The sequence below is a fragment of the Osmerus mordax genome, chromosome 18, assembly GCF_038355195.1.
Source record: "Osmerus mordax isolate fOsmMor3 chromosome 18, fOsmMor3.pri, whole genome shotgun sequence".
Classification (NCBI taxonomy): Eukaryota; Metazoa; Chordata; class Actinopteri; order Osmeriformes; family Osmeridae; genus Osmerus; species Osmerus mordax.
Window position 1 is genome coordinate 9915232 of NC_090067.1, and position 110204 is coordinate 10025435.

The 110204-nt window shown below is 42.8% G+C and overlaps 12 protein-coding genes and 2 non-coding genes across 22 annotated transcripts; 8 read left to right on the forward strand and 6 right to left on the reverse strand.

Annotated features, from left to right (window-relative positions):
* Positions 1-13460: 13460 nt before the first annotated feature.
* On the reverse strand, positions 13461-17053 carry ccn2b (cellular communication network factor 2b). 2 transcript variants are annotated; one of them, XM_067256190.1, is made up of 5 exons: positions 16910-17053; positions 15968-16184; positions 15531-15782; positions 15022-15233; positions 13461-14883 (listed from the first exon to the last, which is right to left on the reverse strand). In XM_067256190.1, exons 1-5 carry the CDS (start codon positions 16961-16963, stop codon positions 14578-14580), a joined length of 1041 nt encoding a protein of 346 aa, XP_067112291.1. In that variant the 5' UTR covers positions 16964-17053; the 3' UTR covers positions 13461-14577. The 2 variants fall into 2 exon arrangements, with proteins under 2 accessions (XP_067112291.1, XP_067112290.1); XM_067256189.1 differs by having other exon boundaries at positions 15022-15275.
* An 18055-nt stretch (positions 17054-35108) lies between these two features.
* Positions 35109-38498, reverse strand: stx12 (syntaxin 12). 2 transcript variants are annotated; one of them, XM_067255651.1, is made up of 10 exons: positions 38425-38498; positions 37603-37748; positions 37425-37494; positions 36880-36979; positions 36515-36652; positions 36287-36330; positions 36062-36167; positions 35775-35847; positions 35568-35650; positions 35109-35357 (listed from the first exon to the last, which is right to left on the reverse strand). In XM_067255651.1, the coding sequence occupies exons 2-10, from the start codon at positions 37700-37702 to the stop codon at positions 35265-35267; spliced, it is 807 nt and encodes a 268-aa protein (XP_067111752.1). In that variant the 5' UTR covers positions 37703-37748; positions 38425-38498; the 3' UTR covers positions 35109-35264. The 2 variants fall into 2 exon arrangements, with proteins under 2 accessions (XP_067111752.1, XP_067111751.1); XM_067255650.1 differs by having other exon boundaries at positions 35121-35357; positions 36515-36694.
* Positions 38499-38556: 58 nt separating this feature from the next.
* LOC136962122 (tRNA selenocysteine 1-associated protein 1-like) lies at positions 38557-41398 on the reverse strand. The gene is made up of 8 exons (XM_067255777.1): positions 41284-41398; positions 40727-40824; positions 40510-40609; positions 40338-40390; positions 40121-40252; positions 39910-40026; positions 39549-39781; positions 38557-39380 (listed from the first exon to the last, which is right to left on the reverse strand). Exons 1-8 carry the CDS (start codon positions 41305-41307, stop codon positions 39217-39219), a joined length of 921 nt encoding a protein of 306 aa, XP_067111878.1. The 5' UTR covers positions 41308-41398; the 3' UTR covers positions 38557-39216.
* Positions 41399-42479: 1081 nt separating this feature from the next.
* On the reverse strand, positions 42480-50532 carry sacm1la (SAC1 like phosphatidylinositide phosphatase a). Its single transcript, XM_067256357.1, has 20 exons — positions 50502-50532; positions 49292-49389; positions 48800-48874; positions 48519-48646; positions 47098-47247; positions 46501-46560; positions 46342-46375; positions 46146-46247; positions 45931-46016; positions 45740-45826; positions 45582-45650; positions 45406-45485; positions 45219-45317; positions 44976-45114; positions 44733-44802; positions 44539-44611; positions 44359-44452; positions 44136-44228; positions 43939-43996; positions 42480-43828 (listed from the first exon to the last, which is right to left on the reverse strand). The coding sequence occupies exons 1-20, from the start codon at positions 50528-50530 to the stop codon at positions 43692-43694; spliced, it is 1761 nt and encodes a 586-aa protein (XP_067112458.1). The 5' UTR covers positions 50531-50532; the 3' UTR covers positions 42480-43691.
* A 342-nt stretch (positions 50533-50874) lies between these two features.
* Positions 50875-57305, forward strand: c18h6orf47 (chromosome 18 C6orf47 homolog). 3 transcript variants are annotated; one of them, XM_067256098.1, is made up of 10 exons: positions 50875-51420; positions 51600-51638; positions 51827-51871; positions 52098-52148; positions 52331-52377; positions 52696-52738; positions 52923-52952; positions 53122-53825; positions 53922-55351; positions 56107-57305. In XM_067256098.1, exons 9-10 carry the CDS (start codon positions 54414-54416, stop codon positions 56159-56161), a joined length of 993 nt encoding a protein of 330 aa, XP_067112199.1. In that variant the 5' UTR covers positions 50875-51420; positions 51600-51638; positions 51827-51871; positions 52098-52148; positions 52331-52377; positions 52696-52738; positions 52923-52952; positions 53122-53825; positions 53922-54413; the 3' UTR covers positions 56162-57305. The 3 variants fall into 3 exon arrangements, with proteins under 3 accessions (XP_067112199.1, XP_067112200.1, XP_067112197.1); XM_067256099.1 differs by having other exon boundaries at positions 53122-55364; XM_067256096.1 differs by having other exon boundaries at positions 53122-55351.
* On the forward strand, positions 51690-51758 carry LOC136962713 (small nucleolar RNA SNORD52). Its single transcript, XR_010878929.1, has one exon. It is a non-coding gene; the product is annotated as a small nucleolar RNA SNORD52 (small nucleolar RNA).
* LOC136962712 (small nucleolar RNA SNORD52) lies at positions 52194-52261 on the forward strand. Its single transcript, XR_010878928.1, has one exon. It is a non-coding gene; the product is annotated as a small nucleolar RNA SNORD52 (small nucleolar RNA).
* A 542-nt stretch (positions 57306-57847) lies between the features above and the next one.
* Positions 57848-60298, reverse strand: ppp1r11 (protein phosphatase 1, regulatory (inhibitor) subunit 11). Its single transcript, XM_067255913.1, has 3 exons — positions 60033-60298; positions 59539-59647; positions 57848-59441 (listed from the first exon to the last, which is right to left on the reverse strand). The coding sequence occupies exons 1-3, from the start codon at positions 60111-60113 to the stop codon at positions 59257-59259; spliced, it is 375 nt and encodes a 124-aa protein (XP_067112014.1). The 5' UTR covers positions 60114-60298; the 3' UTR covers positions 57848-59256.
* A 269-nt stretch (positions 60299-60567) lies between these two features.
* On the forward strand, positions 60568-69340 carry vars2 (valyl-tRNA synthetase 2, mitochondrial). The gene is made up of 30 exons (XM_067255772.1): positions 60568-60601; positions 60937-61143; positions 61260-61335; positions 61488-61588; positions 61755-61876; positions 62019-62085; positions 62255-62352; positions 62682-62763; positions 62841-62960; positions 63164-63272; positions 63456-63544; positions 63669-63759; positions 63876-64003; positions 64123-64226; positions 64433-64514; positions 64621-64697; positions 64933-65020; positions 65152-65245; positions 65515-65585; positions 65724-65849; positions 65955-66059; positions 66388-66456; positions 66583-66661; positions 66853-66983; positions 67287-67439; positions 67571-67819; positions 67957-68068; positions 68230-68438; positions 68641-68790; positions 68956-69340. Exons 2-30 carry the CDS (start codon positions 60937-60939, stop codon positions 69019-69021), a joined length of 3255 nt encoding a protein of 1084 aa, XP_067111873.1. The 5' UTR covers positions 60568-60601; the 3' UTR covers positions 69022-69340.
* A 395-nt stretch (positions 69341-69735) lies between these two features.
* mgat1b (alpha-1,3-mannosyl-glycoprotein 2-beta-N-acetylglucosaminyltransferase b) lies at positions 69736-76039 on the forward strand. 2 transcript variants are annotated; one of them, XM_067256497.1, is made up of 3 exons: positions 69736-70118; positions 71868-73176; positions 74283-76039. In XM_067256497.1, exons 2-3 carry the CDS (start codon positions 72307-72309, stop codon positions 74982-74984), a joined length of 1572 nt encoding a protein of 523 aa, XP_067112598.1. In that variant the 5' UTR covers positions 69736-70118; positions 71868-72306; the 3' UTR covers positions 74985-76039. The 2 variants fall into 2 exon arrangements, with proteins under 2 accessions (XP_067112598.1, XP_067112599.1); XM_067256498.1 differs by lacking the exon at positions 69736-70118 and adding an exon at positions 70953-71002.
* Positions 76040-76885: 846 nt separating this feature from the next.
* ddx39b (DEAD (Asp-Glu-Ala-Asp) box polypeptide 39B) lies at positions 76886-83028 on the reverse strand. 2 transcript variants are annotated; one of them, XM_067255525.1, is made up of 11 exons: positions 82899-83028; positions 82172-82402; positions 81921-82048; positions 81682-81774; positions 81396-81579; positions 81067-81185; positions 78944-79075; positions 78697-78806; positions 77800-77944; positions 77554-77701; positions 76886-77412 (listed from the first exon to the last, which is right to left on the reverse strand). In XM_067255525.1, the coding sequence occupies exons 1-11, from the start codon at positions 82921-82923 to the stop codon at positions 77396-77398; spliced, it is 1332 nt and encodes a 443-aa protein (XP_067111626.1). In that variant the 5' UTR covers positions 82924-83028; the 3' UTR covers positions 76886-77395. The 2 variants fall into 2 exon arrangements, with proteins under 2 accessions (XP_067111626.1, XP_067111627.1); XM_067255526.1 differs by lacking the exon at positions 82899-83028 and adding an exon at positions 82794-82828.
* On the forward strand, positions 82972-84316 carry polr1h (RNA polymerase I subunit H). Of its 2 annotated transcripts, none has more exons than XM_067255528.1 (5): positions 82972-83205; positions 83397-83516; positions 83612-83715; positions 83875-83984; positions 84170-84316. In XM_067255528.1, the coding sequence occupies exons 2-5, from the start codon at positions 83399-83401 to the stop codon at positions 84192-84194; spliced, it is 357 nt and encodes a 118-aa protein (XP_067111629.1). In that variant the 5' UTR covers positions 82972-83205; positions 83397-83398; the 3' UTR covers positions 84195-84316. The 2 variants fall into 2 exon arrangements, with proteins under 2 accessions (XP_067111629.1, XP_067111628.1); XM_067255527.1 differs by having other exon boundaries at positions 82976-83195.
* A 236-nt stretch (positions 84317-84552) lies between these two features.
* Positions 84553-88775, forward strand: gtf2h4 (general transcription factor IIH, polypeptide 4). Of its 2 annotated transcripts, XM_067255530.1 has the most exons (14): positions 84559-84729; positions 84933-85051; positions 85173-85277; positions 85408-85539; positions 85653-85838; positions 85985-86093; positions 86193-86261; positions 86498-86581; positions 86677-86833; positions 86961-87091; positions 87305-87352; positions 87526-87604; positions 88234-88295; positions 88404-88775. In XM_067255530.1, the coding sequence occupies exons 2-14, from the start codon at positions 84936-84938 to the stop codon at positions 88512-88514; spliced, it is 1389 nt and encodes a 462-aa protein (XP_067111631.1). In that variant the 5' UTR covers positions 84559-84729; positions 84933-84935; the 3' UTR covers positions 88515-88775. The 2 variants fall into 2 exon arrangements, with proteins under 2 accessions (XP_067111632.1, XP_067111631.1); XM_067255531.1 differs by lacking the exons at positions 88234-88295; positions 88404-88775 and adding an exon at positions 87768-88220 and having other exon boundaries at positions 84553-84729; positions 87526-87648.
* A 485-nt stretch (positions 88776-89260) lies between these two features.
* Positions 89261-95516, forward strand: sh3bp5lb (SH3-binding domain protein 5-like, b). Its single transcript, XM_067255814.1, has 6 exons — positions 89261-89634; positions 89881-89943; positions 90294-90422; positions 91968-92129; positions 93526-93699; positions 93841-95516. Exons 1-6 carry the CDS (start codon positions 89365-89367, stop codon positions 94510-94512), a joined length of 1470 nt encoding a protein of 489 aa, XP_067111915.1. The 5' UTR covers positions 89261-89364; the 3' UTR covers positions 94513-95516.
* The last annotated feature ends 14688 nt before the right edge of the window (positions 95517-110204 follow it).

Sequence of the window (110204 nt, forward strand, 5' to 3'; positions counted from 1 at the left end):
TTCATTCTCCACATCTGCCACACAGGGTGCGGGTAGATGTCAAATCACAATCCTGTTGGCAACAGGATTTGGCACGTGGCTCTGTCCAGTCACAATATCCAGCCACATAAGCACAATGGCACACCTCCTTCCTGTAGAAACAACCTTGCTGTGGAAGGCAGAGAAGGTTGGAGGGAAGGTGCAGAACGTGCAAGTGAAGAAGAGACGGTCTATCTGATCTTTAAATGGCTCCCTTTGGTCTTTTAGCCAAAGCAACACGTACCACACAACAACAACAACATCCCAGAGAGGCATGCATGCGTCATGGATCAGAGCTGGGGGCGGAGGGATACTAAATCCTCTTCAGCTCTCTCTTTCTCTCTCTTTCTTTCTCTCTCTCTCTGCTTTTGTGCATCGTGTGACCGGTAGGCTAACAGCACTCCATTGCTGCTAATCCACCCTTCAGCTGCCCCTCCCCCTCCCTCCCCTCCCCTCTCTCCCCTCCCCTCTCCCTCCCTCCCTCCCTCCCCCTATCCTCCTCTCCTCTGCCTGCCATCACTACCACCATGAGGGCCTGAGCCCTGTCACCCTGCAGCCTCCCTGCAGTGCCACTTCATCCTGTTATAACAGACTGCGCAGCACACACACATTTTCCCTGTCTCTACCTTATCCAACTGCAACGCGACATTCACTATCTCCAGAATCCCATTAAAACAGACTCCAGCTGTCAACGTACCAGCCAACGCAGTCAACTGAGACACACACACACACAGTGTGCCACACAGAGGCTTGGGCAGCCAATTGGCTTGGTTACTGATTTACCCCTATGGTCACTCACACCTCAAGTAAGTGGATTAAGAAGAGTGACACTGCACTCTTCTTGCGACAAAATCATGCAATGACCATCCATGATCACCCTACATACACACACAAAGAAAACGCACACAAAACACACACAATGAACACACAATTAAACAGCAGGGGGAGCATGTGTAGGCATAGCAGATGTTAAGGGGTGCGTTCCAGCTCTCTGGCCTCTCTTTCTAGGGGTCGAAGGAATAGCCATGAGACCTTAGACTTTATTAACCCGCAGCCACACAGCATGGCCACTCTCAGCCAGTTTGATATCACAGGGCCCTAGGGTATCACAGGGCCCTAGGGTATCACAGGGCCCTAGGGTATCACAGGGCCCTAGGGTATCAAAGGGCCCTAGGGTATCACAGGGCCCTAGGGTATGACAGGGTCCTAGGGTATAGGGTGGAGCCATATAGGCCAGTATGCTAAAGTATGAGAAGTAGTTTCAAGAGAAACTGCTTCTCCACATTGCACGACAAAAGAGTTGAGCACTGGTGATGATAAAAGGCATTTATTATATTTCGAAGCTGCTCTTGAATGCATGATAACTCTTTGAGGTGCTCAAACTGATTAGAGAACTACACTGGGCCAAGAACCGGGTCAATAATGGACAAGTGTGTTGTATGTGTGAGGACTGTTAAGAAGAGCTTTAAAACTATTGTATCCTGTCTTTGTGCGCACACAAACTATACACTCTGCATGCTGTACCTGTACCATAATGCGTGTGCACATTTGTATTTCATCATGACAGTTTGGAACCAACTAGGTCTATTTTAATGCTGCCACTGTATTATTCCAAAAAGTCACCTGCTGTATGAGATATGATGATGATAAAAAACAGAAATTGCAGGTTCAGCCCCCAGGAAGTACACTGGAAGAAGAGATGATGCCAGCTCCCTCGTGCTGTGTGGGGCTGACAGAGAAAGAAAGGGGGCTGCTGACAAAGCAGAAATGACCGGATACGTGGGCTCCAGGTGTACGAAGTCTTGATCTAACCAGGGCTTCCGTATGACCAGGATTAACTGTGCCCAGCTGCTCACAGGGCATATGGAGTGAAACACACTCCCTCCACCACACGCATGGATTTCTACTTGCATGCGCCTGAACACACACAACCCACAACTGCTCCAAATCACCTTTCACTGCTGAATCAAAAAGCTTTTACCTCTCTCTCTCTCTCTCGATCTTCATAACTGAAGCCCCTGACCACACCTTCTATTATGCGTGCAAAGGAAACGAAAAATCACCAATAAAATGCATTTGAAAAAATACTTACATACAAAACCGCTTAAGCAAAATCTAAATTTCTAAATGCTCGGTAGATTGTAGCTGGGTGCAGAAAGTGAGCTTAAGGATTGAAAGCGGCTTTAGAATTAATCGGGCCCTGCGTGGGATTAGAGCAGGGTCTGTATGCTGATGTGGAGGGCAGAGGCAGCTGGATGTGTGTCTGTCAGTCATCCTGGCCCGTCCACCCTGTCCTGCTCCTCCCACACGTCCCACTGTACACCCAGCAGCCCCTCTCTAACAGTCAGGACCAGAGAAAGTGACCCAGAAAATGATGGCCTGCTTGTCTGCCTGACCTAAATGACTTCAGAGGCAGGAAATGTCTGATGAGTGACACTAGAGAAGTGTCAGGGCAGGATTTGGTAAGGGCCCATGAGACCATAGAAATGTGTTGATCAAACATGAGCCATATTTGGTTTCCTTGCACTGGGAGACTGGACAGGCCTGGAGGCCTTGGCTCAGGGAGTTAGTGACAGCGATCGAAGTAATCAATGACAACATGGGCATTTGAAGTCCACCAAACAAAGCCTTCAGAGAGACACACGCTCCTGTGATGTACTGAACTACGGGTCCATGCAAATGAGAGAAAATTACACCTCTAATCAATTTGTGAAAGGTGAAAAGGATTGTGTGTGAGACTGGGAAAGAAGAGAGGAAAAAGAGAGACAGAGACAGACAGAGAGAAAGAACGTAAATGAGTAAAACCAAGTACATTAACTGTAAGACTTTAAAAAAGAGTTGTCATGTGGTTGTAAAAATGTGTTGCAATCTGCTGGATTTGATGAAGATGTGAATGACACTGGCTTGTTTTAGCACATGGGCCACGCAATTCTGAAAAAACAGAGGGAGGTGTCTATGGCTTGATCTAATGACAATCTTCCTCACTTGTTGCACTTACTGTCCCTCACATGCTTAAGGATTTGGGGTCAAGAGACCTGTTGCTACGGTTACAGCGAATGCTATCTCCATAATCAGTAAACCACCATCTCTGTAGATAGACTGTCACTGCCATCTTTAGGGATATATGGGTTCAATACATATAACCAGGCCCATTCACAATCTTCATCCAAGCACACCAAACCAGTGAACATGAAAATAGACACGATAAATAAGAAATGTGCATCTAATCAAATGTGTTTACAAGTGTGTCAGATTAACATTGTGTACAGGACACAGACTGATGGAACCTGTGCAGTAACCAACAGTGCCCAATAAGTCACTGGCAACCTTACCAGCTGCCATACTCTCCCAGTACAGAACATTAGGCCTGCTAGTGACCATACTCTTTAAGTACTGAAACACACAAATGTCTGGTAAATTTAAAATAAAATGAACAATACATTACATAACAGCAACATTATTCTTGCAACTACACTCCCTTGGTATGCACTTCTACCACAAAATTCCAATTAGCGTGTTATTTCTGACCACAATGGTATCAGATTACATCACTGGCGGTACACTGACGCGTCAGAGCTGACAATGATGGCTCCACAGGGGACATTCTTAACAATAAGAGGCAGTGTTTTCAGATAGATCGGATCTTCCTTAAATCCAATTTCAAGTTACTAAAAACTGATAAATGGATGCCCAGTCCGGGAATTATGATAGTCTGATTTTTTAAATTATTTTTATATTGATGATCTACTTATTGAGTTACAGTATGTTAAAATCATGTGGGGAAGTGTGTGATCAACATTGATTCTATTTTTAAACATTAGATTAAAAAAGGCATATCCAAAGACAGATCAAAAGTTTTGTGTTTAAATGGAAGAAAAACAAAAAACGATTTTGATGGTTTTTACTGTCTTTTGATCAAATGAATCGTGTGGCTGCAATTAGGCCCTACTTCAACGCTGATGACTCAACGTTCCCAAGCCATTTGCACTCCATGCAATTAAATCTTATATTTCTATTCACCTTTACATGAGAAAATGTTTAATGGTGTCAAATGGCAACAATTGTATTAATTATAAAAATAGCTAATACGCTCCAATCTTTATGAACATGTTACCCTGCCACAATGATGCTCGTGTCAGCGTCCTCATCCTAGACCCGTTGTCAGACTATAGATTTGTCTCTGATGGTCACGAAGCAAATGTGCCACCTCTTCCTCACTCATTGTTAAGGCAAACAATATATACATTTTCTCTTCAAATAAAATGTTATTTTCACAATGCAAATGGACCATTCGAGACTTTCTAATATAAGCGGGTGGCAGGTATTTAAAGGTTGTCTGAAAATGGCGCCGAATGTGAAAAAAATGTCAACAGATTTCTTTCCTCGCGAGCATCGCATCACAATACATAAGCCATCGCTGATGTAGAAGGTTGCACATTTCTTACCTTTCCTCTCTTTCATTTAAAAGATAAACAGTCTTCAATCAAATTACGCTTGGTTTTATTTTCACGCATCGGATAAAAAGAATGTTAATTCCATGTGTGTTATTATCCAACAATGTTTTATAAAAATGTGTTTAGGCTCTAGTAAAAAGGGGGAGCTCCGTATGCAATGAGGCTAGTGTATTTATAGCGCTGGCCAATGGGCGACGTGCAACCACCAGCCTAATCCAATCACGGTGTGCAGGGCTGGTGTTCAGAGGCAAGCGCCAAGGCTGCACCTGCACCATCGTAACCAAGGATACAGAAATGTGCCCATTTGCTAAGAAAATGTATGTCTATTTCAGGAAGTGGATAAAGAAATCACATTAACATGCAAGAAAATATGTCAACCTCTTCTATGTTCTTACATAAATTGTCAGCAAGAGGTCTGAGGAAATTAACAATATACATTTTTATAAAGGGGGAAGAAAAAGGCCGGTGCGCCATAACTATGCAGTGTGCATTGTAAACCCCGTGCCGGGATTGCCTTTTAGTTTTTGAAAACAATATGTTCTAATACCTTTTAAAAACTAGGCAGTTCCAAGTCTGCTCTAAACCTTGCCTATGCTACTGCATGTATTTGGGGCAACCTTCGGAGACGCTCAATAATAAATAGCAATAACCATCCATCTTAGGGCAGATTGAACAAAAAAACTAAATCATTTTCAATTGGAGAAGATCGGATGGCATGCAAAATGTTATTAACAACGTGACTGTGTGAACCATGCTATAAATACAGTATTTCAACAAAGCGTTCTTACATGAGTTATATTTTACAGTATGCTTTAGATAAAGAACACAGCTTACACGCACACAATTCCCACAAAAGGAACACAAAATAATACGCTACAAGCCAACTAAGTAGTAGGTCTACATCGAGTTGAAAAGATGTAGGCTCAGATTGGGTCTCATGCAGCCAGCGTTGTTGTAATTGGCATATCTAAGCCACTTTTAGCTCCCTCCAATAGGGTATGACGCCGAAACACAATAGCTTCAACAGTTCAATTTCACTGCACTCAACGTTCTTTTGCTGTGCCTGTGCTGCTAAGCACACTGTACATAGTGTATTATGCGATATTTTCCACGTAGCCTATCGTTCATTCTAGCACAAAAGCCACCTCCCGTCCTCCTGCACCTCCCCCTTTCGCTGACCCTGCCCCCCAAATGTAAGGAGCAGGTGCTCTGCAAGACCATCTCGTGATATTAAATGACAACACCAACCAGACAGGGTCCCCAGAGAGGAGGAAGCAGAAGGCAACCTCACACCAAAACATAGTTGTGCGCGCACACACACGTGCGCATAAACACACTAACACACACAATAGGACCTCTTCCCACACACACATAGTCACAAACATACATACAAACATTACATCAACATATAAATCCACATGCATAGAGATAACCCCTCCCCACCACTCCTCATCTCACACACAAAAGCAACCCCTCCTTTCTCGCCCACCGCCACTACCGGATCTCTTCTAGAATGTTCCCCAAATCTACCTCCCACTCCTATAGACATCTGTGACTCTGGCCTCCAGCTGAGCATGTGCTCTTTAATTACCTCACTTCCCTTCCACTCAATTACTGCCCTGACAATACCTTGTTCAAACGCACCACACCACTACACTAACAAGCTGGCTGGATCTTTCATGAGGACTGTGACAACACTGAGGTACAGATAATTTAACCTAGGCCCAATGCACAGAGATTATGGTAGAAACCCAAATTTGAATTATTTTAAATAAAAAACTCAGTCGGAATTAAGCAAGACAGAGATGTATAATTTGAAAAATTACATCAAACAGCACAACAAAGAGAAGTCATTTCTATATGTATAAAATGTGTCTTCACATATTTTTCTTCTGAAAGCACCATGATGTTTTGTCCCACATATGACCCAAGTATTATGCAGTGTTTTTACTGTTGTGTTGATCGGAAGAGGAGAGGGGAGGGGTGGGGGGTATCATTGAAGACCCTCGGGCTCTAATTAGCTCAGTCTGTCTGCAGTTTCATCTCTGTTCAGGGTAAGCTTATGCCCTTACAGCAGACACATTGAACTGATCCCTACTGGTCTGTGTGGATACGTTTAGTTCTGGAACACTTTGTAATTGTTTTGCAGCCTCAAAATTAGCTCTCAGGAAAGTTGAATTCTCGTACTTAAGAGTGAGACAAAGGATGTGTGTGTACAGTATGTGTGCAGGAGTGTGTCTGTGCTGTGGAGGTTATAAAATGTGACTACTATGCAATGTCCAGTATCAGACAATGTTGTGGCTGCATCCTATCTTCTCCATCTGCTCCCAAAACCCCCTTTTAAAAACTAGGGAGTCTGGACAGTCTTGAATCATGTCTGTGCCTGTGTGGGTGGGTGCATGGGTGCATGCTTAGGTATTTGTGTTTGTCTGTGGAAAATGTAAGATTGAGAAGGGTGTCAATAGTTGTGATCTAATCGAGCAGTTAAGATTGAGAAGGGTGTCAATAGTTGTGATCTAATCGAGCAGTTCAGACATATCAACATGCATAATTATACTCCAATTAGTCAGATAAAGGATTCCTTTTGGGAGAGGATGTGCACTAAAAATAATGAATGTATATTAAAATAAATTCATCTGTACGTAATGTAATGCATCTAAACAGTGATGTAGAAAGAAAAAAAAACTTCTACACCTGCTTTCCTTGTTCATTACAGTACCTGTGAATACTATCAAATCTAACCAAAGGCGTCTTCCTATGTTTTAAATAGGTCCATTTCATGTTCTGGAATTCCTATATCACAACTAACACAACGTTGTTAAGAATGTTAAGAATCCTAAAGTAAAAAAGGTCTGTAAGGTCAAGGTCCTAAATATTAACTTTAAAGGGACCACTATACTGTTCTCTGTCATGTGTTACATAAGCTATCCCTAGAGACAAAATAAAATAGTTTTATTTGTTGTATTGTGATTCTGCAGTAATAGTGTTTTTGAAAACCACAACCCTCTGCTGGGATGATCGTTTTTGATCTATTTTACTGCTCGGTTTCCATGTCGACGATCCATGTAGTTAATCCCATAAAGAGTCAAGAGACCACCTGTTAATCCATTTCCCATGCCTGACTGACTACTGCCTCCTGGTGACCAATTTACAGACATGCAGCACTTAGATTTCTAGATAAGTAGTATCTACTGTAGGCCTAGATTACAGACCTCAGCAAATTACTGAGGTCTGCATTATTTTATTCATTTGACAGAAGCTTTTATCAAAAGAGACATACGCAGACTCTGTAGAGAGTACAGCAGAAGATCAAGGATCAGAGGAGCATTGTTCAAATGTCTAGATGTTACTGGATACGGTATGTGGATGGGGGTTTGGTTTCCATTACTATTTGGATGTCACAACGCAAAGCTATGCTGCCCCACAGATGTCTGTTCTGAGTAGATAACAAGAAACTCCACCTCTGACTAAAATTAGTGTATTTTTATCCCCCATCAGTGACTGTTTTTGTCTCTGGCTCATACTACAATTACAAAGCAATATTTTTCAGTATTTAAAAAAAGAAAAGAATAAACTAATATACATCTGCTGCCCTGCTCCCAGATTCAGATCTGCACACCACATTTTTTATACTCCTTCCTCTCACTGTACCATAGTCAGGACAGCATTATGTTCCCTTCATCAAGCTCAGTCATCATCTTTGATCCGTTTGCATTATTTCTCTGTTCCCAGTTTGAAGACGAACCACTGAATATTGTAGCCACCTTCTTTCTCTAGTTGCTGTTGAATATACCAGCTGTGCCAGCCATTTTACATTTCATCCAGAATACATTATTTGCTTTTTGTGATCTTAATAACCTATGGCTCCTTATCTGTGTTGGGCTTTTGTTCTCCTGGACATTGACAGGGAAGTTAAGGTTGAGAGGACTGAGCACCTGTCTGGTTCGAAAGACTGGCTGTGGCAGAAACAGCCCAATAGGCCATGTGTCTCTTCACCTGGCAACCACAACAGAGGTGGATCCATTCATTGTGACAACTGGAGTCCCCTCAGGAAGGCAGTGTGTGTTATGATGATGACGATGTGGTATTTATAAATGTGTGAGTTACAGACAGACTACCATTTGAACATAGGCGCAATTTTGTCTGCCAGAAGTGCCTTGAGCTCATCTCTTAAAACCATGAAAGGAATTGGAAACCCATCTGATAATGGTACAGCTCTGGAAGTAAACAGACTGAGGAGGAAATGTGTCAAAGTAGCCAAGAGGGTGGAAGAACTACTTAAGCAATTTTTTACAGTACATTACTCCTAGTCTACACTATTTTTAATACGCCTTTTTCCACACAGTGCTTCCTGAAACAGCATGCACTAAAAAAATCAATTTAAAGCAAATAAGTACTTTCCCCTTCCACACATTGTTTTATGCATTTAGTGAACAACTGTGCTGCTTAAAAGAATCACACACACAACATTCCATGGCGTGACAACAACAACAACAACAACATAGCATTATTCTGCCATTTTAAATCCCAGCAGATGTAACAGAGAATATGAAATACTCACCCCATATAGTTCATTGGTCCAGGAGGAAACAGGGATATGAGAAAAAAAGAAAACTAGTGTCAGCGAAAACACACAGGATTACAAACACCGTAGCACAATAGCAACGTGATGGTGTTACTTACCATCTAACAAAGGCAGATTTTCATTCCATTTGTTTGACCCTCCTTAATGTTCTAGAACGTTAACATTGGATAATGACCTTTTAGCATGCTGCAGCTAAGTTTATCTTTAACATTATCTATGATTGACTTCCTTTCTGTAATTCTGTGAAATATTTGATTATATCTCAATCCAATTGTATTGTGGTTATTTTATAGTCGGATTTCAGAGTAAAGGGTATGTGAGTTAATTTCAGCATGTGTAGGCGACGAAGGATTACAGGGAAACAGGAAGATACATCCTCTTAATGAGATAGCCCAACACAAAAAGAGATGAAGTCCCATCTCATTAGAAGAGCTAACTTTAACCTGATTAATCAGGGTTGCAGAAAAATAGAAGGCCGCTCTATAAATACTTTGACTTGGTCTTATTGCACACTGGCAGTGTGTTCAATATTTAATGTTCACTGGAATGGAATCTAATTCCTATTACGTTCAAGACAGGCTCATGTTTCATCATGTCGGTGGCAAATATTCTTACTGTCTCCAGCTCAGCACTCCCACAGTCCCCATCGTTCTGCAAAGCTCCATCTCCTGGTGTTAATGGATAAAGTGACATGATGTAGGCCCTTATGCCAGCTCTGCCGCCCCAATGAGAGTGCGAGCATTGGAGCATTAATTGTTGATACATGGCCTATACCATTGGAGAGGGAGTTTTCTCTGAAGCATCTTCCAATGAGGATTTGGACAGAATGAGAACCTTAAACCAGTGGAAGGTCTAAATCTTTTTTTATCCATTCATTACATTAGCATGGGTTGGTCAATATTGTGTGAGGGCTGATATGTCTATAAGCTAGGTGAATTGCTATGTAAACAGGAGAGTGTGACGATGTAAAGGTCCTCTGACTCAAAACACTCACGAAGGGCAGAGAGTTTAGGTGGCGCTTAGTCCACACATACCCATGTGTTTAGAAAGCTTTGATCTATCGGTTTTTAGCTGCAGTGACCACAACACTCAAGGGTTTGGGACCACACACATCAATGTTTTTGGATAATCCATAAGGTCCGCCTAGGCAAGACATATGTAATTTCAGGTACAATGTAATATATAGGATTGTAAAAAATAATGCATGCAAGAGATTTGGGGATGGTATTTCACTGCCTATTTCTGAAGTTAGAACTAGAGGAGTGTGTGGATGGTGAACTATTATGGTTGTTATACACCTCACCTGTTATGTGAGATTAAATTATATATTATTCAAAGCTAATGCATGTATTACAACCCCACCTCTCAGGAGAGTAATTTTTCGATGCTACAGAGTAATGCCTCATCAATAGATCATCCCCAATGTTAATGTGTTCAGTGTGTGTCAGTGGTGTTTGAGGGAGGCGGGGGTGCTTGCGTTCGCAGAAACTGGTACCTTCTGGTAAACTCAGCAGCGTCCTCACTGTATCTATGCACATCCCTTTGCGCGCGATTTGCAGATACCAAGTCGACAACTAGTGGCGCGTGCCATACGTAAAGATTAGCATATTCAATGAACAAATGGAACAATTGTTGAAATGTTAAATTTTTCGGTTAGTATTATGTAGCACATAAATCTGTGAAATTACAACTCTGTCACTCAAAGTTAAAAATGTAGCATGACGGTCGGTGTGAAGTGCGCGCTTTCATCTTGCCGGTTACGATAATCTATTTCAAAGGCTAATCCACTTTAAATCTTATTCACTCCCGTTTTATTTAGTTCCACGCGCTGGCCCACCTGACGGGCTACACCTACAGTTGCTGACGACAGTACAACAAACTATGACATGAAAAGATTGTCATGGCTATTTACATCGCTGAGAGACTGCAAAGACTGTACATTATTTTGTACATGGGCCTAGATAATAAAATGAATACACTGCGCCACTGCTTCAAAATAAATACTAACATTTACCAAGCAACCACCACCCCAGGCGTGATGGAGAAACAGTCAAAACATCATTTCTGGCGGAGCCTATGCAGCTGACAGTTAGAGCTTCTTTAGGTTTACCTGAGAGGATGACAGCGCGATGTTGTCTTCAGTTCTTGCTCATCAGAGGGCTGTGCAAAATACCCTTACGAGTCATAGGGGCTTCTCATACTGTATGTCCCGTCTCGCACACAACCTTCCTCCGTCAAAAAACGTCACTGTGGTGAGAAAAAATGGGGATTCGCTCAGCCTACAGTTGCGTGCGCGACTTCCATTTACCCGCCTCTGGATGAAGACGATTGGACCAAAGCGCGTGATCTCAGGTACAGTGCACTATCAATTAGGTTTTCTCCACTGTGGCATTTATCACATTTATATCAGGTTGAGCTTTTTTATGTATTTACTTTACCCCGTATGAACTGGACATAAATCTGTTTCTTATATACTAGTGTAATAATTGGACCAATACGCTGTTCCTATTGGTCCAGAAGACGTTCTCAAAAGTTAATAATACCGTTTATATACCTCCTGAAAGTTTTCAGAGGTAAATAAACGTTTTTACGGACCTAGCAACAAGCGATTGCCTTGGAGATGTAGCCATTGACCTTAACAACGTGGCATCTGCTCGGCAACAAAGTAGCCTAAATTGCCCCCCAAAAAACTAAAACAACCAAATATGGTTTCTGCACAGGTCTGCAAACGCCCAGCAATCGCTTCCCGTTCGGTGTAGGTTGATGGACAACGGAGCAATTAAACATGTTTATGTGATTGAATCTTTCTTTCAACTTATAGATTGCACTTTAATGGAGGTTAATTAGTCTTTTTTTTACCAATATTATGCTATGATAATATAATCCTGTCATCTTTGCACATGCAACCATTCAATTATTCTGGTATATTTTCTTGTGGCTTCCCACTCCCCAGAGTTGAACCAATACTTTGGTAAAAGGTTAATGTAGTCACTTTCCTATGAGCAGTTTAATCATAGGAAAGAACTGCCTAACTGACTGCCCAAATGTCAGGTGGTGGCTTTGGTCCTCTATGCTAATCTGTCGCACACAACCATATAAAGTTTGTCCTTTGACCTCAGGCTACTTGTGTCTTCTGTGATGATGCATGAGGATTGGCCGCTATAATACATTAGTTCTCACAGAAAACTCCACATTCACCTCCCACAGATAAGGTCCGACTGCTATTGTGTTGTTCGTTCCCCATCATCATTGCTAATGTGCCACTTGCAGTAATTCACACAACAGTATGAACTATATGAAAACAGACAAAAATGGCCATCAGAAAAGCACATCTTATAACTACAGAACCATGAATGTTTTATTACTGTGTCTGTTACTGTTTTGACTGTGTTTTCCAGATGTATGTTTTATTTTTACCAAACCTAAAGTCCAGGTGCATAGAAGTAGAGCACAGAGTGTTTCTGTGTTTGTGTGTGTGTGTGTGCGTGTGTGAGACCGTGTGTGAGAGCGTGTGCGCGTGGAAGTGAGTGTTTACGGCTATTCTTCTCTATGTATACGTAGAAAAGTTTTGTCTCATGCAAAGACATTTCCTTTCCCCCATGCAGCTCCTCTTGGAGATCTCGTCATCTGAAAGTGCTGCATTGCACTGTGAAGTACGTCACAGAAACACAAGCACGTCTACTCATACTGTACACACGGGCTTGCATATCCATGCAGAAAAGGAGACGCAGTAAATGTATGAGATCCGAGGGCCAGCCCTCATGCTGGTGTTTATCTGCTGGCTGAGATAGGGTCTTGAGCTGCAGAGATACACCCACTCTGCAGATTAGATCCCCAGAACTGGCTGTCTGCCTGCCTGCAAGCCTCAGCTACTGATAAGGGGGAACTGCAGTGCTGTTGTGCCTCTCATACACAGACGTGCAAGCTTAGCAGCTTATCAAGTCCTTTTTCATGTGCTCTGTAATGATTAACCCACTACGCTTTATGGAAGGTTTACTTCCTGTCTTGACACAGCACAGGATATGTCCAATCCTCTATGAAAGTATTCCATTCGAAACACACACTGTACATTTTGGATTATTATACAGCTTTGAATTATAAAAATTGCTGTGTCATTTTGAAACTTTCCAATATATGTTCTAAAGCGCTTTTGAGGTTTCTTTTATAATTTTTTCTTAATTTTGCTTGTTTTCCCTCAACTTCACTGAGGGTTTAGGTTGGTTATCTGTTTGATCTGTGGGAAACTAAACTCTCTGGGACATTTTATGCAAAGGCTATGCAAAAGATATTTGATCTGATTTGTGCATGAGGATAAAAGATTAATAAAGATAATAATATCTGAGATAGACTGCTGATAGCTACTGTTATAATTCACTTATTTATAGACAAGATGCACTAATGTATAAAAAAAATATAGAACTTCTTTATTGGAAATAGATGAAAGTGCAACAAATAGGAACTCACTTGTATCTTAGCCAGGCGGCTACAGTGAAAAACAGTATGATACAGTACAAAAACAACTACAACATTGTGTTAAACAACAGTTACATAAATTATAGTACAAAACTGTACACAGTCTTACAGTATTTACACATGGTGTATTCGTCAAATGCCGAATTTCTATTATTTCTACCTTTTCTCTTTAAATAAACAATAAAAAACATTATTAACAATAATTATTCAGCCGAGCCACACTGTGTGTGTTTGTAATGTAGGTATATTGACCTTACTGCGAGGGTGTGATTAGGGGTGGACAAAACAAGTTAAAGAGAGACCCAAGCTCTTACATAAGACCCCTTGAACTAGACAGATTATGTCCGTGGTCACCTTTTGACCTTCAACAAATAAGGAGACTCAATGATTAATGATAGGTGTGTCCAAATAACTAAATACTAAAGGATAAACATGAAAAACAATTTATGTCAGGTGTACACAGTAATACACATTACCTCAATAATGTAAATCCGAATACATATTCTAAGAATTACTGTATCATAAACTGACACTGATACTAAACAGATTTGCAACCCTAAATGTCTTATTTTCAGAACATTTCATGTCAAAATGTGACATTTGTGCCCCCCCCCCTTCTCCTGACTCCCAGTCTACAGCTGTACAACCATATCGTCATCCCATGGCACTAAAGCAGTGCGTGAGATATTCTGTATCCTATAAGATCTGGTAAGTGTCTCTACACAGAGTCCTTCAGTGCGTCAAGTCAGCCATACAGCATATCTGTGTGTGCATACATACGGGCAGACCATTCAAAGAACCAAATTACTTTAGAGCTGCGCGTTAAACTAAAAATCTAAAGAACAAAAGGAAAAACAAAAGGTATCATTCTCAAGCTCTACTACTTCATATCCGAAAATTAAACACATTCTTCTTTTCAGTCTTACAACTAGGTTGACGTGCATGTGGATATCAGGGAGAGATGAGGGATCCAGAACTCCAACAAGCTGCCTGTGAACGGATTAGTGAAGGGAGAGAAACTGTGTGTGTGTTGACAGGCCCTGTCCTTCACATGTCATTGTCATAGTCCCCTATCATTCGGCGTGTGTGTGAAGCGAGAAAAATATCATTTTCACGTGGGCAGTCGTGATGACAGGAGCAGGTCTTAATGAACATCATCTTCCGTCGGAAGGAGTCCCCTTCTGGGCAGCGAAACTCCACCTCAGCAGTGACGGTGGTGTGGGGAGTGCAACATCGTCCGTCCGTACACACCCCACAGAACTTGGGCTTGTAGACTCTGGTGCTGCTACAACCGGACAGCTCGAAGCGCATGCCACGGTGGGTCTTAGGTGTCCGAACACACTTCTTCCCCTTCTGTGGACACACACAAAAAGTCCAGAATAACTGCTATGGCCAGTATTTCCACACACCCCGAATGGCATGTTATGCCAAAACATAATGGTCCTGTCCTGAAATATAGATTTGTGTTATTGATGGTTGGTATCTTCTTACCTTGATGTCCTTTTCCTGCTCCACATGGCAGGGTCGGATCATGCAGATACGACTCTGCCTTTCTAGCTGACACTGCTCGTTGTCATTGGTTACTCGGGACGACACGCCCATACCACAAGTGGCTGAGCATTCACTCCACTCAGTGGTTTGAACAATGCAGTTTTCCCTGGGGCTCTCCGGCACCGGCCCATGGGCTGACACCTCCCTGTAGACTGATAGAGGGGAAGAGGAGACCAAGGGGTGAATCTCAGGTCCTGATAGTGGAGGAGAGACAGGGGTTCAGTGGTGAAAAATAGGAGGGATGGAGGGAGGGATGGAGAGATAAGGGAGGGAATTAGAGATTTGGTAAAGAGAAGGCATAGAGAAGAATATAAAATTAGGAATATTTGTCAGGAAGGAAATTATTAGATTTAGTTTTGAGAGAGAGAGAGAGATAGAGATAGTAAAAGACAGAGAGGGAGATAAAGAGTAAAGAGAGAGAGAGAGGAGAGAGAGAGAGGCAGGCTCACCAGCCATGGCTGACTGGAAGTGGTGGTTCTGGGGGGTCTGGTCACACACCCATTCCTCGCAGCACTTGCCAGGGATCTGGATGCGACGAGGGTACGGGCAGTCAGGAGATGGCAGGCGCACGTCACTGGCACAGGTTGGCACACAGCCAATCTCACCGTTCATGCAGACGCAGTGGTGCTTGCAGCTGGGCTGGAAGGTGTCTCCACTGCGATAGATCACCCCTCCCAGGTCACATGTCTGGCCCTCCTGGGCTAAACACACAGGACACAGTCTTTAGTTCCAAAGCTTTTTGTCAAATTCAGTCTTAATCCCTCAATGTTCAGCATGTGTACAATAGAAATTGTGTAGAATTAGAATTGGGAAATGACAAGACTGTGAAGTTACACGTAGTGTCTTGTTCCCACAAACTGAACAGCTTGTTAACTAACTAACTCACCCATGCAGATTCCAGTCTCGGTATCACTCAGTACAGAGTAGTCACAGTAGAGCTCCTTGTGGTGGTCGCAGGGCTCCAGGAGGGAGCAGGGTTCGTCCGCCTGCCTGGCACACACCTTACAACAGCCACAACCATCCAGAACCAGGCTGGTGCCAAACGGGCATGGAGGGGGGTCCATGGGGCAGTCACAGGGCTGGAAGCAGTCCTGTGCCATTGTCTGTAGATATGAAACAAACGAGAGAATTATTGCATGTAGATTCTATGATGTTAGATTTTTGGCCACTAGTAATAGCTCTTTACTGCCACAAGATGGAGACACTGCACTGGATTTCAGGGAACAAGCCCACCTGGATTTCCGAGATAACTATTACTATGGTGAGGTAAGAAATACTTTCCACCTCTCAGCATCAAGATATTGGATATGAAAACACTGAATGATTAAATATCTTTCATACCTTTGTTAGTCCTGATTAAATTCATACATTCCTTTTCATACATGTATCTTCACATGTATTTAAATGCATTTTAATGAAATCTCAACATGAAGATGGGTAACTGGGAGTCACATTAGTTAAACTGGTGTCATAACTAATATACCGGTAAACTCATTATGACATGCGAGGACTCCTTACTCAAAGCAGAAATTCAGGGATACCCTGCTTCTACTACTGTTCTATCACGAGGTGCTGTGGCTGTACTCACAAGACCACACCTCCTTTGGAATGTTTTTAAGATCAGAATAGTGCACACTGCGTTCCCTATTCCTAACATGGGCTACAATAACCTATAGAGTCCATCTGCAAAATAAGAAGGATTTCCGTGACAACAAGACATTAGAACAAAGGCAATCTTATTTTTGTGCAAACCAAGTAAAAATTATTAAATTACATTGACATTACATCATTGTTATTGGAATACAAATTGTTGATCTAAAAGACTTACCGTGGAAACTATTAGCAGAAGAAGACAAATTCTTGCAGTAATTTCCCCAGACATGATGCTTAAATTCAACAGCGTGCGCACTCCACACCTTTGTTTTTGTTCAGTCAGCGAGACTGCAGTTCCCTTTTCTTGCGGTTAGCGTCGTTCAGTTTATGCACAGCTGCAGCTCGAGGGCTAGACTGAGGCATGGAGGGAAGACCTCTGGTTTAAATACTCTGCGAGTGGGGTGTAGCCGAGGACGCATGGCTATGCCACGCGACTCACAAGGGTGAAAATATTCAAATTCCAGATGGCTTTCCTAATTCCACAGAGTCAGAGGCGAGCTGTTTCTACAGACATTCCCCTTAATCAAGCCACTGTGTCAAATTTCTCATTTAGAAACAAGTTATAAATGGGGTATTTGGTGGGGTATTTGCATGCCCTGAACAGCGTGAACTGAAAACGTCGTCTGAGAACTTTGGTCTATGTGTGGCTCCACAGAATACACACCGAGTCAGGGCATCCTTTTGCCAAATAAAACATAAAGACTTCTGTTTAGTTTATGGGTTAAGTTCACGACGAACTCAACTGTTATGAAACTAAGTACACAATGTCATTTTTTCTCATGATACAAACATCACACAATGTACCCAGACGCGTTTTAATCATACCGTTGTCTGAAGGTGATTACAGGTGCCGAGTACAGACACAACAGGGAACAACAACAGGGATCATAATGGTACCTTAGGGGGTAGGACTGTCTGCAGATGTTGAATATTGGCAGCAATTATAATGATGTGTCTTTTTTCTCTCACACTCTTATGTACTTCCACACACAAGACACTAGGACTAGATTCTGTTTTAACATGCTCCATAGTAATAATGTATTCATTTAGCTGACACTTTAATCCAAAGTGACATAGGCATACAGGGATATTTGAGTGATACCAAAACCCTCAATTAAAGTATGCCATTTGTATCCTCAGGATACACACTTCATGTATTATCTGTATGATGGACAGACCTGGAACATCAGCAAAAGAATGCAGCCCCTTCAGAAAAAGTATGCAACAGCTAGCCTATTGCTAAGAAAATTACAAATGCTAGTCAATCATTTTTTACAAATGCTAATCAAGACAAAACTTGGGGTAAAGCTAGATTGGTAATCTTTCATGATCAAAGCTGAGTATTAATACAATCCTCTTCAGAGATGGGGTGGGGGGAACTGTGGGATCTGTTACGTCAAAACAGGATAATTGAAAGTCAAGAACAGCCTGTGCACTCTTCACTGTCAGGTGTTAAATAGAAAACACACATGGGGAAAATGTCAATGTTGTTTCTGTTCTGTTGTTTCTCCAGCTCTTGCCTCGCTAGCAGCTATTTCCTTGGGAATGCCAGTGCCATGAAATTTCTGTGTGTCTACCTACAAAGTCAAGACGTTCTGTTTGCCCAAACGCCAAAGAGAGCATAATCACAAAAGGGTTCATAATTGCCAAGATAATGAACATGTTGCTAATAATGATCCAGCTCTTCCACCCCTGTCTCTGTCTTCTTGTTTTTGTATTCCTTTTATATTTTCTTGCAGTTCTCTCTTGGTTGGGACCTAGAAGTGTCAGAATGTGACAGTGGGCAGAGTGCCGCCTGCTCCTCAGAGTTGGCTGGAGGAAATCGTGCCTTGGCAACGTCAGGACTGGGCTTACAGTTGAAACATGTACATAAGTTCAAAACACAACCGTTACTAAGGAGTGCCGTAAATTCTCAAAACTGTGAAAGTGTGGAGAGCATCAGGGCGCCTAATTCAGTCCACCTCTTAATCCAGTGGACTGATGCCATGCAGAGGCAAACAAGCACAATTGTTGGGTCAATGTCGCTGTATTCAGTGAATACTGTGTGATGTGATTATTGTGCCATGTTGCAAGATTAACATAGCACATTAGTTGAGCGGACACTGTTATCTAAAGTGGCGTAAAGTACAGGGGAGATTTGAATCTGTGACTTCTTTATCTGCAGTCAAATTCTCTACCACTCTGCTTGACTGGACTATCACTGAGCTATATCCACACCCATACCCACACCCAACATACCTGCACATGACAAAAACAAAAGTCCAGCAGTTATTCATTGTTTTGAAAAAGGTCAACTCTGTGTTTTACGTGTGACTCTGCTTTGATTGCAGTGTCCATGTTATTCTGTTCTGTGTCCTTGTTGATGCTACTATGCACGACTTGTTGTTGTGGTACCATACATGACCACAGGGTGGCCTGCATCACAACAAAGCCTGATGAGAGAGAAAGGCAGAGACTTGTGTCTTTAATGTTTGAAGTGTGTTGACAACCGTTATTATCTGAATATTGGATTATTGCAATGTATTGTTTGCACTCAATTGTCAGCCAAGGTTTTTTGTTTGTTTGTTCTTTTACAAAATACTTAATCGACCTCTTTCCTGTCAACAACTATGTTATGAACACTAGATAAAAACAGGTGTTCTGCTTCAAAGAGTTATTACAGAATGTGCAGACGTAATTGCATCCTGTATTATTATTAACGGTGCATATGAGTAAAAGTGTTTCACTGGCTTTGCTCTCAACCTGATGCTTTTGGCCACCACAGTCCTCTGATGACTCACTCCAGCCATCAGCCAAAGCCACACATGTACTAACTGCAACCAAGCCACTCAGACCATTCATCACAAAATCAACACTTTTACAACTGCCTTGCAGATCACTGGCTAGAGAACCCTTCAAGGACCTGAGATTTTTTTCACACTGACACTGCAAGCTCTGCTGTGAAAAAAAAAATTAATCAATCGAAACATTGCTGAGATGTCAGACATCAACATCCTCTGAGATCCAGCATGCATGGAGTACCAGGTCTTGTTTCACAGATGTTGTGGAAGGGCCGGGAGGTTGGCTTATCGGTCGTTTCCTGCTTGATCTCCTGTTGAGGGGAGAGATGGAGAAGGGTTCATGGCCCCTCATAGCCAACCTTCCTTTCCCAGCACAAAGCGCACTCTTTTATCTCAGCTGACTCGCATTTCCTGCCCGATGACCTCACCTGTTAGTGCGCTGACCAGTGTTATTAGAGAAGGATTAGCCAGGGAGTGTAGAGCTGAGCATGAGGGCTGCGGTGCGATCGGGGCAAACTGATTACACCGGGTAACTTTCCTGCTGAGATGTCAGAAATTGAAGGTGGGCCTCGACCATCAGTTTCCTTCACGCCTGTTACCTTGAACCGATACAACATCAAGGATTTTTGTTGCTGCACCATAAACATCGGCTCCAGTATTTGCTCTACCAAGCTGTGTAATTACAGTAGACAATGTTTTAGTGCATCATATGGAGGGGACACAGGGCCCCTTTCAATCAGCGGTAACATTGTCTATCTTTCATGTTCTGACTTTGATTGGACACAATCGTGGTAGTAGTAAGTAAGGTCACAGAGTCTAACATAACAGTTAGACTCAGTGGGAGGTCAGTCCTCCACAAACCATGGTGGAGCCAGACAACAACAAGGCTAATGTCACAGTGAGGCCCTGGTTTCTCACCTCTGAACCCCATCAGGCCTCCCACAAACACTTTGGCTATCCAGGAGAGAAAACCCCCTCCTACAGCATGGATCAAGCCTGGTCTCCCAGACCCCAGACAAACCCTTTGAACCTTCACAGCACATTTACATCAATGTTTTTGCAACTGAGACTGAGATGTACAAAGCAGCTAAAATGGGAGTCAATCAGAAAAATACTGTATGCGGGATGTGAAAAAAGTATTCCTGCAAGCAAGGATTCAGTTTCTGCTGAGGTGATACAATCGCCTTTTTCTCACACAGTACAATCTGGAACCTTGCTCTCCTCCTCCAGACGTTAGTTCAACACTTTAATCTTACACTATATCCGCCTATTTATTTTCCCGTCTTTCCCGCGGGACAGTTGCCCTGTAAACCCCCCTCTGTCTCCAGTCCCTTAGTTAAGCATTAGGGTTGTTCCCTCATGCCCACCTCATATCCTCTGACATCAAAGTGAGGCCCTGGCATGGAGGCTTTACCGCTGTTTCTGAGCCTAATGAAAACAAGACTCACACCGGATTCCCCCTTCACTCGCCTGATCCCCCTGTGGGAATGTTGTCGATGACTGTGCCTATGCAAGCACCTGTTCCCATATCGCACCACCATTGCAGAGCACTCAAGACTGACGACAGCCGCTTACTTCATCTCTGTCAGACACGTTAGGCCCCGTTCAACCAAGAATCATCGTTTTTTTTCTCTGTACAGTCCGATGTTCTGGGTTCTGTTCGGTACTCCGTTATTGGCCCAGAAGAACTTTGTCTGCATCAATAACCAAGGGCTGTCTGACCCACCTAATTTTAATGAGAACACACTCATAAAAATAAGGACCCAAATGTATAGTTTGTATGAGATGGGCGGATCAAAGAAGTAAAAGATCGGCGTAAGCACAATATTGGCTCTTTTTTACACGAGGCCCTCTGGACTGGAAGGAGTGGGTGAAGAGATTGAAAACTTGCAAATAAAACAGTGATGAGATACAAAAAGCGTTTTAATGTTTTTAAGTTCTGAAGCTCATTTATTTATATTAGTTTTTGCATTTTTTATTGTCACTTGAAAATTAATTTTCCAAAGGATATTCCTGATGAGAACTACCATCACATTAAGTATGGAGTAACCTTTGAGGACTCTGCAGTTGCTAGCATGGTAACTCAAAAAAGACAAATCACAGAGAATTCCTGCTCCTGAATAAGACTAATTGGAAAAAGCCCATCTTAACCAGTGGGAAAGCCTGTTAAAATACCAATGCCTACATTGCATAATGTGCCGTGATGCGGGTGGAGAGAAAGAGCACCGAAACAGAAAGGACTGTGAGTTTATGTGGTCTCCCTGTCCCCAGGACCTGCTGGGGTTACAAAACCAATCCTTCTTTTAATGAGGTGAGATGGGAGTCTAAAAATAGTCAGGGCTCCTGGACAGAGCTGCGGCGCTGCGTTCCGTCTCTGTTCCCTCAGGATGTTGTTGAAGTCTGGTACATTCCTCACACGCTTGGCCAGCCTTCATTTTGCCCTCCCCACTCTGTTTTTCCTCCACCTTCTCCTTGCCTTAAGGTTTTTGGAGAAGGGCTCTTTGTCCTATTGCTGTGGTAAACTGCTGTTCTGAGGCATCGTCTGGGAATAATGGAGACCAAGTACTAAATGACAGCTGACAATTTCATCCTGTTTCTCTCCGTTTAACATTGTTGTCATCATTGATGCACATGCAGCATAGCATTTTCTCATATGAGGTCTGCATCAGTGCATACTTCACTTTGTACTTCATCTCAAAGTTGCTATTTTTATCCAGCCTAATCAATTCACACACATGTAATTCAAAAGATAAATATGTGAGATGTTATTGTGAACCACTGATTTAGGATGGCCAGTCAGCACGTAATCTGCCTCTGTAGTTGCGTGGGGAGACAGAATGTCCGGGAGATGTCCACTCATTCCAGAACATCTGCTTGTCCTTTTGTGTAGCCCTGTCACAGGATGCAGGAATGACAGACAGGGGCTTCAGTCTGCAGTCCAGATGTTCCACCACTTACACAAACACACACACACACACACTGTTTTGTGTTTCCACACCTGCCCAGCCATACTTGCTGCTTGTCTTCCTAGCAGGTGAACCATGTCCTGCCTTCCCCTACCCTATGTATAGAGACGATGATATCCCTAACTGACCTTCTGGTCTATACATATCTCTTTGTTTACCCGGGCACTGACCCCTATACCACAATGGGTCAAACACATTCTGTCTTTCCCATTTTCAGTGAAAATATTCCAGTCCTTTCCTCCATCCCAAATTCCCAGGTCGGCACTTCCAGTAAACCTGTGTTTCATCAGCTGGGTCCGACCACCTTGTTAAAACATGGAACAGTGAATACCGGATTGTCACTGACACAAGTGGTTTACAATATTCGCTTCATCCCTTTGCTTTCCTATAATGTTCTTTTGTATGTGTGAAGAGAACATACAGAAACCCTGCTGTGTGTACAGTGTGTGGTACTTACTGTATACATTCTAGATAGTGTGTAAAACAATTACCGGTACATGTAAAACTCTGCATGGGTACATGGGAGATTGAATGATATTTCGAATATTTTGGATCTACTAAACTCTCATTGTTTGGTGGCCTTTCAAAGGCAGCTGAAGGCCAGGTCTGCGTTTGTGAGGGAGGTGAAGGGAAGTTCTGCATAGCTTTTATAAAATAAAAAAGTGAATTATGAAGCTTGAAATGAATGTTCTATTCCTGTGGGGGAACCCCACCAAAACTCTGGGGTGGTCCCGCCAGTTTCGTGTCTGTGCAGAAACATGCGATATGACGTCAGGATCACCGTGGCTGTGGCTGGGAACCCTTTGGAGTCGTCCCTCACTCCCCAGTCTAGTAGGCTCGCCTCCTCTGTGTGTGCCATGGAGTTCTCATATACGTACACTAAGCCATGGAAAGAGCTGGCTTGGCCCTGATTTATAGGACATTCTCCAGCCTTCGTGAAGGGAAATGGATAACTGCAAATTTTCTGGGGCGTGTTCGAATAATGAAAAGCTGAAGGAACATAACTCAGAATTGCTTGACCCAAGATTGACATGACCTTAATGGCAATCAGATTGGGAGCTCTTGCAAACTTTGCTGTTTGGGTTTGTTTAGATGTCTCCTCCCTGAGGTTGGAATGCAGCTTTAATCCAGCTGTCCAAAACTCCCCTCTGATCCCAACTGGTTCAGAACTTCTACGCTGACTCAGTGTTTGTCAAAGGTCTGTGGTTACCGTATCTCCCACTACGTTGGTGGCGGTAACCAAGGAGGGGAAGGAGGAGGAAACTGATATGTCATCCATTGAGATGCTGGCAAGGTTCAGTGACTCAGTCAGGAGTGGGGCTGCATCCTGGGGCTGTTCATCTCCCTACAGACATCCAGCCAACATCCGATGCACCATGTGGGAGCAGAGAGAGTCCCACATGGTGGCAGCGTTCTTGTGGTCCTCCGTCATCTCTGATCAGAGATCTCTAATGGAGACAGCATGAGAGGGATTGGTGTGTATGAGAACACTGAAGGAAACGTGATGGATGGTGTTTGCAGGGCACTGTTTACTCACATGATTAACTGTGACATGCATAAAAGTCAGTGTTTAACTTGTGCTCCAACACACAGCTGTGTTTTGGGCAAGGAGGAGACGTTGATTTGTGAAATAACCTTGAGAAGAGGTCTGTCCGGAGCAACCAAGGTTCCAGCAACAGAAGAGCCCATGGCTCGTCGTTATTATTCTCTCCAACGCAGAATGGGAAATCCTATTTGAAACATATCATTGCTGTCTCAGCCCTGTTGCTTATTATATATTGTTCACCCACAGAAGTGTACTGTAACTGGAAGTCGTTCAGGGTTGTTCAAAGACACCGTTCGCTGCCATGGGCTGGATGAAGCACATTCAGTCGCAGTGTCAGCTGGACTCTGCAGTTCACTGAGTTTACTATAGACCCTTTCTGGAGACTATACAGCTGCAGTAAGTTCTGTAACCTGGTGTAGCCTAATTGAAAAAACCTTGGGATTATGAAAAGCTTACGTAAGGAGGAGACAGACAGTATGAGCCCCTAGCGAAGTACACAACCCGCCGCAGGTTGGCTCAGCACGCACGGCACTGCCTGGGGAAGGCCGGCCTTGGGCTCGGAGACTGTTTGCTGGACAGGCATGTTGTGGCGGGAGGGTGATGAAGTGCTTCTGGGCCAAACCAAACTCAGGGCTGAGGGTGAATACAAGCTTCAGAGAACCATGGTCTGAATCATAAGAGGCCTTCTGGTCTTTTGACTGCAACCCACCTCCCTTAACTGACAAGCACACACACATGCACACACACACCTTTGAAGTCCTTACCACTTGCACTACAGGCCACCCAATACCCCTGCTAAGCCAGTTCACGCAGAAAATGAAATGTGAAAAGTTACATTTCGTGTTATAAGAGGCATGCTCTAGCAGTGGATAGGATGCCATAAGAGTTTGAACCTGCTGTCCGTGAGACCTGACCCATACACAAGGCTATAATAACAGACTCAGGCAGGAGGGGCTTTTACTGGCGATGTGTTGGGATTTTACTGGAAATTGGCCTTTACAATTTTTTTCCTGTCTTGTTTTTACATTTACATTTACATTTAGTCATTTAGCAGACGCTCTTATCCAGAGCGACTTACAGTAAGTACAGGGACATTCCCCCGAGGCAAGTAGGGTGAAGTGCCTTGCCCAAGGACACAACGTCAGGTGGCATGACGGGGAATCGAACTGGCAACCTTCGGATTACTAGCCCGACTCCCTCACCGCTCAGCCACCTGACTCCGTTTTTCTTGACTGAATGAAAAAAAAGTTTGATTACTGTCACAGCTTATACTATTTACCGTAACATTATTATTGCACTAAATGCTTGATTAAAGAACTTTGGTTCATCCTGTTTGTGTGTGTGTGTGTGTGTGTGTGTGTGTGTGTGTGTGTGTGTGTGTGTGTGTGTGTGTGTGTGTGTGTGTGTGTCTGTGTGTCTGCTCATGAGAGAAGATGTGTGTGCCAAATGAGTTGTAGCGTAGCAAGCTACAGCAGAAATTATTTGATGATTTGGCCTTCATCCTCACACAGGTTATCATTGTTCCCAAATGGAAAAGGAGTATACTTAAATTAAATTGAAATGTAATAAATGTAAGCTTCATACGTTTTCATTACATAATTCTTTACTCAAATGAAAATTTACCTCAAGTATGCTGATTTTGTATAATCACATTCTTTTTGAACTTTAACATATGTAAGTATGTTTGTACTTATACTTTATAAGAATACTTTAAGTATAATATAATTTTGCATCACTGCTTGGAGGAGTGTTCTAAAGAGTGACAGTCTAAATCTCAGTGAAAATGCTGCAATGCTAGCAGGGGTTCACATATCTTTAGTTCTGTCTGCTCTGGTAAGGTGGACACAGTGTTGAATTAACCACTGTACTGAAGCACAGCTGGTAGTCACAGAGAGAGGCGAAATACAAATGTTAGATTAAACATTTTTTCAGGTGGCTTAAATTTATTAGTGGCTCACTGTTCATTGTCGTTGATGGTTTGTTATTGATTCGAGAACCCTGGGGTCTTCTAAATATAGCAGCAGAGAATGGCACGATGCAATGACTGTCTCCAAACTAAATCTGGGGGTTATGCACAGCTGTTGTGCCCTCTCTAAAGAGCTCCAGCTGTATAAATGGATGGCAGAGTGTGTTTATGTTTGTAATGGAAAAAGACAACCTGTAAGTCAGGGAACAAAGCAGGGTTTACAGGCAGGTGCCTGACAAATGCAAAACGGAAAAAGACAGCAATTACCACATTCTGGCTCCTTAATGCGGAAAAGGACTTTGTTGTGAAGAATCACAGCCTTTAGGTCTGAATCTTACTGTGAGGCAACTTTTTTTAACTGTCGGTCTGTGTTATATTGAATGACAGATTGTGCAACGTACTCTGTGTGTATGTGCATGTGTGCATGAAGACATGCATGTGTTTGTGTGTTTGTGCTTTACTACACGTTTTTGGAAGGGTACATATACAGAGCTGGGAGGCTTAAATCTCCAATTAGACATAAATACATGTATGTGTCATACCATTTACATTACTTCATTACTATACTACTTCCAAACTCTTCAGATGCTCCAGACGAACAGTCTTTACCTGGTTAAAAAAAGACAAATTGAACTAATAAAATAAGAAAGAAAAAAAAATCGACAAGACTTTCGGAATGTTCTTTACTGCAGCCGTGGTTCTCGTTCAGGGCAGGAAGAGCCAGTCAAACCACAGGAATGCCAAGCACTACAGCAGACATGGTTTTCCACATGAGAATGAGAAAGAATGAGGGAGAAAGAGGGTGTGTGTGGCTGTGAGAAAGAGAGAGTGAGAGTGAGAGTGAGAGTGAGAGAGAGAGAGAGAGAGAGAGAGAGAGAGGGGAAGAAAGAGACAGACAGACATTATATGCGGGAATTGTGGAGTTTAATAGGACAAAAAAAGACAGGGAAAGCTAAAGACAGAAGCTTTCGCGTCACCAATGCTAATCGAAGCTCATTGCATCCCATTCATGTTGCAGGGAGTCGTCAGGTCTGTGGGCCATTCGCGCAGTTCACTCGGCATTCAGTCTGCTCAGCACCCTAGCAACAGGTGATGCACGTATTGACTACCAAAAATATGACTCCCTGAGGAGATATCTCAGATCTCGATCCAGACATCATTTGAGCGATGAGTGATGTGTCTGTCAGGCTCTCTGGGAGTAATCCCTGCGTCACTGCGAGTTCTCCTGCTGAGGCGATAATTACTATCATCCACACTCACACAAGCACATTGTTTTAATAGGCATGACGACACTCAACAGTTTTTCAGAGGGTACGAGCCACATAAAGACACTCAACACACGCTGAAGAAACAATTGGTGTCATATTAGGACGACTTTAAGTAGGATGTGCTCTCAGCCAGGGCAGATAAGGTCTGATAAAGGCCCACCAAGCCAAACAGTCGGTTCCCACCGAGTCAGGGACTGAACAGTGGTGGTAAGCCAAGAGCAGACGGCCGTGGTTCACGATAGCTAGAGCAGGAGGCTGTTTTGACTGCTGAGTGCTGGCAGCGGCTGCCGTGTCCCCTCTGGTTTATAATGAAGGAGCTCAGAGAGGAAATACCACTGGCACTGAGAGAGGGCAGGCGGGCGGGCGGGCGGGCAGACAGGCAGGCGGGCTCGGGGGTGGGCCTCAGTTGAGCAACTTTGAATAAAGAGTCAGAGCGTCACTCAGGAGCAATGAGGCCAGAGGAGCCGAGGGCAGGGGAGGTGGCGGACAGCGTGTGCTGCAAGCTGACAGACCTCAAGGACGAAGAAGGGGATTTTTTTTTTGACCAAATCCCAAAGGTGCTCTGTGGAGACTGGGGTGGCATATCACATTGCCTCCTTCCCTCTCCTCACTCGATGTTCCCCTCTAAGCCATCTCACAGTTTCCTCAGAGCACATTCACACACACCCAAACTGGAGAGGCCCTTGAAGGCCTTCCAGCTTCAACATTTGGCCCGTCTGGAAGGAATTAAGAGGGGAAAAAGGTAGATGAGGTGGTCGGACCAATTTTCCCAGAGTCAGGGAGAGACACACCCAAATACTGCACCAAAGGTACCGTCCTCCATTCTCCTTCCAAATCACACCATCTTGTTCTCTTTCTATCCTGAACATGATGTCTACAGTTCAAGCCTCTAATGGTCTTCCTATCCTTAGTCCTCTTGGCTATAACTCTCTCTGTCACCAGAAGCTCTTCTTATTCAGATCTTTGGCTGTAGGAAGGCACTGGGACTAAAACTGAGTAACCCCCATACCATTGCCAGAAGTATCTCTTTCTCTTGCTCTTGTTTTAGTTTCTCTCTCTCTGTTTCTCTCTCTCTCTCTCTGCTGTCTCTGAGTAGGCTAGTCTGCCGGGGTAAGAATATCACACAGAGAGGCCAGCTGGCCCTGGATCAATCACCCATGCTGCCAGATAAGATCAAGAACATTTTATGTGTGTATTTGAGCAAGGTCTCCCTCCTGCTCTCTTGCTCACTCTCTCTTTCACTCCTTCTCTCTACCTACACGATTAATCACCTCTTTTCATTTGTGGACCTCATAAGCTTCTTGGCTTGAAACAGGTCTGTCGGAAGAACTTCCATGGTGTGGTAAGATGTAGGCTAGGCCAACAGAATAGTTGACACCAGCTGTGAGGGGCATGTTGATGCTGGGTTGCAACCAGGGTGAGACTGGGCTAGAACCAGGGTGGTAGTGAATTAGAACCAGGGTGGTACTTGACTGGCATTGAGTTCAAGATGGCCTTTTGACAGTGAACAATGCCATTCTCTAAATAGGCCTAGCACTGCGGTTTTTCAGACTGTCCATGTTGAGCCCTGGGCAACATTACATGACAATTTGTCCCATCATGTGTGAGAACTTCTCTTGTTAAGGGATACAGCATGTTGTCACACTTCTCAACATCTATTTAATCAGTAATGACCGAATTAGTTGAGACTTTTTTTGTGCAACTTAACCTTATACATCAATAGTTAAATAGTTCTTGATGGATATTAAAATACAGAAAAATCTACACTACCAAAAAGTGTGACATTTTACCCTGGCCTCCCCCATGCCTTCATCCATATGTAAAAGTAATGTAAAGGTATGTAAGGCACTGGTTCATCCCTCAAGGTTAATATGAAAGTGGGGAATATTTAGGAAAAGGAAGAGAGTTCTGAGTGTAGACTTGGGACAGGGGTGTATCTGTCAGCAACCCGCGGAGCAGCCATGCTCTTTAACCTTTCCATCTATTCTGGGGGGGAGACAGCCTCTCTAGTGAATTGTTTGCCTTGATGCTTTGCATGCTGTTGTGGGAAGTCAAACCCATTTTGGGATTCCTACACCCACACAAGGACAAAGAGGGTAGGACACCCTCAAGCCTGAGGGAGGCCTTGAAAGCCAGGAAGAGAGGAAAATGTTGAGCATATCCACATGTGACATCATGTGGCATGGCAATGAGCAATGATGCCACACTACATAATCACAAAGCTGTCATAGACAGGGGCACAGCAACGTTTTGAAGCAAAGGGAAAAAGCGTTCTCAAAGCTATTCAGAACACGGTGCATGCAACTGTGTGGCTGGGTGCCAGTCCCTCCTCTCAGTCTCTGGAGAAGAGAAAGTCTGTTTTACTTTTGTGGTCCACATTTAATGTCACATTATTCTTCCTTTTCTTACCCCGCAGGACCGATGTGATGGATGAATGCTGGTCCTGGATTTCAACCTGACAACAGGGGGTCCAAAAGACATGGAGCAAGGAAGCTAGGGAGCAGGAGATCAGATTCAGTTCAACAGCAACACATTTAGTCTGTCTGCTGTGCATCCCTGATGTGATTCAGCTTCTCGGCAGGGAGGTGTGTGTGGGTCTTCTGGTTTTGACTGTGGCCTAGCTCCATATTAACCCCCTTTCTTCTACTAACCACTAACATTTACTCATTAGGAGCTGATGTAGAGAGTGTGCTGTCATTGGCCACGGATTAGTCAGTACGTGCCTACCACATTCAAAACAAAAACCTTTCCGTAAGGCTTTTCAAAAACACAAATGATTTAGCAGGTTGTGAAAACATGGTTAGGTTACTCACTCCCCAAGCACTGTTGTGCGTGTGTTCACTCAGCAAACAGGTACATTGTAATAGCAGAGGGGGACTGGGGACAACAGTGGGGGAACTGACACCCAGACTCCCACCAAATTGGTTGGAGTCGGGGTCAGAGGTCACCGGAAGATGGTGTAAGACATTACATAAGAGGGCCTGTGTACAATTGTAATGAATACTCAAGGAAAAGAAGGGGGGATAGAGGAGGAGATGGGGAACCATTAAGAAACCCTCCTGAGTCCCAGCTACCCACAATTCTATCCCATGTCAGGGTTCCCATCATCTCCTGCCTTGGAGAGATGGATAATATTCCATGGCGGCTGAGAGATCTGTGTCCTCATGGGGGAACCCTGGCATCTGGATCATGTTAGGGGGAATCTGTGTTGATCCGCCATGGAGAACGTGCCGGAAAAACAGCCCGACTGACCTGGCGAGCTGGTGAACCAGGGTTTAGGCTGCCTGGGCGTCTGGGGAATCCTGCTCCTGTCTCTGGCCAAAAGTTATTAAAGAGCTGGACATTGTTTCCATTGGGCTGGTGTGAGAACCTCCGGGGGTGGAGGGCAGAGGAATGGGGTCAGGGCTTGTGGCAAGAGACAGTGAAAACAGTGGCACCGCCACCCGCAGAGGGGGAAGCAGGGACGGATTGGAGTAAGCTGGGTACAGTTGATCTCTCCTCGTTGTTGCTGGAAACACTGACGATGTTGGCGAATCTTCTGGAACAAGTGAGGTCCTGACAGAGGAAACATGTATCTCCTCAATGTTTAGTTAACCTCATTCCCAAGGTTACCGAAAGAAATCTTTATCCACGTTTGTTTGTTTTCACTTTTTTAAGACCACACATGGACCAACACAGGTCTGCCCCGATCACAGTGAGTTAGTGGTTTATCCTGCATTATAAAATGGAGTGTGCTGTATTTTAAATGTTACATTGTGTCAACCACTGGATGTATATGTATGCACATGTATCATTGCTGAGAGGAAAATATTCAGGATAATACAAAAGCCCAGTGGAAGTGAAGAAAGGGAAGTTTATTACAGGGAACAGGGAGCTGAGGTTCCTTCAGCCCTGAGGAACGTCTTCTGGGAGCCTGGGTGGAGCTGATGACAGAACTTCATGCAAAATAAAACATTTCTCCCTAATTCCCCCTCCTGGAGAATTAATCTTCTCTTATTGTCATCTTGATAGTAACCAGAGAGAGTGGAAACGATAAAGCACTGTCTAGGGATGGTCCTCGGTGTCAGCGGGGATGGTAGTCCACTCAGAGGATGTTGCCAGGGGGGTTCTTTCTTACAGTCATTGCGTGACTATGGAGGGCTGGGGCTCAGCTGCCTGGTTGAGGGTGGGGTCCAAGTCACTGCCCATCTTGTTAAGTCTCCAGCCAAGCCTGTTGTGATTTGACAGGGCTCCACTGACATGGGGCATCTAGAGGCCCAGGACCACCTCCTCCACCATCACCAAGCGTGACCGACATCTGTAACCCATTGCATCCCCTAATTATCCTCGGGTGAACCTCATGGAAAATGCGACACAAGCCATTGGAATGTAAACACAACCTGTTGAGAACTCCCATTTATGTTCTTTCTGTTGTGCGCTGAGGACTCCATTTTGTATTAGTTCATATCCAGTGTCAGGGTGTGTTGGTGAGACATTCCTCCACTAGTTTGCATGGCCAGCTTTTGTGTAAATATGTTCTTGGATACATGGATTTGCACATGGTGCATGTCAATGTACGATTTTCCATCATGAGGCTTGCACTGAAGGCACTGAATCGTGCGGTCCGTAAACAGTGGAATGAGAAGCGTTACACTCAATTTTGCGTTCATGGTACTGCAACTGCAAAATAATGACACAAAAGCAAGCATGTGCACGCATGAGCAAAACAGCTAATTGTGCAGGGCTGCAGGACAGCTGTTGGTTGTGTTGGTGAAGTGCCTTCCCCCAAACAAAAAGCTACTGGTTTCTAAACTCCAGCCAGAAGCTTCCCAGCATCCAAAAACAAGCAATCGGGACAGGAATGTGCACGGCACAACAATTCCAAATGCTGAAGCAATTATGGTGAGTCAACAGATCTGGAGAAACCGTCATCAAATCCTGTATGTGCTAAAACCATACATTCAGTCAGTGATGAGAACATACAGTACAATTCCAGTCCCACTCCACATGCTGTAAAGCAGCCTACATTTTTTGGTATATCATGTTGCACTGCTTTCACATGAAACATTATGGCTGTATGGAAACCACATACAGCTTATGCTGGTGATGTCAAGGTTTACTGTGTCGGCTTAGAATGGCTCTTGTTTTCATACATGTGATTTTACATGGTTCCAGTATGTAAAGTACAAACATTGCTAGATTAGTTCTGGTATTTGACATTACTACCCTCCTGGACGTGTTCTTAAAAAATTGGTTGAAACGGCATGACAAATCTGAAAAGATGGAATAACAATGCACAAGCCAAAACAGCGTCAAACGAAGATGATTGAGTTGGTTATCAATCATGAGTGTCTTCAAATAAAACTTCATGTGTCGCAGACAAATCAAAACATTCAACGTTTTACCTCTCAAAGCTGTAATGACAGCTTGTGTATTATGTTTTATGTTGTACATTTATATGTATGTAATGTTTTAGTTCCAGGTATCCAACTAGTGAGGTGGGAGAGGGTCAACAGCTGGTTCTAATACAGCGCTGGACTTCTGAAGAGCTCTGCATTGCCACCCCTCCTTGTGTTCAACCATGTCAGGGAAAACCTGCCTCCACTCTGCTCTGGGTCAACCATCTACAGCAGTAAGTGAACAAGACATCCAATAAAAAAAGTCACCAAATACAGGACACCAAAAATGTGTGCGAGTCACAACCAAGACATGTGAGTTCCCTGGAGTAACAAAGAACGTAATGTTTCTTTCCTACTCCCCTCCTTTTATCTTCCTTCTCACGCACCCCTTGGCTCAAAAAGAGAAATGGATTATTGAAACGGCCAGAAACATGTTGCTGTCGTTGTCTCTTTTGTATCCAGACCAAAAAACAGGGAAGTCACACAAGCGTGTAAAAATAATAACACAAATCAAATGGAAGATACATTCATTAATAGCTCTCAGGTAACTAACAGCGAATTTGCCATGCAATGCATAAGTAATTCACATCACAACTGACAATTCTTGTTCCTCAATCAGAAAATAACAAAAATAAACATTGCAGCATGACATTTATTGGTCCACATCTGTATTTTTTTTTTTTACTGTTCTAGAATTTAGGGTGGATAAAGTCAATGCTTGATGCTGATAAGACAATACAATGGCTGGTGAATGGCCACATAGCAAAAGCAAATAATGCAGATCCTCAGTTCTGTCTGATTTGGCGTGTCAAAATGACACCTAAAAAAAAGGGGTGTCGAAACATTCCGTGACACCTCCTCACAGGGCTTAATGGCTCCCAGACCAGGATGTGACATCATGCTACACTACCACTGAGCTGTGCGGCAACGCCCCAGTCGTTTCCCCTCACACACCTTCCCCAAGAAAAAAAAGAGGTAATATGATATTCATCCTAATTAAAGAAAACCAAACGGTATTCACGTTCTTTGGCCTGAGACGAGTGCTGTGGGCCTCCCTGTTACACCACTGAGAGACGGGGCCCCATCATTCAGCTCACACCATGTCAGTGTGTGTGTGTGTAGGGGGGGAATAAGGGAGAACATGGGGTCATATGTGCTGAAGTAATTGACATTCCCTCAAAACATTAGGGTGAATTGACAGGCCAGGTCAACTACACAGGCCTAAGGCTCATCAGTGGACCCTGTTGGTCCTGGGAGACCAATACTACTAAAGCCTTGTTATTGTATAACTGAGTCTTATTGATAACATCAATGTTTAACACATTCTCCTCAAATAAAAGTAGCTTGTGATGCACTTGCATTAAACACAATAATGAGCATGTCTGTGTAACAGAGCAGGCCTTGTGTAGGGAGGTCGAGAGGTGATGAACTGCAGCCTGATGAGGACCTTCTTTATCTCAGGCTGACTAAGGGCTATAACATCAATGCAACACTGACACCTGCTGGTTTGCATCATCATTGCCATTGTCTGATTGCAAGGCCCATTTCAACATTGTGCACAGAAGTGAACACTTTGCTATAGTGTTCAAAATATTGAAGGGACTCAAAACAATATTTTAAGATGTTGATTTTATTTATGTATACTGATAGAAGTAATAGAAATCAATAAAAAACAGGTAGACAATTACTGTTTTACAATTGTGGTTGCATTTTACAGATCTCTCTAATTCTTACCTGAAATAGTCACAATGTTTCATCTAACATTTGTAATATATACAGACTTCACAAATGGTATCAGTTTGTACTTCTGTTATCTAGCACTTTTAAATCGATGTCCATCATTTCAAGAAGTCACAACCATCCACAACATAGGCCCCATTGTTGCCATGGTGTTTAAAAGGCATAAAACATTAAGAAGGTGCATACCATAATACTAATGCAAGCAGGTCCCTCTTGCAACAGTGTTAATTATATCAAGAAAGTTTGTTAAGCAGGAAAACGTTTTGACAAGACAATGTTTTGTAATCATTATAACTCATATGACCTGAGCAATACAAGGACTTAAACCTAAAACGGAGTGTGGCACTCTGAACTGTTTACACCATATGCTGCCAAAGATTTACAGGTTACAAAACGCATTTTTACCCCCCAAAACCCAGAGATGATTTTCCTTTAACAACATAGTTTTTTCTTGAGGATTCCCATTATTTATTTATTATTTTATATAATTCGTCATAATAGAATGCTCTTAATAGCCATATTATAACAACAGATCTTGCTTTGGAAATGGATGCTAGTGTTAGTGCAGAATTATCACAAGAAATGAAAAGGACACAAAATAAGCTTTTACTTTATCCCCCCCACTCCATCCTAGCGTACTGCCTTTATGCTGATTATAAATCTAGTGTCTGGTCAGAGATACAGGAGGCTAGTGTGAGGGCAGCTGGGCGTCTCATTTCACAACACTACCTAGACTCATCGTTTGTTCCTACGCCCGTGTCATTGTTAACCCTCCTCTTTCAGAGAATCTGACTACAGACTCCAACAAGGTGCGGTAGGTGGGGGGGGGGGGAGTATTGTAATAAATAAAACTGTGAAAGAAGGAGTTGTGGAGTGCCAATTCTCTTCATTTGGCAGCTTGCCATATAATGATGCCCAGTATGACCAGCACTACAGACATGACCATGGCCAAGATGCACATCTTCTTGCGGGATTTTTGCTTTGGGGAAAAACAAAAAGTTAAGAGGTGTTTGGTTAGTGACAGTGATCATACAAAATGTGAGAGGATCCAATATGGATGGTTTTGACAGTGTGCTATGACTCCATGGCATCTCGACTGGGCTGTTGGGATGGAGGGTCAGGTATACCTGGTAAAACTGATGCTTACCTGATATACCTGACCATACCACCTGGTATACCTGATGCTTACCTGGTAGTAGGCTGCTCTCTGGAGTTGCTCCGCACCTCGCTCAACATGAACCTCAGCATTTTCAACGTTTGCCTCTATGCTATCTGCAGACAGAAACACACATTCAACATCACCATGCATGTTTCGGTGTTGCGAAACCAGACCAAACCTAAATAAATTGGTCATTAAATAAGGTGTTATTGTGATTTTTGAACAAGTTAAACTTACCAATCATCTCTCCCTGGTCATGGATCATTACGGCCAAGTCTTTAAAGATCTGGTTCACATCCAAGATGTCCGACTGAAATCAACACAAGACAACTATCTTTTAGCCATGTCCAACAGGTCAACCGTCTGGTTCCAATCCTCAGAATCATATGGATTTTCTCCTCAGGACGGGGGAGATTAGGAGCACTAAGGAGGTCGATTTACTGAAGCTTCGGGATCAATATAGAGTGTGTACTCCTCTACACAGTGGGGGGTAAAAACCCAACAAGGCTACAGGGAAGTCTCACCTCCAGCTGTCTGATGTTTGTTTCTCTGTCTTTGATGAGCTCCAGATCTTCTTCTGTTATGGCTGCCTCCTCTACCTGGGATGAGGTCTGGCCCCAGTCCTCTTGGCTAGACACAGAGAAGGATACAGCGAGTCAGAACCAATACAATCCACCTAAAAGATCCAATCTAAACGATTGATTGCATGGGAATTAGGGAGAATGTAAAAGAATTGTGGATGCACGTACTTATCAAAGGACACCAGCTGTTCATCATTGGCACCCTCGTCAGCCTTGAAGGAGAGTGGCAACAAAAGTTAAATGTGTATTCTAGTGCACTGTCTGCACGTCGCAATCATAATATCACGGCAGGTTCTTATCCAAATGCTACATCCTTATGAAATATTTTTTTTTAAAGCTGCTGCTTATATTCAATATTATATTACACAACAATGCACATGAGAGTGTGGAGCTTACAGAGAGGCGGGATCCTGCCCTGGCTCTGGCCACAGACTCCTTCTCCTTCTCCGCTGCGCGACGTTGCACAGCCTGGAAGTTGTTGAGGGCTGCGGAGAAGTCGTTCATGAGCCGGTCCTTCTGAATCTTCTGCTGTCTCTGAGGATGAGGATCAGTGTTGATTCCCAGCTCCCTAACTAACTGTATTCAGGGGAAATGCATACACTCAAGCATATTTCTTTTGTTTGTTTTTGTTTTCCATTGTGCATCGTCTGGGGTTTCAAACTGTCAAATACACACAATGATTTCAAATATATGTCACATTTCTTGAGATACTTTCTATTAAGGTCACTAGCAACACATGCATGCTTATGCATGATACTTACTTGCTCTGATGGCGATGAAGGTAGGGGGACAGAGCCCAGATCTTTTAGGTGTTTGTTGGTCTCCTTGGCCAGCTGGTTTGTATAATGCTGTATCTGCTGCCTGGGGGGACATATGTAGACTTAGAACTATAATATACAGTAAACATAAAGACAGCTCTTCTACACAATTAGCACAACAAAGATCATGGAAAATATTAAGAGATGGCACAAGATACAGTCAGACTCTTTATATGTTGCGAAGCTTAATTACTTCACATTGGGCCAAAATTAGGCTATACTTCTGCAAGGCCAAAACTTTATCTGAAGTTCAGTGCCTGAACAACCCATGGATAATAGGATTTGAAAATGTGTAGATCCCCATCGTGTACATTTCAAACTATAGTAACACACTGACAGTATTAACTGACATTTGTAATTCAATTATAGCTATTTAATACAAATTTAAAATTATTTTATACACATTGATTGTCCCATTCAGAGGAACGGTAGGGTTGTTCAGAGTTGAGAATGTGCAATCGGTGAGGGAGCGAGACGAGAATTCTTACAGACGATCCTGCAGTTCACTAGTGTCCTGCCGCGTCCCCAGCTGATTCACCATGCTCTTTATCTGAGCGGCTGTAAATGTGAAAATTGTTCGTTAACATTAGTTTAAATGTGTTATGGCGACTTGAAACGTTAAAGAGGGGATTCCAGTGGAAACACCAAATCTTTAGCATTACTCACTGTTCTGTGTGATCTTCTGGATGTTGGAGCTGCATGTTTGTATGAGGGAATTGAAGTCCCGTGGTAGGGAGCGATAGCTGTCCGCTTTAGCGTACGACATGTTGACAGAGTCCTCTCAGGTATGTGTGTGAGTGTCTCTGAAAACTCTGGAAAACAATAATGAACTGTTATACATTATTGGTAGCTACTGATTTAGCTAAATAACTATGCCATGCCAGAGAGCTCTCTCTCACAAACCTAACTGTCCCCACCCGTTTGGTCTTTACACTTTACACGACCATAACACTGTCAGATTAGATAACACAATGCATTTGCCACACATTTATGGGAAATTGACGTATTACTTTAGCTATCTTGCCAAAAGGTTTCTTGCCACATCAACTTGCTATTTAGCCGGTTATCTAGCCAAAATTCTAGTCTAACAAGCTAGAACTACAGTAGCTACAATAGGTGACAACAAATCAGTCTGTCAACAGAATGAACCACAGGCTTGTGTCTATGCGTTTCCGTTTCCATATAGGTACTTGACTAGATTGTCAAATTGACATGACGTGGTTGACTAACGTTTGCACTACTAGTAGTGAACTGTTGGTTAGCTACCGTACCGCTTGGGACTAGTAGTAGTACAAGCTAGTCTAATGCTACAGTAGCGGACTGCTAGCTAGCTAGTTAGCTAGCGATGAGCTGGCAGAGATAGATGCGGAAAGCTAGCGAACTAGCCACATACTAGCTAGTAGCTAGCTGAGGCCTCCGCTATATTCCCAATGCTAATACGTATAATTTAATATAAATATATATAATAATTAAAACTGATAATCTTACTTGACTGGAACAACAAAACATCCGCTTAGCCTATGCTCTTTCGTCCAAAAGCTATGCTTCACGAATTGTCCGACGTCAATACGTCACTACGTAAATGACTCCCATGGTAATAAATTGAACCTTAAAAATGTGTTCAGATAAAAAGGGCAGTTTTATTTTATAAACATACTACTCACCACTACAATTCCCCACGTTCACTTTAGACTTAGTAAACAGTACAGTGCATGGTTAAAAACATGCAAACTTATACCCTTGTGTTGGTCATATTGCCTCAGATTCATTACATTGGATTCATTCTTACAGGGTCCCTTCTGGCTATGAAAGCCCCTGCCTCTATTCAGTCACTGGGCTGTCTCGTGATTCTCATGTGCTTTGGTGCTGATTGAAAATCTCGAGAGGTAGAGACACTAGCCTTCAACATTGGGGAACATGTTCTCTGTTATACTTGATGTAACCTTTTAACATACTTTAGTTTAGCAATTAATAAGTCTGTTCATCACAAACACCAACCAATTACTAATTTGTTCAAAAGCATAAGAAATACAAACATGGATTTATTCTTTGGTACAGGATGAGCCATTAGCTCATCGTTGTTTATAAAGACACATGACAAGAACAAATCCATGAAATTAGCATACCACATAGTTGTAACATAAAATAATGTGTGTAAGCAGTTGGGGGAAAAAAATTGTTCTTTTTGAAAAGTCCATGGGGGAATTTACCTGCCTTGTACAATGCATGAAACTAAAAAGATTGGTACTGATGGTCATATTTCCTTATGGCTCTCATGTCTCAGCAGTACATTGGCTCTGGCAGGCTAGTCATCGTTTCTAAGACCTGTTCTGTTGTATGCTCCAGTGGCTGCCAGTGGCACTCGATAAGTGCATCATACAATTCCTCACTGTGTTCCATGAATCTCCTGTTCGCTTCAATCACATCCAGTTCTGGGTTAGGATCTGCAAAGGAGCACATTGTGGTAAGTAGTATCCGATTCCCAATGACTTTCTGAACAGGTGGGTCATTAATTAGGGGTTCCCAGAAGGGGACACTGATACACAGCAATTTATTCTGGGAGGTATCTTGACTTATTATGATTTAAATAACTTAGTGGTAAAGTTGCATACCTTCCAGACCATCATCCTCAGGAGCTTCATGTTCCTGTCCTGGGTACTGTGAGTAATCATACTGGTTATAGTTGTAGCCTCCATAGCCACCTCCATTCTGGTCATAGCCCCAATTGGAATAGTAATTAGAGTATGGTTGATGCTGTTGCTGGTTTGGGTACTGGTGCTGGTTTTGGCGGTAGTTTCCTCCATTGGACCCCCATGTTCTGTTTTCTGATTGATTATGCCTGGTTCTGCAAAGCAGGTGAGAAGGAGAAGACATCAGCTACTCATCATCATTTACTATTTTTACTTTATTTTTTAGGGGAAACTGGGACACATAGCTTTGAGGTTTCTTTCACACAAACAAACCAACACTCACTTGTTAGCTGCTAGGCTCAGTCTAAGCGGTTTGCCCCCGAGTCCTACAGCACTCTGACACTCCTCTAGCGCCCGCTTCTGAAGCCTCTGGTCTGGGAACTGAACAAAGCCACAGCCCCTGCAAAGAGAGTTAGTTGATGCTCTACAAGTGATCCATCATCAACACTCAGTGAACTATATGGGCCTCTAAGGAAAGGAAATCTTGAACTCACTTTGAGTTGCCCATGCTATCTAGCACCACCTTTCCCCCACGACAGGAGGGATAGCGATTGTAGAAGTACTCATACAGCATCCCATCATCAACTTCTGGTGTGAGATCTCCCACAAACAAAGAGTACACTGGGCTACAATACAAAGAAATTAAAAGTAAGTACAATATATCCACAATCTTCCCGATGTGACAGATGTAAGGGCTGATGGAGGACATACCCGCTTTCTCCTTGTTTCCCAAAGGTAGCACGGTTTAACTTGAACCTTCTGGGCTGTTGAAACAAGAGTTTAGGCTTATTTAATCATGTCTGATTTGATTAGGATCTACTATATATGCAAGTCATTACACAATTCTTAAAACACAAACTAAATAATATGGGGAGGAACTTACTGGTGTTGCCCCAGGTAACGCTTTGCCATTAATTTTACGGAGACACCTCTCTGCTGTGGCTTCATCTGCGAGCTCAACAAAGCAGTAACCCAATGCGCCCCTGGAGTAGGAAACAGTGTATAATTAGTTACTGTATATCTACAGACATTGCGAAAAAGTAATAATGTGCTACAGTCATATATTCAAGTCTACAATTATTATAATATTTAGTACTCACCCTGTCATTTTGTTGCGTATGATCCGTACACTGACGACTTGTTCCCCCATGGTCCCAAATGCTCGATTTATGAATTTCTCGTCCATATACGGCTCCAACTTATAATGTAAAATTTCAATCGTTAAAGATTGATAGTAAATAGCCACAGTATGTTTATAAATACGATATAGTTAACTACAAGCCAACTATCCAGCTTTAAATACCACTCTGCCCAGTTGACTTCATTATCAAGATGCTGATCCAAACTAAGCTAGCTAGCTATACATCAATAATATCTGCAGATGAATATCGCTCGTCAACATCTATAGCAAATTAGCCAAGTGGATCAGCATCTGACTATACATGCACATGTCAGTCATCGTCAATTTACAGTTCTTATATTTCATTGCTAGCTCGGTATTATTCGCTAGACAATGCATGGTATAAAAACTTGTAGTGCAACTTAAATGTAGCTAATCTAGCTGTTAGCCTACTAGCTAGCATTTGATTGCATCTGCATTCACAAGAAAATAGTCACAAATCAAAAACTAAATAAAGAACTACATAAGAAAACTCACGTTGCCCATCCACAGTGTGCTCATTTTTAATGTCTAAACTGGTTGCTTTAACCAAATAAATGTTATAACATTTGCAAATGTTGACCCAAACAAAACACATGTAGCTAGCTTACTAGCTAAAAGAAGTGTGGCAACATCGATGAAACTGCGTCAGAGAACAAACTTGCCTTCATAATAAAAGTCCAGATTACTAGATCCGAAAGGATAAAATTAAAAAAATACAATCATGTGTGTAGCCAGGCTATTTTTATCGTATTTTATTGACAATTAAATAAACCACTTGTTAAAATAATCCCAGAACTAATTTTCAGAAACTATCATCTATGCGCAGCAGGGTATATATAGGATTCGGCCAACTTGCATGTTATCGTTGTTCTGGAGAATTCAGTTTCCCCTTCCTTGCGCGTGCGCGAAATCACCAGCATCACTGTATTGCTTTATAAATAATAAAACCAGAGAATGTCTAATATGTGTAATATCTATCCGTAGACGGGCTGTGGTCAAACGTTATATACAGGAGGAGGGGGGGGGGGGGTGACTTTCCTCAGGCCTCCAGGGAAATCTGTTTCTGTGTTCTCAGTGTTAAAGATTGATGTATAGATGAAACTTGTTATAATGGCATACTTTTATGTGGCTTTTAATTGCAAACATTATCATACAATTTTGCAGATTGGGTCAATTATTTTCAACACTGTTAAATCAATATTCTGGACAGATGTTATTATTCTACTAACCCTGCCTGCTATAGAAGACACATTAAATGAATGTTGTCTCAGAGGTTTTTTTGACAATTTGCTAACAGTAGACTGCTAATAGGTGTTCACAATAATATCAGTAATCTCTTCAATACTGTAAAATACATAATGCATGATAACAAGAATGTTAGATACACATTCTATCCAAGTGCATAATGTACAAATTACTGAGATAATTGTAAAACAGTAAGAAGCTTAAGTAGGTCACTGGTTAACCCCTTATTTCTTTAATATATACTACTTTTGAATAAGTGTTAAAAACAATCAGATAAATCAAGATTCCTACATGATTACAGTAACTATCTGACATGGAATGTAAAAAGAGCTGGGTAGTAAACACAAAGGCAAACCAACAAAACTGTTTATGTTCCATAATACTGTAAGTCTGAAATCAACTCCAAAACCAGTGCAATATTTAAAAATCATACTCAGAAACGTTGATGATGGATAAAGTGGAATGATTAAAATGTCCATCCCCTTCTTTATTTAGGGGCAAGCTTGTAAGGCAATGGTCTCAGTGTGATTTAGATTCTGTATCTAGAGCATGACACAATCTCAATATACTGTGAAAGATATATAATACATAGTACACAGTATACAGAAAAAACACTGTCAAGACATGATGACTACATAGATGTACTGTTTAGTATTATTTACATCAACTTATACCATGGTCTGGGTGAATACTCGATACATCAACATAATGGGTCTTCATAAAATCAAATGGATCTTAATATTCTTTCATACCACCCATTTTCACCACATACAGTACTATTTGCAATCAATTTTATTTTGACTAAAAGTGCAGAAATTATATGGTAAGATAAGCAAGAAGCCCTTACTAAAATAGAATCACAATAAATACTAGGCATGATTATTATATTAATAGGAAGACATTCCCTAAACCCTACACCCAATTTCATAATATTCCCGTCTAGTTTAGTGTTCTTACAATTTGTAGCTTAGTAAGGCTTGAATCTTTACATTCAAGATGATAAAACTTCTGAATATGCACTCATTCTAACAGGTGCCATTTCTTTTTAGGGTCAGTTTCCAAGGAAAACTGTCAAACTTCACCCAATATTAAATTGCTATTATTAATCTCCATTGAACATAAAGTAGGATTTGGTCTAGGTCATAACTTTTCAGGAGGAAATGCTTTCAGATGTACCCAATTGTACAGCTGTGGGGTTTTCTTTTGTGTTTACCTCCTGACTGTAAAAAGAATGCTACAGCATTTTACTAAAGTGCCATCAAAGATCCAGAGACCCCTTTTAGAAACTGTTATCAAGTACCTTCAGTTGACTAAACTATTGACATGCACTCTTATCCACCACCACACACATCAAGTGGAATGAAACATCATACATTCTAAATGTACTAGCAGCTAAGGAATGTGAAACAGAAAGGAATACCTAACCCAAGTATAGGAAAAGTGTGAGGGGTACAGTTGGGGAAGACTGGTCTGAGAAGATGCCCTGCGTTTGCTGCATGACAAGGTGAAGCTTTGGATCAGTGACCCCAAAGAAATTCAAGAAGGACATTATGGAGGGCAGGTCAGTACAGAGTCCAGGCCTGGACCAGCTGGGAGGAAGAGGAGGATGAAGAGGTAAACAAGTCAGCTGGACCAAGCTGCTTCCCACACAAACACATTCAGTCCATCTTTTCCTTCTGGACTAGCTTGGGGGCGTCCACAAAGTCTCGGCCATTGAAGACTATGACAGCAGCGGTGACTGCACACGCTGTACCCCAGAACAGCACATAGGCCAGGGTCTCAGTAAATGTGTCACCTAGGATAAAAGACAAAACTCATCAGTGGCATTATTTATGATGGCGATCAGGACAGAGGCAACACATTAGCATGTTTATCCAGATGGAGGTGCGTGTGAAATAATCTCACCAGCCAGTAGGAAGCTGATGATGCACATAGAGAAGGCTATCACCATGACAATAGGCAGCTGCAAGAGAAAGAGGAACATTGCACGTTACTCTCTCTGTACAGAGGGGATGGGGTGGATGGTAGATGGAAGAGTCCTCCCCCTACTTCTACTCAGACACAGCACATTCTTGTTTCAAATGTGAGCTATGCTTACTGACCGTCAGGAACTTCCAGTCCTTCTGGGCGTGAAGTGGGGTAGGGCCATCTGACTCATCCACGGAATAGTTACCCAGAAACAAGTCAATGGAGTCCTGTAGAAAGAAAAGTTAAGCCATCATCCACAGAACTGGAAAGGGGTAGATCGGCGTAGGTCTAACGTTCTCCTTTTTTCACTCTCCCAGATCATACTGGGCTGATATAATACATATTTAATCAAAGCACCTGTCTGAAGCCATCAGAGAAGTTGTTCTTGTAGTAGCGGATCATGGAGTTCCAGCCATCCATCACCAGGCCCCATTGGGTCCGCTTCCCTGTCCTAATGGAACAGAATTTATATCAGCCTTGAACAAACAGGCAGATAAAGTGCACAGTGGCTCTAGGTGTTTGTTTTAATAGTTTTACCTTGTGAAGTCAGTTTTCAGTGCTCCTGTGCCTGCATACTGGTTAGCACAAGCGTTAGCATTGTCTGCCCATGCTGTTGGATAAGACAGAAACAATGTCAGAGAACAGTGGGGGAGAGATAGAAGAAAAAACACTTTCCTAGGACATCTACAAGTAGTTTCAGATTTTATTAAGGTGGGCCATTCCTCTATTACCATTCTTATAGATCTTCTCAAAGTCAGCCTGCTCTTCGATCTTCTGTCCAACATGGAGGACACCCATCCTCTATGGGCAATCACAAAGGAAGCAAGGGTTAATCTGACTGACACAGGGTATTAAGATAGAAGGGACAGGGGGGCGCCAGTATGAATAAGTCAGTGACTGACAGTGTAGAATGTGGAAAAACAGCTGTTTTGAAAGCATCGATGAGACAATTTCCTTCCTTTTTGTCATCTTACCTGCAGCTGGGACTGTAGGGAACGTCGGGCCAGCAGGCTCTGAATGACGTTGGTTCTGTCCAGACAGTCCATGCAGTTACTGCGGAATGTCCCCTTCTGCTGAGCCACCACCTTCCCCTCAGAGTCCAGCATGAAGTAACTAAGAAAGAGAAAGGGAGAGGGCCTTGACAAACTCCTCCAAACTGTAATGACATCCAGAATGCTGTTTGTCATCCACAAGCTGGCCAAAGGGAATAGGGTTACCTGTAGTCATCCTGCGCGTCAGACACTTTGTTCACCAGGATCTGGAGACGGTCCCATCTCATCTTGCTGCACTCCTTGTGGAAGTCAAATGCTATGTACCTAGGTACATTAGAAGACATTGAGATGTGCACGTGAGATTGGTGAATGCCAAGTAAAAGACACATGATTGACCGAGGTGTAGACCTACTCTATCATGTTGTTCTCCATGCCAGTCACCATCTTGGCAAAGGCCTGCTCCAGTGGTTTCTCAGAGCCTTTCTGGTTGACCTGGTAGATAAAACAACTTGCAGTGTAATTTTTGAAAAAAGAAGCAGTACACAAGTAATAGATATCTAAGGATAATTTCTAAAAAGAGTAACTTGCCAAGTTCAGGATAGTTTGCTTCCCATAGATGAGGACCTGGGAGTCAAAGTGTCTCTGGAAACCATCCAGCTGAGAAAGACAAGCTGATCATTGTTCCATATTCCAGACAACATACGAAGGAGCAAAAATGACTGATGCTGTACATGTAAACCACCTACGTGATTGGTCGTTTTGCTGATCAGAGGCTTGGGCTTATATTTGAGGTTAGGCCTCTGAGACCAGAAGAAGGGCATGGAGCCTCGTGTCTGCAGAGGAAGAACAAGGAAATAAATTATGGATTGACATTTTATGCTACCTCCGTTATTCGAGAAATGTGCCTAAAGAGGGCAGGAGGTTGGTTATTACTTGCCTGGACAAATGAAGCCCTTCCTCCATTGTATAAAACAATCTGCTCAGTCTCTACAAAATTAGCAGCGTGGCCCTCAGAGTCAATGCCTGGCAAAAAACAGCAACAGAACACAAGACTTTGCCATCAGTAAGGCATCTCAATTATCCATATAGTCCAACAATAACGGTCTCATTGAGCCAAACTGACTTGTATTGTTTTTTTTGTGGGCGGGTTACCTCTGACGTAGTACCTGACACCAGCCCGGAAACAGCTCCTCCTGGATATCAGGATCCACTCAAAGATCTTTCCATTGATGCGACATGGCTTCATCACAATGACTGCACCAAGAGAGTCAAGGACAACTCACAACACGCTGAAGGACATTGCGTAATGCTTGTCAGTGTGGTGAGTAAAGACATTAGAAAAGGATACACCCATGAACAACGGGGATGGCAAACTTGTGGAGCTGTCAGGAGAACATGAGGAACTTCTTAAAAGCATAAACCACAGTATACACTTGTTGCAGGGCTATTAGCCTATTTAGTTCATTTCCAGATGGAGAAATTGTGATGTTTGTTAAGATCACCTCACCTCTGGCTGTGTAGAAAAGTCTCTTAGAAGGTTTCCATTCCACACAAACCTCTGGTCTGCCTGCACACAAAGGAGTCAGTAAATATCTCTTTCATCCATAAACATCAATATGTAAATGTCTCTGTATAAACCAGCCAACAAAAGCTTGCTGTAATTCATTCCCACAACATCAGCACTTTGTGTAAATTGTGTCTTTCGTCATGACTTGATCAGGTGGAAAACACGTTTCTGTATGAACATCAAACCAGTCAGACAGGTTTTGGGTTTAGGAGAAATGGAAATAACAGCTGTACAGTGTGTTCCCTCTCACATCAGAAGGAGAACATATCATGAGGTTACATAAACCAACAATGACTCCATAATCTTTCTCAGGGTGCCTGAGCATGCTGTATGTGTTAGTGTGTGTGTGTGTGTGTGTGTGTGTGTGTGTGTGTGTGTGTGTGTGTGTGTGTGTGTGAGTGAGTGTACTGATGCATCCAGGCAAGGAGTATGATTTACATGACTTTCAGGAAGGCCAAACGCCACTGCCAATCTGACACCCCTTCAATATGCAGAAGCTATGGGGTAGGCATCACGCTCTGAGGTCATCGCTCCTACCCTCTCCAGAAGGCTGTTCTCCTGGAAGTCAGGGCTGGTGTTGGCCAACCTCTGCAGGGTGTGGGTGAGGTCATAGTCCGTGCAGAAATAGAAGCCGTCTGTGGTCAGCACATTGTTCATCATGGACAGGAAAGTCTTGTTGTCTTGAGCCTAAAAAGGATAGGAAGATTATGTTTGTGCACCTTTTTGTATAATTATAATTTATAAGCATCAAGTGTGTGTGTGTTTGTAAAAAGCTGGGATTTGTCATCAGTTATTTCACTACACACGCAAATGAAAACATTCTCTTTTTAATGGTCAGTTTTCAAGATAGTGTCCCTGATTGCCATTTGAAGTACCGGTAAGTACCTACAGTAATCAAAATCAGGTGCTGGTATGAAGCGTCCTAATTCTACTAATTAAATAATCCCTTTCCTGTAACAGTACCCTTGTGTTAGGAGGCAGCCTCAGCCTGATCCTTCATGCCCCCTTCCCTCTTTCCCCTCCTTTGTTGAACAAAACCAGCTGGACCTTGTGGCACGTGTAGGCACCAGTGCCTTATATCACACGTACTGTACTGTAGCTAGCGATCAATCACAGGCAGGCTTTTGTCAGGCCTTTCCACATTTCTGTTGGGCTAATAGGATCGGGATGCTAAGCCTGTTTACCGAAAGAGCCAGGAAGAGCTTGACATGACTCTACACCTCCTCATCTCCAACAGCAACACCGCTACCGTTGCTTTCCTGTACAGCTGCTCCTACCCTGCCTCGTCAGCACTCTGCCTTCCTTTTTTTTGCCCTACAAAGCAGTGATGTTAGTGTACTCTCCGTCCTCACTCACAACATAGTAGCTATCCTCTCCCATCTCTTTCAATTCCTTTCAATGAGTCCCCAGAACACATAAATGCATAGGGAAGATGACTTTACACCAAAACATTTAAGATGATAATACAATTATTATCAGTCTACATAATGAACACATATCTAATACTTATTCAGCCTAGGTGAAATATTATGACTGAACCCTTTTTGCAGTGGTATTATTCATACTGTTAGCTTCAGCACATGGCTTTAAACTGAGCAGGTCCAACATTAGTGACTGCCCAGTCTCAGGCCAGGTCCAGGCTTTCAATTAGTGTAAGGAATAGCAACTGTGATGAATTATGTAAACCGCCTGCATTACTGAAACTAGATACCACAGCGTGATTCCAACGGAGGAAAATAAAACTGATCCTGTCTAAACACTGGGTCCCCTCTCGGTGCAAGCTACTGTACTGCCGTCAAAGCTGTCCTAGCTTCAAGGACAGGGTCACAGAACGGAGATGTCAGTGAACTCAGGTGGGGTGTTTATCGCCAGCACTGTTATTTGTCACAATGGTTGAATACTTATGCCAACCGACTAATCAGACTCGTTGGACAAAAAGCAAAAAGAGTGTTAGTAACCTGGATCTCTGTGAGGTGGAGCATGGTCTTCTGATAGGAGATGATGTCAAAATCAACAGCCTTCCACACAGCATGGCCCAAGAGGCTGCCCACGTTCCTCTTCTTGGTAATGACAATGAGGTACATCCCTATACATGGAGAGATGGTTTAGACTAAAGAAGTAAAGTAAGAATGTATCTCTTTCCATTGCTCTTTTTCTATCCATTTATCTATGCAGTGTGTTTCACCGAGCACAGTATGTCCAGCATGGTGACAGTGCTGTCGCAGGCACTGTTACAAACCTGCAACGAGGTGAATTGTTCCCATAATGCCACAGATGGGCCTTGTGACGGCTGAGGGCGGGACATCCTTTTTTCCTGAAATAAATACATATGTAAGCTGATCTTTAACAAAAGGCTTCTAACTACATACACAAGACATGGGCATGTAAAGGGGACCATTTTCTATTTCAGTTGAACAGGTTCATCAAATGTTCTCATTCCATTGGGTTAAAAAAAGAACAGTCACTGTAATTAGACAAAGCACTCCAATAGAAATCATGACTGAGCAAAAATGATCCTACGTGAGTCGTAATGAAAAGCAATGGGATGGCGAGAGCTAAAGTAAGGGAAAATGCCTTGATGATTTAACACACAAGGATTCTAATGGTACCCTGCCATCTCTGATGAGAACAGTTTAAGGTAGGGTAGAGGGAGTATTCTTAAGCTTTCACTTAATAATATTCCACATGAGATTGGTCCACTCCATTCTGAAAGTCTATGAGGCAGTTTCACCTGTCAGGGTCATCTCTGACGACACCCTATCAATCGCCAAGACAGCATCTGCACCATCGTCACATGCTTCGATGAAGAATTTTTCTGGAGTGGTGTGCCTGCAGGAGGATGAAATATAAATAACAGAATTCCAATTCCAGTGTTACAATAATGACAAAGTCATTCTGTCACCTGCACTGCAACACGATGTGAACAGGATCTGAATGTTCAGGCTACCACTGTTAGAGCCAATCCAACATCTGGAGAAGTAACATTTTACATCTTATTCTATTTGTGAGAAGCCAAGAAAGCTTGATATATTGCTTGTTGCCACCTGCACTGGCAATAGCTAGTCTAGAAGCTGTTAGTCTAGGTTGAAGATTACATTATTAATTTTTATAAACTAGTACCTTACATAATTATTCCACAACATTAGGGCCCTTCTATTGGAGTTTATGACATTCAATGAGGAATGTAAAGCAATAGAAAAAAACCTAACGCATAGCAAGTATGGCTCACGTCTAGCCTAAGTCCTCCATTGTAAAGTAATGTTTGCGTTACAGGGTTGAACAATCCCCATGTCAAGCAGGAAAATCTTGCACCAGAAATATGTGGCCTCCTACTCTCTAGTGCCCTAAAACGTTCCCAACAGCTTCAACATGGTCTTAAACTCGAAAGAAAAACCAACGTTAGGTCTATCGTTGAAAATGCATGCAAACTAGGAAACACTCAACACTTACATGTGTCGTTTATGATTTCCTATATATGTGAGCACAATAACAGTGAGCGTATTAAATTAACCAGTTAAAGCAAAACCATATTCGCTGACTCCACTTGAGTTCCACCCTGTAAGCCCAGGTGACTGGTTCATGATCTGCTTCTGACACTTGGCTAGTCCAGAGACAGTTTGAGAAGGTGATCACATCAGCCTTAGATCACCAGATAGAAAAGTGACAGTAATACAGAATAATAATGTGTCACCAAGATCCAACTTGCCGACCAGTGTTGTGTGATGTGGTATGGATCGAGTAAATCAATTGAGGCAAATGCAAACTCTGCATTTGCGAGAAAGGCAAGTTCAGTTCAATCTCATTTTATGTCTATCGTCTTTTGATAAACATAACATGGTTTGAGCAACAGATCATCCTAAATCTCTGTTACTAGACACGTAAATAATGCACACTTCACTGTGTTTGTATATTTCATTAAATAAAGTACTTCGGTTACTTACAAATTGAATCTTTCGTAGGCGGTCGCCATCTTCACTTCATGTAACTGACTTCCGTGACGTACAACGAAAACCTGTAGTGTGGGCGTGGTAAAAGTGTTCAGTTTTCAACAAAATAACGACCCCTCGCGGCAACCAACTAGATTACAGCAGTTTCTTGAATGTAACATGTAAATTCATTTGAATTGTCTGTGTTTTAAAATAACGACAAACCGATTAACAGTCCAATTGAATATACTTTTTGAATGAATAGGTTAAGTTTAGTTTTGTATGGTTACAAATGAAACAGGCGGTGTGTATGGCCGCCATAGAAAAAAGCAGGACCCTGTATAAAATCCCTGTACATGCGTCGTGAAGACCTCTGCTGATCATTAGCTTGAGTAAGGAAGTCGAGGTCGGCGTGCTACGAAGACTAGAGAAGGATGTATAATATTATACAAATTTGTGGCGTTTTACGAACCATCCAAACAGAAGCGGATATGTTATATTTAAAATGTAGCGAATATGGATGAAGGTTACAAACAAGTTGCTTTACTTGGCATGGTAACGTAAATTGGCTTGTGAACGTAGGACGGCGCCAAAACGCCATTCGTGCACACAACCACGTGCAGTCCTTTGCTCTATATGCTCTGCTCTGTAGCCTTCGAACACGTTTAGATTTAAGTTCAATTGAACCGATAACGGCGTACCGGGACAAGACATTGAAGGGCAACATTTGTTCACCTTGTTCGTTGAGGATAAGTTGTAACAAGAAGGATGCGTGTTATGATTGTTCATTAGACTTGTCTAATGTAAACCAAGATCATTCGTGTGCCTCAACTTGAGTGTCGTCTCTTAGTTGCCACATTCATGCGTAGGCCTACTGAACTCGCATGACTTTCTGGTAGCCGTACACTGAACGGATCCCATGAGCGCATGATTGGTAAGACACAGCTGTAGCGTTGTTTTTTCCCCACAACTATGCCTATGATGATTTACTAGACTAGAGTCTCTGACTTAAACATGATGCTATTTCACAGTGCACTGAAGGCAAACTGTTAGTCTTCCAATGCAAGGATTGTTGATTCCAACATGATTCTAACTCCTTTTCTTGCACCCAAGGTTTTGATATGGACAGTGGAATGGAAGTTTCCATGCACAGTGAGTTCTAAGACTGCCTCCCCTTTTCGATAATATGGGTTATTCCGGTGTGTGATATGATGATTTCTTAGACTAGAGTCTCTGACTTAACCGTGAAGATCTTTCACAGTGCACTGACACACATTTTGTTTAGTTTAACTAATTTGACGGCATCAGCCATTGTTAATAGCACAACGTTTCCCTTCCAGGAATCCTTGGCAACAAGGCTTCTCCAACCTGAAGTTCCACACTTTGTAAGCATAATTGGCGTTCTGATTGTTGCCATATTGATTCTACTGATGTAAACTGACGTTTTTGGAGTGCTCTGAGAAATGTGTGTTTATCGGATTCCCATTATGTGGTCAAATGTAAAACTTGTTTTCTAAAGGTAGCCAATCATAAGGCTAATGTAATGTGCACTGATGACTCTTTCTGGAGGCTATTACTTGTGTTAAACTTATTTTTTATATAAATCCATAGGCTTTGGATACATTCCTTTTTGGACCATCAGATTGACAAAGAATTAAACAGGTTTGTGGTGTCATGCTGTTCTGTTGGTACATTAAATATGACTTGTGTAATGATGATTTCATAGACTAGAGTCTCTGACTTAACCGTGAAGATGTTTTACAATGCACTGAACACAGTTGGGTGAATTGACACATTCCCTTAGTCACCTGGGTGTTGTTGTAATGGTATGTGTTTTCTTACAGGACGTCATGAGACTGACATGCTATGATTCCATATTGGCAATCATGAGGTGGGTACAATAAATGAGAAGGTGCCTTATGCTTTATTGTGTAGATGAAGTTTCTAGTCAGATTTTTTTAACAAGGCTTTTTCATGGAGTACTTCTCTCACTGAACTTGTGGACTAAATATGTATAGATCATGTTAATGTTTTGGTAAGCATTAAGTTACTTATCTAATGGGAGTCATCCCAGTGTCGATGATGATTGCATTATTGGTTCAACTGATCAATATTGATGTTTACTCGCAGCGCACTGAGACACTATTTTAAAGGATTTGACTAGCTTTTGCTTTCCAGGACATTCTGTAATGTTATTATTTGTCTGCAGGGCTTCATGAGACTGCATACGTTGTCAGCATGTCAATTATTTGGTGAGTATAATGAATGAAAAGGTGCCTTGTGCTTTAATGTGTGTGTTTTGATGAGCTTTCTAGACTAGAGTCTCTGATTTTAACATGAAGTGTTTTCACAGTGCACTGAACTCACACTGCAAACGCATGGTCTAATCTGTAGATTATATAACAGATGTGTTAATTGTAAAATATTTCATTTCAGGCCCTGTGGACAAGCACCTTTTTTGTTTGGGTAAGCATAGTTGCTATTATCTATAAAAGTTATCGAAGTGTCAATGATGATTGCATTATTGGTTCAACTGATCAATATTGATGTTTACTCGCAGCGCACTGAGACATATTATAGCCACAAAAAATTAAATATTTTTTAAAGGTTTATTGACTTGGTTTTTGCTTCACAGGCCAATTCAAGGAGCTGTACTGTGGCAAAACTTTTTGCATGGAGTTTTGTAGCAAATACTCATGATGTTGGCAGAGAACCTTAATGGCGTTGGTGCACGACTGAAAATGTACCAAGATTGTTTTCAATTCTTTTTTTTGTTCCCTCCAATAAATACAAACAGGATATTTTGACCTGTGAAGTAAAACTTGTGTATGGCTTGGCGTTTCTATGACTGCTCATCATAACGATCAAGTGAATGTAGAAGCACCACAGTACACTGCCTATTAATCAAGGGAGGGTGATGAAGGGTTTCCAGTTTTGGTAAACAGGTTTACTAGCAAGGTTCGGACACTTGACAGCATTTATGAAAGTGATTAAATCATCGGTGTTAAAAGTAGATGTCTTTTACTGTTATAAAAAAAAATGCACGTAGCTAAGCTAACCACTGACTGGGTTACCCGCAGCCAATACGTGGCTAGATCACTGCTTACGTCGTTTTGTCAAGAACTCGCGTCCAAGTGCCTACCTGCGCACTCTTGACTAAACCACGGAAATGTAGATGGGTTACTGTGTCCAGACTTATTTAACAAGTTAGCTACCTATTCTGATAATGGTATTAAAGTGACCGCTGGTCGAGCACAACGGATGTTTGCTTTATAATTGGGATAGCGACGTTCTGTGGCTAGTGGGTTACTGGCTAGTCTCCACGGCGAGGTTGGTTAGGTAAGAATAATTACCAGACATCAAGGTTGCGCCTAGCAAGCTAGAAGTCCGATACATTTTAATGTTTAATTGGATCTGTTTCCATTGTTTTGGCAGGTACTCTGCGTAGAGTTGAGCGCCTTGCTGAACTTGTCGTTTCCACCCAAATTAGCTCCACGTCGACTTCTAAAGTTATCTTGATATTACAGCGAGCTACTAAAGCTAGAGCTAGCTAGCACTTCGAGCCTGGACTGTCTCGTCTGCTGATGAGAAAGTAAAGGTAGTTAATAGCTAGCTGGGTCCGTTTGATTGTTAGCCATTTGATGTAATGTTTAGATCAACTTTAGCATGCTTGGGGATAGACGTTAGTTAGAATGTGAAAAAGTATGTAGCCTTGTACGTGATATTTTCCCACCAATGTTAACTAGTACGTTTCGGTTTTAGGGAACACAGGTGTGTCTTGGTGTTCACTTCTTCTGCCCAACCTTCAATTGTTTTCAGCATTTGTTTTTAATGCAAAGGGCCTGCATTAAGTTGTAGAAAAGTTAATTAAACAGTCTAAAAAAAGTTTAGTAGAGTAGAACACAATTAGACAGGCAACGGGGCGTTATGGCAGCTGTGGTAGGACGAGTTTGGAGCTGGGTGCGTCCAGCAATCACAAACCGCCCATGGAGCAGTAGCGCAGTGTCAGACATGAGGGACGAACATGTGATAGAAGAGAAACAGCATATTAGAGGCCGTTGGGGATTGGGAACTTTGACAGCCTGGGTTTGGGGAAGAAGCAGCAAGCTAAATGACCAAACTATAGTAAATGAAGAGTACATCGAGGCAGAGGAGAAACTACAGCCAATGGAAATGAGGGATTTGTGTGCAGAGAAGCAGAAGACTGAAACAAAAGCAGAACATGCCCCTAGATGGTGGAACAAGATTCTTCCCTCCTCGAATTTATTTTGGCCGAGAGAATCTGGGACTTCTAGGCTCAGACAAAGGAAATGTATCGGTTGGAGCAACGCAGATTGGGACTTGGATCACGACGAGGAGTTTTCTGACTATGGAACCCCTCCACCCTCTCCCACGCCTCCCTCTTTTCGGCAATCACTTTATTTCCGTCTCTTTGCACAATCCTGGATGGGGGAAATAGTGCCTGAGCACTTTGAAATTTGCTTCAACTTTATCCGCCACCTGTTTGATCTGTTTGTGGTGGGGTTCCTCTGGACTGTCTCCCCACCTGCCAAATTCATCCTGGAAGTGTTGGGGGTTCAGGGGGCCCTAAAGCTGTGGCTACATGGAATGGCTCTGTTCTTTGTCTCCACTGTTGGAATGGCAGGATTGCTTCTACTGATCCAGGAGTTTCTCCCACAGTTTGCTCTGGTCTATGGTATTGTGCAGGCGTTGGTCATCTCTGTCAGTGTCCGGCAGAGCGTGATTCTTGGAGAGGATGATCCACTCAAGGAAGACATGGAAGAAAAGTTGGATGAAGAGGAATTAAAAGACAATGATGAGCATACAGAGTTGCACCTGACTACAAAGGAAGGATTGTGCCTTACGTAAGTTATTTTGGTATGTGCTCATAATGTGTTCTACATTTACATTTTATTAATTTATTGACAAACAAGTGCATAAGTATAGTAGAAGGTCATGGATCAGAAAAGTTCTACAGTATTTCGGAGTCAAGGAACAATCTGTATTCACTAGCCACATTGTGTGTTCTCCCTGCAGTCTCCTTGTTCCTCTTTTGTTGAGGTATTTTCCTTGTTGACCACTTTGTTGCATTATACAGGTATATGTGAGCATTGTATTTGCAAGAACTCCAACCTTCTGGCCATTGTCTTAATGTTATCTGCCTTTCTTCCCATGTTGTGGTACAGAGTTAAAGTACAAAAAAAACAACTTTTTGCATGGATATTATTATGGTTGCCATGGTTAGTTAACAGCCTAGAATTCTGAGAATTGAGTACAATGTCTCCCTTAGTTTGTCCAGCCAGCCATCAGCCCAAAGCTATTTTTTTCTTCCTGCCACACAAAATGAATCCTAACATTCTCAAGTATACAACCAGCATGAAGTCAGGACAGATGCAGAGTTCTCTTTCGGATGTCGGTTGTCATGGTTGAAGCTGAGCGCTGTGATGCTACAACAGATGTGATTTGTGTATTGAGGGGGCAATGTTAAAATTCACAAGTAAAAGAGACCTAGGTTAAATACTTTAATACTATAAATGTCCAGTCTTCTCCATAATAGACAGTTCAAATGATGTTGACACTTTCAAAATGACTTATTGATTTTCTTTATTTTTCTCCACAGGCAACCCTGTTTGTATGTGGCTGACAATTCAAGACAATTCCATGTTCCAAGCTGAGCCCATGGGTCTAATACTATGTGCAATGAAGGGAAAAATAATAAGCATCTGAAAGCAAACATTTCATTGTGAAGACTACTCTAAATGGAGCAGTGGCAAAGCATTTTCACTACATACTTGGTCATTCTTACAAATGTGTATATATTATATTTATATATATACATATACTTTTCATGATCAATTTTTTTTTCTTCTATTTGTTACCAAAACGTACCTTCCTGTGTGTCTAAAAGAAATGCAAACCTGGAAATCTGACATGTTTGGAAATGGACTTGACTGAATGAATACCACTCTTTCAGTAGATTTAATATTCACTCAATACCAGCACCTTTTGACATGCAATGTTTTGTCATGTATAGACAATTAAATAGGCTTTTTTACATTTTTCATGGTTAGTAAACCAAATTTCATAAGAATATCCCCAGTATTAAATAGCATTACTTTATTCTCAGTGATCCTTTGTAAATTGTTTTGCATATGATTTTACTATTTGATATTTAAAAATTTCCTTTGCCTTGTCACAGTTGGGGCTCTTCTTGGGGCAGACCTAAGAGATCCTACTTTTAACAAAGAATGCCTCGTAACACTCCCATGTAAACAACTGTGAACCTCTTGAACACAATTTGCGATGCATTTTTGCTGCCTTATCTATGCATGTCAGAAAGGGGCTTTAAAGTATCCATGCTGTAAATGAAATGTTTTTTTTTTTTTTTTCATATAGCAAAAGTGAGAGTCCAAATATAATGATAATATCGGGGGGGGGGTTCTTCCTTTTTACTCACTGTGTGCGTTTTCATTAAGATTTTATCAGGTTCCATCTTTCGTATTGTGAAGAAACCTATCTTTGTAATTTAGAAACCTAAACCTTTTGAATTGCTGGATCACTGTTCAAGTAACACTAAGGTCTTATATTTGTAAAAAAAAAAAAAAGACAGCAAAGCCATGAGCCATGCCATGGCTAGTTGAATGTTAAGGTGGTGTGTTTCTCATAAGGGTTAAGGGGAGAAGTATGCATGTGACGGGAAGGATTCAAGACCTATAACTGTCCATCTAGATTTGTGACTGTTCTGACCCCCATCACTGTACACTGAGCCGAAAATAGTTCCACTGGGTAAATAAAGTTGACATATTTTTCAAAATTTTACAGCTGCATCTGGGTGTTGATTTTATGCAAGAATTTAAGAAGTATCTGCATTTATTTCACTTTGAACAGTTCACAATATCAAGAAAACCAAGAACCATGAGCCAAATGTCTATTTTCCATTTATGTGATGTAAAACAATGAAAATATGAGCTCTATATACAGTATACCGAAATGCACTAAAAGTAAATTTATGTGCAATTATTCCCAATCTTTGTTAAGCATCATATCTGGTGGAGGATTTCTTGAGACTCAGGTCAATCAGGTGTGGGGGTCCATCCATGATCCTGGCACAGACAGGAGTGCCCAGAATAACCTTGCTGTGGACAGCAGAGTTGGTGAATGAATGTGGAAGGATCATTTAACTTATTAATACTCCTGTATGCATGGCTACTCACTAACATGTTGGTCCTTCTCAGTTAACTCAGCAGGGCTCAGACACTGACACCTACATCGAAGTAGCATTTCTATATCTGTATCTTGGGCCATTTAGCCTACCTTAATGTGAGATGTCTACAGATGGAACAGATACAACGATATCACAGTTCAAAACTTTATTCACATTAAATCCACTCTTATGACTTTTATATACAGAAAGGTGCATTACCGGTACAATAACATGTGTTTACTGATGTTACAGAAAATTTGGCGGAATTACATGTAATTCATAATACTGAATAATGTCACATATGAAACACAGTTTGAGTCGAGTGGTTTGACTCCAAACCATTAAGAATGAGATCCCTCACTGTGAAAGTGGATTGAAGTTGAGACACGAAATCAGAAAACATGCACCGTTGTCATATCCACTCAAATACTTCATCTAACTTGCCCAATTCACGACTACTGTACGCTGTCACCAATCCCAAGTTGTCCCATATGTACATCATAGTAATGTATCTGCCAAACACAAAATGCATTGTATCCCCTTTCAGTAGAACACAGCAGGTTTAAATAACAATTGCTTTGGGGTTATACATGTACTCATGTATTTAGCCCAGGGAATGATACACATCAATCCAATCAGCATTGTTTTATGGTTCTTGGTGTGTAATTATTCAACCCAAGACATCCTGTCTATTTCCTGATAAGCTAACTCTTGCCACAACATGTATTTCAAACTATTGGATTGGTGCAAGCACCTACACATAAAAATGTCTGGCAATTTACAATTGATCAATTTTAATGATAAAACTCCATTAAAACCCATAAACTATCCTTGTAAGAAAAAACAACTTTAAGGTAGTTACATATGAGGATTGTCTATGTAATATTAATTCAAAGAAAGATCAGACTTCCCCAACCAGCCCAAATGTGCAAAATGTAAGAAAAAACATGTCATTTTGATTTGTGTTATCTCCAATAGTCTGTTATTGATACTGTTGTAGAGCAATATGTTAGATTGTGAACATGACAAAAATATAGTGTCATTTGGAATTATTCACAATAGTGCATCTGATATGATAACAAGAAAGAAGATTAAAAGCGTAACGGAACTTATGACATAGGAAGAAGCCATCCACTGGCTGAAACAGTGACGTTACCTACATTTTTCATAGATGATAATTCTGATCGTCTGGGGGCCTGTCAATCCGTTTGATCAGAATGTCACCTTGCAAAAGGTCTTGACAAACATAATCAAACTGGTTCCCAGGCCAGGATTACTGCAGCAAAATTGAGAAAGATTAAGCATTAAGACTCAAATAATTTAGGAAAGGTAATCTTTATAAAAAATAAGTAAAGTTGCTGTGTTATATACAATGAACTCCCAGTTCCAATCATACCAATGTGTGTCTAACAGGCAACCTATAATCAGCAATTCTTTCTCCCAAGCTATCCTAACCCTTTCCTCTCATGAACGCAGTGACTAAACTAAATAAAAGAGTGCCGTTTTGTGATGTTTCATTGTCATTATCAGAACCACTCCTTTATTCCCACACGATGCCCAGAAACATTAGTGGGTATGTGAACCACCTCCAGAACTAGGAGGCACCGTGGTCCCACTATCTTCCCTCTGTCCATGTCTGTCTTTGCCATGTCCTAGAACGCAGTGTGCACTCCCACAGCCTTCGTCATCATCTCCCTCACTCTCAGAGGAAGACTCTCCAAACTGCCTTGGTTTCTCATAGACACAGCAACCTGTGGGTTTATCAATAACATTAGCTTTTCAAGAAGAGAAACAACTGGAAAATGTCTATCACAGACACATCGATAACGGTGTGAAGTTGATTCTCACATTTTGAGGACCTCCTTCCCAAGTGCTCATTGTCCACTGTGTCACTGGACCACTCAACTTTCTTCTCAGTTTTTCTCTTCCTCAGTTTAATAGTCAGGCTGCGTCCCTCCTGTGTCGGGAGAAAAAAGCACGATTGGAACGAAAGGCCAGGTTGCATCACCCACATACAAAATCTATGAATCTATGTCAGTACATTTTGTTTAACTTCTACCTTGCAAGGTTACGGGATATAAACCAAGGAAAGGTCTTAAGTACCTAGCTCTAAAATTGTTGCTGACTACACACTGGCAAAAGTGGAAAACTGTCAGTGCATTTGAGAAGCATCAACCAACATAATATTTGGGTGCGGTCAGACTAGTTGGTTAATGAATGTAGCTACAAAGAATGGTCGCAAAGCGGGCATACAGAGAAAGATGGCTAACAAAGGTTTTGACATAACTAGTCTAGATAGTTTACAATTGGTGTACAACCAGTTATTCGGCGATTATGTTTACCTGCTGGGGCGGTGGTGGTGTATCAATTTGAACGGTCTCGGTTATCGTTTCACTAGAAGTACCTTGTTGGACCTCCGCCATCCTGGTGACGATGAGCTGCTAGCTAGCGTTTCGTTATAAACTCAAGTCAACAGTGAACAAGAAAAAAATGTCACGCAACGTTATTAACGAACACAATGTATAGCAACCTCTATTAAAATACACACAACAAAAAAATTCTTTCGGATTAGGTAGCTCGCTAAAGTGGGCCAAGCTTGTCTCAACACTACTAGACGCAGACTGTTTGGAGGAAACAATTCTCAGACGGACCACTTCCTGTTGTCCGCAAAAAAGTTTGACAAGATATACATTTTGGTCTTCACAAATATGACATTGATGAAGGCATAACAAATAATTTAATGGTCCTAACCAGTTGACGATCAATGAAATACACATTGAACCGTGTTTGAGAATATGGCCATACTTTTCTTTAAAGGTTAGGAACCAAATGTAGGCTGTTTTGTTCAGACAGGTCATAGTTGAAAGGTCGCAGCGAACATGTCTGCGCTCATGGACTCAGTGCATTGAAGGTAGCTATAATAAATGAATAGATGTAAGCAGTCATCACCCATAATGTATCTGGTATCTGATCTGTTAGCATACGACATAATATCAAATGAATCTGTAATGTCTGACTGAATAACGACCATCGCGAATGTGCAATTTCTAGATATACAGAGATACATAAAGTCTATTTCACATTGATCCTGGGCTGGCATAACAGTTACATTGAGAAAACCAGCGTATTATGTACTAAATATTTAATGATATTTAGCTTTGTACATTGTGATGCTTTTAAAGAACATAGAAGTATCAAGTTTACATTTCTTGTTGTGTCTCCCCTACCTCTTGGTTCATTTTGCAGATGTGGAGGCATCTTTGTGGCCCCTGTGTGAGGGCTGTAGAGAGAGGAATACACAGTTGTAGGGATACCTGGTCCTGCAGTTTCTGTTCACACAATACCCCAAAACCTCAGTCCTCATCTCAATCAACTCCCTTTCTTCGGACTCAAGAAGAGAAAAAAAGGCGAAAGATAGACAAGGAGAAGGCCATATTAACTAAGCCACACAATGTAGGCCACAAACCCTTCTCATATTATTATGTTTCTTAAATTTGCTTTCGAATTGTTCGATTTTTTTGATGTGAAACAAATATCTTAACCAAATATTACATCGATAACAATTACAGAATGATCCAGGAATAAAATGGAGTGAAAAAGAGCGGATAACATACAAGGCATCAACCCTTCCTGGGGAAAAGAAAGGTATACCTTTTGTGGATTAGGCTTCTTTGTCCTAACAATCAGTTATATTGACCTTATCTTGCAGTGTGACAGATTGTCTATGTGCGTTTGTTTACTCTAAAGTGGTCATTTTTCTGTATAGCCCTACTTTAATTTCTCCCTCTCTCTTTTAGATACCACCCTTCCTTTGCCTTCATCTTACAGCCCTGAATATGTAGAGTTCAGCTGGTACCAGTGGTGGGAGAAGGAAGGCTTCTTCACGCCCGAGCACCATGTAAGAAAACCTGCTTCATATACAACACTAAAACAGGATGCCTCATCATCTTAAATCATGTTTCGTGATTTTGTCATTACATTTTAGTTTATTTTCAATGATTATAATGGTTGGGTAGGATTGCAGTGTCGGTAGTGTGTGAATATTTCTTCTGATACCTGTTTAGGAGAGGCTGCCTCATTCAAGGAACCGTTCCTTCTCCATGTGCATCCCTCCACCTAATGTAACTGGGAGTCTGCACCTTGGCCATGCTCTGACTGTAGCCATAGAGGATGCTTTGGCTCGCTGGTATACTGTTTCTTACTTACATATATGTGATGACTTGGATGTATCCAGAATGCATCAACTTGCTTGAACCGTATAAGACAAAGTGAACTGAAACCTATCCAATGTCAGGGGATTTGACAAATTTGATTTTTTTATGTGTTAGGAGGAGAATGCAAGGCTATAAAGTCCTCTGGGTTCCTGGGTGTGACCATGCCGGCATAGCTACACAGGTACATTTCATTATTTTGACTGTGAGCAATCTTATGTTCCTGTAATTTATAATCGATGCCATCTATAGTATTTGGGAATGTGAAAGGCATCTTAAAGCCATATCAAAAGCTGGTCATTTATAAAAGCTGTCACCCTTCTTGTGTGTCTTTGTTGTTACCCTAATCTCAGTCAGTGGTGGAGCGGAGGTTGTTCAGGGAGCGAGGAAAACACAGACATGACTTCAGCCGAGAGGAGTTCCTGAAGGAGGTCAGGAACTGGAAGAATGAGTAAGTGTTGGTTTCTCCCTCTCCCTACCTCTCCCTACCTCCCTCCCTCTCCCTCCCTCCCTCTCTCCCTCCCCCCTCCCCCCTCCCCCCTCCCCCCTCCCCCCTCCCCCCTCCCCCCTCCCCCCTCCCCCCTCCCCCCTCCCCCCTCCCCCCTCCCCCTCTCCCTCCCTCCCTCTCTCTCCCTCTCCCCCTCTCCCCCTCCCTCCCTCCCTCTCTCTCTCTCTCTCTCTCTCTCTCCCTCTCTCCCTCTCTCCCTCTCCCTCCCTCTCTCTCCCTCCTCTACTCTGTCTTCCTACACCCTGGATCCCATGTTTCATCGTGTGTCTCAGGAAAGGAGATGAAATTTATCACCAGCTAAGGAAACTTGGGGCTTCGCTGGACTGGAGCAGAGCCTGCTTCACCATGGACCAAGTAAGACACTAGAGTTCTATGTTAATAATGATAGTAAATGCACGTTTTGATGTTTGACTGTTTTAATGTCTGTTCAGGGTTTCAGCCTTGCTGTTTCTGAGGCCTTTGTAAGATTGTGTGACTCTGGACTAATCTATCGCTCAGAGGGGCTGGTCAACTGGAGCTGTGCTCTGGAGTCTGCCATCTCTGACATAGAGGTGAGAATACCAGTCAGACCAGACCGGAACCCTAAAAGTGGGTACATATGTCAGTAGTACCTGCAGTCTGGTATGTAATGTGAAGTGAACAGAGCATAATCCATCACTTTTTTGTTCTCTGGTGTCAAATTGTTGATTTTCATCCTTACATTTGAAATATAACTATTAAGGATTTTGATAAAGACATGTTTTGATTTTTATAGGTTGAGTCAAAGCAGTTGGCTGGGCGGACCATGTTGTCCGTTCCTGGCTACCAAGAGAAGGTGGAGTTTGGAACTATGGTCACTTTTGCCTACCCTATTGAAGGCCAAGGTGAGTGAGTTGTGACCCCAATGTCAATATAGAGACAGTTGGAGACAGACAGGGAGCGAGAGAGTGTGAGAGAGAAAGACATGCAGGGAAATTCCCTGGTCAAGAATCAAACCTGGGCCCCTACGTTATCGCTTTATCCTGTGATTCTACTTTTGAATGTGTTGCTTTTATACTCTACCACAGAGGGGGAGGTGGCAGTGTCCACCACCCGTCCTGAGACGATGCTGGGAGATGTGGCTATTGCTGTACACCCTGATGACCCACGATATCAGGCTAGTATAGATGACAACCACTGCTTTTTGTTCTTGTTGTCTACCATAACCACAACGTATTGGGTTGTTCATATGGAGTATTTAAGGGATCTGTAAATGCAATGTCCTTAAATTATGTTTCCAGAAGGTTCATGGTAAACGGTGCAGACACCCATTCACTGACAGACTTTTACCCATCATCACTGACACCATGGTGGACATGGAGCTGGGAACAGGTAGCCTAACTGGATTTAACAACTGATTATTTGAACACATTGAATGTTTTGTATTATTGTCATAATTATTATTTTTGGCACAAGTGCAGAAAAGTCAAAATATCCGTGTTTACCAGGGGCTGTGAAAGTCACTCCGGCACATGACCACGCTGACTTCCTCCTCGCTCAAAGACACTCTCTTCCTCGTCTCATTGTGATCGAAGGGGACGGGACAATGACTCCTCTCTGTGGCCCGTGGTTGCAGGTGCACAACTCTTTCCTGGGACCTGTAATTGTCAGTGGGCTGTGTGAGATTTCATTTAAATAGGTCAGAGATCACTTCATTATTCTTTCCTTCCTTCCTCCCTCTCGCTCTCCCCAAAGGGAGTGAAACGCTTTGACGCCCGAGAACGAGTGATAGATGCACTGACAGAGAAGAGGCTGTTCAGGGCAAAGAAGGAGCATGCCATGTCTCTACCTGTTTGCAGGTAAAGGGAGACACATTCAGTCCAAACACAGTCTGCTGCCACTGTCCCAGTGCAGCGCTGTAAAATCCAGTAACTGAATCTAGTTGAATAGGACCCATCACATTCCTGGTCCACATGACGGCCACACCCAGTTACCGCGGCAACGCTCCTTTGTGCTGAGCTGGACCCTCATGGCTCTCTGTTGTGCTTTCCTCCTCGTGTCTCAGTCGTTCAGGGGACGTCATTGAGCCCTTGTTAAGGAAGCAATGGTTTGTGCGCTGCGAGAAAATGGCAAAAAGAGCAATACAGGTAATCTGAGTGGGTCATTATGACGGATAGTATGTAGGTCAGTGCTTCTCTATGAACGAGCAAGTCAACGAAGTGTGTAATGTCAAAAAATGGCTCCCTCCCTTAGGCTGTGGAGGAGGGACAGCTGGAGATCATTCCTCATTTCTATACCAAAACATGGAAGAACTGGCTCTCCAACATCAGGTATCTTCAAGTCTGTAACTGGCCCTGGCAGCCATGAAGTGGTCTGGCATCAGTAAACAAAGTAACAACAAGTATTGATGTCTGTGCTAAGTAACACAAGGCACTGAGATTTTGGAAGACAGGCATCTTTATCTCTGCTCTTTTCCACTATTCTTATTAGAAATGAGATAAACAAGTCCTTGTTTTGACTTATTTCCCTACACACAATGTGTGCCTGTTTTATTTCCCCTGCCAGTGATTGGTGCATTTCCAGGCAGCTTTGGTGGGGTCATCAGATTCCAGCCTATCAAGTAGTTCTCCCAGATTCTAAGCACACACAAGAGGTGAGGCAAAAAAGACAACCATTCCAATGTAGAAAGCAAGTTGACTGGCCAATTCTTTTACTGTGATATTCCTCTGATATTTCTTGTTGGTGCTAAGCTGGTTCTTCCTGGTGGGACCTCTGTTGCTGTAGGAGAGATGGGTGTGGGGCCGGAGTGAACAGGAGGCCAGGGAGAGAGCTGCTGTCAAATACGGAGTGGATCCTGATGACCTCATACTGAAACAGGGTGACTGACCTCCACCTGCCATCTGAATATACAGGATTTGATAGATAACACATTGGTTGTTATGGTTGTTAAAGCAAACTGTATTCCACTTTTTTTTGTATCACCTCCCACGTATTGAAGTTACATTTGGAATAGTATCAGAAAAATTTGGGTAAACATTTAATATTCGACTTTCCTTCTCTTTCTGTATCTCTATCTTCTCTGTGCTATATCTGTTTCTCTCTCTTTCTTGCTATATCTGGTTCTCTATCTGTCTCTCTCTCTTCCAGACCCTGATGTGCTGGACACCTGGTTTTCCTCAGGGCTCTTCCCGTTTGCAATGTTGGGCTGGCCACAGAAGGTTCCTGCTTGAATTCCATCAAGATGTGACTGTTCAAAAACATGATCTTATGTTGCTTCTTACTACATCACCTACTGAAAGTGCCAAATGGAGAACAAGCTCTTACCCATAGCCCCTTTTATATCCATGTCCTCATAGACTACTGACCTTCAGCAGTTCTACCCCAACACCATTTTGGAGACAGGAAGTGACCTCATTTTCTTCTGGGTGGCCAGGATGGTTATGCTTGGCACAGAGCTGACAGGACAACTGCCCTTCAAGCAGGTGACGTCATACCTTTTTATTTTATCCAGCTTTCTGCACAAATAACATGTTTAATAGGAATCTTTAATATTGTCTCTCTGTCCTCACCATATGAATATCCCTCAGGTGCTCCTGCATTCACTGGTGAGGGATAAACATGGCAGGAAGATGAGCAAATCTCTAGGAAATGTCATTGACCCTTTAGACGTCATCTCTGGTGTCTCTCTGGAGGTATGCTGGCTGGACAGGTCACACAGACACATACGTATTACATTTTTCGAGTTGCTGTAATTGATCACATGGAAGATCAGAACAGTATATCCTGTGGGACAATGGAAGAACATTGCCACAGAAGTAAGAGTCTTGTTTCAGCTATAAAAACAACAGAGAGGAAAAAATGCCATGCTGCAGTGAATTTAACAATAGAACAGACTACAGCCCTTGTCAAACAACCCTCTGAGGGCTGGTCCCATCCGCTAACTATTGATTTAGCCAGATTAAAAAAGGAAATGCCACAACGCTGAAACCCTTATATCTCAGTACACGTATCTCTTCACAGCAACTCCAGGAGAAAGTGAAGGAAGGAAACCTCGACCCAAGAGAAAGAACAGTTGCTACGGAAGCGCAGGTCGGTTGGTTTTCCCACACTGCGATCCCCTCTCTTATCCCATTGGTCATTTGCAATAGTTCCGTCTGAGCAAGCCTACTTATCACATCCTGTCTTGTCCCCCTCTGTCCATCTCCTTCTCTGCAGAGTAAGGACTTCCCTCAGGGGATCCCAGAGTGTGGCACAGATGCTCTTCGCTTCGCTCTTTGCTCCTATAAGGCGCAGGGTGAGCGACTCCCCCCCCCCCCCCTCCCCCGTTTGACTTATCTAGGAAAGAGCCCAATTTGTCTAAATCTGTCAATCTGTCGTTTTACACTTGGGGAGTTAGGCCAGGCGGAATGGAGAGATTTGAACTCATTTGTGACACTGGTGCTTTCTCAGGCATGTTATTGAGTGTGTTGTCTGTCTGTCTGTCAGGGGAGGACATTAGCCTGTCCGTGTCCCAGGTGCTGAGCGGTAGACGATTCTGTAATAAAATGTGGCAGACAGTAAGATTTACTTTGGGAGTACTGGAGGAGCGAGGAGCTGAACTGGGAACACTGAACCAGGTAGTTATGATTCCAGTCATGAATCTGCAGTCATATGACCCTGACTATGTTGAAATAGGAACAGTGGGGGGGGGGGGGTCCCGGCTGAGAGTGTAACATATGGACTGAGGCCTTAATGCAGCGGTCCTGGTTCGATTCTGGCTCTGGCCATCTCTGCATGCCTTCCCCTTTCACTCTCCCCTACATTTCTAGTCTATCTCTAACTGTCTGTCTAATAAAGCCAATAATGTATATTAGAGAGAAGAATGAAATAGACACAGTGGAACCGGATTCCAAACCCCTTTGTTTCTTTCTGTTTCTGAGATGAGTCCTCTGAGCTGTATGGACCGGTGGGTGTGCTCCAGACTCTATAACACTGTTCTGCAGTGTGAGCAGGGCTTTGAAAACTACGAGCTCCAAGCTGTCACCAGCGCACTGCACTCCTTCTGGTTGCACAGTCTCTGTGACATCTATCTGGTGAGAGAAAAGACCAACTGAACTATCCACTCTTGTCATATGGACGACTAAAGCTTTTCTCACTCATTTTGAACCCTTTCGTGCTTTTCTGTGTCTTTTTGTTTTGCGACACCCCCCTCCACCCTGGCTAGGAGTGCATCAAGCCAATCCTGAGCCATCAGGAGCCAGACGGCCAGATCAGCCGAGGTCACACAGAGAGTGAGAGGCAGACGGCCCAGCGTGTGCTCTATCACTGTGTGTCTGTCTCGCTCACTCTCCTCTCCCCCTTCATGCCATTCCTCACTGAGGAGCTGTGGCAGAGGCTCTATCCCCTCAGTAGCCAGGCTGGGAGTGCCGTGTCCAGCTTGTGTGTGCAGCCCTACCCACAGTCCGCTCATCTGGTAAGAGAGCTGTGGTACTCGGAACACGCAGACGCTCACCAACCAGAGGCGTTTCTTTTAGCTTAGCCCCCATCTGTCGTTCTTGTGTTTCTCCTTCCTTGTTTTGTTTTGACAAACCTTGTCCTCCAACCTATCAGGCACACTTGCACTTCCCCCAAGAGGAAGCGGATTTTACTGTAGTACAGGAAGTTATCAGAGTGGCGAGGTCCCTCCGGGCTCAGTGTGGCATCACTAAAGAGAAGCCTGACAGTAAGTCATGTTTGACATGAAGTAAAGATGATCTGGTGTGCTGTCTGACAAACTTGTCCCCCTCTCTCTTGAGAACATCATCAAGCCATGTGACCAGAAGCAATGTCAGTACTGTTTCTGGGCCTGTGTCAGACTCTGTGTCTGGTTCCTTTATGCTCCAGTGTGGGCAGTGTGTTCGCCCAGCCAGGCAAAGACCCTGCACCACTATGACTCAGCTGTTCGGACGCTGGGCCGTATCTCCAGACTCCACCTCCACTGCCCTCAGGAGGCCATCGATGGAGCCCCCTCCTTTTCCTCTGCACCCCCTCCACCCAAAAGCAGTGCAGTGGGTGTCGTGGACCACTCTTGTCAACTACACCTCCATGTTGAGGTATTTCTCAGTGGAATATTCTCTGTAACCCATCTACTGTATAGGCCTGCAAATAAGCCTTATAAACTATTAGCCTAGTGTTGATCTCATTGCATTATATTTTTGGGTCTTTGTAGAGAGTCTTTGTAGAGTTTTAGTGGTCTGTTTGTTGAGAGCACAGTAATTTGTTGACCTTAAGGTATTCTTCATTAAATTCATCCAGGGAGGCGCCATTGTGACCAAACAAAGCATCCAGCTCTCTCAGCGCAAAGAAAGGCTCCTCTCAAACCTGAAGCAGTTGCTTTCTCGAACTAAAGTGCCAAACTACTTGGAGAAAGTCCCAGAGCAAGTGAGGAAGGAGACAGAGAACAAGGTGAGATAGAAAGACAGGAAGATAAATTACTAAGGGGGTAGATATGCCCTGGAGAACAAACCGCTGACAGATAAACAGGGAAGTGTTAAACGTCCACAATTGCTCAGTGTGCAGTACAACAGAAAAACCTGAATTGAACTCTTTGTTCCCCTCATTCCCATCCAGATCTCAGCCTTGGAGCAGGAGCTGAAGAACATTGAAGAGCAGTTGATGGCACTACAGCAACCATGACTACTAAACAAATAAATGACAGAAAAACTGAGAAAGTTTATCCTCTGAATTACCGGTCTTTCAGCTAATATTTGCTTGTGGATGTACAGAAAATGCGTCGAGATAATTTCAGTTTTTTTCAATAATGCATCTTTATGGTGCTAGGTGGCCTGGTGCCATGTTATAATGTAAGCACAAATATTATATGTAATGTTTTTTTTTTTTTTTTTTGGATCCAAGTCAGAAAGGTCATAATTTGTATATAAAAACGGTTTAGGGCATGCGATTTGTTGTGTGAGAGTGTATTTCCCTTGTGGGCAATAAACAATATTGCAGAATATGTAATTTACTAGATACGTTTTTATAATTGAACCGATACATTTGTATTATTCCTTTCATTCGAGGTTTTTGATGCGTGTGAATTATTATTATTTTTTTTTCTGAAACAGCAAGCCAGTCTACCTGTGACATTGGGATGCAATACAAATCTAACGATGAAGAATGTGAGTGGAGCAGCAGATAACAATTAATGTACAGTACTTGAAAATGTAGCAAAGCAACACATAAGGACTCAAGCAGCTCCCCGCCTCACAACGGTTGTCAGGACACTCTGTTGCTAGGGAAAATTGTGTAGAAGAGGGAGAGAGGGGGCTGGGTTTACTTAATGAGTCAATGCGGAAGTGGAGTTTGTAGACGGTGTACATCGGTGTCAACTGTTAGATGAAGTAAAACATCTTGATGCTGGGGGTTACACTGCCAATGTCGTGAAGCAAAAAAAAAAAAAAATCGAAGACAATTTTATTACAAATTCACCCTTCCGTATGACAAAGCTGATACTTGGATTCAACATATCGTTCTAAATGGCGGATCCAAGCCCAAGGTAGTGAGGGGCGAAAGAAGAGGGTAAATGGGAGTCAGGGTCCCCGGGTGGACAAACAGTGATCCACCGACTGGCACCGGTGAGGCGATATATGTTTGAAGAGTGAGAGGGAGAGGACCAATAGAAAAGAAGAAAGTGATCCTGAAGACGACTAGACCAAGATTAATCAAAATTCAAGCTGCCTCTAAACATTCATTCCAAGTAAAATGTTCTGCTGGAGCATGGAAGCAATGTAAAGGTGAGGTGCCGAATTTGACTGTTTGCTGGCTAGCTAACATTAGCTAGTTAGCTAGAGCTGCAGTAGTAAGGAACGTTAGTACTCACAGCTAGCAAATTAGCTTGTTACTAATTCAGTAGTTTGATATTGTAAGACGGAAACGGTGACAGTATTATTTTAGCAAATGGAGATAATTTTCTTTTCTTGCAGACTCATGATCCTTCTCAAGCTGTTATGATCAGCTTTAGCCTCTTATCATATGAGGTCGGCGTTCAACTGTTGCAGTTTGAGATTGACGATAGTCGCAGTCTGTTTAGATAGGTATTGCATTGATCATTTCTTCTTTATAAAAATATCTTCAAACAAGGGAACTTGCTATCTCCAAGGAGGGAAACAGTGACAGGGATATCAAACTTCAGTCGTATCCAATCTTTAGCAGGCTAAAACTATTGTTGTCAATCAAAACAATCATATACTGAAAATAGGCGACTTCTTTAATCAAATTATACCAGCACAGGCGGCTGGGTACCCAACTAGGCCGGTCAATACAACTTTGTTAGCCTAGTTTAGATCATAGTTTTTGCAGCTGAGCGACCCACACTGTGTCAAGTTAGCCACAGTAGCTAGCAAGTCAGCTTCCCAGTTATCCTACCAGCTACTTACACGTTTATCTGTGAGAGGGAGGGAGGGAAAGTGGAGGGGGTTAAAGTAGAAGAGTTTTAACTGGCTGTTTTCTTGTGTGTGCTGTGAGCAATAATTCCCTCCCACTTTGGCTGTCCTGTCCTCCCTCCCTTTCTCAGACTGTCTTGTAAACTTTGCCTGTGTAGGAAGGAAGGGACTGGGAGAGCTAGACTTCTCTTGTTCAGGTATCGTGCTTCAACATCCTCAACTCTTGTGCATTTAAAGTTAGTGTGATTGTCTTTCTTACATTGCAAAAGCTAGGTGATAGACATTCCATTGTTAGCATAATATTTGCTACTATTTCTGTTAAGTTTTGTTCTAGGCTCATGGAGATATTTTCATCAATTAGTCAGAGTTTTCTAATTTCTGTGTCTCCTCTACACTCACACCCCTGTTACGTCTCTCCTTTTCTGTCCCTGATTATATTACTCTTACTGTTTTGTGCAGTGATGTACATATGTCACATTTGCATGACTCCGTTAAAACGAAACCTTCTGACTGTCAGCATACAAGGGCAGTATGAACTGTGTGCCAAAGGCTGTTCTTGGTGCCTTGTTTGACAGATTCAGTTTGAAGAGGGTTTTCATACCATAATACATTTCTTTTTTTGAGTACTTAGACTCAAGAATACTCAATCTTTTCCAACAAAGTGTTGAAGTAGAAGCAAAGCAATATATTTTAATGGAGTATAAACTATGCCACATGTTTGTTTATGGCTGGGCAATAATACTCAACCAACCTTCCCTAAGCAGATAGTTTGTACTTAGTGTCTCAAGGATTCCATGCTTACAAGTTTATATTTATCGCCTGTAAGCCTAATTGATTTAGGCACCGTTGCCTTTAGAAATGTAGAGGACAGAATGGCCTTCTTACACTTTATTGAATGACCTGTTGTTTCCTCATTTATTGTCTATGAACATTGTAATTGTTCTCAAACTGTTGAACCACTATTTCTCTCTGCCCTTGCACATATTTACTTTTCTATTAAATTTAGTTCCTGTTCAGACAAATTGTTGACAAGTTGAAATTGTTGCGTAACACCTCGGTTGTTGACTAACGGTCAATCTATTTTCTCTCTCTGTTTTTCAGAATGATGGCTGCAGGATAACCTTTAGGATTCTCACCCCTTCACCCCAAAAGTGACCCCAGTAATCCCTTTTTGGTTTTCTCCTCACTGCCCTTTCCTGTTTTTCCGACATCCTTCCTGCCTCATCTAACTCGCTTGCCTGGGCAGAATTTCATGTAAATCCTCCACATAAAAAATTACCAGCGTTCCCCTGATCTATGTCTATTTCTGTGGTACCAGTTCATAAGTACCCTATTGTAAAGGCTGGATAAACCTTTTATCTTCAACTCCCTAGCAGTAAGCATGTGACCAGTTCTCCTGTCCCATATTCTCATTGGATCTCTTCTTCTCTATCCTCTCTCTGATTGAGAGCCTGGCCTTTGGGAACTGTTGTCTTGTTTCAGAACTTGCTCCCTGGCTTTAGTCTTATCCTCCTTTTCCATTCCTTCATGTCAGTGGGCCATGGTTCGCAAGAAAGGTTCTCTTATTTTGTGTGGAGCTTTCCTTTTTGTTGCCTGGAATGCCTTGCTTCTCCTTTTTTTGTGGGGACGTCCCCCTATCGGTCGTCTTGGGGAAGGCGGAGGGGCTGAGCCCGGGGGAAAAGAGGAGTGGGGTATAGGCAATGGGAAAGTAGGAGGGGCCAATCTGGCTGGAGAAGTCATCCGATTGGCAGAAGAAGTTGAATCTGAGCTCGAGACCCAGAAGGAACTCCTCAAGCAAATTGAGAGTCACAGGTCACTCTGGGCACGCAGGAAAGATGTTGGGAAAAGAGAAATGGAAGGTACGAAAGAAGAAAAGAAAGAGGACCACAAACAGCCACAGTTGCCTCCATTACCCCCAAAAGACAGTGCAGATAACAAGGACAAAAGTTTAGATCACATTTCAAAGGTGCAGATTGTCACTACAGTTCCTGATTCTAAACTAGACAACAAAGTGGAAAATGACATTAAAAAAGCAACTGTTAACAGCAACAAATTGGAGGTTACTGTCACCAGCCCTCAAATTGTCATACCCATCCTAGTTATTGCTTGTGACAGAGTTACAGTAAAAAGAAGCCTTGATAAACTGATACAGTATCGCCCCTCTGCTGAACTCCATCCAATCATTGTAAGCCAGGACTGTGGTCACGCTGAGACAGCCCGTGTGATTGGCTCATATGGCTCTCAAATCACTCACATCAGCCAACCAGACCTTTCGGACATCAGAGTGAGCCCAGCGCACAGGAAGTTCCAGGGTTACTACAAGATTGCCAGACATTATAAATGGGCCCTCAACCAGGTGTTCAACATCTTCTCTTACTCCACTGTGGTGATAGTGGAGGATGACTTGGAGGTAAGAGCAACATCAACACAATCTTATCATTACCTTAACTGTTGATTTTCATTTCTCCAACCAGAAGGCATGAACAAAATGTGAGGTTGTCCCTCAGGCATAACTTATGTTTTAGACACCCCTGTGCCCCGCCATAAAAACAAAGTGCTCAGCTTGCTGAAATAAGCTTAGACCAAACCCCACTGCAACAGGATGAAAAACATCCTCTGCTTACTCAGCACTTTCCAGGGGTTTAAATGGGCCTTTGATGGGGAGATGTCCAATTACTTTTGGCTCTAACTCAGATTTGGGATAGTAATGACTAGAGTTGAGCTCGTAATGTTGTGCAAAAAAAGAAAGTCTCCCCTCCACAATTCACATTTCGACTTTATAGCCACTCAGTTAAAGACATTGGCTCAAACCTGCTCTATTCATACTGAGTAATCATTACAGTCTACAGTTAGACAATAAATTCAAATTTTGCAATATCCACTATGTTGTGCATACATTGAGTCAATTTGTTAGTAGTCCTATTATAAGTCTTATATTTCACTAACCTAAAGCCTGTAAGTGACTTGTCCCAGAGGCTAGAATAGTCATGGTGGTGACACGGTGATCAGGGCAAGTCTCAATCTGTTTTATTCAGTGGAAAAACTGGTTTGTGTTCTCAGATTAGCACATTTAACTTATTAGTGGGTTTACCATTTGGCACCAGTCGTAAAGGGTGTGAGGTCTTAAACCCCGTCCCACATCCAATCAGAAAGAGAGGTGTCCAGCTGGGGGGAACATTTGGCCAGTAATCTCCATGGGCACCAGAGGTGTGAGTCACAGGAAATCCAAAACAACAGTTGCCACTGGTAACATGGTAGAGTTTAGAATAGGACTTTGCCCCTGCAAACTCCAACATTCATGGAGGGTTGGGGGAGAAATTGTAAAAGATGTGTTGCAGTCTGCATTCTCATTGTATCAGTCAGGGGTAAAGGAAGTTTGGTTTGGCTGGTTTTGTAATACCTATATATCAAAAGATATTAATTTGAAGCTTGAAGTCTGTGACTGGTCATCGAAACTTTCGAATCGGACTTGATGACCAATGAATTTCGATTGGCTTCCGATTGTCTCCAATCCAGGTGGCGCCTGACTTCTTTGAGTATTTCGGGGCCCTCTACCCCATCCTACATGCTGACCCCAACCTGTGGTGCGTCTCTGCCTGGAATGACAACGGGCGTGATGGGCTGGTAGACCCAGGCAAGGCCGACCTACTCTACAGAACAGATTTTTTCCCTGGCCTGGGCTGGATGCTGTTGAAAGAGGATTGGGCTGAACTGGAGCCCAAATGGCCCACGGCATTCTGGGACGACTGGATGCGCCAGCCGGAGCAGCGGAAGGACCGCTCCTGTATCCGGCCGGAGATCTCCAGGACGATCACGTTTGGCCGAAAAGGCGTCAGCTTAGGTCAATTTTTCGACCAATACCTGCGCTACATTAAACTTAATACAGAATTTGTGCCTTTCACCAAACAGGACTTGTCTTACTTAGTGAAGGAGAAATACGATGAGAACTTTGTGAAGGAAGTTTACAGTGCCCCCCAGGTTAAGATTGAGGACCTGCAGCAAGGGGGCGGTCTCCGGGGGACAGGGCCGTACCGGGTGCAGTACTCCAGCCGCGACAGTTTTAAAGTCTTGGCTCGTAATCTGGGAGTAATGGATGACTTGAAATCGGGGGTTCCCCGTGCGGGCTACAGGGGTGTGGTGAGTTTCCTGTCGCGTGGACGCAGGGTCTTTCTGGCTCCACCAGAGGGGTGGACTCACTACGACGTCAGCTGGAGCTGAGGGCAGACAGGGTGTGGATGGTATTGACGAGGGGAGGACAGCCTGACTCAAGAGGAACACCCTCTCAGACCAAAGAATATAGAAACAAAGGTATATGAAGGTATGAAGCATAACTAGCCAGTCTGGTTTGAGTGGTTATGGAACTGACCACAGTGAAGTCATGAGGGAGGAGATGTGAGTGGCAAGACTTTATTTGTTTTAAGTGAAGACCTGACAGTAATGTGACACAGGGAACACCACAAAAACTGAATCCAGAGACATGGCAAACAGAGTTACAGAAAGAGCCTGAATGGATTCAGATCTTAGTTCTTGAGAAGGCTATTTATTTGACCTCTGATCTGAACAGCCCAAATAAAATTACATGTATTTGATAGGCCTTGATTGTTTGGCCTTGAACCTGTCAAAAGATAATGGGATTGCAATAGCTTTCTCTTTATCTACCTTTCGATGTCAGCGGTCCACCTAAATAGTGCTGTACTCCAGTCACTTGAAGTGAATGGATGTAAGGGTCAAAGTATTAGTTAGAATAATATTAAATAAATTATTATTATATAAATATATTGTCGCCAAATCTGAATTTTTCTTTGGAGTAAAACAAAAAAGACTTTGTGGAAAAAGGCTATTTTTGTTTATTTAGCTGTCTTTCAAATCGTTTATAAAAATGTCCTTTAAATGGTTTCTAAAAATTGTTTTGAGATTCAAACATCACCATAGAGAGCATCAGTTGAGCACATTATATGTGACATCCTGTTGATGTATTTTACATTTGCCTATATCCAATGTAGGGCAGGTTGTAATTCCATTACATTCAAATGATGGTCTGGCAAGGTTAGGTTTGTTGAAGAACCAGTTATACAGTTCGTTTTAATTCTGCAATTTAAAGATTATGGGAGAGTGGGTGAAACTTGGATCAACTGTGATCAATGTACTGTAATTAGTTCTGGGGAGATTGTCAGGAATATTGATTGATTCATATGTCCTTATGGTGATGTGTTAAACCACTGCCTGATGTGTTTATAACTTTAATACGCTGCAAATAAAACTGACTATTTTGATATTTGTCCTATATCCATGGTGTATTATCTTGTTTATATAGTGACAGAGCTATATGTTGTTCACTGCACAGGCAATAGGACTAACATAATGCATACACTACAAAAAAAACGGGAATCCTGAAAAACATAAAATAGGCCTAAATTCAATAGTTAACATGTGGTTCCATTGTGGTTGGCCACCGTCAAACAAACCATTTTATAGCTTGTTCAAGTGAGGTACCCAATGTCCATCCATCTCTCCCCACTTCATTGATATTCTGTTGACATCCTGTGTGACAGTGTCAAACCTAGCGTTCTGAACGCCTGCACATCCAAATTAGACCTTAAGAGACCAGCGGGAGCGTTCTTAGGAACGGACTGTTAAGAGGACAACTCTGTTGATCATCACTGGCTTCCCAATGTAAATTTGTTCCCAAACTGATGCGCAGACTTTGTATTTGAATTGCCTCAGCATGTCCATACTTTGCATGTGTTGCAGAATACTTCTATTCATAAAGTAACGACAACATAGATATATACATTAGTAACTTTTTACAGTGTACATGACAAGTAACCACATACAGCAGTATACTCCTATAATACAATCCACAGTGTGAAATACATATAGCATTTATTTGATAATTGCTTACTTTGCAGTCCTTATGTTTTCCAGTATCCAAGTAAGAAGTCTAACTGACACCAGCCATGTGATAAAGATCTCAGCCATGAGGAAGCAATGTCTCTTCCACAACTGGATTGTATAGCAGTGTTGGCTTGGCCATGCATTTGTACTAATCAATGCCTTATTTTTGCACAACACAAACATAAAGCAGACACAAGAAGAAGACATCTGTATCAAGGAGAATGAACTGTTTAAGGCGTAAACAACTGATTAATGTTTATTAATCAATCCACACAGCAACAGATCTTATTTTAGTATCACTACAACTTTTGTGAAACTTTCAGTCTTTAGATGTCTTCTTTTCCTTGGTAGTTGGGTCAATAACTAACCATCAAGTAAACTCTGATCTCAGCTAAAAAAATGCACGATTCATATATCAAACAAAAATATACAACCTAAATATTCAGACAGCTACTGTCTCGATAAATAAAGCAAAATAATGTATGCGTTGTAAAAAAACGAACCAATGGAATAAACATTTTCAAGAATTTTCTTAGTTAAATCCACAGGGGGCACTACACCACAATAGTACCATTCATGTATCTTAACTACAATACAAATGGATTAAGAAAAAGTATTTTGGATACACCCCACTGGATTTTGTTACTTTGTCAACATCCATCACACATGTTTTATTATAAATACAAAATCAAAAACTCTGAAGCAATTTCACAGTAGGATCCATCCTGCCTTCTCTACCGGGCAGGTTCAACTGGGGAGGGATGAGAAACAAAACAAACGACTCTGATGATTTGATCAAATGTAAAACTGCCCTTCTTGTAAACCACACTTTACAGTTGTGACTCTGCATATCGATAACGATTGCAAAAGCAGCCACTATTGGAGCACTCACTGTAGGAGGAGATGTCGATCTCATCTGGAAGCTGACTGATGTTCACCTCGAAGCGGTCCTGCACGTCGTTCAGGGTGCGGGCGTCGCCCTCGTCAGACACAAAAGTGATAGCCAGTCCTTTGGTGCCAAACCTGCCAGCCCTGGCAACCTTACATGAGGAGCAGGGTTGTTAACGAAGGCAAACACACACTGAAACATACTAACGTAGTATATTCTCCTATGGAAAAGGGTTTACAGCAGACGCACCCTGTGGAGGTATGTGTCTGAGTCCTCTGGCATGTCATAGTTGAAGGCTATGTTGACACGCTCTATGTCCATCCCCCGGCCAAACAAGTTGGTGGCCACCAGGATCCTCCGCTGGAAGTCCTTGAACTGCTGGTAGCGAGACAGTCTGGGGGGGGGGGTGGGGGGGTGGAGGAGAGAGGCGTGGATGACATTCACACTGCCATACACTCACAGTCCAGTTTACTAGGTGATTCCATTTAGTACCAGATCAGAACCCTCTGTCTCCAGAACAGTCTGTACACTGTGGGACATAGAAGGTGAACACTTCCATAGGGATGTGTCATCCATGCTGATGAGATGGATCGCTCAATGGCTGCAGATTGGATGGTGGCAAATTCATGCTTTGAATGCAGACTGTTCCATCTCATCACAAAGATTCTCTTTTGGGTTGGGTTCTAGGGCCTGCACTGGCCAGTCAACTACACTGAGTCATAAAAACATCCACAAGCTGTTGTTTCCTTCAGGATTGCCAGACAGGATATTCTTTCGTTTGTCACTCGACATTGTCATGCATGAAAAACCCAGGGGCAACCATTTGTGAATGACTAGAACTGGCATGCTTGGCACTAAAAACCAAACCATGCACTTTGGTCACTTGCTTCACCCATTCAACATTTACTGAAACAGTAACTGCATTCTTGTTTCAATGGCTGCATTCTTGTTGCAATGCTTTAGAAAGCATTGCATGCTTTCTAAAGCATGCAATGGCTGCATGACTGTCTTGAGGATACATCTATCTCATCTTAGTGAATGGCGTGGTGTACGTAATCAACTGGCCACTGAGAGTGTATATCACCTGTACAATGTTACTGAATATGAGAGAAAAGTGCCCTGACGTCAGACTGAGAGAGGGCTCACCGTTCCTCCTGGGGCATACCGCGGTGGATGGCGATGGCCGGGAAGTTCTGCTCCACCAGCAGCTGGGCCAGGGCCACACAACGCTGCACTGACTTCACAAAGATCACCACCTAAACACAGACACGGCATATTCACTTGGAACTGAATTGCAAAGCTCTGTTGACAAGACGTGAAAAGATGTATTCAATGAGTCAACGCGTTCCGACGTTCCCCGCAACAACAGCCTGTAGTGGATGAATCACGGTACCTGGTTGAACTCCAGCACATCCAGGAGATCAAACAGCTTCCTGTTCTTCTCGTTGTCCTTCAGCTTGACGTAGTACTGCTGCAGGCCGTGCAACGTCAGCTTGGTCTCATCATCCACAAATATTTCCATAGGCTGGACAATCAGGCGTTGGAACGGTTAGGGGGAGGGGTGGGGGGTTCAAGAAGAGGGAGAAAACCAAGGTGAGGGGGTAGGAGATGTCAGGGGGCGGGGAAGGAAAGGGGGGTGTAGGGATGAAATGGGTGTGTTGTCAAGGGTTCAGGATACGTTTACAGGGGGAGGGTCTGAGGGAGTTTGGCAGTGTAGACGGTGGACACAGATCAGTAGCATGATGTAAGAATAGCGTAGATAGTGGAAATGTGAGTGGGATCCATGAGACAGTGGTGCAGTGAAATAGAGGACAGAAAAGTAAAAAGGCAGAATAGAGTGAAAGGTCAGAAAAGCAGAGAAAGATAGTTGAAAAGGAAGCGAGTAAGCCAGCAGGGATAAGGAGTTTGTGAGACCCTCTGCTTGGGCACACAGATCTGAAGATCTCTCTCACACACACACACACACACACACACACACTTCCTTCCCTACGATATATAAAGTAAAATCTTCACTTAATCAATATAGTCACTATAGCTGCCCCACTTAAATCGTAGATCGATCCAAATTTAAAGCGCACACAAACAATCAACTCCCTCAATACCATTACTCATGGTCTACATCTACAATCTGTAGCAGTAGCACTGCAAGCTTTACTATGCCATATACATCTGATATGAATGTGAATATGTATATATGTATATCTGAATATGTCATATTCCATATCAATCAAGACTGTTTTGCACTAAGACCTTCTTTAGTGTCCACCAATTGTTTTTACATTATGTGCACCTTAATGTCAAAGTGTTCAAGTGTCCTGTTGTAAAGTGTTGGTAAGATGAGATGTATTATTTCCAGCCACTATGCTTATCTTCTCTCAGTAGATCTAAATATACAACTTCCTTATTTCAAATCCATCCAATGCAGCCTCTAACACTTTTTCTATCTCTGGCAATCTGTCTGCCACTTCCTGCCGCTGTTTAACCCTGGGGAATCTTTATGTTTGCCATTTGGTACATTGGAAGTGGGGAAACTCCATTTTGCCTTTTGAGACTGTTCTTGTGTGCCTACTGCCTACAGGGTTAAGCGTTTATCAATCTAAAGGCAGTTACTCCAACTCCATTTTAGCAGACTGCCTGACAAAGGTAATGGGGCCATTCTGTCAAGACTCTGAGGACTCGGGCAATTTCACTGCTCTCTTCACTTTGTTGGGAAAGTAATTAAGTACAGAAGTCCTGTGAGCCAGCCTCAACTCTATCCCCTCTCCAGAGCTCAGCTGTCAGTCGTCCTGCTAACTCCCTGGTATTTTCTATGTGGTTGTTTTTTTCTGGTTGTTTCCATACGTTTTCTTAATTAGCTTCTCTTTCCTTAGAGTTTTGTGGCTGTTAAGCCTACTAAAACAACTAAGAATCAAGACCAAGGTCTCCTGCCACTACTTAAAGCCAGTTTACCTAACAAATAAACAGTGTGAGTTTATAGATGAGGGATTTTGCTCAACAATAGTATATAACTGCTTTGGGCCACAGGCTTCACGTGTAGTTGTGGATGTCCAACAGTGTAGTGATGTCAAATATAATTTGCATTGTATATATTTGGAAATATCAATTGTCAGCCAGCACAGAGCTAAAGGCACTTAATATGCTGTGAGTACCAAATGTGTAGATCACTCACTTAGGCTATAAAGAGGGGTCAGATGGCTGAGCGGTTAGGGAGTCAGGCTATTAATCAGAAGGTTGCCGGTTCGATTCCCGCCATGCAAATTAAGTTGTGGGCAAGGCACTTCACCCTACTTGCCTCAGGGAGAATGTCCCTTTATTTACTGTAAGTCGCTCTGGATAAGACAGCTGCTAAAATGACTAAATGTATAAAGGGCCTGTGTATGCCCCACATAATGGCTTGAGTATAGTGTAACAACTCTCTCTTGTTCATGTGAGACTTTGGTGTCTCCAGCTACTATTTCATCCAAGTGGAGGGAGGAACCAGGGAAGTGGATGCAGGAGGAGGTGAGGCGTAATTACATCTTGCATGAATTTTCGGCAGACTGGACGAATCTCTTTGCTCAAGGTGGCACTGAACATCATGACCTGCTTCTCATGAGGGGTCATGCGGAATATTTCCTGGACGTCTCGACGCATGTCTTATTGTGGGATAGGAGGAAAGGAAATGGGAGAGAAAATAAATCACAGACTGACATTTTATGTACCATTAAGTCAGACGTAAAGACGATTAATGTTCGGAGACTCTGAATGGCACAGTGCCCTGTTCATGACAATAAACCGCTCACACCATCCTGCGTGATGAATCAAGTCTGTACAGATTGGATAGGGAAGTCAGAACGCACACTCACCTAGCTGTTCAAGCATTTTGTCACATTCGTCCAGGATAAAGTGTTTGATATGACGTAAGTTGAGGCTCTTGCTGCGTATCAGGGCCAAGATACGCCCTGGCGTCCCCACGACCACATGAGGACACTCTCTCTTCAACACCTCCTCATCCTTCTTGATAGGCATGCCGCCAAAAAACACAGCAACCTGATCTCACACACATGGGCAAGACAAAAAGAAAGAGCTATCAGGTTCTGGGCAAAAATGTCACAAACAGGTTGATAGAGGCTGAAATAGGGGATATTGTACCTTGATGGTGGGCATGTATTTTGAGAATCTCTCGTACTCCTTGCTGATCTGAAAGGCCAGTTCTCTGGTGTGGCACATAACCAGGACTGAAACCTATGATGAGAAACAGAGGAATTCTTACAGATTGAATTATGCATAATGTTACAGCAGGTAGTTTATTTCCAAAGAAAAACCGAAATTCACAATCTAAAATCATTATTGCTCAATAGAGGTTTGTTAAACGGACAGTAAGGATCTACCTGTCCAGTGACTGGCTCAAGCTGCTGCAGAGTAGCCAACACAAACACTGCTGTCTTGCCCATGCCAGACTTAGCCTGGCACAGCACGTCCATGCCCAAGATGGCCTGGGGGATGCATTCATGTTGAACTGTGAGGGAAACACAGTCAATGATAAAAGACTGAGTTTTCATTATCAAAGGAACACCAATTTGTGACCTGTGATAAATGAATCACAATGATGAATTTATATAGATCTGGTTCTTATACTCACCCTCTGAAGGGTGTTCAAAGCCACAGTCCACTATCGCCCTCAACAGTTCTGGCTTAAGTAGAAAGTCTCTGAACCCAGAAGAGTGAATGGACACATAGGAGCCCTTCACACCCTCTTTTTTTGCGGACAAACCATCTACTCCACTGCATGCATCTCCTCCCCCTGCCGTGTCCACATCATCCTCCTCGTAATCTAAGAGCTCATTCTCCACGTCGTGCTCAGTCATCTTGCCTATGGGATGCACAGTACGATAAGATCTGTCAATAAATAAATTGACAGGCTAAACTGATGCTACAGCATAACGCTATCGGGTGATTTCAATGTTAAAAATAGACCGCATGAGTAGATTTATAGGTTAGCAACCCTGGTTAGCTAGCACTGGCATTTAGATAGACTAGCTATTTAATAGTTACTGTAGTTTCAGTAGTGGTACATTGCAGTACCAGTATGCTAGCTAACAGTAGATAAATACATTACGTAGGCTAGCTAGCTTGTGGAAGATAGGTAACATTGACATTAGGAGTTAAGAGGAGCTGTCTTAGTAACATAATACAAGGAGAAGAATGTCTTAACATTTAAGAAAGTTAACACTGACGGTAACTAGCTGACTGGCTAGAGCTACCTCTTTTATTGTAGCAACGGTCGGTTTGTTTTGAACAGCCGCAATTTAGACTGCGTCATCAGCACGCGATAGTGTAAGACCCAGTCCATTCTAAAAAGTTACTACCTTCAATGCGTCCTCGTGTACTCATCTTCAGAGTTCTGATAGGATTTATGTGAATACAGTCAATTTAAACATGTTAAATTAAGGGAGTATTTGAACCTAAAACCACATAATGGCAGGATCAATGGTTGAGTCACCAATGAAAGGGATTTAGTAAGGAAACATGAGAGGTGTCGAGTGTTGGAATCGACTGCGGGCTGAAACTCACACACGATTCATACACATACCATAATTTGAGTTTTAGAATCCTGAAATAAGCACCTAAAACGTACACATTATATTTTGTACTTGTCCAAAACGGTAAGTAATGGTAAGATTGTTATCTAAATTATACATCAAGCTTGGAAACGTATGTTTAAAATGTATTGTTGCTTGGTAACACGTGTCGGCGAAGTCAGAGTTGGTTCGAAGGGACAGGGCTGATTTATCGGAATTAACGTCAACCAACAAGCTTATTGTCAAATGCTAAATAAGGACCATGTTTGGTCTCTTGCTACACAGAAATGTCGTCCTTCCGTGGGGATCCAAATTTCTGTCCCGAGTGTGGAAATGTGCTTCCTCTTCCTGCAATGCAGGACACCGTAAATTGCCCTCGTTGTTCTTTTAGCATCCCTGTAATAGGTGAGAACAATGTACTTTTCAGACTAAGAAGTTCCCCACCGTTCTACTTGTGAATATAACGTCAGGATGACCAATTATGTTGTATAATTTTGCAGATTTCGCAGGTCAAAAGATCACTTCCACAGTAGTTTTCAACCCAATTGAACAGTCTTCTATCACTATAGAAGATGAGGAAGATTCAGAACTAAAGGGGGCAGTGGTAAGAGTTCATATAATGCTGTTTTAATAAAATAAAATACATGTAATTCCTTGTAATATAATGGGCGTGTTTGTTGCCAACGACATACTTTTTCCTGTAAAGTAACAACACAATGCTTTTCTCATTCTTGACGTTTGTTATGTTCTTTATTCACTCTAGATTGACAGGCGCTGCTCTAGATGTAATAAAGAAGGCATGGTTTATCATACCAGGCAAATGAGATCTGCAGATGAAGGGCAGACTGTCTTCTTCACCTGTATACATTGCAGGTAATGTCAACATTTATGCCATTCATTTGTGTAACCTATCCACTCCATACTGTACCAAATGATGAATAGTATGATATCAGATGAACATTAGGCTTTATTATATGGTTCTGTATGCATTCCATCTGCCTTAGGCCAAATTGTAAGTTTATCTGTTGGGTCATGTTGTGAGTCCTTTTTTTCTGCAGATACCAAGAAAAGGAGGACTCCTGATACCCGAGACTCTGAGACAGACTCATCTTCCCAGAGGCTTGAAGCATACGTTCATTTGGACACACAGCTCTTTAAAATTAATTATTTTTCTGAAATAAATCCAGACCAAAACTTAGACAAAACTCAATTTGTATGCCATTTCATGAACTGCATTTGATTTGGGACTCTTGGATGACTGCTAAAATCGATATTGTTAAAAGCATCTCGATCTGTATCGAGTGGGGTTTGTTGGTGAAATAAGATTTAAACCATTATATAAAGTACGTTTTTAATGTGGTATTTGTAATAAAATTGCTTGTAAAATTTTGTGCAAAATTATTGATCGTCTTGATGTAATTGTTGTGATGAGAGCTAGAGCCATGGGGTTACAGAATGTCATACTGTTCAATCGGATATCATCCCGGTGTAAACTGGGATCACGTGACGTAAAAACATGGCGACCATGTGAACACTTGCCGAAAGACATGGCGATAAATCTTATGAAATGCAACAATATATGGAATAACTGAGTGATTTTGTAACAACCAATTCTTAGGTATTTATAGAATAATATTAAATATTTAAGTTAATATGTTCTATTGTCTGTGTAGAGACTTCTGTTGACGCTAGCGAATGGATGCATTTGGATGCCATGGTATTGAAAAGACTGATTAGAGGCAGTTTGCTATAAATTACTCTACTTTCTTGCCTGACTTTGTGTGCTTGCCTGACATCTCTTCTATTTTATCTTATCCCCAGAGGATGAAGCTACGCGTGCAATTACAGTGCAAGAACCTCCACGAATACTTGAAAGAATTGAGTCCTGACATCTTGGATAGACTGTACAACCACCCGGCCACTTGTTTAGCTGTCTACAGGTTGGTAAACTACTTATAACACACGCAGTACCATTTTAAAGTACACAGTGCATGGCCATGAAATGTAACGTTTTATTTTTATTTGACATGGATATCGCTATCATCTCTTCCTGTTTCACAGGGAGCTCCCCTCATTGGCAAAGAATTATGTGATGCGGATGCTTTTCCTAGACCAGCCCCTCCCACAGGCGGCTGTGGCGTTATGGGTGAAAAAAGACAGTCAAAAGTTAGTCAATTATTTAATCATTAGTAATAACTAGAATACATAGTTTGAAATCCATGGTTGGGTGTTTGTCAGTTAACACAAGACTCACACATACTGTATTCTCATTACTTCCGCTGCTTTTTAATCTCAGGGACCACGATGAATGTGTGTCTGTGCTGTCTGGGCTCCGATTATGGCACAGTCAGCAACTACAGGGAGGACTGCAAGGGAACATACTGAACCCTGTATTCAAAGACAATCTAAGGATAGCACTGCTGGGAGGGTAAGTTAAGGCACAAAGCTGAGTCACAAACAGAGCAATGACAGCTGTCCTTGTGGCGTGTGTGGATGTGTTGACGTTTGCCCACTCCCCATGGTCTCTCTTCCCTCCAACAGAGGTAAAGCGTGGGCCGACGAGGGCTGCAGTCTGGGCCCTGACCGGCATGCACGCGACGTGGACAGTCTAGACCGTTACGCCATGGAACGTTGGGAGGTCATTCTGCACTTTATGGTGGGCTCCCCCAGTGCAGCAGTCAGCCAAGACCTGGCTCAGCTGCTCATACAAGCAGGCCTCATGAGGAGGTATGAAGCATCATTCCTTTGCTCAGTCCTTCACTCAAACTCCCATTTTCTCACCAGTACCTTACAGATCAGATAGACAACAAAGGCTTGTTTCCACTTCTCTGTATGTCTATGATTTATCTTCTACACTATCTTTCTCCACCCAGTGACCCGGGTGAAGCCCCCTGTATCACCTCTGCTGGATTCCAGTTCCTCCTCTTAGACACAGCCTCTCAGCTTTGGTACTTCACCTTGCAGTATCTCAACACAGCACAGGTGCAGTCAGGCTGTATATAGTAGTAAACATGTTGCGAGGTAGTGTAATATGTTATTTCACGCATGTTTGTGTATCTGAACCTTTTTCTTGTGTGCCAGACACGAGGGATGGACCTGGTGGAGATCTTGTCTTTCTTATTCCAGCTAAGTTTCTCCACCCTTGGCAGGGTGAGTTTTTTTGGCCCTGTTGGCCTCAATTGATCCTATTTGAGATTAATGTTTTTAGAAATTAAGGCTTGGAACCACAACATAGGATTTAGGTTACATTAATAGCAAACTGTCGAGAGGAGCAGGACCAACAATTTCTAAGTACCTTTACCTGTACTTATTGGTAAATACACTTGAAACTTAAATAATATGCATTTGCTTTTCTGATAAACGTATGTGTTGCTTTGATACTCAAGGACTACTCAGTAGAGGGCATGAGTGAGTCTCTGCTCACCTTTCTGCAGCACCTGCGAGAGTTTGGCCTTGTCTTTCAGAGGAAGGTAAAATATAGTGAAAAAACAGGAAGGACTGGAACAGTGAACACATTTTTTCCCATGCTTGTCACATCTGTAATCGTTTCCTGTCTTCTTTTCAGAGGACGTCTAGAAGGTACTACCCCACCAGACTGGCCATCACTCTGTCTGCAGGTGTCACAACTAACTCCGCTTCCTCAACCTTGGGCGCCACCCCCGGTACCGGAGACACAAGCTTCATTGTGGTTGAAACCAACTATCGCCTCTATGCCTACACAAGTATGTGGTCCTACCAGAAGATAACTCTGATATTGAATGCTTACGCCTTTATGTTTATAAGGGTTTTTCTTCATTCGTTGAAGTATACTTCATGTTCACCATCTACTTCTGTCTGGATGGTTTCCAGACTCTGAACTGCAGATTGCTCTGGTGGCTCTGTTCAGTGAGATGCTGTACAGGTTCCCCAATGTGGTGGTGGCTCAGGTCACCAGGGAGTCTGTGCAGCAGGCCATTGCCAACGGTATCACTGCACAACAGGTAGGATAAAAGCGTCTGCTAAATAAATAAAATTTCAAATGTAGCTAGCATACAGAACAACATATATTAGTTGTTTGTCAGGTGTTTTTTTGGATGTGATCATATTGTATCATTTTTTGCATAGCCCCATTTGTGTAAAAAATAAAAATAAAATACATATATTGCAATTCAATGTTTATGTATATAGTATCAATTTATGATATTGTTTATCAGATTCTCCACTTCTTAAGGACCAGAGCACATCCTGTCATGCTGAAACAGGTATAATAGCTCCATATATAAGCCCATGCTTTTTTTCTCATTACCTCCATGTCATGCTGTGTTAATAATATGAGATTGACCTGGGTCTGCTCTGCCCCCACTTGGGTAGCTGATCAGTTTAATTGCCTCACCCATGCCCAGACTACTTTTAATTCTCTCTCTGTTATTCTCAGAACCCAGTACTGCCTCCCACCATTACAGACCAAATCAGACTATGGGAGCTGGAGAGAGACCGCCTACAGTTCACTGAGGGTAAGGAAGTGTTTGTGTGTGTGTGTGTGTGTGTGTGTGTGTGTGTGTGTGTGTGTGTGTGTGTGTGTGTGTGTGTGTGTGTGTGTGTGTGTGTGTGTGTGTGTGTGTGTGTGTGTGTGTGTGTGTGTGTGTGTTGCATGTGCGTGTGTGTGTGTGTCAATAGAGAGAGATCATGTCAAATCTCCAAAGGCAGGGCTTTGCAACCTTTTTGATGTCAAAAGCCTATTTTTCTTTTTACTAAAATAGGGTGCATTTTGAGCCACAATGCATGAAAAGCTTTATCAAGCTTATCAATTTTGTTTTTTATCGGCATCCATCAATTAAAAAAACAAAAAATATTTTCTAATTTGTCATACAGTTTATAGGCTATATGTTTGTAAATTATGAACAGAAATGAGTTTAACAGCCACTGCCTTTTCTTCTGGAATCTCCAATTGTTCCTTTTAACAGTACAAAGAAATTACTATAAACTGTACAGCAATTGACGACTGCTGATGTTTGACACTTACCTCTTTTTTAAAGATCTGTTTCAGTCTACTCTCCTCTGTCTCTCATTGTCACACACACATATACACACATATCTTGTCTTTCTATTCCTTATCTCTCTGTATCATTCTCTCCATCACCAGGAGTGCTGTATAACCAGTTCCTCTCTCAGGCTGATTTTGAAGTGCTGCGGGACAGAGCTCAGGTTAAACATCTTACATTTTTGCATTTAATAAATTCACCCTGGTCATTTGTATTATGCTAGCAACAGGCCACTGTTTGATTGACTATTTCAACTTCCCTTTCACTTCAGGGCCTGGGAGTTCTAGTGTGGCAGAACGTTCCTCATAGGGTAATGGTGGTGACGCCACAAGGACATAGCGAGGTCCGGAGATTTTGGAAACGGCAGAAGAATCAAACCTAACAGCAGGGATATAGGGGAGGGTGAGAACTTCAGAATAGAGGGGGAAATGGTGATCCCATGAAAGGACAATACTCTTGAGAGTTTCGATGATCTTATCAACAGAGTTTATGTGGGATGGTTTTGCCAGGGCCTCCATTTGGCAACAGCTAATTCAGTACAAGAATATTGGGGAAGAAATTAAGAAAATAATCTGCATTATGTTTCAGTGCTGTCCATGATATCTTTGTTGTATATGCCAATAAAACAATTTGTTGTACTAAATTGCTTTTTACCTATATCATTTGTGGATAAAGTAAATGTGTAGCCTATTGTTGATTTAAACTTAATTTACTATGGAGATAATGCCTATTTGCATTTATCTATATTATTTGACTAAGCAATAAAATGTGGGTCAGTATGCATTTAACATTAGTCTATCAATCTTAAAGGAGGGAATTCAGAATCCCAGAGGCAAAACTTGAAAACATGTTCTCAAGGTGTGCAAAAACGACAATAGCGATCACCAAAAATATATGGCAAATTGATGGTTACTATACGCTCAAATATAATGTCACCTGCTTTAACGCTAGTCAACAAACCAGTTCTGCAGCTGATGCTACTGTCCCATCGCACATCCGAGTGTCACAGTCATTAGCACCCTGCAAGCTAGTAGTACTAGCATGGCTTGACTGCAGCGAATTTGGTGTTTCAGCTTGCTGAACTATGAGGAGGCTAGTTGAATATTCGGTAACGTGGATAATTGACATGTGTCAGACATAACACACGTGTAAAGCTTGTGACACATTGGAAAAATTGAGGTTACGCAAATCAGCGGGACTAGCTGACAAACCACATACACTTCGGGCCGCAAATGGAACCAGGGTGCTCGCGTGAGGGTTTAACTGATAATGGAGGTCCAGAACAAGTTGATTTGCGCGAGGAGACACCGGGCGAAGAGGCAGAGAATGGTGACAGTAGCATCCTCAAAGGAAGAGGAGGGGACAGACATGGAGGCAACGAAAATACCGTGACCAAGATGAAAGCAGAATTTGAGAGTGATAGGGACACCGAGGAAAATATTAAGAAAGAGGAAGACGAAGATGATCGTAAATATGAAGAAGAATTGGACCCAAGAATCCAGGTAAGAAGCATGTTTTGCATGAATGCAACGTGATCTACCTCCTCAATAAAAATACTTCCTTGTAAACACTCGTTATTAAGATCCACATCAGACAATCAAGACATCTATATAGTTTGTGCAGATATAACCCAAATGAGGATTGCAAAATATCATAATGTAGCTATTTGTGTTAATGTTCTCCTTGCTTTTATTTTCGTCTTCCTATTGATCTAGCTCTCCTTCTTCCTACACTTTTACTGTTTTTAGGAGGAACTCGAGCATCTTAACCAGGCCAGCGATGAGATCAACAAGCTGGAGTTGCAACTGGATGTGAGCTGTTTTCCTCACTATGGACTTTTTCAAGGCATCACCCAACACTGTCGTATTGATTTAAAAGCCTGTGCATTTATATAGCTTTAAACTATAGTGTGTAGGTATAGAAGCCATTTACAGTGTAATATCCATTGTTCCAACTGAAATGTTTTGTTATTTGTGGAGGATATCGTACCTTTCAAAGTTAAAGTTAAATGTTATAGTTTTCTATAAATCTCCTGTTAATGTTCTTGGTCTCTTTGGTTGTTAGGTTTACATTTCTGATACAATTGTAGGCTATAGTGTACTTTTCAGAGGTTTGACTTTGAGGTTAAGTTGTTGACAACTTGAGGCCTTTTCCTCTGCAGGAGGCAAGGTCCAGCTACCGAAGGATCCTCACTGATTCAGCCAGGAAGCTGAATGCCCAAGGCTCCCAATTGGGCACCTGCATTGAAAAAGCCAGACCATACTATGAGGCTCGAAGACTGGCCAAAGAGGTAGGTGTGTGTGTGTTTGGTCTTATGCAACCCTTGTAGGGACCAAAAATGTTTTCTTCTAGTGCTGTTTCTATGGGTTTTCGGGTTAGAATTAGTGTTGGGGTTAGAAATCCGGGGTAAGAATCAGAATCAGAATGGGATTTATTCGCCATGAAAGTTTGCACAGACAAGGAATTTGCTTTGGCAGGAAGGTGCAAACAATAAACATATAGGGACCTAAAATTTTCATATGTGGACTATCTATACTAAGGGTACATGAACTAGCAGTACTAAGTGGGATTAGAATATAATTAAATTAAATATACAATATAAGCGTTGGTGTTTAGGGATTACACTATTTTGAATGGGAGTGAATTGTCTGTCCTCACTAGGATAGTAAAACAAACCTGTGTGTGTCCTTTGAGCGTGGATATTCATCAGGATTGGGATTGCAACCTTGTAGCTTCCCTCAATTTAGATATCTCCACAGATTTCCATAGTGAGTAAAATTCTGATCTCACAACCTAAAATCTCAGAAGCTCGTCATTACTAACACACTAATCTGGTTCTAATTGGTTACATTAAACAGTTAACCCTTAATTAAACAGGGCAGGAGTGTCAGTCACATTTAATCATCGCATTGAAGGGTAATTTCAAACTGTAATTGAACCAATATAAACTTAGGCAAAATCCTAAGGGTTTAATTGAAAACAATGAAGCAAATAATGGATTCGAAATTTGACCCGGTTAACATGTCTTTCTCAATGTTATGAAAATGCAGATGAGATTAAAAAGGAGAATCCAGTTTTTCATTTCAGCCTTCATCATTTAGCCATAGTTCTGATTTCTGTTCATATATGAAGAAGCAAAGTTCCTTATGCGGCTTGTTATTCTACCCACAGAGCAATTTCTGCACCGAGTCTGATGGTCTTTGAGCAAGACAGTAATGGTGGCGTGCTGTGTCAGAAACATTTTACAGGCGTTCAAACCAGAGCTTTCATCAATCTTTGAACGGAATGACCTTCAACTTGGGGCATCCGTCCGGTCCCTTCTTCTGCAGCCTCATTCAGGGCTGTTGGCAAAATCCTCCCCTGTGATTCTGAGTCACCTTGTCTCTAACTGCCTTCTCCCAAGCACGCCCTGACAAACCCTCTCCTATGGTCTCAACAATTCACGGAACTACAAGACTGGAATACCAGCTGCTATTTATATGTGTCACGTCTGAGCGAGAAGCTGCAGCCAGACGCCCAGTTGATACCTTGTGATCATCAGAGTTCCACTCATAACATTTCCTTGGGAGTTTCACCCCCCTGGAGTGTCTCTCTCTCTCTCTCTCTCTCTCTCTCTCTCTCTCTCTCTCTCTCTCTCTCTCTCTCTCTCTCTCTCTCTCTCTCTCTGTCTCTCTGTCTCTATCTCTCTCTCTCTCTATTTCTCTCTCTCGCTCTCTCTCTCTCTCTCTCTCTCTCTCTCTCTCTCTCTCTCTCTGTGAATAATGATTGCTTGAGTGTGCTGTGATTGGTTGTAGTGGGCTTTATGGTTTGTGACTGGCTGTTACCTGTGTTCCAGGCCCAGCAGGAGACCCAGAAGGCAGCGCTGCGCTATGAGAGAGCTGTTTCCATGCACACGGCAGCCAGGGAGATGGTGTACGTGGCGGAGCAGGGCCTGTTAGCAGACAGAAACACTCTGGATCCCACCTGGCAGGAGATGCTCAACCATGCCACCTCCAAGGTACAGAACCAGCACAAGCCACTCTTAGGGAGCCTCCTTCCTGTAGGCTAAAGTGAACATTCAGTAGCAAGGACGAAAGACCGGTCCATGGAGATTCAATGCACTACGTAAGGGATGTGGGAGTAGCTATTGGGGAGGATTGCAGCACCCAATAATGTAATCATTTCCTGAAAATTGAATAACGCCTGTAAATGAAGTAAAAATATCCACTTAAGTTGATCGAAAATGTAATAAAACCCACCAGTTTACATTTCCAAACAGGAAATCAGTGATTTCCGAACATGAAGATCAGAAATCAACATGACACTAACAATATTTTAAAATTTGTATACTTGCACACTTTAAATTACAGTATAACATTATCCTTCAATAATATTACATAATCAGTTTTGTAGAAAAAGACCCATCAGAAAATGTAATACATTCCCTATAAAGTAATAAGGTATTACATTATCTGTAAAAAGTATTATTACAACATCAGTCAGGACATTTTATTATATTATTTGGTTTTATTACATTTTCAATGAAGATAAGTGCAAATGTAATTTCATTTTCAGGTGTTACTACATGTTCATGAAACTGTTTACATTATTTGGTGCTACAAGGGTATAACACAATGGGAGAACACTTGACTGCAAATCAAGAGGTTGCACGTTCAATACCCCCCCTGTACTGTACCACGCTTTGCATTAAAAGCATCTGCTGAATTTATATTATAATTACATAGCCGTTGTTGTAATGGACAAGTCCCCTTGTAAGAATCCCCCCATCTAGGCGTCCAGAAGATTGTCTTTAACTCAGTCCAATGCAAATGTAATAACATTGAGCCTGATCATCAGTCAGGATGGGGGTCTGTGTCTGGTTTCCCCTGCAGCTGTTTAGTATGTAGTTAAAGAATGCCGGAACATTGGGGACTGGTGTTCTCTGGTTCTAATCAATGATGATGAATGTGCAACAGCTCTTAAAGATCAAGGTTGAATGTCCTCATTCATATGCTCCAGCTCTCCAGCGGCGTGTAGCTCAGCTATGAGCTGCATCAGAGTGATAGAGCATTTCCCTGTGCAGTGTTGTTATTACATTACAACGTCTGTGATATTATTTGCTGAATATGTTATTGTCAGCATGTCTAGCTGCATATAGCATATCCATTCTCTTGAGCCGAGAGTTAAACCATAGTTGCTCAGAGTGAGTTAAAGCAGTGGGAGGTTGAAACAGTCATCCTGCTCCCGCAGTCATTTGCTGTTTAAAAATGTTGTGTTTTGTTAGGATGACTGAAGGATGGATTTGTTAGGATGACTGAAGGATAAAAGCACCCACAGACGAGAATGATGGTGAATCAGAAGCTGACAGTGTGTATATGTGTGTGTGGTTGTGTGTGGTTGTGTGTGTGTGTCAGGTGAACGAGGCGGAGGAGGAGCGTCTGCGGAGCGAGCGGGAGCACCAGCGAGTCACCCAGCTGTGTCAGGAGGCCGAGGCACGGGTCCAGACCCTGCAGAAAGCCCTCAAGAGGGTCATCCTCAAGTCCAAGCCCTACTTTGAACTCAAGGCCCAGTTCAACCACATATTAGAGGTGGACAATAAATTAAAACACTCTTGAAGAGGCACTATGTACCTGAATGGGCCTTTTTTGCGAAGCTCCAGTATATTTGAAACACTTCACTGTGACTGTGTCTCTGAGTCTTAATTGACCGTCTGAATGTGTTTGTGACAGGAGCACAAGGCGAAGGTGGTCCAGCTGGAGGAACGAGTGGCCAAAGTGAAGACACGCTACTCTGTCGCCCTGCGCAACCTGGAGCAAATCAGCGAGCAGATCCACGCCCAGAGAGGGCGTATGCATGCAACTAGGGGGCGGCCCTTGGCCTGCGGTGGGCGGAGCTCCCCAGTGGGGGCGGAGGCTGAGGTGAAAGCAGCGGTTGGTGTCCAGGTAGGTGCCTGCGAGGGTGGAGACAGACGAGGAGGGCTGGAGAACGACTGGGCGGACAGAGAGAAGACCAGACAGTGGGTTGAGAAGCACAGGGAGTCCGGCTGGGGCCAGAGGGAGCAGGGCGAGTCAGAGCAGGCCGGGTCCGACTCTATGTCCGTCATCAGCTTGCAGACCATCGCCTCAGACCTGGAGAAGTGCGACTCTGTGGAGCACCTGGGAGACCTGAGTGACGTGGGCAGCATGGTGGGGGAGGAGTGGGACAGGGAGAGGGAGCGAGCCCAGAGGGCTGAGAAGCGAGACAGGAACAGGGAGCGCGTTGCTGGGTTAGAGGAGCGAGGGGTTGTCAGAGAGGGGGTCACCAAGCCACTGCAGGACAGGGTGAATGTGGAGATCGGTGTGGTAGGGAAAGAGAGACAAGAGATCTTTGTCAAGCAGCATCACAGAAGTGTCAGTTTATGAGACTGGAAGGAGTGAACTGAGGTCATTTGGAATAATAAAGGGTGTATGAGTGATGACAGATCTGAGAGGAGGAAATGAGAGGCAGGGGTTGTCGTGAGAGCTTTTAGAGGGTAGAACTTTGCTACGGATTGACACGGCAACATAGAGATTCTGCAGTTGGGAATAGCAGGGGGAGCAGTGGTGACAGCCGCACCACGCACACATTAATGAATCGCAATGAGAGGGGGAGAGAGGGAGAAAGGAGGCATACTTTATTCACTGGGTTCCTTCGAGACGTTTTGACTTTCTCATTCTCTACTCCTGACTACTGTTCAGCACAGTGAAATGCAGCACACAACAAACACAACAACAACAAAAAACGAATAAATAGTCATGGCTAATCACTGTTAGAAACAATTAAGGTGAAACTCTAGAAGTAATGCACACTGACCATTTCATGCTACTGTGTCAGATGTCGGGGAATGCCAAGTGTGTGTTGATACCATGTTTGTTTTGATGTCACTGACCTGGGACATTATTTTGAGTTTGCATGGGAGTTGGATTGCCTGTCGCCTTTGGGATAAACAAGAAACTACCCAGGCATTACTGTTCACTTGAGGAGAAATTTGAATTGCAAATGTGGAACGATTTCCTTTATCCTACTATAAGATGAGACGGTACACTTTCTTTCTTTGTTTTTGCTTGAAAATGCTGTTGGAATGTTCACACAAACTGGCCTCAGATTCGACCCCTGCTTGGCTTGCTCTTTTCATGATCACTAATGACAGATTTAAATGGTATTATATGACAGGCTTTCAAATCCTAACTGCAGACTAAAATGATGTGTGAACATATACAATTTGTACTTGGCACCTAATATTTAAGAAGCCATACAGACAGAAAATACTATCCTAAATGTTATAATTTGAAATGTAAAAGTGCCTTTTAAGTGGCTACCTAAATGTCATCGTAAAATGCACTTCGCCAAAACTAGGAGCTTTTACCAGTAGTGTTTTACACTCACTTTATTAGTAGTTTCGAAATAGTAGTATTTCGAAACTCCCAAGATGTGAAGTGATTTTTAATTGTTTTAGATTGAAATACTTTACCATTTACTGACACTGAACTGTCTTCAGCACTTGACTTACCTCTACTTATATTTGACATCACTTATGTAATAGTACTTTTCATTTAGTTTGAAATTATTCAATTTATTACTGTCAAATTGTAAATGTTCTTGTCCTGTATCTTGCATCTGTAACACTTACATCACATGACACCGTATGGTATTACGTCTTTACATAAAAGGTTCATTGGAATATATGGAGGGTTACACTGACTGACTGAAGGAGGGTAAAAGAATGCTGTTAATTGTACATGTATTTAATTATGTTTGAATAATGCAAACTTGTGCCATTCATTTGTATATTTTGAAAACTAGTTGGAAGTGGATTTAAGATGTTGATGGTAATTGCTGTATTATTACTTTGGGGGGTTTTATATTTGCTATATATATATGTTCTCATTTTATTTTGTTCTACTAATTTATTCACCTGTTCCTTTACTTGTATCTTTACCTCTCCATGTAAACCTACTTCTAGTGGTCCATGGGCTGCTAACCTGCTGATTCTAACTTGCCTTTCCAAAAATACTGTCTTTATTGTTTATTACTTCTACACTGGAATCTGAACAGTGCAGCTAATGTATGATTCTGCTTATCATATGACAAGTACTCTAATAATCATGTAAATAGTCATTTATGGAATGTGATGCTGTAAGAACCATTAAACCTTTATTTAACATGTCTCCTACATAAGTTTTTTGTATATATAAAAAAAAATGTTTCGTTTTCAGTCTTGTTACTGCTAGCTTTTGAGGGTGACCTTTTACAGGTTTTTGCACCAGTCCCTGGATGATTGAAGGTTTTGTGGCCTGATGTGCAAGTGGACTGTAATTTTATGCTGAGGAGAACTGAAATAACACACATGACGCATCCGTGGTGTGTCTTCCGTAATCTGATGGTGATGAATATCCATGAGAGATGGGTCACATGCAGAACGTAGCAGAGAACAATACAGTCATTTCCATTTTGTGGAAACCACTTTTCGGAAGGGGATGGAGGCCCATCTGATGCCACATGGGTGCATAGCAGAGTGAGGGTTAATGAACAGAGCCTGAGAAAATGGAAGATTATCCACTGTCTCAGAGCTTCAATTATTCAACGCAGAGATAAATATAGCAAAGAATTCCTCTTCCTGCAGTCTACGGGGGGAGATGGATGGAGCAGATGGAGTAAAGGAGTGTGAAAAGGGATGGAAACGGGTGATAATTGATTGTGATTGTGCAAGGGAAAAAAAGGTACACAGGGGCAAGTCAAGGCGAGAAACTTGGCAGCAGGCTGTAATTTAGAGGCCAGAGAGTGAAGGTGGCATGTGATGTGGGAGGGAGCAATCACAGAGGGGAAATGGCTAGAAAAGAGGAGCAAATGGAAAGGTGATGACAGGTCTGTTGAGGATGAGAGCAAATCAGGTGTCTTTTGTCAGTCTCCTTTCTTCACTTATCTATGTCTTGCCTCATCAGTGTGGACAAGGAACATTCATTTGTGCAATAACTTCAGCAATTAGTAGGCGCAGCTTGAAATTACGACACGCTCTTTAACTGAGGTTGTAAGAATGTAGACATAGAAGAAACATACTTCTGGCTGCTGCTGCTGTCAACAAGCTTTTCTGGTTGGTAAGTGTCTTTGTTTAACCTTGAAAGAGATACTTGGCGCGTGTGTGGGAAGAGGAGTGAGAGAGAGAGAGAGAGAGAGAGAGAGAGAGAGAGAGAGAGAGAGAGAGAGAGAGAGAGAGAGAGAGAGAGAGAGGAAGAGAGGAAGAAAGAGGATAGTCACACATAGCTGTTTGTGTGTAGATAGTGATACTGGCAAGACAGGCAGGGGCACTTCCTCCACGCACGTTAAAACGATATTTTAAAACGTTGATATTTTAATGCGGACTTAGTATCATGCAGACTAATAAGTCCACTGGTGAATCTACATCTTTTAAGGACAAGCAAAGGCATGTTGAAACTAGATATGGAAGGAAACACAGTGTGTCTCCATGGATGGTCTTTAATCGCCGATCCATTAATTATGAAGAGAATTGCAATAGAATTTCAGCCTCCAGTACAAGAAGGGAAGTAACAGCAGGGACAAACGTGAGCCTCAGTTCATTCCTTGAGAAAGGGCCTGCTGCCACTCTGGAGCTGTCCTTTCAGCACTACACTGCATAAGCTATCATCTCATTTGGCAGCTTCGAAACGATACTTGTTGGTGGTGTAGCGGTTAAAGAGCGCGGCTGAGGACAGTAAGGTCTATGGTTCAAATCTCAGAGCGGGCTGCTCGCACTATTCGATTGCTGCTCTGTATTCCCACCCTGTGAAGAACGTCATTTGTTGGGTACTCACGCAGCATACATTACAACATGTCAATTGCAACTAAAGTTGTTACATTTCGAAAGCAATCGTGTTGTAAATTGACTGACATATTATAGTCTTTATAGGAATTTCCACAAATCAAAACTATATTCCATTCTTTGCTGGAAATATGCGATATTCCACGCTTGTGATGTAAATAGGAGTCAGGTGGCTGAGCGGTGAGGTAATCGGGCTAGTAATCCGAAGGTTGCCGGTTCGATTCCCGGTCATGCCAACTGACGTTGTGTCCTTGGGCAAGGCACTTCACCCTACTTGCCTCGGGGGAATGTCCCTGTACTTGCTGTAAGTCGCTCTGGATAAGAGCGTCTACTAAATGTAAATGTACATACAATATATATTACTCGAAACTGATACGTGCTGAACACGTGTAAATAAAGAATTTGGTCACTTTACCTGCTTGATTTATTCAGCTACCGAACACAATTTCTTTCAAATAGTTTTGAATCCAAACGGAAGAAGTAATGGATGATGAAGCCAATGTGGGTCTGCCGATCCCAGAACTCTCTTATTACATTACAGGCAAACCCAGTCCAGTAGCGAAATAAGTTTATATGAAAGTTCTATATTCAGAAAATGACTACATACATCACGCTGACACTACGAGAGGAGAGAGAATATATGAGACAGAGGCAATTGATTGGCCAGTCGCTGCTTGCCATCAAATCGGCATTGGGGGGAGGTCTGCACTATTTATCTAGAATGTAAACGCACCATCTGTCTTTCCGTCAACCAATGAGCGCTCTAATTTACCCACTCAGCCGGGCCGATCTTCTTGTAGTGGGTCGTATGGGCACTGTAGCCTACTGCAGATGAGAGAAGAAGAGTTAACGTTGCGTCTCGTACGGTGACGTCGTGAGTGAATGAGGGACAGTGTAGGGAGCGAAAAGCAGAAGAGGAAGGAGGAGAGGTGCACTAGGTACCGTTGTGTGTGTTTGAAGCCTATCGTGTTTTTTCGAAACACCATACACCAATATAATGCAATCACGTTTCATTTGGTCCACTAAATAGATATATTTTAATATTGACTTCAATGCTTTGGGGGACTCTTATTTGCACCAAGCACACTTTTGGAAACACTGTTGTCGACATTTGCTGTTTAGGCTATTTTCTACCTACGAGTCGTATTCGACGGAAACATGGAATTAGAACGGGCGTCGAGTGTTTGTAAGTATGATTCTTGAGAAACAATATAGGCGCATATGAAATGTGCTTATACGTAGGTCTGAACTTAATTTTCTTGCATTCTAGTAAATGTGTCAATTCTAAATCCTGCACTTGAGGCAACTGTATGCTACTTCACACACTGCTTTGATGGCAGAACGCTGCTAATGGTTAATGTGTAGTTTTAACATTTGTAAGGTTTTTTTTTGTTGCTGATTTTTGCAATTTAGTTTTCTTACGGTTCTAAACGCAGAATTTGTAAAGCCATTTTCAGTGACATGGTTATCTCGCGTTTCCGAAATCAAGCTGATTTGTGCATTATGAGCTACTATTCGGTTGTCGCTGCTCACGCGCGTGCACACCAATAAACCACAGATCCTCCCTACACGCATATACATACAGGCACGCACTCTTACACGCACGCACTCTTACACGCACACTCACGCTGGATGTACCAAGCCTCTTTTTGAGATCATCTTTGCCAGCTGTCACTCTGAGCCAAAAGCTCAACAGTTCATGAAGTTTGGACATTTTAGTCCTCATGGTGCAGTGTGCTCAATCTTCCCACGCTGTACTATGATCATTCTATTCTATTTGTTTCCTACGATGAGCGTTTTTCTGTGTTGGTGTTGTAATTCAGTCGCAGTATTGGGAAATCAGACATTGGTTCCTGGCACCAATAGTTCCATATACACATATGCTCTGATTTCTTTGATTGTAAGATAGCACAGTTATGGATATCATCTGGTAATGTTATGTTTAAAATTGGCCCCCACACATGTCCATCACACTAAAGACAAAACCATGTCAGTGGGGAAGGATTTCATGTTGTTCTGTTTTAGTGACACTGCCCATCTTAACTTGGAGTCATGGGCCTCCTGAAATTGTAGATATTCTTACTTTCTGACAATGTATTGCTCCTATTTGGATACACCCGTTGCTTTGGCTTCGCTTTCATGAGATGTACATCCATCCAGCTGTCTCAGCACCATGTTGCTGTCCATTGTGCTTGACTTGGCATAAATGTAAAGGAACAGCCACTGTAATGATGTAATGAGGCATGTTCGTAATGAGTTTTTAACTATGATGATGAACACAGAAAAAGTAGCACAGCTTTGTCACACTACCATTGTTTGCCTTGCTATTATTATGTATGTGTGTGTGTGTGTGTGTGTGCGTGTCTGTCGGTCTGTGTATGCATGGCAATATTTTCACAAAGTTGTGCATGCTTTACATTTAGTCATTTAGCAGATTTAGCTTCTGACTCTATTGGTTTGTATATTTTCTGTCGATTTAAAGAATCCCCATGTGTTATTGTGTTTGTAGGCCCACGTAGTCTTCGACAGTATCTTTATGTGAAGCAACTATTTGCTTTGCCTTTCAGTATTGATAGGGTTGCATATGTTCAATGGCTCAGGCTGATACCATTTCATTGTCGGCATTGGAAATTAGAAGTAGCCTCTAGACACTCTTAACATGAAACCTTTCTCCATAAAGACCTGTCTGAGAGTAGAGGATTGCTGTCTGTTTGTTTTTTCAGCCTGGTAGGTGTGGGATGCCTGTGGGTGTAAATGGGGTTAATTGGCGTTTCAGTGGTGATGTAAGGTGTTTATTCATCAGTGGTAGAGACCCCCAGGGGAGACTGTGGTGAGATAACGAACTGTCTTAATTAGAGGCCTAATGAAGAATGGGATGTTCGTTTCGTCTTTGTGTTTGCCGACAGAGCATTGCATATCTGGATCTTTGCAAAAGATCCCAGTGAGAGATTATTTCGCAGGCTATGAACAGTCATTGACTGTGTGTAGGTTTCCTCTGGAAAGGAGTTGATAGAGCATGCAGAGTGCATGACAGTCAGGTCAAATAAGCAGGCGGTTAGCCCATTCCCATGCACAGTGATACTGATGACATATATTAGCCAGACTACACAACGTTGGCATGGAGGTGTAAGTTGTCTTGTCACTCTAAATGACTTGGTGGCAGTAGAAGGAGAGAGTACTGGCTGGCTGATGAAAGCTTCCACTACAGTGCAGTATGACCTGTCTCCGTTGGATGATCCAGGTCATTAACGCTATGCTGTAAGGTGGAAGCAGATCCTGATGGACACTTTAATAGAGTCCCCTCTCACCTCTTCGTGTTTAAGTCCTCCCAGGCACAGCCAAGGAGAAGGACTGATCTCTTACTTTCTATGCGGACAATGATTGACGAATGGAGATTCTTTCGCTTGCATCGTGGGCTCTTGGCAGGTAAATGGACCTCCAGACAGACACACCAAAACAGCGGGCTACATGCTGACCTGCCTGTACGATAGACAGAGACACGATGAGACCCCGGGCCCAACTACACCTGACTGACACAGACTTACATTAGGAGGTACACTAGCCACGGAGACAAACGTGAGGAGGTGGACTTTCTCTCCCATTTACCTCTCGCTCTTATTCTCTCTTTTTTTCCGTCTATCTGTTCCTTTCTCTTTCTCTCTCTCTCTTTCTCTTTCCAGCTCTCTTGCTTTCGTAGCTCTCAGTTCCTGTAGTCTCATTACAGATGGTGGAAGCTAAATGAAGTAATAAAAATAGCAGGGAATGTATTCATTTTCAGTATTTTGTTAGTGTTCATAAAAAAAGCTACCTATGCGTACAGAGGAGGGCTGTGCAAAACATACAATCGAAATCCCTCACCCTGATTTGAATAGAGCAGCTTTTGGTGTGCAAATAAATTGGAAAATCCTATTCCAGAAAGGACCTTTTTACTTAAAGATTAAAGGACTAAGGAGATAAGCAGAAGAAAATATGAAATATAATACCAGTGACAAGGAACAGGTCTTGTGGGTGAATTGATTGGATTCCATTGACAGGTTTATGCGTGATGGGCCTATTTCTGGTGCTGTGAGACAGAACTGGGAGAATCATGGCTTTATCACGCAACCATCTCTCTTAAAAAGAAAAGAAGGTAGCTCATTTTTCTCATTTTCTTCGTAACTGGGGCCCTCGGCTGTTTGCTGTGTTTCAGGAGATAAACTTTCGACCTATCGTTATCAGTCTAGGCGTTAAGCATCAGCGCTCTCTAAAGGGCCCTGGCTGTGTTTATGTGATTGGTCAGTCTGTGTTCACTGAGGCTTTACATGGTCAGCCTTAGCTGTTGAGATTTGTTGTCTTGGTAAAGGAGAGGCCTATATTCTCCTGGAAAGTGGGTGAAGGGGGGTGTCATGAAGGGATGAGGGGGAGGGATGAGGGGGAGGGAGGTGCAGGCTCTAGAAGTGGTGTACCATTCTCCCTGAGTTATGGTTTTAGTACAGGGTGGAAGAGAGCTCCTGATTTGTGAGATACTGTAGCTTTTGTTTAGTACTCCTGCCTTAACAAGAATAAGTGGTGGGGAACTGGACAAAGTCACAAAGTACCTATAATGAAGCTGTAGTTTCGAATTGACGAGCATGTGGACAGGCTAAATATATGTATGTACTGTAGTGTATACTATATATATACAGTACCAGTCAAAAGTTTGGACACATTTTCCCATTCAATATATACTACAGTAGATATTTAGTGAATCAGAGAGAACATGCCCCACCAAAGGGTCAATGAGGGACTCCCCCATGAAGGTGGCTATTACTGAATAATGGCTCGCGATCTCCAATTTCCCAACTGCTAGCCCTCCTCATTTCAAGCAACCATCAATCGACTTTGTCAGCGCACGTGCATGTTTGTGTATGTGTGCATATGTCTGCCAGCCCCGTCTGTGTGTGTGTGTGTGTGTGTGTGTGTGTGCAGGCATGTCTGTGTGTGTGTGTGTATTCCCTTCTCTCATGAGGCTCTAATCAGATGGAGTGCATGTTAAACACAGATCACACAGTCAGTCAGAGAGGCTGAGGCTGTCTCACATAGCAAAACCCAGGGTGGTGCTTTAAATGGCCCTTCATCATTAGGGACCAGCTATTGACATGCAGCCAGGATTGGAGCACTCTTTCACAGTCACACGCGCTCATTAGCAGTGGCAGTGGGCCTAATTTGGTTTGCGCTGCATTAGTTCATGTTTGCAGAGTTTTTTTCTACTGTCAGATTTGTTAGTGATTTTTTTTCCTAACTAGGTTTGGAAAGCAGGGCTCAGAACGCTGTCCTGGGAGTTCTCCAGGGTCCTCTGTTGGGTCTGGGTCCCACGCCCCTCTTCTCCGCAGCGCAGAGTGCGCAGATTGCGGCGCTATGGTGTTTGGAGCAGAATTTAAATGGGGTGTTTTGTCCCTATGAATGTGTTTGTCTTCTTTTCAGCTCTCCTCAGCTTTGCAGGGAATTCAAGCAGAGGTTGTGCAGACATGATATGATTCAGGCAGGTTGGTGAAAGGTGCGCTTCCCGGACGTTGAACACTTTGCAATCTCCTCTCGGACCCCCCCCCCCCCCCCCCCCCCCTGACTTTTGAAAGGCTCTCACAAACAGTCGGAACGATTTCCACATCCAACAGAGAGCCCTTTAGATTCACAACTCCTGTCTTCCAGAGAGATAGAGAGTGTAAACACTGTCTGAGCCTTTCAAGTGTTTCTCAGGAGGAGTCTGTGGCTCAGCTACTGGAGGAAGTCTGTCCGCTCTGCAGAAAGTGCTGCTTCTGCACTGTGTGGATCAAGGCTGTGGCCAATGACCCTCGTGGCCGGGGTTTCTGACCGGGCTTATCTAAAGCCCTTGTTATTATGAGCACCGACCGAGGCAGCCTTCTGTAGGTTGACACGGCCAGTCCAGTGACAGTGCTCGCTGGCACATGAGAGGGTCAGGCAGAGGGTCCCAGAAACCTCCTCAGCCAGGTCCTCGAGGCTCTTCTGGCCCTGTGAAGGAACCTTTAAGCTCCTTAATCTGCTACGCATCTCTTAAAGTCCTGGGGTGTTGTGACAGCACCCATAACACCCTCGTATTTGGCTGACCTCTTTCTCCAGTCTTTTCACCCTCCTCAAAAAGGTGAAAATGACAAGCGTACAGCATGCTGCTTTAAAATACCATACCGCATTATGAAACACAATCCTTGGGTTTCAGCTCCCTGAACAGTGTCGACAGGTGATTATGTCCCACTTCACCCCTCTCTCTCGCTCTCTCTCTCTGTCTCTCTCTCTCGCTGTCTCTCTCTCTTTCTCGCTGTCTCTGCTTCATTCACTACAGCTTTTATCTCTTAGTCTGTTACTCATTCATTTCCTTATCTCTTGCCTCCCTTTTTCTTTTGCGGCTTCTCCCTGCCTTTTCGGTTTCACATGGTCCCCCCACCCACCCCCCTCTCTTCGTCTTCCTCTGTTTTATTTGCTCCCATGGTCTTCTCTGTCTCTCTATTCCTTTTTTCCCCTGGCGTCTCTGTCTCTCCCCTTCTCTGATCTCAACTAGAGTTTATCACAGCAGGCCCCAGTGTGTGTCTGTCTGACTCAGTGTGAGATCCCCTTTCTCTTCTCCCTCCTCTTACACTCCCTGCTTTCTAAAAAAACCACTGTAATGAACTATCCTTCTTTCCCATGCCTCCCTCGGTTTTCCCCCACCACCCTGCACCTCTCAACCCCTCCTTTATGTGACTAGTACTCATTTGTTTTCTGGGTTTCTCCCTGCATTACTCACTGTCTTGAATTCTCATCGCTCTCTTTCTTTCTCTCTGTTTGTCTCTCTCTGTCATCAGTCTCTTTTTCATTTGAATATCACTGTACCAAGAGATGTCTTTCATCTTGTGAATATCAAATTGGAAGGGAAAATTACATTAGCTCTCCTGTCCTATTACAATGAGCAGTATCTCAGAGTTCAGCAGATAAGCAGCATTAGTCTTTAAAATGTCATGGACTCATGGGATTTGGAGTCCGTTCAAGGAAAGGAATTGAATAGTGAAAAAGCAGTGAATGGTCAAAATAATCCATTTAGTTAAATATCTAATGTATGTGTATATGCACGTGAGTGTGTGTATTTGCGTGTGTTGTAAGAGTTTGTGTATACAGAGTATGTGTGTGGGTGGGTATGCGTGTGCAAAAACCAGTGTGGACATAAGAATAGAATCCAATATGTATATTGACTGCGTAATGTTGGAACTCTTATTGGATCCACATCCTCCAGTTTTCCTTCCATCCCCAGGCGTCTAGTCACGTAGAGAGACCACTCTTTTTATCCTAACTCAGACATCCCCTGTGATTTCAGTGGAATTAGAATGGACATGTTGGATATTCACACAATCTGGAGACGGTTCTGCTCAAAGGACTGGGAGAGTGTCAAGAGGAATGGACCTAACACAACAGACTTCACATTGTTTCCCCCACATCATTTAACAGACATAAATAAACAACCTCTTCTGATTCATTTAGTTTGACCAATAAAGCTCAAGTCTTTCAATTCATGCTTTTCAATGCATTTTAAGATCCTTTATGATCGCGAGTATTGGGATGTACAAAAGATTGCATTATTGTGGTCTGTGTTACTGTAATGGCCTGGAGGAGCAATCATTGGGATGACGGATTGAAGTGGTGTGGCATGTGTACATTTTTCAGAGTGCTGTTTAAGAATGAAAAAAGAAATCCACCCCAGAGTGGCCAGAGGAGCAGAACCCCAGACGTGCTTCTGACAGACAGCTGGGGAGCCGTGTGTGTGTGTGAAGGGTTTCTTCTTCGCTTCTCTTCTGTGTTTGTGTCTTTCACGTTCGAAGACAATAGTAATCAAGCAGAGACAACAGCGATGGTCCTTCCAGCTCGCTCTTGTTACTGCTGGTAAAACAAAAATCTTACAGTTGTGGTAACAGGCGGAGACAAATTGTCATTATGGGTTACATTTAGAAAAATATGAGACCAGTCAGAGAGAAGGAGGGAGTGTACATGAATGGTTGCTGGGCAACAGATTTAGGGAGCTTTCAGCTTTAGTTACAGTCAGTGGGAGAGATTGCCTTCTGCTATATGTCCATGTTCAGAGTGTCACCTGTCACTGTGGATGTGTGTCTCTGTGTATGTGCGCGTGTGCGTGTGTGTGTGTCTGTGTGTGTGGTGGGAGAGATAATGTTTAAATTTTGTGTGTGCATTCATGCTTGTGTTTGTGTGAAAGATTGGACCCTAAAGTGAGCGTCCCTCCATCTCCACTTCTGAAGATAGGATGTTGTTATGCACTATTTCCTGCACCGAATGTGTGGCTCAACAGCACATACAGCTTAGAAAAGGCTGAGGGAGAGACGGAAAGAGGGAGTTTTCAAACCGAGCTGAGGGGAAGAGGGGGGTTCTACTGCAGGTGGAGGAGTCCTGTGCTGTGTTCATGCCTCTATGCACAGACGGGCTAGGATGTGTGTTTGTGAGCTTGTTCTCAGTTAACCCTGCACTGCAGCAAAGCAGCCCCAACAAAGCGGCCTACCACAAACTCATACACGCACACACACACACGCTCAAACACAGACAGACACACACACACACACACACACACACACAGACAGACAGACACTCACTCAAACACACACAGACACACACACAAGCGCACACACACATCACAGAGCAGTACTTTACACATACCGACAGCCACTTCCACTGTCCCCCCTCAGGGTGGGAACACATCAAGGTGGCATAGCGCTCACGTCGTGGTCGTACAGTGACAGCGTCACTTCCATGCGTTGTGATGGATCTCCTTCACACGTGAGCGGCCCACTCAGCCGTGACAGAATCCCACCTTTATTGTTTAAGAGGAGAACGCTGCGGAATTCATCCCCACGTCGTTTACATTTACATTTAGTCATTTAGCAGACGCTCTTTTCCAGAGCGACTTACAGTAAGTACAGGGACATTCCCCTGAGGCAAGTAGGGTGAAGTGCCTTGCCCGAGGACACAACGTCATTTGGCACGGCCGGGAATCGAACTGGCAACCTTCAGATTACTAGCCCGACTCCCTCACCGCTCAGCCACCTGACGCCGTTTCACGGTTGATTGAGGAGCTCGTAAAGTCAATGAAAAACCAATTTAATCAAAAAATCCCATCTATTCAATATTTCCATTAGGTTCACACAGGCTTGCGGGAGGATATCGTCAAATGTATGGACGAGATCAAGCCTCGGTAGGCCAGGATATGTTCAGGGATAACAGCAGCGAATGTTGGGGATCTTCATATGCAGGAGCTTGTCTCTGGTGTCGTTCACGGTCGGTGTTGGCATTTTACGTTTCTGTTTTCCACCCGTTGTGTTTTTTGTGTGTGATGTTTTGTTGTTTTCATGCCCGTTGGCCGGAAAACAGGAATTCATTATGGTTCATTCTCCACTCGACTACCTTCGCCGAGATACCCCAGCATCATCCACTGGGTCAAAGTAAATAATCAATCCTTATAATTATATTTAAATTACACCCCCTCAAATGCAGTGAATGAAGTGGACCTAAAAATGGCCATGTTCTTCCTGGCATCCTGTGCCAGCAGAGCAGTGGGTAGTGATATGCTGCTCAGAAAGCGCTAGTTTCAGACCGAGCCAGCGCCAGTCGCTTGCCCGGCCCATGTGATGGTGACTCACGCAGGCCTAGATGGAGGGATGGATGGAACAGGAGCTGTTCAGATACCGAGCAGAGGCATCCAGTCACTAGGTTACCGTGCACTGCACTCCATGTGTCTGTTAGGGCCTGAATACTCTTTCACACTCTCTTCTGCCTGTTAATCGCTCTCTCTGTGTGTGCTCCTCTTTTTTGTTCCCCCTCGTTCTCTCGAAATCACCTCCCTCTAGCTTGTTTCTCTCCACCATCATCAGACTCGTGTTTGTCACGCCTATATTTTTTCCCAGGTCTTTGTACTGCCTATTGTCTTGTAACCCCCCTCTCCTCCCCAGTATTAATACAGCTCTCACTACTTCTTTTTTTTCCTGCAGGTGGAGGGATGGCACTGTCATTTCTTCTGCTAATTGTGTCCGTGTTCCCCTCACTCACTGCGGCTATGCACAATACAACTGCCGGTAATGAGTCTGCACGCATCTAAGTGTTTGTCTTTGTCAGAGTGTTCTCCTTTATTTCTGTCTCCCTCTCTCTTTCTCTCTCTCTTTCTCTTCCTCTGTATCTCACTCACTCACTCTGCTCACCCACTGTCTCTCCATCACTGCATACAGTGTGTTTATGTGGTCAAAGGGCCCTCCCTCATTTCGAGGGGCTTTGCATGTGATTGCTATTCTGTGTGTGTGCCTGGGGTCTTTTTTCATCTGTCATATCAGTCATTGCCTTGGTGTTAAATTACTGTCAGCCTACGAGACTAACATGAGGCAAGCACCATTACCTACCTCATACAGCCAGGGATAGGAATGCTAGAATAGCCTGCATTTAAAAACCAATCTGCAGCAAATGGGAGCGAAAGTGCTAATAGACGATTGTTCTAAACATGCACGTCTACATTTCTAAACTTCTCAAACCGCTACTTTTAGCTTGGAGGCTGATGCAGTGAGACAGGTGTCAGAGCGCTGTTACCTAGTCCCAAACCTGACATCAGACTGGCAGCCTGCCATTCAGTCCTCCTAGCTCGTTTCCCATGAAAATGCCGCTGCATGCGGGCTCCTGTTGATATTTGAGTCACGTCGGATGGTCTCTCCTGCCCTCTGGTGAGAGATGCTGTGAATGCTGTAATTAAGGGGTGACACCGTGGCTGAACCCAGGCCTAATCGCTGGTTCCAGACCCTCTATCCCCTGGGGAGATGCCCGGGCCAGAGGGAGATAGAGAATAAAAAACTGCACAGCAGGTAGCAACTCCAAATGCACATCACAGGGTGAAGCAGGCGAAGTTTATTGAATTTTGGTTATCTTAGTCAAAAGAAAACATACGACATTTTAGCATGTGACTGTTTTTTTTTTTTTAAATAGGTATGACCAGCCTACAGACTAAAAAATAGTCTTTCCAAAACCTGCCAACCATATTAGGTGCAATAGGGTCGATGTAGTCAGATGATAGTGGTCACTCCCAGTCCACGTCAAACCCTGTTGATGTATTCATCCCATTCTTTATCCCTCCGATATCTCTTAGTCTCTCCATCCCCAGATATCATTTTGGGGGGGTCTGTGCTGCATGGTGAGATAAGAACGCACTGACAGGCCTCTTGTGGAGATAAAGATCTGAGTTAGAGCTCCATCTAGTGGCCATACATACTCACTGACAGTGTTGGGATAAACCTGGAGCTCCCAGAGATGGATGTTGTTGCCCTCCAGCATGGTCGTTTTGTATCCGTTTATCTGATGGTGTGTCTTTCTCTCTTTTAGGCTGTGTTATCATCCGTCCGCCTCGTGATGGAGGGATCAGGTACAGAGGCCTGACCCAAGAACAGGTGAGGGAGGACTTTTGTCCTAGCCGACTAAATGGTGAACATTTTAAACTAATATAGATGATAGAATATTGGGCTAGGAGGAAACTGAGCATTACAAAGGCCTGTAGTAATTCGTATATTATCAGTTACTCTACAGATAAGTCATTGATTTGAAAGTCATTATTTGCGGGACTAAAACCCAGGCTGTTTTGTGTGTGAAGGAGTCAGGTGGCTGAGCTGTTAGGGAATCGGGCTAGTAATCTGAAGGTTGCTAGTTCGATTCCCGGCCGTGCCAAATGACGTTGTGTCCTTGGGCAAGGCACTTCACCCTACTTGCCTCGGGGGAAATGTCCCTGTACTTACTGTAAGTCGCTCTGGATAAGAGCGTCTGCTAAATGACTAAATGTAAATGTAATGTAATGTGTGTGTGTGTGTGTAGATCCGAAGTGTTCAGGTACTGCCTGTGGACTATGAGATTGAGTACATCTGCAGAGGGAACCGGGTGATTGTGGGGCCCAAGGTGAGGAAGTGTCTTCACGATGGCACCTGGACAGACCTAAGCCAGCATAGCAAATGCTGTAAGTTCTACTATACCCTTACACCCCAAATCTCGCACACCCTTTCTCTTTCTTATTCTTTCTCTCTTTCCCTCTCTTTCTTTCTCTCTCGCTTTCTCCTTCTCTCCTTGTCTCTCCTCTCAGGTCACCCCCCCTTTTTTATATCTTTCTTTATCTCTATGTTTCTTCTTTCTCTTCCTTCCTTTCTCTCTCCCTCTCTTTCTCTCTCTCACTTTCTGTGTCTTTCTCTATAACTCTAAACTACATACCCATTGGTGCTCCTTTATTTTCCT

Coding starts and splice junctions, on each gene's coding strand:
- ccn2b (XM_067256189.1), bottom strand. CDS start 16,963: ATGTCTGGGGAAATTACTGCAAGAATTTGTCTTCTTCTGCTAATAGTT. Junction 16,185..16,909: donor TTCTGCTAATAGTTTCCACG/GTAAGTCTTTTA, acceptor TCATATCTACAG/ACAATGGCACAGGACTGCTT. Junction 15,276..15,530: donor CTTCCAGTCAGCCATGGCTG/GTGAGCCTGCCT, acceptor CTCCACTATCAG/GACCTGAGATTCACCCCTTG.
- stx12 (XM_067255650.1), bottom strand. CDS start 37,702: ATGTCGTACGCTAAAGCGGACAGCTATCGCTCCCTACCACGGGACTTC. Junction 36,168..36,286: donor CAGCTGGTGTCCTTTGATAA/GTACGTGCATCC, acceptor CTCTGTGTCTAG/CCAAGAGGACTGGGGCCAGA. Junction 35,651..35,774: donor TGACCAGGGAGAGATGATTG/GTAAGTTTAACT, acceptor TTCTGTCTGCAG/ATAGCATAGAGGCAAACGTT.
- LOC136962122 (XM_067255777.1), bottom strand. CDS start 41,307: ATGAGCACACTGTGGATGGGCAAC. Junction 40,253..40,337: donor GGGAAACAAGGAGAAAGCGG/GTATGTCCTCCA, acceptor TTTGTATTGTAG/CCCAGTGTACTCTTTGTTTG. Junction 39,782..39,909: donor CTGAGCCTAGCAGCTAACAA/GTGAGTGTTGGT, acceptor CCTGCTTTGCAG/AACCAGGCATAATCAATCAG.
- sacm1la (XM_067256357.1), bottom strand. CDS start 50,530: ATGGCGACCGCCTACGAAAGATTCAATTT. Junction 46,017..46,145: donor TGTCAGGTACTACGTCAGAG/GTAACCCGCCCA, acceptor GTTTTTTGCCAG/GCATTGACTCTGAGGGCCAC. Junction 45,115..45,218: donor GACGCGCAGGATGACTACAG/GTAACCCTATTC, acceptor TCTCTTTCTTAG/TTACTTCATGCTGGACTCTG.
- c18h6orf47 (XM_067256096.1), top strand. CDS start 54,414: ATGGCAGCTGTGGTAGGACGAGTTTGGAGCTGGGTGCGTCCAGCAATC. Junction 55,352..56,106: donor AAGGAAGGATTGTGCCTTAC/GTAAGTTATTTT, acceptor TTTTCTCCACAG/GCAACCCTGTTTGTATGTGG.
- ppp1r11 (XM_067255913.1), bottom strand. CDS start 60,113: ATGGCGGAGGTCCAACAAGGTACTTCTAGTGAAACGATAACCGAGACC. Junction 59,648..60,032: donor CACCACCACCGCCCCAGCAG/GTAAACATAATC, acceptor CTCCCGACACAG/GAGGGACGCAGCCTGACTAT. Junction 59,442..59,538: donor GGGAAGGAGGTCCTCAAAAT/GTGAGAATCAAC, acceptor ATAAACCCACAG/GTTGCTGTGTCTATGAGAAA.
- vars2 (XM_067255772.1), top strand. CDS start 60,937: ATGTGGAGGCATCTTTGTGGCCCCTGTGTGAGGGCTGTAGAGAGAGGA. Junction 63,760..63,875: donor GGACATGGAGCTGGGAACAG/GTAGCCTAACTG, acceptor CGTGTTTACCAG/GGGCTGTGAAAGTCACTCCG. Junction 65,246..65,514: donor TGACCTCATACTGAAACAGG/GTGACTGACCTC, acceptor TCTCTCTTCCAG/ACCCTGATGTGCTGGACACC.
- mgat1b (XM_067256497.1), top strand. CDS start 72,307: ATGGTTCGCAAGAAAGGTTCTCTTATTTTGTGTGGAGCTTTCCTTTTT. Junction 73,177..74,282: donor TAGTGGAGGATGACTTGGAG/GTAAGAGCAACA, acceptor TCTCCAATCCAG/GTGGCGCCTGACTTCTTTGA.
- ddx39b (XM_067255525.1), bottom strand. CDS start 82,923: ATGAGTACACGAGGACGCATTGAAG. Junction 81,580..81,681: donor AATACATGCCCACCATCAAG/GTACAATATCCC, acceptor GTGTGAGATCAG/GTTGCTGTGTTTTTTGGCGG. Junction 77,702..77,799: donor CAGACACATACCTCCACAGG/GTGCGTCTGCTG, acceptor TCCTCATGTAAG/GTTGCCAGGGCTGGCAGGTT.
- polr1h (XM_067255528.1), top strand. CDS start 83,399: ATGTCGTCCTTCCGTGGGGATCCAAATTTCTGTCCCGAGTGTGGAAAT. Junction 83,517..83,611: donor TTTTAGCATCCCTGTAATAG/GTGAGAACAATG, acceptor ATAATTTTGCAG/ATTTCGCAGGTCAAAAGATC. Junction 83,716..83,874: donor CAGAACTAAAGGGGGCAGTG/GTAAGAGTTCAT, acceptor TATTCACTCTAG/ATTGACAGGCGCTGCTCTAG.
- gtf2h4 (XM_067255530.1), top strand. CDS start 84,936: ATGAAGCTACGCGTGCAATTACAGTGCAAGAACCTCCACGAATACTTG. Junction 86,262..86,497: donor GTTTCTCCACCCTTGGCAGG/GTGAGTTTTTTT, acceptor TTGATACTCAAG/GACTACTCAGTAGAGGGCAT. Junction 87,092..87,304: donor ACGGTATCACTGCACAACAG/GTAGGATAAAAG, acceptor ATTGTTTATCAG/ATTCTCCACTTCTTAAGGAC.
- sh3bp5lb (XM_067255814.1), top strand. CDS start 89,365: ATGGAACCAGGGTGCTCGCGTGAGGGTTTAACTGATAATGGAGGTCCA. Junction 89,635..89,880: donor AATTGGACCCAAGAATCCAG/GTAAGAAGCATG, acceptor TACTGTTTTTAG/GAGGAACTCGAGCATCTTAA. Junction 93,700..93,840: donor AGTTCAACCACATATTAGAG/GTGGACAATAAA, acceptor TGTTTGTGACAG/GAGCACAAGGCGAAGGTGGT.